This window comes from Mobula hypostoma, chromosome 23 (assembly GCF_963921235.1).
Source record: "Mobula hypostoma chromosome 23, sMobHyp1.1, whole genome shotgun sequence".
Lineage (NCBI taxonomy): Eukaryota > Metazoa > Chordata > Chondrichthyes > Myliobatiformes > Myliobatidae > Mobula > Mobula hypostoma.
In genome coordinates, this window is record NC_086119.1 from 8,012,439 (window position 1) to 8,156,617 (window position 144,179).

The 144,179-nt window shown below is 42.6% G+C and overlaps 3 protein-coding genes and 1 long non-coding RNA gene across 6 annotated transcripts in view; 1 reads left to right on the forward strand and 3 right to left on the reverse strand.

The window, feature by feature from the left end:
- Nucleotides 1-419: 419 nt before the first annotated feature.
- On the reverse strand, nucleotides 420-77,348 carry gdpd1 (glycerophosphodiester phosphodiesterase domain containing 1). Its single transcript, XM_063031887.1, has 10 exons — nucleotides 77,061-77,348; nucleotides 54,544-54,586; nucleotides 32,479-32,614; nucleotides 27,527-27,572; nucleotides 23,935-24,056; nucleotides 23,246-23,335; nucleotides 21,165-21,298; nucleotides 16,957-17,016; nucleotides 7,750-7,801; nucleotides 420-2,610 (listed from the first exon to the last, which is right to left on the reverse strand). The coding sequence occupies exons 1-10, from the start codon at nucleotides 77,194-77,196 to the stop codon at nucleotides 2,479-2,481; spliced, it is 951 nt and encodes a 316-aa protein (XP_062887957.1). The 5' UTR covers nucleotides 77,197-77,348; the 3' UTR covers nucleotides 420-2,478.
- Nucleotides 77,349-84,533: 7,185 nt separating this feature from the next.
- smg8 (SMG8 nonsense mediated mRNA decay factor) lies at nucleotides 84,534-114,312 on the reverse strand. Its single transcript, XM_063031833.1, has 4 exons — nucleotides 112,746-114,312; nucleotides 106,401-106,546; nucleotides 94,691-95,575; nucleotides 84,534-86,930 (listed from the first exon to the last, which is right to left on the reverse strand). Exons 1-4 carry the CDS (start codon nucleotides 114,280-114,282, stop codon nucleotides 86,733-86,735), a joined length of 2,766 nt encoding a protein of 921 aa, XP_062887903.1. The 5' UTR covers nucleotides 114,283-114,312; the 3' UTR covers nucleotides 84,534-86,732.
- An 8,002-nt stretch (nucleotides 114,313-122,314) lies between these two features.
- On the forward strand, nucleotides 122,315-130,179 carry LOC134337065 (uncharacterized). The gene is made up of 3 exons (XR_010015928.1): nucleotides 122,315-122,458; nucleotides 124,576-124,927; nucleotides 129,832-130,179. It is a non-coding gene; the product is annotated as an uncharacterized LOC134337065 (long non-coding RNA).
- Nucleotides 130,180-130,674: 495 nt separating this feature from the next.
- Nucleotides 130,675-144,179, reverse strand: part of prr11 (proline rich 11) — a 22,009-nt gene continuing 8,504 nt past the window's right edge. For 2 of the 3 annotated variants that reach the window (XM_063031857.1, XM_063031858.1), the window contains exons 5-11: nucleotides 141,197-141,448; nucleotides 139,495-139,593; nucleotides 139,304-139,402; nucleotides 138,531-138,637; nucleotides 137,523-137,585; nucleotides 135,218-135,311; nucleotides 130,675-132,789 (exon numbers count right to left, since the gene is read on the reverse strand). In XM_063031857.1, coding sequence (XP_062887927.1) covers nucleotides 132,715-132,789; nucleotides 135,218-135,311; nucleotides 137,523-137,585; nucleotides 138,531-138,637; nucleotides 139,304-139,402; nucleotides 139,495-139,593; nucleotides 141,197-141,448 — 789 coding nt within the window. In that variant the 3' untranslated portion in view covers nucleotides 130,675-132,714. The remainder of the gene's footprint in view (nucleotides 132,790-135,217; nucleotides 135,312-137,522; nucleotides 137,586-138,530; nucleotides 138,638-139,303; nucleotides 139,403-139,494; nucleotides 139,594-141,196; nucleotides 141,449-144,179) is intronic. The other variant, XM_063031859.1, reaches the window with a different exon arrangement.

A 144,179-nucleotide genomic window follows, 5' to 3' on the forward strand; every position in this document is an offset into this window, starting at 1 on the left:
TCATTCTCCTATGCATTTTTGTTCTAATTCTGTTCTTTCTCATATAATTCAGCTTAATTTATAGTCTTCTTGGGGGTGTTGTGTCTCTGATCCTATGTACCTGTGATGCAGCTAGAAGTAAGCTTTTCACTGCACCTGTGCATGCAAGTACTTGTGCACACACAGCATAGTGTGATGCTGTTCCAGTGCCAGTGACCAGGGCTCGATTCCGCTGTATGGGTCACAGGTGTAATTGGGCAATGCAGGATTGTTACCTTGGTGTTATCCTGCCGTGTCTGTGGAGTCTGAATGTGTGGACAGCTGAGGGTGGGGGCACTGAGAAAAGGGTTGATGAGTGGATGAGGGAACAGAAAGGTGTGGAAAAGCAGCTGATAACTTCAGAAGAAATCATCACACAAAACAATATGTTATTACGAAGAGTCTTTTTCATTAAAAAAAACATTTGAATGCTGACAAATCACAACATTTTAATCACACACGATTTAGTAGGGCAGTATTTACCATTATCTACAACACAATGCATTAATTTTCTGTTCATTTGTTAAAGTGAGGTCAATTAACCGCAGCGGGCTCAAGCCCCAGCCAGTTAATGGGCAAAAATTTATTCATCCTCTGTATTAAGACAAAACACGAGATACATTTATTATTGTGGGACAAAAACCCTGTTTTCTCCATGAATCAGGTAGACTGAGAGACAACACGGTGGGAAGCCGACTAATGTTAACTCAAAGAAAAGGTCGACAGCAAACAAAAAAAACATAAACAGTGGTGACAAACTCCATTCACGAGGACGAGGAATTGGTTCTTTGTCCAGTTATCTTCATCCATGTGTGGATTTTTACCACATTCATCAGGGCCAAGTAGGTGAGGCCTCAGCTTGCCCATTTCTCAATTACCGGTTAAAGGCTGGCTTCAAACCCACTGATCTACAGCTTCCAAGGTGAGGAGTGCTAGGCAAATACATTAGCCGGATACCAGCTCAGGTACAAAGCCACCACTAGTGACCATGAATCCCAGCCCCCCCCCCCCACATACGGGGCTGGCTGGCACGATCAGGTAGAGGCATTGATGGATCCAGCGTCTGATCCACCAGCCCTCAGTCCCAACCCCAGCTCAGCCAGCACACTGTGCCAGGTTTAGTTCCCACCTAATCTGGATTAAGTTTGTCCATCTCAGACAGAGGGGAAAATCAGGATCCCCATCCAGAACCAAGACTCGGGGGAGATTGGACAGAGCTGTTCTGGAGATTTTGGGCCCCCTGGATAATGGAAGGGATATCATCTCAGGGGGCCATGTTGTGGAAAAGGTGCAATGCTTGTGTTTCTCTCTTCCAAGTTTACATTATGTAATGTACTGACCAAGAATGCAAAGGCTTTGTTTGGCACTGTTTCCTTCCTTTTGAATATTATCTTGTAGCATGAATGAAGTAAATTTTGGGGTAAAACATATTGGAAGGTATCAATCGGGTGGACAGAAGGGAATGCTGGCCTTGTTAGGGCCAGCAGTGTGGGGTGGTGGGGGCAGCTGAAGGTCACATCTTGAGAGGGGGTTGGAGATGTTTCTTCAAGCGGAGGGTGTCTAGAGCTCCTGAGCAGCCCAGACCAGGGCTGAATGACATCCCCAGAACTCAGCTCTATCGCCAGACAAGGTCAATGAAAGGAAGATAGGACGCAGGCTTCCTTATATAAATTGCAGAACAGGCTTGATGAGCTTCAGAAGAGGATTCCTGTCTGTGACCTTGCCCCCCCCCCCACCACTGTGCCCCAGCCTGCAGAGCACGTGTCTGTACACTGTAGTTTCACTTCTTGCTGGTCTAAGGCCCTGAAGTTTCAATCCAGAATCGTCACTATTTTCATTGCTGAAATCTGGAACTCAGTGCCCAAGGTGGTGGGAACATCTTTTAAAAGGAATCAAATAAATAATTAGAAAGGAAAGGATACAGTGCAGGAGTGAAATGATGCATTTGAGGTGATCTTTTAAAGTGCCAGTGCAAGGCAGATGGGCCGAGTGTCCTTCTGCCATAGGAGGCAGCTGCTTCACGAGTGTTCAAGACAAACCAGTTTTCTTTCAAATATAAACTGACACAGATTTTAACACAGGATGCTTCGCAACCAACACTTGGTTTGAAATAACTGAAAGTAGTTTAAATACTTGTAAAGACATGTTTCAAACTAATCTTTAAGAGCATAAGACAACGGAGCACAATTAGACCATTCGGCCCATCAAGTCTGCTCTGCCGTTCCATCATGGCTGATTTATTATTCTTCTCCTTAACTTTTGCAGGGAACTCTGACTGCTGGTACAATCTAAAGTGGGTCAGAAGAGAACAAGACACAGTGAACCAAGCCAATCTGTTGCTGCAGCAAAGATTTACATCGGCTGGGAGACAGTTCTGGCTACTAGCTGATGCAATTCCTTTCACTTGTCCCTCCCCAGCCACAGACCGCACCCCCCCCCCCGCCACTGCAATCTCTCCTTCTACTCCTCTTTGAAGGTATAACTTTCTAGAAACTTCTTCAGCTGTGTTGGGTAGTCAGTCATGACGCCTGTTGCTCCCAAGTCAAAGGCTCGCTTGAAGTCATCCTCATCATTCAGAACCCAGATGTAGACCTGGAGGAGGGGGGTGGGTAAAAGGAAGAGGGAGCCAGTGAGAGAGTGTGTGTGTGTGAGAAACCACCCTCCTTCACCCCTCCCTGCTGAAACACACAAGCATGGCCAAGAGAGGAAAATATTTTAGGCAACACAGTGCAACAAGTAATGCAGACATAGCATATCACAAGTTAAACTAATGGAGCTGTAACGTGGCAGTGTAATGTACTGTTAAACTGTAATACAGATGTAATGTGGTACAGTGTAATATACAGGTGGCCCCCGTTTTCCAAATGTTCGCTTTACGACACCTCGCTGTTACGAAAGACCTACATTAGTTACTTGTTTTAGCTAACAGAAGGTGTTTTCACTGTTACAATAAAAGGCAGTGCACGCCCCAAGCAGCCAAGCTCCTCCCCCAGAACTGCATTCTAGCTGGCATTGCTTAAACATGTGCCTGTGAGCAGCTATTAGCAAGATGAGTTCTAAGGTATCGGAAAAGCCTAAAAGAGCTCGTAAGGGTGTTACACTTAGCGTAAAACTAGACATAATTAAGCGTTTCGATTGTGGTGAACGAAGTAAGGACAAAGTGAGTTTGGCTTGTGGAAGTTGACGAAGATGATGTTGAAGAGGTTTTGGCATCCCATGACCAAGAACTGATAAATGAAGAGCTGATGCAATTGGAAGAGAAAAGGATACCAAATGCAGTAGCGAATGGACTGAAAGTGAAGTCGTCCAGGAACTGAATGTGAAGCAGCTGCGTGAGATTTTCGCTGCAATGATAAAGTACAACTTTAATTTTACATAGGTTTAGGGTATATTTGCAGGATGGTTTGAGTGCTTACAAAGAACCGTATGATAGAAAAATGCGTGAGGCTAAGCAGTCAAGCATACTGTCATTTTTCAAGCCTTCCACATCAGCCACAGCAGACGACGAACCTCGACCTTCCACATCAAGGCAGGCAGACATAGAAGAAGATGACCTGCCTGCCCTGATGGAAACAGACGACGATGAGATGACACTCCAGTGTCCCACCACTCCGACCCCCAGGCTGCGGACCGATACATTGCCGCGGAGAAAGCAGCAGTAGCTGGGACGCACCCAACACATCTTTAAGAAAAAAGCTGAAATAAACAAGCTAATTAATTAGGTGCCGCCTGCCACGTAAATGTCAGCCCAGATCAGCGGTGACTGCCGATTGTGTCGCCTCTGATCTGGGCCGTCATTTACGTAGGGTGTGTCCTGGCTACTGCAGCACCACTGCATGCTTCGCAGATTGGTATCGGTCGGCGGTCTGGAGGGTGGGGTCCACTGCACCACCCAAACCTCTGATGTCTCAGCCTAACACACCATCATCAGTGTGCTCGGCGCTGTCTTCCCGATTCTGGTAAGTGATACTACACTGTACATACATTATTTCTACTTTATATAGACTGTGTATTTTTACGTGTTATTTGGTATGATTTGGCAGCTTCATAGCTTAAAGGTTACTGGAGAGAGTGTTTCTGCCGAGAGCACTTGCATGAGATTTTTGCTACGGAGAACAGTGCGGCAATGATTGTGGAAAGGTATTTCTACTTTATATAGGCTGTGTATTTATCATATCATTCCTGCTTTTACTATATGTTACTGTTATTTTAGGTTTTATGTGTTATTTGACATGATTTAGTAGGTTATTTTTTGGGTCTGCGAACGCTCACATATTTTTCCCATATAAATTAATGGTAATTGCTTCTTCGCTTTACGACATTCCGGCTTACGAACCGTTTCATAGGAACGCTCTACCTTCGGATGGCAGGGGAAACCTGTACTGTTAAACTGTAACACAGATGTAACGCGCCACAGTGTAGAACATTACTAAACTGCAATATGGCTGTACGAAGACACAGTGTAATACAGCTGATTACTGTACAGATATACAGGGAGGGAATAAAGGGGATGTCTCTAGCCAGGCAGAGGGGAGAAGTTGTTCAGTGCTGAAAGGAAAGGAAAGTGTGAGTGCGTAATTACAGGGAACTAGAAACAGAGGAAGCTGAAAATTCCTTCAGATACTGCAAAGCTGAAGACGGGAGAGTGCTGGAAACACTCATCAGGTCAGTCAGCATCTGTAAAGAGAGGAACAGAGGGAGCATTTCAGATCAGTGTCACAGAGTATGGAAACAGGCCTTCAGCCCAACTGGTCCACGCTGATCAGACACCCACCTCAGCTACACACAAAAGCAGACGAATCTAAATAAAGGGAATGGTGTCTCAGGAAGTCAGCGTCCATGATTAAGGACTTCCAGCACCCAGGGTATGCCCTTTTCTCACTGTTACCATCAGGTAGGAGGTACAGAAGCCTGAAGGCACACTCTCAGCAATTCAGGAACAGCGTCTTCCCCTTTGCCATCCGATTCCTAAACGGACATTGAACCCTTGGACAGTACCTCACTTTTTAAAAAATATAGTATTTCTGTTTTTTGCATGTTTTTTTAATCTATTCAATATATGTATACCGCAATCTATTTATTTATTTATTTATTTATATATATATTTATTATTATTATCAGTGTTGGCGCGTGGCCAAGTGGCTAAGGCATTGGTCTAGTGATCTGAAGGTCGCTAGTTCGAGCCTCAGCTGAAGCAGTGTGTTCTGTCCTCAAGCAAGGCACTTAACCAAACATTGCTCTGTCACGGCACTGGGGCCAAGCTGTACCGGCCCAAATGCTCTTCCCTTGGGCAAAATCAGTGGCGTGGAGAGGGGAGACTTGAAGCACGGGCAACTGCCGGTCTTCCATACAACCTTGCCCAGGCCTCAGTCATCATCAAAAATCAATGGACAGCTGAAGAAGTATTATTATTATTAGTTTTATTTAATTTATTATTTTTTCCCCTATAGTATGTACTGCATTGAACTGCTGCTGCTAAGTTAACAAATTTCACGTCACATGCCAGTGATAATAAACATGATTCTGATTGCCCGTAACATTGACTGTCTATTTCCCTCCACAGATGCTACCCGAGTGGCTGGCACTTTAGCGAAGTGGCTAGCACGACAATTTGCAGCACCAGCAATCACCGACCAAGGTTCAATTCCCATGTTGTTTGCAAGGAGTTTGCATGTTCTTTCCATGATCATGTTTCCTCCCACATTCCGAAGATGTACGGGTTAGGGTTATTAAGTTGTGGGTATGCCATGTTGGCACGGGAAGCATGGTGTCACTTTCTCTGGCACATCCCCGTCTCTGTTGGTTGCTGACATAAATGGCACATTTCAGTGCATATTTTGATGCACATGTGACAAATAAAGCTAAAACTGAGGCAAAAAGGACAGAGGCATTCTAAAAGCTCTCAGGCACACGAATGTACACAGAATGGAGCGCTCTGAACATTGGATTAGTTTAGTCAGATATTTTAATGTTTAATTAATTCAGCACAACATTGTGGGCTGATGGGCCTGTTCCTGTGGTCTATTAAATCTCTCCACTCTCACCCCATGCATTCTAGCCCTGGAAAGAAGACCATGTACATCCACGGTTAGTTTTCCATACACACTAGCCTAACTTCCTGAGAATTTTTTGACCTTAGTGTAAGTTCAAAGTACATTTATTATCAAAGTATATATAAGTTATTCAACTTTGGGATTTATCTGCTTACAGACAGCCACAAAACAAAAAAAAACAAAAGATCCAATTTTTAAAAAGACCAACATCCAATGTGCAAAGAGAAAAAAAACACAAACGGTGCAAACAATAAAAGCAAGCAACAGCATTCAGAACAGAAGTGAGTCCATAGACACAAAGCCCAGAGCGGCTGGAGAAGGCCCACAGCCTCAGCTCGTCACACAGCGAGGCAAATCGTCGCGGAGCTCGCAGCCCAGAGCAGGACCCTGCTGCAACATGGGTCAATGCAGCAGCCAACTTGCTCCACCAAACACAGTGTGAGCTGGTGATTTATAAACACACAAGATTCTGCAGTTGCTGGAAATCCAGAGTAACACACACAGTTTACTACGGGAACTCGTCAGGTCAGTCAACATCCATGGACAGAAGTAAACACTGTTTATTCCTCTCCATAGATGCTGCCCGACCTGCTGAGTTCCTTCAGCTATTGGTGATTCATGCCAAGAGATAATGGGGTGTTCACTTCTGCTCTTCCTCGGGAGAGAGCCACCGGATCTTCTAGGTAATCTTAGAGGGAGTCCTTGGATTAACATGCATGTGAAAGCTTTAGAGGATGCAGAGGAGATTTACCAGGATGCTTCCTGGATTACAGTACCTGTCTTATAAGGTCAAGCAAAATGGGGATTTTCTCTTTAGAGTGAGGGAAGATGAAAGGTGACAATAGAGGTGTACAAGACGATAAGAGGCAGAGATAGAGTGGACAGGCTGTGCCCATTTTCCCGGGTGGCAATGGCTAATATCAGAGAACATCCTTTTAAGGTGAGTGGACGAAGTTTTCGGGGAGTTGTCAGAGGGAAGTTTTTTTTACTTAGAGAAAAACTTGCACAGAAACCGGTCAAGCCAGTGAGACTATTAAACTCCATGCTGTCACCACCAGGTCTCATCATGTATGAAGAGCGGGTAGCGTTATACTGTTTAATTTTTGACTTGCTCCGTAAATGCACCTTATTATTTATTAATTTATTTGCGGTATTATCTTACGTGTACTACACTGTACACCTTGGTCCGGAGGAACGTCGTTTATTTGCTGGTGTACATGTATATGGTTGATTGACAATAAATTTGAACTTGACTTGATTTGAAAAGTGACTTTTAGATCGGCACACGGATGAAAGAAAAATAGAACATTATTGCTATGTAGGAGGGAAGGGTTAGATTGATTGTGGAGGAGGTTAAAAGGTCAGCACATCGTGGGCTGAAGGGCCCATACTGTGCTGTCCTGTTCTATGTTATAACACAAGAGGTTCTCTGTGGGGTCCGTAGATTGCTTGCTCCACGACATAATAAAGGGTGGGGACCTCTGTTTTAAAATGACAGTCAAACGATGGTGATTATAAGGATGGGCAAGCTGGGTTTCTGTTTTAGCGAACAGTTTGAGAACCTGTTTTCTTTCTTTCTTCAGTGGATGTGGCCGATACCAAGAGTGAATTCAAAAGCCTCTCTCTGGAGATGTACAAAATATCTCATAGGCACCAGAAAGGAAAGCGACAACCTCACCTGAATTCCTCTCGCTTTGAGATGCTCAAAGAGACACTTCCTCATCAGTAACCTGGCAGGAGAAGACAAGGAAATATCACAACCACCTTCAGAGTTCTCCTACTGCAACATCTCACATAACGGGTGGTCCCACGTCCCACGCGATTCGGCAAAAGGCAGGATATGGGAGTGCTGGAGGTGGGAGAAGTTTGCACTGGACTGTTGCCGCAAAACAACAAACGTCGTGACATCTGTTGGTAATAATAAACCCTGACTCTGTGGTGAGACGGAAAGTGGACCCTCCCTTTGTGTAGGGCTGCAGGCTGGGGATGGGGCAAGAGGAGATCGGGGTCTTTTGCACCATTTATTATTGTAAATTACAGTAATTTTTATGTTTTGTGCGGCACTGCTGCCACAAAACAACAAATTTCATGACAAATGTCAATGATAATAAAGCTGATTCTGAGATGGAACGGGGAAGAGAATAGTGGGAGAGATGGGAGACATCAGAGGGTAAGAACCAGGGGAGGCAGATACCAGTTGATGGGATGGGATGGGGGGGGGGGCACACAATACTATAGCGGTTCATGTCATGCTATTACACCACCAGCTGTAAGGACAGAGTTCATTCCCACTGCTGTCTGTAAGGAGTTTGTTCTTCCACTCCACCTCCACCCCCATGACTGTGCGTGTTTCCTCCTGGTGCTCCATAAGAACATAACAAATAGGAGGAGTAGGCCATCTAACCTGTCGAGCCTGCTCCATCATTCAATAAGATCATGGCTGATCTGGCCATGTACTCATCTCCACCTGCTTGCCTTTCCTCCCTAACCCTTAACTCCCAACTATGCAAAAAACTATCCACCCTTGTCTTAAATACATTTACTGAGGTAGCCTCCAATGCTTCATTGCGTTGAGAATTCCACAGATTCACCCCTCTCTGGGAAAAGCAGTTCCTCCTCATCTCCATCCTAATTCTACTCCTCCGAATTTTGAGCCTATGTTCCCTTGTTCTAGTCTCACCTACCAGTGGAAACAACTTTCCTGCCTCTATCTCACCTATCTCTTTCACAATTTTTGTTATGTTTCTGTAAGATCTCCCCTCATTCTGAATTCCAGTGAGTACAGTCCCAGGTGACTCAATCTCTCCTCATAGTCTAACCCCCTCATCTCTGGAATCAACCTGGTGAACCTCCTCTGCACCACCTCCAAAGCCACTATATCTTTCCTCAAGTAAGGAGACCAGAACTGTACGCAGTACTCCAGGTGCGGCCTCACCAGTACCCTGTACAGTTGCAGCATAACCTCCCTGCTCTGAAATTCAATCCCTCTAGCAACGAAGGCCAACATTCCAATTGCCTTCTTAATAGCCTGGTGCACCTGCAAACCGACCTTTTGTGATTCATGCACAAGCATACCCAAGTCCCTCTACACAGCAGCATGCTGCAATTTTTTACCATTTAAATAATAATCTGCTCTTTCATTTTTCCTTCCAAAGTGGATGACCTCACATTTACCAACATTGTACTCCATCTGCCTGACTCTTACCCACTCACTTAATCTATTTATATGTCTCTCTGCAGACTCTCCATATCTGCTACATAATTTCCTTTCCACTCAATTTAGTATCATCAGCAAACTTAGATACACTACACTCGGTCCCCTCTTCTAGATTGTTAACGTATATCATTGCGGGCCCAGCACCAACCCCTGCAGCACACCACTCACCACTGAAAGCCAACCAGAGTAACACTCATATATCTCAACTCTCCACTAACTAATCCTCTATCCATGCTAATACATCACCCCCAACTCTATGCATCCTTCTCTCTCTTTAAATCTTTTTATTGAGTAAGTATACAAAAAAGGTAAGCCATATAAACATTAATACAATGTTAAAGTATAATAAAATTCCAAAAGATAACAATACCAAAAAGAAAATACTACAAACAATGTAATTTAAGCATAAGAAACCAAGATAACATAATAGTATACTAGATTTTATATATATCAATGGAAAAAAAGAAAAAAAAAAACCCCAAAAAAAAAACCCACCGTGCAACTAACTAAAAGCAAAGCAAAGCAATGGGCTAACTTGAAACCAAACAGAGTTAAACTTAAAATCACGTCCTCAATCCCGACCTCCATTAAAACAGTGAAGAGAAAACAAGAAGGGTAAATATTACATTAAATGAAAATATCGAATAAAAGGTCCCCAAATCTGTTCAAATTTAAATGAAGAATCATAAAGGTTACTTCTAATTTTCTCCAGATTCAAACATAAAATCGTCTGAGAAAACCAAAAAAAGGTAGTTGGAGCATTAAGCTCTTTCCAATGTTGTAAAATACATCTTTTCGCCATTAAAGTAAGAAATGCAATCATTCTACGGGCTGAAGGGGAAAGATTACTAGAAATTTTAGGTAGTCCAAAGATAGCAGTAATAGGGTGAGGAGAGATATCTATATTTAATACCTTAGAAATAATATTGAAAATATCTCTCCAAAAAGTTTCCAAAGTAGGGCAAGACCAAAACATATGAGTTAAAGAGGCTATCTGCCCCGAACATCTATCACAGAAAGGATTAATATGCGAGTAAAAACGCGCTAACTTATCTTTGGACATATGTGCTCTATGAACCACTTTAAATTGAATTAGGGAATGTTTAGCACAAATAGAGGAAGTATTAACTAATTGTAAAATCTGCCCCCAATCATCCACAGAAATGGTAAGCCCCAATTCCTGTTCCCAATCTACCCTAATCTTATCAAATGGAGCTTTCCTAAGTTTCATAATAATATTATAAATCATAGCCGATGCACCTTTCTGACATGGATTAAGGTTAATTATCGAATCTAAAATATATATAGGAGGAAGCATTGGAAAGGAAGTAAGTATAGTACTTAGGAAATTTCTAACTTGTAAATATCTAAAAAAAAAAAAATGTATTCTTGATAAGTTATATTTGTTAGATAATTGTTCAAAAGACATAAGGGAACCATCTAAAAATAAATCCAAAAACCGTAAAATACCCTTAGTCTTCCAAGTTTGAAAAGCGCGATCCGTAAAAGAGGGAGGAAAAAATATGTTACCTAAAATAGGAATCGCTAACCCGAATTGATTAAGATCAAAAAATTTTCTGAATTGAAACCAAATGCGCAAAGCATATTTAACTATCGGGTTAGAGACCTGCTTAAGACGTTTCGAATCAAAAGGAAGAGAGGAACCTAAAATAGAACCAAGTGTATAACCCTGAACAGATTGTAATTCCAATGCTACCCATTTAGGAATAAATAGTATGTCCCGATCAAGTAACCAAAATTTCATATGTCGAATATTAATAGCCCAATAATAAAATCTAAAGTTAGGTAATGCTAAACCTCCATCTCTCTTAGCTTTCTGTAAATGTATTTTACCCAGTCTCGGATTCTTGTTCTGCCAAATAAATGAAGAAATTTTAGAGTCAACTTTATCAAAAAAAGATTTAGGAACGAAAATTGGTAATGCCTGAAACACATATAAAAATTTTGGCAAAAAAAACATCTTAACTGCATTAATACGACCAATCAAAGTTAAATATAAGGGAAACCATTTAGATGAAAGTTGAGTAATATGGTCTATTAATGGTAAAAAGTTAGTCTTAAATAAATCTTTATGTTTACAAGTAATTTTAATCCCAAGATATGAAAAGTAATTATTAATCAATTTAAATGGAAATTTATAATATAAGGGAAGATGTTTATTAATCGGAAAAAGTTCACTCTTACTAAGATTTAATTTATAACCTGAGAAAAGACCAAATTGTGCTAATAACTCTAAAACAGCAGGAATGGATCTCTCAGGATTAGAAATATATAAAAGTAAATCATCAGCATAGAGTGATAATTTATGGGACTTTAATCCCCGAGTTATCCCAGTAATATTTAAAGATTCTCGAATAGCAATTGCAAGAGGTTCTAATGCAATATCAAATAATAGGGGACTAAGAGGACAGCCTTGTCGAGTACCACGAAAGAGAGGAAAAAAAGGTGAGTTTAAGGAGTTAGTACGAACCGAGGCTACAGGGGAGTAATATAACAGTTTAATCCAGGATATAAATTTCAAGCTAAAATTAAACATTTCAAGCACCTTAAATAAATAAGGCCATTCTACTCTATCAAAAGCTTTCTCGGCATCTAAAGAAATAACACACTCAGGAACATTTTGTGAGGGAGTATAAACGATATTTAACAATGTACGAATATTATAAAAAGAGTAACGACCTTTAATAAAACCCGTTTGGTCTTCCGAAATAATAGAAGGAAGTACTTTTTCTAGTCTATTTGCTAATAACTTAGAAAAAACTTTAGAATCAACATTTAATAAAGATATTGGTCTATAAGATGCACATTGAGCAGGGTCTTTATCCTTCTTTAGTATTAAAGAAATTGATGCTCTATTAAAAGATTCCGGAAGTTTACCAAGTTTCAAAGAAGCCTCAAAAACCTTATAGAGCCAAGGAATCAATAAAGAAGCAAAACATTTATAAAATTCAACGGTAAACCCATCAGGGCCAGGAGCTTTCCCCAGATTCATAGAAAAAATAACATTCTTAATCTCATCCATTGTAATGGAAGTATCTAATAAAGAAGACATATCCTGTGAAATCAGAGGGAAGTCTAACTTATCTAAAAAATCATTCATATATTTAGAATCTCGAGGAGACTCTGATTGGTATAAAGAAGAATAAAAATCACAAAAGGTTTGATTAATCCCCACATGATCCAATATCAATCGATCATTTTGGTTATAAATCTGATTGATTTGAGATTTAACATAATTAGATTTCAATTGATTAGCCAGCAGCTTGCCAATTTTATCACTGTGAACATAAAAATCACTTCTTGTTTTCTTTAATTGGTTTACAATCGAGGACGAGAGTAGTAAACTGTGTTCCATTTGAAGTTCAGTTCTTTGTTTGTATAGCTCCTCAGAAGGAGCCATAACATATTTCTTATCAATTTCTTTAATCTTGTCCACAATTACCATCTCCTCCTGCTTCTGTTTCTTCCTCAAAGCAACGGAATACGAAATAATCTGACCCCGAATATAGGCTTTAAAAGTGTCCCAAAGAGTGTTAACCGAAATATCTTCTGTATGGTTAATTGTAAAAAAAAGCTCAATCTGTTCATTCATAAAATTAACAAAGTCCGAGTCCTGAAGCAACAGCGAATTAAAACGCCATTGTCTATTGTTTGGTATATTGGCCATAATTTTAATAGAAAGCTTAAGTGGAGCATGATCCGAAATGGTTATAGAATCATAATCACATTTAATCACTGAAGAAATGAGACGAGAATCAATGAAAAAATAATCAATTCTTGAATAGGAATGATGAACATGTGAAAAGAAGGAAAAATCTTTTTCCTGAGGATGCAGAAAACGCCAAATGTCCGTCGACCCAGAATCAGAAAGGAAAAAATTAATCAAATTTGCAGATTTATTAGGTAAAGTCCGTAAAGGAGCCGAACGGTCCAAAGCTGGAGATAAACAGGTATTAAGATCTCCGCCCCAAATCAATGAAAACTCGTTCAAATTCGGAAACTGATCAAACAATGATTTATAAAATTCCGGACAATCCATATTAGGAGCATAAACATTAACCAAAACTACTTTTTTATTAAATAATAAACCACTAACCAATAAAAATCTACCATTCGGATCAGAGATAATATCCTGTTGTATAAAAGTAACTGAGGAGTCTATAAAGATAGAGACGCCTCGAATCTTAGCATTGGAGTTCGAATGAAATTGTTGTCCCTTCCAAAATTTGAAAAAACGTAGTCTGTCCCCCCTCCGTACATGGGTCTCTTGTAAAAATAAAATTTGTGCTTTAAGTCTCCGGAACACTTTAAAAACTTTTTTCCTTTTAATAGGATGATTAAGACCATTAGTATTCCAGGAGACAAAATTAATAATAGACTCCATAAATCCTAAAGTCAACCCATAACAAAGAGGATTGACAATAGGCGCGACCCACAGACCCGGAGAGGAAACAGAACATACAAAAGATACCGGGGAAAAGGACGTAACCAATACTTCAATAATGTATATAGCCCAAAGAGAAACAAACTAAAACGTGAAGCCCCTCCCACCGCCCCCCACCCCAGGACCCCAAGGCGAAATCTAAAGCAGACCCGCCAGAAAGAAGCAAGCGCTAAAACTACCCCCATGACTTCCGGTATACGCTCCCTAAAAAAAAGGTATAAATATGAAAAGGATCAGCTAATTGTAAAACAGTAAAAAAAATAAGTAAAAAAAAGTTAACTCAATTAAAATACACACAGAACAGAACAAAAGCCGGAAAGTATATATTAAAAAAAACCACAATAAACCTCAAACTCATGAATAGACACAGCAACAAAAAAAATAGGATTATTAACATAAAATGATTATAAAAAGCAAAACAGAATAAAATTTAAAAAAAACTACAAAATTTAAGGCCGCACAGGAAATACGTAAGATGACAAAAGGGAAGTAACCACCCAGAATCCCCTGGGAAAAGAAAGAAATGACGCAGTTAAAAAGAAAGTTTAGCAGCCATATTAAGAAATCGAAAGTAAACTTTTCTGCCCAAATAGGGCACAGAAAAGTTAAAACCAACCAATTCACAGCCTCCGATCAACGGAGAAAATTAAAAAAAGGCAATTAAGATGTTGAAGATGAAAGTTGATCCAGATAGCTCTGGGCATCCGATGGAGAATCAAAAAAACGAAGAGCTCCATCTAACATGCGAATCCTTAGACGTGCAGGGTACAGCAGCGCTGGTCTTAAATCCATCTTATAGAATTCCGACATCACGGATCTGTAACGGACCCGTTGGTCCCAGATTGGTTTACTGAAATCTTCCACGAATCGGAACTTAAGATCCGAAAAATCAATGAAACCTTTAGATCGAGCGAATCGAAACAGTCTCTCCTTATCTTGAAAGTAATGAAAACGTAAGATAACATGCCTAGGTCTATCTGACCTAGACGAGTATGATGGGATTCTGTGAACACGATCCAGTAGCGGTGGTTGGTCAGGAAATACAGTAGGGAATGCATCTTTTAAAAGTTGGGAGAAATATTTCATAGGGTTGTTAGCTTCCACGGCTTCCCTGACGCCAATCATTCGTAAATTCTGCCGTCGCATTCTAGATTCCAAGTCAGAGTTTTTAAAAGTCAAAAAGTCAAGTTTCTTCTTCATTACATTAATTGTTTCTTCGACTTTCCCCATCTTAAGCTCACTTTGTTGCGCGGATTTTTGAAGACCAGATATAGCCGACTGATGTTCCGCAATACATGTTTGCATCTTATCAATTAAATCGGCAATTTTCTGGAACTTAGTTGAGATTTCCGTATGAATCAGGTCTTTAACAAAGCCTGCAATTTCCGTACGAATCATCTCCCTAACAGAGGTTGAAATTTCCCTCTGAATTAACTCCGATATAGCTTCCAAAGTCACTGGTGATTCAGTCGGAGGGAGATCCGTAGCTTTCGGTTTAACCGGAGGTTTACCATCCTTGCCGTCTTTCCCGTTCTTAGACATAGCAGATCTAAGTTCCATCCAATTGTCAGAGAATTCAGTTTAATTCAAAGTATTGTAAAAATTGATGCCTTAATAGTTAATTAAAGTATAGCTGACCATAGAGAGAAAAAACTCAGAGGTAATGGAGCGAGTCAAGAACGCGACTTCACTCCATGAGCGCTACCGGAAGTCTCTATGCATCCTTATCTTATGGATAAGTCTTTTATGTGGCACCTTATCTAATGCCTTCTGGAAATACAAGTAAATAACGTCCATCTGTTCCCCTCTAACCATTGCGCTCGTTATATCTTCAAAGAACTCCAGTAAGTTTGTCAAACAGGACCTGCCTTTGCTGAATCCATGCTGCATCTGCCTGACGGATCCATTTCTCTCCAGATGGCTCGCTATTTCTTCTTTAATGATAGCTTCAAGCATTTTCCCAACTACTGATGTTAACTATAGTTACCTGCCTTTTGTCTACATCCTTTTTTGAACAGTGGCATGATATTCACTGTCTTCCAATCCACCGGGACCTGCCCAGAATCCAGAGATTTTGGTAAATCATCACCAAAGCCTCTACTATAACTTCTGCTAATTCTTTTAGTACCCTTGGATGAATTCCATCAGGACCAGGGGACTTGTCTATCCTTGGGCCCACAAGTTTGCTCAGCACTACCTCTTTAGTGATAGCTATTGTATCAATGTCCTCAACTCCCATCGCATCCATAACATCTCTCTTTGGCATGTTAGATGTGTCCTCCACCATGAAGACAGACACAAGATAGTCATTCAAAGACTCGGCCATTTCCTCATTACTCAATATCAATTCCCCCTTCTCATCCTCCAAGGGACCTACATTCACTTTAGCCACCCTTTTCCATTTTATATAATTATAAAAACTTTTACTATCCGTTTTTATATTTTGTACTAGTTTATTTTCATAATCTATCTTCCCTTTCTTTATTGCTCGCTTAGTAGTACTTTGTTGCTTTTTAAAGTTTTCCCAATCTTCCAGTTTCCCACTACTCTTGGCGGCTTTGTATGCACAAGCTTTTAGTTTGATTCCTTCTTTTATTTCCTTAGTTATCCAAAGCTGGCTCTCCTCACCCTACTGTCCTTGTTTTTAACTGGAATTCACTTTTGTTGAGCACCATGAAAAATCTCTTTGAAAGTCTTTCACCGTTCCTCAACCGCCCAGCATATAGCTTGGGTTCCCAGTTTACACTAGCCAAATCCTCTCTCATCCGATTGTAGTCTCCATTGTTTAGACATAATACACTGGTTTTAGTTTAAACTTTTGCACCCTCCAGTTTCCTCCCACATTCCAGAGAGGTACAATTTGGTTAGTAAGTTGTGGGCATGCTGTTGGCAACATTTGTGGGTTGCCCAATACAATCCTCGCTGATTTGACTTGATGCAAATGACACATTTCATTGTATGTTTTGACATACATGTGATAAATAAAAGTAATCTTTAATCTTTATTAAGGGGAGGGAAGAGATACCAATTGATTGGGGAGAGGCTGTGTGGAGGGAAAAACAGAATTGAGGGTGTTGTGAGGGTAGACAGTGGATTGGGACGGGGAAGGGTGATACGTGAAACTTGAGGGGGGGAGGACAAAAAGCAATAGCAGAGGAGGGGTTGGGTAGGGGGTGGGGTTCAGGTTAGTCTTGGGCACTTACGTGTCAGCGAGCCAGATCAGCAGCCGCTGGGTCCAGGGGATCTTGCATGATTCCTGCAGCCTAGGAAATGGAGGGACATACACAGTGAGGAAAATACATGGTGAGAGAGACACACACACACGCACACGGTGAGGGACACGGATGGTGAGAGAGAGACACACACGTGATGAGGGACACACACAGTGACAGTGAGGAAAATACATGGTGAGAGACACACGCAGTGAGGGACACACACACACACACACACACACAGGGTGAGGGACACAGATGGCGAGAGAGACACACGTGCTGAGGGACATACACAGTGACAGTGAGGAAAATACACACACACTGAGGGACACACAGTGAGGAAAGTACATGGTGAGAGACACATGTGGTGAGGGACACACACACACGGTGAGGGACACGGATGGTGAGAGAGAGACACACACAGTAACAGTGAGGAAAATACATGGTGAGAGACACACGTCGTGAGGGACACACACACACACACACACACACACACACGGTGAGGGACACAGATGGCGAGAGAGACACACATGTGCTGAGGGACACACACAGTGACAGTGAGGAAAACACACACACGCTGAGGGACACAGATGGTGAGAGAGAGACACACACAGTAACAGTGAGGAAAATACATGGTGAGAGACACACGTGGTGAGGGACACACACACACACACGGTGAGGGACACAGATGGCGAGAGAGACACACATGTGCTGAGGGACACACACAGTGACAGTGAGGAAAACACACACACGCTGAGGGACACACACAGTGAGGAAAATACATGGTGAGAGACACATGTGGTGAGGGACACACACACACACACACACACACACACACACACACACACACAGTGACAGTGAGGAAATCACATGCTGAGGGACACGCAGTGAGAAAACACATGCTGAGGGACAGGGACAGACACACACACAGTGAGGAAAACACATGCACACACACACACGGAGGGAGAGAGGGGGAGAGAGAGGGAGACAGAGGAAGACACACATACACAGAGTGAGGGACCCACACAGTGAAGGATTCACACATGGGTGAGAGGATAGAGGCAGCAAAGTGCTGCTGTGCTAAGAACTCGTCTTCGATCTGGTCACACAAAGTGAGAACAGCCTGTGGAAAGGGCATGTGTGGACCCTCTAAAGTTTACACAGAGGGCTGGTCCGGTGAGGGTGACGGGAGGAGGTACAGGAACCTGAAGACACTCACTCACTGTTCTAGGAACAGCTCCTTCCTCTCCACCATCAGATTTCCGAACGATCTATGAACACTACCTCACGATACCTCTTTCGCCCTATTCATTTATTTGCAAGTTTTATGTTTTGCACCATACAGGTGCCACAAAATAATAAATGTCACAACATCTGTTGGTGATATTAAAACTGTCCCACTGGTGGGGTGACGGAAAGCAGACCCACCCTTTGCAGGCTGGGGACGGGGCACGTGGAGACAAGGGCTCATCAGCCCCACTGGATGGAGGTGTCGACGATTGTGAACAGGACTAAGCGAATGAAGTGGAGATGCAGATCTGACACCACCTATCCACTGGCAGATCCGATGAGGGATTATTTTAAACCTACAGACAACCGCTGACAAGAGCTGATTACTAATGTAAGTATCTCAGCACAACATTGTGGGCCAAAGGGCCTGCTATATTGTTCTATGTTCTAATTTATTTTGGTTGTCCGAGATTACAATAGGACAAGATGCAGAGCTGGGCTGAGAAATGAGAGATGAAGTTCAATCTGGAAATGTGTGACTTCAGAAGATCAAATTTGAAGGCAGGGTACAAGGTTAATGTCAGGATTCTTAGCAGTGTGGTGGAACACAGGGATCTTGGGGCTCACGTCTACAGAGTTGCCACGCAAGTTGACCTGGTGGTTAAGAAGGTGTTGGCCTTCAGTAGTTGGGGATTAAATTCAAAAGCCATGAGATAATGTTGCAGCTCTATAAAACTCCAGTTAGACTACACTTGGGAGTGTTCAGTTCTCGTTGCCTCATTATAGGAAGGGCGTGGAAGCTGTAGAGAGGGTGCAGAGGAGATTTACCAGAATGAACGCTGGATTAGTGTGCATGCCTTATGAGAAAATGTTGAGTGAGCTGGGACTTGGAGTGAAGCAGGATGAGAGTTACTTGATAGAGGTGTACAAGATGATAAGAGGCATAGAGAGAGTGGATAGCCAGAGAATATTTCCCAGGACAGAAATGGTTAATATGAGAGGGCATAATAGTAAGGTGATTGGAGGAACGTGCAAAGGTAATCTCAGAGGCAAGTATTTTTACACAGAGAGTGGTGGCTTCATGGAACACGCTGCCAGGGTTGGGGGTAGAGGCAAATACATTAGGGAATTTAAGAGACTCTTAGATAGGCACATGGATTAAAGAAAAACAGAGGGCTATGTAGGAGGGAAAGCTTAGATTGATCTTAAGAGTAGGTTTATCTAAGTTGGCACATTGTAAGTCGAAAGGCCTGTACTGCACTGCACTGTTCAATGCTCTTGGTAAATGTGGTGTGACTCCTCAGATTACCGCAGTTCTCTGGTGAAGGACCATGGTGAAAATTGGAGGGGTTGCAGAATGGGAAACGGTGATGAAGTCCTGAGAGTAACTGGAGGTCGTCCTCAGCAGAAAGCGTGCTCCAATGCACCATCTGGTGACCTTGGCTGGAAGTGACTCTTTGAGACATGGACAGTTAAAGCTTCTAAATCAGAATCAAATATACAATCAGTGGCCACTTTTTTTGGTACAGAAGTATACCTGCTCATTATTGTAAATATATAATAAGCTAATCATGTTGCAGTAACTCAATGCACAAAAGCATACCATCATAGTCAAGAGGTTCAGTTGTTGTTCAGATCAAACATCAGAATGGGGAAGAAATGTGATCTAAGTGACTTTGACCATGGAATGATTGTTGGTGCCTGACAGGGTGGTTTAAGAATCTCAGAAACTGCTGATTTCCTGGTATTTTCACACACAACAGTCTCCAGAGTTTACAGTGTGAAAAAGAAAAAAAAACATGGTGAGCAGCTGTTTTGTGGGCAAAAATTCCTTGTTAATGTGAGAGGTCAGTGGAGAATGGCCGGACTGGTTCAAGCTGACAGGAAGGCAACAGTAACTCAAATAACCGCACATTACAACAATAGTGTGCAGAAAAGTATTTCTGAATGCACAAGATAATGAACCTTGAAGTGGACGTGCTACAGCAGCAGATAATCACACTGGGTTCCACTCCTGTACCTAACAAAGTGACCACTGAGTGTATGTCATGAAACTTTTTGTTTTGTAGCAGCAGTACAGTGCAAGACATAAAAAAATTACTAAGTTATAATAAAAAAGAAATAAACAAATAGTGTGAAAAAGGAATAATGAGGTAGTGTTCATGGACCGTTTAGAAATCTGACGCAAAGTGATTAATTGGTGCATTAGATTTAAAAAGAGCAGAATTAAGCCATTTAGCTCACTGAGTCTGTTCTGCCATTTGATCATGCCGTTCCTAAAACACGGGGTGTGGGTCTTCAGGCTCTTGTACCTCCTCTCTGATGGTGACAATGAGATGAGGGCATGCCTCAGATGGTGAGCGTACTAGCGTACTTAATGATGGATGCCACCTTCGTGAGGGTAGTAGACAACACTGTGACAAATGGGGGGGTGGTGGAGTCAATGCAAGGCAAATGCATCTGGTCAGGGAGTACCAGCCACAGAAGCAATGAAAAGGAATAACTCCCGATCCCAGCCGCACTCACAGAGCTCCTTCCCCAGGACCGGCGTACAGTGTATGGCACATGATCTCACTGTCATGGAGTTATACAGACATACAGCACAGAAACTTTAAACCCAATTGGTCCATTCTGAACACAGCCTCCTGCCTGCTAGTCCTTGTGGCCTGAAGTTAGATTCACTGACCTGTAGCTCCCCAGTCTGCAACCCTTCTTGAACAATGGAACAACATTAGGCATGCTCCAGTCTCCTGTTACATTCCAAATGGCTAACAACGAAGCAAGTATCTATACAAGGGCCCCTTTCATGTCATTAAGCCAGGTACCTCTCCTCCCAAACCGCACACGGTGTAAGACAGACAGGCCTCTAGCCTCCTCTGCCAGCTCTCTGGGGGAGGGAGACATGTCAAACAAATTAAGGGTAGGAGATTTGTAGATCCTGATATGTGGTGTTGGAACCCTTCACTTACTTGAGAATGATAGAGGGCATGGGGATCTCCAGAAACTGTTCTCTCAAGGGGAAGAAGGGCAGGAGCCCCGTGTAGAAGAGACCCAGCAGCAGGAGCACTCGCTGCAGGCTGAACAGGATCGGGATGCTTGGATTCTGTCGGGGAAACAAGAGCAGAGAAGTTCACACACACACTTGGAAACCAGCCCGGGATACAAAAACTCTTCTTCCGCACCGAATTATATTCAATCACAAAAATAGCAATGACGCAAATCAGGGTGGCTAAATCGACAAGGTGTTCCCTTGGACTCAATTTTGGCAAGTCCAAAAATTGCTGGGGCCCTAGCAGAGATATTCAAAACATCCATAGTGACAGGAGAGGTACCACAGGATTAGAGGACAGCCAACGTTATTCCACTGTTTAAAAAAGGCTCTAACAGAAACCAGAAAATTATAGGTTGGTGAGTTTGACATGAGTTGTGGCATATTATTGGAAGGTATTCTAAGGGACTAGGTATAGAAGTATTTGGATAGACATGGACTGATGAGGGATAGTCAGCATGGCTTTGTGCGTGGTAGGTCATGCCTAACCAATCTTATAGAGATTTTCGAGGAAGTTACCTGGAAAGTGGATGGAGACATTGGTGAGGCCTAATTTGGAGTATTATGTGTAGTTTTGGTCACCTACCTACAAGAAACATGTAAGCAAGGTTAAAAGAGTACAGAAAAAAATCTTGGGTCTGGAGGGCCTGAGTGATAAGGAAAGATGAATAGGTTAGGACTGTATTCTTTACAACATAGAAGATTGAGCGGAGATTTGATAGAGGTATACAAAATTGAGGATATAGATAAGGGTAATTGCAAGCAGGATTTTTCCACTGAGCTTCATCCACTTTCCTGGTAAACTCCTCGAAAAACTCTAATAGATTGGTCAAACATGACCTACCACACACAAAACCATGTTGACCATCCCTAATAAGTCCTTGTCTATCCAAATGCTTGTAGATTCTGTCTCTTAGTACTCCCTCCAATAACTTACCCATTACCGATGTCAAACTTACCGACCTATAATTTCCCGGATTACTTTTCGATTCTTTTTTAAACAACGGAACAACATGTGCCACTCTCCAATCCTCCGGCACCTCACCCGTTGACACCGACATTTTAAATATATCTTCCAGGGCCTCTGCAATTTCAACACTAGTCTCCTTCAAGGTCCGAGGGAATAAATATTGGCGGAAGAATTCATCCGGTGTACACAGTGAACAAATTCAGCACAGCAATCCTCACTTGTTGAAGTAGTGAAATCATTTCATTTTCACTTCCAGCCATTTCTGGCATTTCCAAGCCTGATTGCTTGAAACTGCAATGAGCAAAACGGTTCTAAATCGTCTTACTGCTTACTTCTCACTATATGACAAAATTACTGCTTTTTGAACACAAACACACGGAACTAATGTTATTTAAAAATTGTTCGCCCTAAGCATGGTGCAGCATCTAGTGGCCACACAAGTGCGAATGATTGATGCTAGTTTGAACTTGTTTGGTAACAATCTCCTGCCCCAATTAAGTGGCATAGTGTCCCAAATCAACAAAGGGAATCCCAGCAATTTTCTTGATAAGTTTTTGTCGTTTAACAGTTGTAGAGTTGTCAGTTGTCCCAAACAAGCGGCTGCCCCGATTAACAGATGGCCCAATGAACTGTGTGTGTTATATACATAAATACATGCATACATACACACACATACAAAAAATAAACAGTGGAAAAAGACAGCAAAAATAGTGAGGTAGTGTTCAAGGGTTCATTGACTGCTCAGAAGTTTGCTGGTAGAGGGAAGGAAGCTGTTCCTAAAATGTTGAGTGTACATCTTAACGCTCCTGTACCTTCTGCCTGATGGTAGTAATGAGAACACAGCATACCCTGGGAAGTGAGGGTCCTTAGTGATGGATGCTGCTTTTTGAAGATGTCTAGGCGGGAGAAAGCAGTGAACTACAGACTGGATATCTTGACGTCAGCAATTGAAAATTACTAGAATCTTTTATCTAGGAATGTGCTATCCTGAACTGTCCAAATGAATGCACCCAAACCTACGGAGGGCTCACCGTTTTGTAACATTTCTTCACAATAGTTTCACTGCCGTTGCCCCAGACAGTGAGTTCCCGACGATTATACTCACTGACCAAATCAGATACCTGGGAGGGGAGGAGAAAAAGATGCATCAAACCTCGTGAAGATAGTGCATGGGTAAACTTGGGCAAAAGCAGGTGTGAGATCAGTAATGGTCTCAGAAGCCAAATTACCTTCTCTTAACACGATTTGAACCTTAAACACATGGGCAGCATCCATGGAGAAAGAATTAATGCTTCAGAGTGGATGAATTTCCAGCAGATCAAAATGATTTGTTTATTTTTAAGACTACTGAATGGTCCCCCTAGTACAGTAAGATGGCCTCTTGACCTCACAGTCTACTCTGTGGCTTAATTCTGCTCCTCTGTCTAATGGTCAGGACCTTCCACTGCACTTCCTCTGTAAATGCAACTTGTTATTCTGCACTGTTACTGCTTTGCCCTGTCGTATTTCAATGTATTGATGTGATAAAATCATCTGCATAGATGGCATGCAAAACAATGTTTTTCACTGTATCTTGGTATGCTCAATGATAATAAACCGATTTACCAATTTAGGAGTAATTCTGAACAACATTAACTGGTTCTCTCTCCACAGACACTGACCAATTGATATGAAACTTTCTGATTTCATATCAAAAGGTTTAATTTTCCTTATTTGTTACCTTCTTAATGAGGAGGTCATTGTTAACTTTAATGTCGATGTTGATGGGCGTCGTGGGAAAGGCATCAAACACTTCCTTCAATAGCGGAATACGTTTGTCATCTCCTCCATCACAGAAGCAATCTAAAGGGGTGGGAGATCAGTCATTGGATTTGAGTGAGAGAGTCGCACAGCACAGAAACAGGTCCTTAGGCCCAAATACACTGCCAACTAAGATGTCAATCTAAGCTAGTCCCATTTCCTATCCGCGCACCTGTTCGAATGTCTTTTGAAAGCTGTTTTTATACCTGCCTCAGGCACTTCCTCCGGCAGCTCATTCCACATACATACCACACTTCCAGTTCCTATTAAATCTTTCTTTTCTCACTTTAAACCTTTGCCATCTAGTTCTGACTGGAAAAAAGATAGTGTGCACTCACTCTAACGATACCCTTCATTACTTTATGTGCCTTTATAAGATCACTTCTCAGTCTCCTACGCATCAAGGAATCAAGTCTGGCGATCCATCCTCTCCCTATAACTCAGTCCCTAAAGTCCTGGCAACATCTTTGTAAATCTTTTTTGCACTCTTGCCGGTTTACTACTATTTTTGTTATAGCAGGGTGACCAAAACTGAATGAATACTCCAAGTGCAGCGTCAACGTTTTTCTGAACAACTGCACCCACCATGTCCTCCCAACTTTTTCACTCAGTGCCCTTACTGATGAAGGCCAGTGTGCCAAAAGCCTTTTTCATCACCCTGTCTATCTGTGATTCTGCTTTCAGGGAACAGTGCTCCCCAGTGCCCGACAGTCAAACTTTTACATTTATTTGACTTTCCAAAATGCAACTTTGCACTTACCTGAATTAAACTCCATTCACTGTTCCTCAGCCCACTTACTCATCTGATGAAGATCCCTTTTGTAATTTTTAAAAGCTTTCTTCACACTGTCCACTATATCACCTATTTTAGTATCATCCACAAACTTACTGACTATGCCTAGTACATTCTTATGCACACACAAACACAAAATAAACATATCAAAAATAAACATATAAATACATAAATAACTACATGTATGTGCTCAGACAGAAAAATGTACACTGACAAATGGATAGATCAAAGGGCTCAAATAGTTAGCAGCCTGGGGTCAGACTGATTCACCTCTGCCAACAACAGTTATTTTATTTCGAGATACAGCACAGAACAGGTGCTTCCAGCCCAACAAGCTGCACTGGCCCACAACTCACCTATTTAACCCTAATTGCAAAACAATTTACAATGACCAATTAATTTACTAACTGGTATGTCCTTGAACTGTGGGAGGAAACCAGAACACGCAGAGGAAACACAGGCCAACACACAGAGGAAACACAGGCAAACACCCAGAGGAAACACAGGCAAACATCCAGAGGAAACACAGGCAAACATGCAGAGAAAACACAAGCAAACACGCCGAGGAAACACAGGCAAACACGCAGAGGACATACAGATTCCTTTCAGAGGACACCAGAATTTTACTTCAACAGCCCGAGTTGTAATAGCATTGTGTTAACTGCTACACTAATGTGGTGTCCCATGGAGTCATTGAGTTACACAGCATGGAAACAAGCCCTTCAACCCAACCTGTCCAACGCTGACCAATTTTTCTACATGAGCAAGATCTGTTCCCATTTTTGGCCAATCTCTCTGAACAAGGTAAACTGTCTAAATATATTTTAATGTTGTAGTTCCCATCCCTACCACTTCCTCTGGCAGATGGTTCTATATACCCACCACCCTCTGTGTGAAGAAAGTTGCCCCTTGAGTCCTTTTATATCGGGGGTTTACAAGCTGCAGTCCCTGGGCCCCTTGGTTAATGGCATTGGTCCATGACATAAAAAAAAGGTTGGGAACCCCTGTTTTAAATTGTTTTCCTCTCACCTTAAATCTATGTCCTCGATTTTTGGACTCCCCTATCCTGGGAAAAATCACAATGACCATCCACCTTATCTGCATGCCCATGATTATATATTCCTTCATAAGGTCACCCCTCAATCTCCTTTGCTCCAAAATGTCTTAGCTCATCCTACCTCTGCTTATAACTCAAGCCCTCCAGTCTCAGCAACATCCTCATGAACCTTCAAACCCTTTCTAGCTTACTCTTTTCTAGCTGGGCAACCAGAACTGTACACAAGAGCACAGTAGCATAGGGTTTAGTGTAATGCTCTACACCACTAGCAATCGGAAAGTTGTGGTTAAATTCCTGCCACTGTCTGTAAGGCGTTTGTATGTTTTCCCTGTGACCATATGGCTTTCCTCCAGATTCTCTGGATTCCTCCCATTTTCCAAAAAGACAGATGGCTGGGAAGGTAAGTTGTGGGCGTGCTATGCTGCCGGTAGAAGTATGGTGACACTTGCGGGCTGCCCCTGGCTAATTTTTGGGATGTGTTGGTTGTTGACTTAAATAACATATTTCACTGTATGTTTCAATGTACATGTGACAAATGCAGCTAATTTTTATCTTTTTTGTTTCCTTTACAAGACTCCTCAGATCCCCTTTAAATCTTTCCCCTCTCACCCTACAATCCTAATCCCTCATTATGAGAAACTTAACTACATTAAAGATGCCCTAAAATGGAACTATTTATTCTCAGCCCAAAACATCAACTGTTTATTCACTTCCATAGATGCTGCCTGACCTGCTGAGTTCTTCCAGCATTTTGTGTCTGTTACTATTTGTTGCTGTTGTGCAAGGCACTGCTCCTCTTGAGGTTTTGAATTCTAATGGAAGATCTTCCTCATATTCTCTCAATGGAGGGCTGTTGTCATAGTTAAAGCAAATGTTGTGGTTGAGGCAGCTTTAAAAAAAACAATTTCTTTCAGAATCATCCCTAAAGAGACCATGTGAAATGAAAGTTCAAAGCACTGGAAATCTGAAATAAAAATAGAAAATGCCAGATTCATTCAGCAGGTCAGGCAGCAGACAAAGCAGACAACATTTGATGTCAAAGTTTGTTCGTCAGAATTGGGAAAGATTCTCTTCCTAACAAAGGATCTTCATCCTGATATTTCTTCCCACAGATGCTGCCTAACTTGCTATTTCTTCTGGAATTTTCTGTCCTTCTTTGGCATGAAGTCACTGTGGGACACTTAATGCCCCTCCAATAGTTCAAGATATCTACACATCAGCTGTGTAAACCAGACTTTACCTTAAACACAAGAGATTTTGCAGATGCTGGAAATCTAGAGCAACATGCAAAATGGCAGAGGAATTCAGCAGGTCAAGCAACATCTACAGAGAGGAATAATGTATATTCCCATTCTGGCTCCTCTCTCACCTCTTCTCTTCTCCTCAACTTGCCCATCACCTCCCTCTGGTTCCTCTCCTCCTTCCCTTTCTCCTGTGGTCTATTCTCCTCTCCTGTCAGATTCCTTCATCTTCAGACCTTTACCTCTTCCACCTATCACATCTCAGCTTCTCACTTCATCCACCCTCCCCCACCCACCTACCTTTCCCCTCCCCCACTTTATTTCCCATTTTCCTGTCCAGTCCTGATGAAGAGTCTCTGCCTGAAACGTCGACTGTTTCTCCCATCCATGGATGCTGCCCAACCTGCTGAGTAGATCTTACCTTTCTTGAAGGACACGTTCAGTCTACAGTTGTACTGTGGGAGATCCTGAGAGGGGCAGGATAGGAGGGTAAAATTAAGAGGGGACAACATTAGATTTCTCTACCTAACCAAATGAATATTCACCTGACCAACCAGCAAGACAACTTTGGTTGAAGTAAATCAAAGAGAATTAAAGCCCTTGAATGTGTGTCCCAGCCACATAAGAGAGACATGTCTCCAATCTTCATGTGCAGGGTGACTTGCTCGTTGAAGCTGTACTTCATCCAGTGGAAGAACGGCTGCAAGAGTGGAGATAATATCCCAGAACCCTTTGGTAAGACTATCGTTCCTCCAAACACACTTTTGCTCTGTACCTTATAAACCTCTGATGCTGATGACACATTTTTGTTTTAAGTGCTTTACATGATCTTCCTTGAGTCAGTCCACAGCCTTAGCTGGCTTCAATTAAAATCTCGACAAGTTAGGTAGATTGGTTCAGACAAGAGGTTCACTAATCCATCACAAACCTACCATTCCACAAGTCTCTGGAATTCTGGCTGACTCCACCACTAGCCCATGAAATTTACTGCACCCTGGTGGAACTGTTAGTGCAATTGCTTTCCAGCGCCAGCAATCACTGATTGGAGTTCGATTCCCACCACTGTCTGTAAGGAGGTTGTACATTCTCCCTGTGACTGCATGGGGTTCTTTAGACATTCCAAAGGTGTACAGTTAGGGTCAGGGTTAGTGAGTTGTGGGCATGCTACATTGGCACCTGAGGCATTGTGACACTTGTGGGCCAGCACATTCCTCGGACTGTACTGTTTATTGACACAAACAACTCATTCCACTGTGTGCTCTGATGTACATATGACAAATAAAGCTACTCTTTAGTCTTTAGAATACAACATAGTCAGCACATTGATTGAATATGGTTGGTGCTAATGGTAAGAAATCAATAGGATTAAAGCTCTTAATGGAAGAGATTGGATCAAATGAACCAATGGGTTGTTGTTATCTCAACTCATCTTGTGGAAATAATTTCTGGCAAAGAAGCTCAAACGACAGGCAAGGGACTGGAGCAGGGGTTCCCCACTTTGTTTTATGCCCTGGACCCCTACCATTAACCAAGGTGTCTGTGGACCCCAGTTTGGAAACCCCCGGTCTGGAATCATTTTGTGGCTCTGTCCTCGGTGGTGATGTACCTGGCAGAGTTGCTTCCTTGTGGCTCCAGAGGCACAGGTTAGATTCTGACTTCTGGCGCTGTCTGTATTTCCTGTGACTGTGAGAGTTTCTCCCCACAGGTGCTCCGGTTTCTTTCCATAAACCAAAGATATGCAGGATGGTAGATCAAATTATCCTTAATACATAGATGGGTGGAGAAATTTGAGGGGGCAGGGGGAGAAAATTGAATGATTCAGCTTGCCATGTGCTGATATGATGCCAAATTAAACCGTTCTGTCTGCACATGATTCATATTCCTCAATTACCTGCATATTTGTTTGTCCATTTAAAAGCTTCTTAGGTGCAAATGCTGTGTTTGGATTAGTGCCATCATCATCATTATATGACGTGTTGTATGATGTGGGCGGTTATGGTCTTTCTGTGACCATGATTGTTCTTGGCAAACTTTTCTAAAGAAGTAGTTTGCCATTGCCTTCTTCTGGGTAGAGTCTTTACCAGATGGGCGACCTCAGCCATTATCAATATTCTTCAGAGAATGTCTGTCTGGAGTCAGTGATCACATAACCAGGACTTGTGATATGTACCGGCTGCTCATACGACCATCCACCACCTGCTCCCATGGCTTCACCTGACCCTGATCAGGGGACCTAAACAGGTGCTACACCTTGCCCAAGAGTGACCTGCAGGCCGGTGGAGGGAAGAAGTGGCTTACATCTCCTTTGGTGGAGACATATTTCTACCCCGCCACCCAGGATTAGTGAGGGATTAACATAAATGAGTATTTGATGGTCAACAATGATGTGATGGGCTGAAGGGCCTGTGTCTGTGCTGAATGACTGTGCACCAACCAAACAGTCCAATGTGCAGATGCTCCCATGATGACGTACGATCCTGGGTGGCCTAATTTTGGAGTTAATTCTAACACTTCACGAGGAGGTGACACCACCTGATCCTCAAGGACAATTAGAAATGGGCCACAAACACAAGTATTTCCAGCAACACCAAGATCTCAGAAACGAAGGAATAAAAGCAGGGAAGGAGTGGCTGTACCGATGAGTCAGTCTTGTGGGAATGCGTACGTTATCAGACCACGCTTTAAATAAATTTACCTGATTTCACCTTCTGAATGTTCCAATGAAAAGTTGTGTACTGTAATTATAAAGAACTTTGGCAGTTCGAGTGGTTCCCGGAACACAGAGAAACTAGGTAAATGTGGGTACCATTGTTGATAATAGACATAAGAGATTCTGCAAATGCTGGAAATTCAGAATAACATACACAAAATGCTTGAGGAACTCAGTAGGTCAGGCAGCATCATAGATGTTTTCTTGTGTTACAATGTGTGTGTTTTTTTTCTCTTTCTCACTATTTTTTATGTACCTTGGCCCCTGAGGAACATTGTCTCATTTGACTTTATCCATCTAGGGTTTGAATGATAATTAAGCTTGATTTGATTTGAAAGAGTTCTATGTTTCAGGCCAAGATGAAGGGTCTCTGCCCAAAATGTTAACTCTTTTTTTACCTTTCCTGCTGAGTTCCTCCAGTATTTTGTGTGTGTTACTATTCTTGATGAGTAGCCACTGGCGGAAGACTGTGATAAAACACCAATCCATACTAGCCTTCTTACCCATCACAACTTGTACTTTGAGCAATTATCAGGTTGTAAAAGCTGTTTTATCATTCCAGATCCTGTTTCTGTATTTAGATGTACAATTGATTCCTTGCTTAAACCTATCTCTAATAACATAGCACAATCCTACAAGACTGACTCACTAGACTCAGCCCCAACCCTGTGTTATGAGCTTACATTACAAGAATAGCACAGATATAGTGCAACTCAAATCGACTGTCATCACAGATTCACCAATGTGTTAGGTGGTGTTTAAGTCCCTTCACAAGATAAAGACAGCACACTGGTGTATTTCTTCTCACCTTATTCCTGAGAACTTACTGATTTCCCACTTGAGCACCAGACAATCCTTTAACAGAGATTCATCACCTGACCATAACCACTCCTTCCCAGCACTCACCCAGCTGAGGGCTCCTCAGTTGACATCTGACCTACATTTGTTCACTTCCATGACTCAGTTTCAGATCAAGGTCTTTACTCGTGAACTCTGGTTCTCTAAATAGGATGGTTTCGGGGAATTGACAGACCAATGCAGGGAGATAGCTCCCTAGAAACACTGCATTAAAAAGCACAAATAAGCAATTTCCAGTCTGGTTTTCAACATGTTATTTCTGGGAAATTGCCAGACTGTACTGGTCAGCAAGTAAAAAAAAGGCATTTATATTTCTATCACACAATACCCCAAATTGTTTGACAGCTAGTGAAGAGGCAGTCTATGTTGAAGAGGCTGAATTTAATTGTGATAGCTTTCTCAGTTTATTTTCTTCATTTAGAACCCGATTACATGTCAGTAAGGGCTGCATGGTAGCTTAGTAGTTAACGCAATACTCTACAGCAGCAGCGATAACCATTTCAATTCTGCAGCTGTCTGTAAAGAGGTTATCTCACGATCTTCGTGACTGTGTGGGCATCTACCGGGTGCTCCAGTTTCCTCCCACATTCCAAAGGCATACGGGTTAGTATAAAGCTAAACTAATCCTTATGCATTATACCTCTACAAAACTCTCTGGTGCAAAGAGTTCATTTAGGGACAGGGTTTAAAGAGTTTGATTAATGTGGACACCACTGACTAGGCTTGGGGCAGATCATACTGAACAGTGACTGGATTAAGGTGTCTGGGACATCACTCTGCTTTTATTTCCTTGGGTATAGTACTTGCCTTTGGGCCAGATGTTTTGGGGACATCAGGTCACAGTTTACGACATGATCCACGCTGATGTTAGAGAGAAGAAATGGAAAGGGATGCCCTGGAGGTGTGAAGCACTGTATCATTGCAGGGAGGGAGATGGCAGCACTGAGAGAGGGCTGCAGTACGGGGTGGGGGGCGGGCAGCCCCAACAAACTGCTGCAATACTGCAGAGGCAGCAGCACAACACTGGCAACAAGAGGACAGGCTGCACCTGGAAGTCCTTCTGTTTACGTGAGATATTCACGATGTGACAGGTCAAAGAACCAAGTTCTCCTCAAATCCTTTATCACATTGATTTTTCAGTCATCTTAGGCTTTCTGACTTACTTGTCTACAATAAAAAAAACAAGTAAAGAATAAAGATTGAAAACATCTACAGAAAGTGGACAGAGCCTCCCTACCACTGAGCACGTTTACAAGGTGTGCTGCCACAGGAAAGCAGCATCCATCATCAAGGATTCCCACCATCCAGGACATGCTCTCTTCTCACTACTACCATCATGCAGGAGCTGTACAGGAATCTTAGATCCCACATCACCAGGTTCAAGATCAGCTATTACCGTACACCCATCAGGCTTTTGAACCAGAATGCATAACTTCACTCACCCAACAATGAACTAATTCCACAACCTAAAGACTCATTTTTAAGGACTCTGCAACTCATGTTCTCAGTAGTTTTATAATTTACACACTTTGTCTTCTTTTGCACATTGGCTGTTTCTCAGTTTTTGTTTATGTAGTTTTTCATAATTTCTATTGTATTTCTCTATTTTCTTACAAGTGCCTGCAAGAAAATTAACCTCAGAGTGCCAAATAGTGACATATACCACGTTAAATTTACTTTGACTCTATTGTTTTTTTAAAGAGGATTTTGCACAATGTGTGCTCACAGAACAATTTATTTTACCATTGAAAGATAGTGATAAGAATCTGTATAAAATGACAATGGAATTTTAAATTACCACTTACTGAAAAAGTGAGGCTGTCAATATTCACATTCAATCCTGTGATTCGCTTCAGGTTGTTGTCATGTGACACCACTACTTGGCCATCTTTGGTCATGTGACAGTCCATCTCCAGCATGTCTGTCCTCAGCTGTACAGCACTGAAATGGTTAAACAACAGAAGATGACTTTTATGACCAAGAGTTATAAATGCAGGCTTTTATTTCAAAGTTGGTTGTGGCTGGCACGGCAACGTAGCTAGCGTAACGCTACTACAGCGCCAGTGACCAGGGTTCAATTCTGCCACTCTGTATAGGAGTTTATATGTTCTCCCTGTGACTGCACGGGTTTCCTCTGGGTGCCAGAGTTTCTTCACACATTGCAAAGATGCAGGGGGTTAGTAGGCTAATTGGTCACATAGGTGTAACTGGGCAGCATGGGCTCGTTGGGATGAAAGGGCCAGTTACTTGTGATTAGGGTTGCCAACTTCCTCATTCTCAAATAGGGGACAAAAGTAGCAGTCAAATGCAGGACACTTGTGTTTACCCTGAGAAAGACTACCACAACCATGATGCCTTGCGCGGGCACCTGTGTGCGCATGCGTGTACAACTTTTTTTCTACAAATCTTCCCAAATCTGTTAAGTGAAACTACACTGTACATACATTATTTCTACTTTATATAGGCTGTGTATTTATCATATTATTCCTGCTTTTACTATATGTTAGTGTTAATTTAGGTTTATGTGCTATTTGGTATGATTTGGTAGGTTATTTTTTGGGTCTGGGAATGCACAAGAATTTTTCCCATATAAATTAATGTTACGAAGGCCTTCGACCTTGTGAGCGGAGACGGCCTGTTCAAAATCCTCGCCAGGATTGGTTGTCCCCTGAGGCTCCTCAGGATAGTTCAGTCATTCCACACAGACATGAAGGGTGTCGTTCAGTTCGACGACTCTTCTTCGGAGGCCTTCAACACCCGCCGCCATGTGAAGCAGGGCTGTGTGCTTGCCCCCACCCTGTTTGGCATCTTCTTCGCAGTCATGCTGAAGCACGCCTTTGGAACATCAACTGATGGTGTCTACCTCCACACCAGATCTGACGGGAGGCTGTTCAGTCTGTCCCGGCTGAGGGCAAAAACTGAGGTTCGTGAAGTACTCATCAAGGACATGTTGTTTGCAGATGATGCGGCACTGGCAACACACTCTGAAGAGCAACTGCAACGCCTCATGGACAGCTTCTCAAGAGCCTGCCAGGACTTCAGCTTGACCATCAGCCTGAAGAAAACCAACGCGTTGGGCCAAGGCGTTGAGCACCCCCCTGCCATTGCCATCAACAACTACGAGCTGGAGGTAGTTCATGAGTTTACATACCTTAGCTCCACCATCACAGACAGCCTCTCCCTAGACCCTGAAATCAATAGACGGATCAGACGAGCAGCCTCAACATTCGCCAGGCTGACAGAGAGTCTGGGAGAACAGAAAGCTGACGACGCACACCAAAGTTGCAGTCTACAGGGCCTGCATCCTCAGCACACTGCTGTACGACAGCGAGACCCGGAGCCTCTACTACAGACAAGAGCGGCGTCTCAACGCCTTCCACCTTCGCAGACTGAGACACATCCTGGACATCATGTGGACTGACCGAGTCACCAACAATGAGGTCCTGGCCAGCGCCCAGACACCCAGCCTCTTCACCCTGCTCCAACAATGCTGTCTCCGCTGACTGGGCCACGTACACCGCATGTCAGATGGGAGGATCCCGAAAGACCTGCTGTACGGGGAACTGGCCTCCGGCAAGAGAGCACAAGGGTGGCCCCATCTTCGTTTCAAAGACGTTTGCAAGAGAGACATGAAGTCACTGAAAATGAACATTGAGAGGTGTGAGGACATCGCAAGTGATCGCTCTCACTGGAGGCTGGAACTACGCAGAGGTCTAAAAAGAGGAGAAGAAAAGCTGAGGCTTGTTGGTGAAGAAGAGCGCACTCGTCGGAAAAACAGCACCAAGACAACACTGGAGGACAGCGCCTTCAAGTGCAGTTGCTGCAACCGAGACTGTCACTCCTGTGTGGGACTCTACAGCCACAACAGACGCTGCTCTAACACAGACTGAAGCAAGACTTTCCAGGCACAGATCCATGGTCTCGCGAGACTAACGGATGCCACCACCACAATTGCTTCTTCGCTTTACGCCATTTCAGTTTAAGAACGGTTTCACAGGAACGCTCTACCTTAGCGGGGGAAATACGGGACAAGGGCGGTCCCGTATGGGACAAACCAATTCAGCCCAATATACGGGATGTCCCAGCTAATACCCTACCCTACTTGGCAACCCTACTTGTGATGTATCTCTAAAATAATACAATAAAATAAATAAATGTTGTTAGATGGAGGGGAGTTTTTCATTTCTGCTTTCATCTTAGTGTCTACACTGAGAGATATAATCAGGACAAATCAAGGGTGTGCACTGTTGGGAGAAAGGGATTGAAATTACAGGGAACTTGAACAGGAAAAACAGGACATTTAAACAGCCCCCTGCAGCCTCTAATGGAGTAGGATTTCACAGCCCAAACAAATTTCTCCTAATCTCTCTCTCTCCTTCTCAAGATCACGACAATATTTTGATAACTCTGTTAAAGATTCTTAAACCACACAAAGGCCCGAGCAAATCTTTTAAATACATTTCAAAAGGGATGGCGTAGAGGAAGGAAGCTGAGCACGGGCTCAAGACAACCACACAGAGTAAGACAATGGGAGTCTTTCCTCTCTCCCAGTGCTTCATGGGCAGCTGGTTTAGGAACAGCAGTAAGCATCAACAAATCATGCTTAAAGTTGCTGATTTTCTGGGACGGAAGTAGCTTATTCAAAATAAAATAAATAGATTCCCCCATCAGGAATGCGGGCAGTAAATGATAAATAAATTTATGATAATGCAAACAAAATACTAGGAATTATATTTGAAAACAAAGCAATTACACTGAACTTGGACTGAAGTTTGATTAGACCTCACGAGTCTTGGAACAGTTCCAACCTTCACATTAGCTGTGGCTCAGTGTGGGACACTCTGGTCTATATCCCTCCTTGTTCACATGCCTATCTAAATGCTTTTTCAATAAGACTGTAAAAATAGGAGCAAATTAGACCTTCGGCCCATCAAGTCTGCTCTGCCATTCAATCATGGCTGATTTATTTTCCCTCTTAACTAAATATACCCAAAGACTTGACCTCCACAGCTGTCTGTGGCAATGAATTCCAGATTCACCAGCTTCTCCTAAAATAAATTCCTCCTTTTCTCTGTCCTAAAGGGACATCCTTGTATTCTGAGGCTGTGCCTAGACTTTGTTCCTAGACTTCCCCATTATTGGAAGTACCCTCTCCATATCCACTCTATTAGGCCTTTTGTTATTCAGTAAGTTTCAATGAGATCCCCACCCCCCACACCCATTCTTCACATTCCGTCCGATTGAAGCCTGAGGGTCAACTGATGCCAAGATCAAAGCTCGAAGGTCGATCAAATGTTCCGATTGAAGCCCGGAAGTTGATGAGAAACCCAGATTGAAGCCTACTACTAAAGCATTGACAACATACTCAGTAACAATCCTCAAACATATTGACCACTTTACACAATTGTGTTGTTGTTCTCACAAAATGCTGGCAGAACACAACAGGCCAAGCAGCATCTACAGGAAGAGATACAGTTGATGTTTCGGGCCCAGACCCGGGTCTCGGCCCGAAACGTTGACTATACCTCTTCCTATAGATGCTGCCTAGCCTGCTGTGTTCTGCCAGCATTTTCTGTGTGTTGCTTGAATTTCCAGTATCTGCAGATTTTCTCATGTTTGTGTCGTTGCTCTGATTGTTCTCTCTTGCATAATGAATGCTTACTTTTTTTTGTGTGAATGTTGGGTCGCCATGGTGGTGGTAGAGGCAGATATGGTAGGGACATTTAAAAGACTCTTAGATATGTACATAGATGATAGATAATGAAGAGTTATATGAGGGAGAGAAGGGTTAGACTGATTTTGGAGTAGGTTAAAAGATGAGCATAACACCATGGGGCTCAACAGTCTGTACTGTTCTGTGTTCTAATGTTGTGAAGTATGTTTGACATTGCACCTGTACATATATGTACTATGCATACAACAATAAATCTGACTCTGTCAATGTCAGCATTTCCTTCTAGCCACCATAGAGGCTCAGATCCACTGTGTGAACTGCACTCTCCCTGTGTCCAACACCAAAGTCCAAAAACAAGGCCATTATTTCAACCTGATGGCATGAACATTGACTTCTCTAACTTCCGCTAATGCCCCATCTCCCCCTCATACCCCATCCGTTATTTATATACACACATTCTTTCTCTCACTCTCCTTTTTCTCCCTTTATCCCTTTGACTATGCCACTTGCCCATCCTCTGGGCTTCCCCCCACTCCCACTTTTCCTTCTCCCTGGGCCTCCTGTCCCATGATCCTCTCGTATCCCCTTTGCCAATCACCTGTCCAGCTCTTGGCTCCATCCCTCCCCCTCCTGTCTTCTCCTAACATATTGGATCTCCCCCTCCCCCTCCCACTTTCAAATCTCTAACTCTTCCTTCAGTTAGTCCTCACAAAGGGTCTTGGCCTGAAACATCGACTGTACCTCTTCCTAGAGATGCTGCCTGGCCTGCTGCGTTCACCAGCAACTTTGATGTGTGTTGCTTGAATTTCCAGCATCTGCAGAATTCCTCGTGTTTGCGCCATTATTTCAAACGCTGGTGGGGTAGTAACTAAGAGTGATCTTTAACTCGGGAAAAATGGGCCTAGAAGGTGCCCAGTATGTTCAAGCCTCAACCCCTCTGAAATAGAGCTAATTTAAACTAAAATCCATAACATGATGTTTATCCAATATAGTCACATCCCATATATTCTGCTAGTTGGTATATTGGCAAGCCTATAATTTTTTTAGAGATTATAGTGCATTGTACAATGTCAATTTTGGTCAGTGGCACTCCTTTGATCAACATGGTACTGTAGTGGTTAGCATAACATTATTAAAGCACTGTGTTCATTGATCAGGGTTCCATTCCCGCTGCTGTCTGTTAGGAGTTTGTACTTTCTCCTCTTGACTGCGTAGGCTTCCTCTGGCTGCTCCCATTCCCCCCCCTCCCACCAACATTCCAAAGGTGTATGTATGGGTTAGGATTAGTGAGGTGTGGACATGCTACGTTTCACGCCAGAAACATTGCATTAGTCATTGATACAAAAGGTATATTTCACTGTACGCTTTGATGTACATGTGGCAAATAAAGCTAATCTCTTTATCTTTGAATTGACATTCAACTTTATTGAAGAGACTGCTGAATATAATATGCCATTGTTGTAATCAAACTAGAGAAGACCACGAAGCAGTTTAGCCTTCTGGTTATTCAAACCCAAGGATCACATTACAGTCTTTCAGGAACTGCTTCTTGTCGGTAATTATTCATGTGTTTTAACTAGTCATAATCTGCTATCAGCAGATGCAGTTCTGTTTCCTGTTGAGGTTAACACCAGCCTGCTTCCACAGAACAAACATAAGAACTGAATCATTAATTCTTTTTGACTTAATTTAAATGAGAGGTTGGACAAAAACACGAGGAAATCTGCAGATGCTGGAATTTCAAGCAACACACATAAAAGTTACTGGTGAACGCAGCAGGCCAGGCAGCATCTCCAGGAAGAGGTACAGTCGATGTTTCGGGCCGAGACCCTTTGTCAGGACTAACTGAAAGAAGAGCTAGTAAGAGATTTGAAAGTGGGAGGGGGAGGGGGAGATCCAAAATGATAGGAGAAGACAGGAGGGGGAGGGATGGAACCAAGAGCTGGACAGTTGATTGGCAAAAGGGATATGAGAGGATCATGGGACAGGAGGCCCAGGGAGAAGGAAAAGGTTGGAGGGGGAACCTACAAGATGGGCAAGGGGTATAGTCAGAGGGACAGAGGGAGAAAAATGAGAGAGAGAGAAAGAATATATATAATAAATAAATAACAGATGGGGTACGAGGGGGAGGTGGGACATTAATGGAAGTTAGAGAAGTCAATGTTCATGCCATCAGGTTGGAGGCTACCCAGACGGAATATAAGGTGTTGTTCCTCCAACGTGAGTGTGGCTTCACCTTGACAGTAGAGGAGGCCGAACTTGGGTTGTTTTCTCTGGAGCAGCAGAGGCTGTGTGGAGCAGACAAGCAGATAAATCTCAAGCTGTATAATTTATACATTCTTTGATAATAAATGTGCTTTGAATCTTAACCTGAGAGAGATTTACAAGATTATGAGAGGCATAGATAGAGTAGTCAGACAGTATCCTTTTCCCAGATTTTAAATGTTTAATACCAGAGGGCATGCATTTAAGGTGAGAGGGGGTAATCACAAAGAAAATATAAGGGGTAAGTTTTTTTACACAGAGAGTGGAATGTACTGTCTGGGGTAGTAGAGGCAGATACATTAGACACTTTTAAGAGACGTTTAGATAGGCACATGAATGTGAGGGAAATGGAAGGATATAGACATTGTGTAGGCAGAAGAGATTAGTATAACTGGCTATTTGATTATTAATTTTATTGGTTTGGCACAGTACTGTGGGCTGAAGGGCCTGTTCCTGTGCTGTTCTATTTTCTATGATGTTCTGGAACAACTCAGTACATTAAGCAGCATCTGTGAAAGAGAATAGAATGGTCAATGTTTTGGTTTGAGACTCTACATCAGGACTAGAAGGTTTGGCTTTCGTTGATCAACCATGTGGCCAAGCAGGCAGCTACAGAGTGGTCAATGAGCAGAAGGCTGGAATAACTGGAGCTGTGGTAGAAAGGAGATGATGACCGGGTCAATCAACTCATGAATGTACATTCAGGTTGGACAGGTTAACTGAGGAATGCTACGTTGGCTCTGGAATATATGGCGACACTTTTGGGTGAGCCCCCGCATATCCCTAGCTGTATTGGTTGTTGACACATATGACACATTTCACTGTATGTTTCGATGTACCATGTGATAAATAAACCTGAACCTTAATTCATACAGTGCATCAGCTCAGCTAAGAGTCTGTGAATTGATCCCTGGTTTACACAATTAGAAAGTGAAACTGGATCAGTGATTTACAAATAGCTTAAGTGATTCTTGATTGTGTAAGAGCATTGATCAAATCTGACAAAGTGCAAAAATTCAATCTAAATATAGATACAAAACGCTAAAACTCCGAGTTGTTTGCCGGAAATTTGAACTGTTGAAAGCAGAAGACTAGAGCATAGGAACAGGCCCTTTGGCCCATCCAATCTGTACCAAACTGCCTTGTCCAATCAACTTGTACCTGGACCATAGCTCTCCATACTCTTCTCATCAATATACGGATCCAAACTTCTCTTAAATACTGCAATCGAACCCACATCCACCACCTCCACTTCACATCCTTCCTGAACTACAGTGGCCAGAACTGGATACAATGTCCCAGCTGGGATTTAGGAGGCTTGAAAGAGCTGACTTAAACAGGAAAGGATCAAGGATCAACTTTTTTTCCAGTCCTAATGAAGAGTCTTGACCCGAAATGTCAACTATTTACTCTTTTCCATAGATGTTGCCCGACCTGCTGAGATCCTTCAGCATTTTGTGTGTTGTTTTGGATTTCCAACATCTGCAGATTTTCTTGTGTTAAGAATCAACTTTATTTGCCATATACATTTAAATGTACTAGGAATTTGTTGTGATGTGTTAGTGCAGCATGCAACAAAATGCAAAAACATTTAACAATTATAAAGAATAAAGGATTATATAATAAAATAAAGTTAGATGTTAAAGTACGAATATGGAAGAAAATGTGCACAAAACAAATAACAGCATGTATTTACAACGTAAGCAGCATTATTAAAAGTGGTTAATGTGTTTATAGTGCAGTGCAGTGACTGAGGTAATATAAGGGGTTGGGGGGTGGGGTAGCAGAGGCTAACTAGAATGGTAATCAGATTAACTGCCTGGGGAAAGAAACTCAAGATGGTTTTAAGTTTTTGTCTTAATCGCTCTATAGCGTTTTTTCCTGCCCACTTTGTCCTGGACACATACAAGTCCTGTAGTGATGGTTGACTGCAGCCTATTACTTTTTCAGCTAACCTGACAGTTTCTGTAAATTTTGAGAGAATGCTGCATCAAATCAGGCAGTAACATGGAATATAATAAACTTCCCACAGAGGGATGTGATCTACTCTCAGTGGCCACTTTATTAGGTACCTCCTGTTAGTAGTCTTCTGCTGCTGTAGCTCATCAACTTCATGGCTCTATGTGTTGTGCATTCAGAGGTGCTCTTCTGCACACCACTGTGGTAACATGTAGTTATCTGAGTTACTGTCAGCTTGAACCGCTCTGTCTATTCTCCTCTAACTTCTCTCATTAACAAGGTGTTTTCACCTTCAGAACTGCCACTAGATGCTTTTGAAAATTTTTTGCACCCTTCTCTAAACTCTAGAGACTGTTGTGCATGAAAACCCCAGGAGATCAGCAGATTCTAAGATACTCAAAACACCATCTCTTGTACAAATAATCATTCCACGGTCAAAGTCACTTGGATCACATCTCTTCCCCATTCTGATGTTTGGCCTGAACAACAACTGAAGCTCTTGACTATGCCTGCATGCTTTTATGCATTGAGCCGTTGCCACATGATTGGCTGATTAGATATTTGCATTAACGAGGTGTACAGGTATAGCTAATAAAGTGGCCACTAAGTGCACGTCATTGGTTAACAGGATCAGACCAAAGGCCCTGAGTATACCCCACAATCTCATTTCTAGAACCCAGCACTGGAGTGGGATAGTTAAGTTACAGAACATGGGATAGAAAGAGGAACATCTTGAACAGAAAAAGGAAAAACATTGCATAGAAATCACTGGTTTCTTACTGGTTGATGTGAGATATAACCATTTTCGATGAGAACACGCTGTATCTGTTTTGTTTTAGGTAAACAAAACACTGCACCCAAACAGAAGATGAAGGATCTAGGATAGTTAGTTCAACTTGTTCTGAGCTAAATTTGCATGTTAAATAAAAGGAAAAGCTTACGTGTTTCATATCTTCAGATGTGCCTTGTAGTGCTATATCACCAATTAATTACATTTAATTTTCAGTTTCATATTATGGAAAAGTTCCACAGACACAAAAAAGATTCTGCAGATGCTGGAAATCTTGAGTACCACATACAAAATGTTAGATGAACTCAGCAAGTCAGGCAGCATCAATGGAGGTAAGTGAACACCTCTTTCTAGTCCTGAGGAAGGGTCACGGCCCAAAATATCAATTGCTTATTTCCCTCCATAGATGCTGCCTGACTTGCTGAGTTCCTCCACCATTTTGCATGTGTTGATTGGAAAGGTGTCGTCAGTACATTTTATACATGTCTGAATGTAGGCAATCATATCATTTCAGAGTATCCGTCCTGGGACTAACACAAAAGTGCCATCACAAAGGTGGCTCAACAGCACCTCTACTTTCTTAGAAGTTTGCATAGATTTGGTGTATTATCTAAAACTTGGACAAACCTCTATAGATGCACAGTGGAGAGTATCCTGACTAGTTGCACCATGGTCTGGTATGGAATTATCAATGCCCTGGAATGGAAAAGTCTACAGAAAGTGATGGATACAGCCCAGTTCATCACAGGCAAATCTCTCCCCACCACAGAGCATATTTACAAGGAGTGCTGCTACAAGAAAGCAGCATCCGTTACTAAGGAGTCCCACCATTCCGGCATAGCTCTCTTCTCACTTCCACCATCAGGTAGGAGGTGTATGAGCCACCATGTTCAGGAAGTTATTACCCTACAACCTGAACTAGCATGGATAACTTCACTCACCAGAACCCTGAACTGACCGACAACCTACAGATTGACTTTGAAGGACTCTACAACACATGTTCTCAGTATTATTTGTTTTTTTTATTTGCTCAATGTCTTCTTTTGAACATTGGTTGCTTGGCCCATATAATTTTTCAAGAATTCTATTGTATTTCATTATTTTCCTGTAAATCCCTGTAACATCTTGCAGAATGTGCAGGTGCTTTGTTCAAGCTGGAATTCAGATGTTACCCTCAAAGATTCTCTGCTCCTCTGCAGCTGCCTGGGAGCTCCCTTCAAAGGGATTGGTTTAATTGCTGAGAACTTGGTGCTTACAAACCAGTTCTGTACAAACCCTGAGATTGTTATACTTTGGTGCAAACAGTGTACCAGAACATAATTAATAGCTTCTGGTCTCGAACAATAATTTTGAAAATGATCATAATTCTGCCAAATAAATATTTTTGAATAAAATAAACTTCAAAACTTTGATATAGCTTCTATCTCAGTCATGTAGATTTCCTAATACTTTATAAACCGTTTAAGATATTAGTTAAAAATAGCATGTCTGTCTCTTCCTGATTTGCTGTCTATGAGAATTATTCAATGTGATTGGCTGTGTAGACAAATGAAAGGTTTAACCCTGTGCCAAATGCCAAACATCCCATTAAATTGACAACTTGCAGCAACATCAGTAAAGGGGGAAGTGTATGCCCCAGAGAGAGGCAGATTGTTGTTGCCAATGGTCCATAACAAATGGCAATAGCTGAGTGACACTAATGCTCAGGTAATCCTCTGCTGAAGGGTATAAACTCGTCGAGACCCTCTGTTGTTCAAGTTTTCCAGTATCTACAGAATTTTTTGTGTTTATGTAGAATTAAAAAAAAGTCCATATCAGTGCAAAGTGATCAAAGTGGTCAGAGTGTCACTGTACTGTAGTGACCAAGGCTGTGCTGGATAATTCAAGAAATGAATAGTTGTTCTTGAATCTGGCAACGTGGGACTTCGGCTTCTGTACCTCCTGCCTTATAGTAGCTGTGTCCTGCTGCAAGTAAATTTTATTTTTACATTGCACCTGTGCATATATCTACTTCTGTGTGGGACAATAAACTTGACTTTGACTTGCATCTCTGGAGTGGAACTTGAATCCACCACTCAATAAGCCATGTAGGTTATATCGTGGTGTTTTTACACACTTTAAGACCTGGACCAATGATACTGGACCCCAAACTGTCCAGCTCAGACATCTGTTCGAATATGAGTAACAGGATGGCCAGAAACTACAATGCTCCCATACCATACCAGGTGGCAGCCCTGTTCTAGTCCCTAAACTGAACGCCAGTCTCAATCAGTGGCTGAGGGTCACAGAAAATGGGATTCTTCAGAATTTAACCAGAGTCTATTAAGAGTCAGTCGAATAACTACAGATAAAATGTGTTACACACACAAAATGCTGGAGGAACTCAGCAGATCAGACAGAAACTATGGAGAGGGATAAATAGCCTACATTTTGGGCCAAAGCCTCAGTCTTGATTAAAGGTTTCGGCCTGAAACATCCACTCTTTATTCCTTGCCATCAATACTGCCTGACCTGATGAGTTCCTCCAGCATTTTGTGTGCTTTATTCAGTATTTTCAGCATCTGCAAAACCTCTTGTACTTAAAATAAAATCTGTCCCTAAAAAACAGCCATTGTAAATAGTTGCTGTTTGTGTCTAATCTCATCATGTGCCTGTTTAATCCTATGCCACATTCTTCAGAGTTAAGACACGTGATGTACGTGTTTCTCAGGAGACACTCATTCATTTCGTCTAGCTTTGGAAGACAAACACTTTGCAGACCTCCTCTTGTCTAACCACCCTCATTTAAATTGTTCAGTGCAGCTCCAGTTTCCCTCTCCTAGACAATTCTGCAAACATGCTCTTCCACGTCAAGACAAAAGGCCTTCAAGGCGAAGTAAAGGGGAAAAGGGCTGTTTCTGTGTCTCTTGTGAACTCTCTTCACAATGCAGCTGATGCCTAATCAGCAACTGCTCATAAGAGCAAGATAGCAATAATTTGCAGACAGCTCACAAAACTAATAGATTCTTTCGAAGATGTACTGCTTCTGAACTGTGATTGCTGGTGTCTGCAGCCTATAATTTCCCTTTTTGGTGAAGTAGGCTCTCGAGAGTGCAGGTATGGCTGGGGCAGCCATCCTCGGGGGTGGACGCTGCATCAAGGCCTGACAGCAGAAGAGAGACCTGTGGTTCTGCTCCATTAATCTGCGCTGAGCAAGATTAAAATAGTCAAGGACAATAGCAGAAAACAAACAGGTGTTCAGCACCATCTGCCTGTGTTTGACTGGCCTTTCCTTCTTCTCGTTACTACTGCTGAGCAGAAATGCAGGAGTCTTGGGTCCCATGGCGCCAGGTTCGAGAATAGTTGTTGCCCTGCAGCCACTAGGCTCCTGGACCAGCTTTACTTGCTTCACTGCTGAACAGAGTCTGTAGCTGTGGACTCATTAGTTCATCTTCCATGTGTATTTGTTCAGTTCTCTTTCACTATTTGCATGATTTGTCCTCTTTTGGAAATTGGATATGTGATGGTCTTGGTGTGTGTGTTTTTGTGAATTCTATTGTGTTTCTTTATTTTGTGAGAACCTGCAAGAAGATAAAACTCAAGGTTGTAACTGATTTACATACATTGGTCATAAATTTGAACTTCGAATTGCTGACAAGAGGTAGTGGAAACCAACTTGATCATAGGAAATATAAAAGTTAAAAGAACCATAATGCCTCAGTTTACCCACAAAACCAGCCAATTAAAGGCTGTAATCATCTAATACTGTGCACCTTTCAGTCAGGTAAACTGCTGCAGATAACACTGTGCTGACACTCTTGTACACTACTAAAGGTTCCCTACACAAGAGGTCTAGCATTCCACTGCACAACTTAAACAGAGGCTTTGTCTCACCTTCATCTAGACTGGTATTAGTTTATAATCACCACATATACCAAAATACAGATAAAAGCTTATCTTGCATAAAATTTATACAGATTAAATCATTACACAGTGCACTGAGATGGAATAAGGTAAAACAATAATGATGCAGAATAAAGTGTAAAAGCTGCATAGAAAGTACAAGATCATAAACGAGGTAGACTGTGAGGCTATAAGTGTCCTTCTTATCATACAGCAGGTCCATTCAGTTGTCTGATAACAGTGGGATAAAGCTTTCCTTGAGCCTGGTGGTACATGCTTTCTGGCTTTTGTACTTTCTGCTTGTTAGGAGAGGGGAGAAGACAGAATGTCCGGGGTGGGTGGGATCTTTGATTATGCTGGCTGCTTTACTGAAGCAGCGAGAAGTACGGACAGATTCATAGAGGGAAGGCTGATTCTTGATTTGTGCTGAGCTGTGGTCACAACTCTCTGCAGTTTCTTGTGGTCATGTGTAGAGTAGTTGCCATATTCAGTGATTATGCACCCAGAAAGAAAGCTTTCGATGATGCACTGATAAAAAAAATTGGTAAGAGTTGACGAGGACATAATGGATTTCTTTAACTTCCTGAAAAAGTAGAGGTTTTGGTGAGCCTTCTTGGCTGTGACATCAATGTGACTAGACCAAGATAGGCTATTGATGATGTTTACCAATTGCTACAGGATACAACACATCTGGATGAAGGGTCTTGACAGTTTATTCACCTCCATAGGTGCTGCTGACCTGCTGAGTTCCTTGAACATGTAGCTCTGCAGCAATCTCATTTTGGGAGAGAGGGAGGAGACCTTGTCTATTGGTTTCATTAAACAACCATCAAAACAGAGTAGATTATCCATTTATCTAATTGCTGGCCGTGGGATCCAACTATGCATAATTGTCTGTGATGTTGCTTACAACACAGTAAACTAGATAATCCTGCTCTCTTGGGTGAAACTAGATTGTTAGGTTTTCTTATCTGCTAGATATTACTCCTACCAAGAACCCAACGTACTAAATTGACATTTTTAAAAAATATACACAGTAGCAATAATAAATTTTCCAGTGAATGAGGCAAACTGAGAGGAAGGGCAAGAAGCTCAACACCAAACCACTAAGTTTTGTCAACAATCAGAAAGCAGATTTTTAAGTTTTGCTATGCCTTGAGAATCGGAAGCACTGTGCAATAAGACCATAACATATAGAAGCAGAAGTAGGCTATTCGGCCAGTTGAGTCAGCTCCACCATTTGATTATGCCTTTTCCCAGTAATCTTTGATGCCCATACTAATCAAGAAGCTATCAACTTCTACTTCAAATATATCCAAAGACTTGACCTCCACAGCCTTCTGTGACCATGAATTCCATGGACTCACCGCTCTCTAACTAAAGAGATTCCTCATCTTCTCTGTTCTAAAGAGACATCCTTCTATTCTCAGGCTGTGTCCTCTTTTTCTAGGTTCTCGCATTACAGAAAACATTCTCTCCATGTCCACTCTGTTTAGGCTTTTCAATATTCAGTAGGTTTCAATGATATCCCCCCTCATTCTTCTAAACTCAAGTACAGACCTAGGGCTATCAAACACTCACGTTAACCGTTTCATTCCCAGACTAATTCTCATAAACCTCCACTGGTCCCTCTCCAGTGCCAGAACATCCTTTCTTGAATTCGGGGTCTAAAACTGCTCACAGGACTGAGTGTAAAAAAAATATACAATTTATTTTCTTTATAGATAATTTTGGATTTTTATAAAGCTTAAATGTTGTTGTGTTTGTCTTTCAAGAAAAAGTTGATTCTCAAATGAGGTGGCTGAGTGAATGAGCAAATTTGAATTTCAAGTTAATCCTTTGGGGCACAAAAATGCCGAGGGCTCAGTCATACAAAAATCTCACCTTTCTGGTTGAAAGGTTTTATTGTTCAGAGAGTGAAAGGGTGAGTAAAGTGACGGACAAATCTCCACATTGATTCAAGCGGGTCCGGTTCAGCAGAGGCCAGGCTGGAGGTCAGGAACATCAAATGGACAATCGTTCACTCTCTGCATAACTCAGTGTATTGGCTTTTGATACATTTCTAGTTTTCACTTGAGGCTCAGTAGTGGGGTGGGGGGGATGAAACAGGGAAGCATGTACAGGTATTTGTTACTGGCCAGTCTCACATACAAAAAGGAACTGACCCCAGACTGAGTTTGTAACATCAGTAAGTTTAAATGTCTGAAGTTTACAGCAGTTTTATATAGAATATAGACTCTGGCATCAGAGATGTACAAAGCTTAAAGGCAAGAACTTAGGTAGACTTCTTTATAATAATACCCTTTTCTCATTACTATCATTAAGGAGGAGGTACAGGAGCCTGCAGACCACATTCAGTGTTTTAGGAACAGCATCTTCCCCTTTTCAATCAGATTTCTGAATGGTGCATACTACCTTGCAATTCTGCTTTTGCACTATTTATTTTTTATTGTAACTTAAAAGTAATTATTTGTCTTGCGCTGTATTTTTCCCACAAACGAACAAATTTCACAACAATATGTCAGAGAAAATAAATCTGATTCTGATTATGCTTTATTTCAGATGCAGCAATATAGAAAATTTTGGCTATGTTTTAGCTGGAACATCAAGGCTGCATGAGGGATGGGAAGGAAGTTTACTGGGACGGGCACCGAGAATGAGAGGTTTCCGTCACATGTAGGGCTTGCATCTGTTGACTGATAAACACCAAAATAACATCTATAAGGGTATGCTAGGAGTGTCTTTTCTCTCTCAACGGTTAGAATCTATGCAAACGGCAAACAAAGCAGAATTTACTTTCTTACCCATTTTGTTTTAGCAAAGCTACAAATGCTTTGAAGTAAATTTTATTATCAAAGTATACTTATGTTACCAGATACTACCAGCTACAACTGCCAGGAGGGCAGCACAGTAGTATAGTGGTTAGCGCAATCGCTTTACAGTGACAGCCATCAACAATTCGGGTTCAATTTCTTCTGCTGTCTGTGAGAAGTTGGCATGTTCTTCCTGTGACTGCCTCAGTATCCTCTGCATGCTCCAGTGCTCTCCTATATTCCAAAGATGCGTGGTTAAGTTTAGTAAACTGTGGGCATGCTATGTTTGGTGTGGAAGTGTGGCAACACTAGCATAATCCTCTGAATTGATTTGATGCCAATGACATGGTTCACTGTATGTTTTGATATATTCAGTGTCTAATTAGGTACATCTGCTCATTAATCCAAATATCTAAACAGCCAATCATATGGCAGTAACTCAAGAGACTCAGTTGTTATTCAGACCTAACATCAGAATGGGGAAGAAATGTGAATGAAGTGACTTAGACTGTGGAATGATTGTTGGTGCCAGATGGGGTGGCTTGAATGTCTCAGAAATTGCTGATCTCCTGGGTTTTTCCACAAACAGTCTCTAGAATCTATAGGCAATGGCATGAAAAACAAAAAAACATCCAGTAAGTAGCAGTTCTGTGAGCGAAAATGCCTTGTGAATGAGACAGGTCAGAGGACAAAGCCAGACTGGTTCAAGTCAACAGGAACATAGAACATTGAACAGTACAGCACGGGAACAGGCTGTTTGGCCCACAATGTTGTGCTGAACCAGCTAAAAAGCAAATCAAAAACACCCAAACACCAATCCCTCCTACCTATGCCATCCCTACATCCTGCCATCTTTCTTACATCCATGTGCCTTTCCAAACATCTCTTAAAAGCCTCTAATATACTTGCCTCTAGCACCATACCAGGCAGCGGACTCCAGGCATCCACGACTCAGTAAAAAACATACCCCTCACATCCCCCTTCAACTTACCCACTCACCTTCAAAGCATGCCCTCTGGTGTTAGACATTTCAACCCTGAGAAACAGATACTCTGTCCACTCCATCTATGCCTCTCATAATCTTGCAAACTTCTATGAGATCTCCCTCAGCCTCTCGTGCTCCAGAAAAAATAAACCGAGTTTATCCAGCCTCTCATTATCATGTCCTCTAAACCAGGCAGCATCCTGGTAAATCTCTTTTGTACCCTCTCCAAAGCCTCAACATCCTTCCTACAGTGGGGTGACCAGAACTGTATGCAATGCTCCAGATGTGGTGACAGTAACTCAAATAACCATGTGTTACAACAGTAGTGTGCAAAACACGTTGAACTTTGCAGTAGATGAGCTAGAGCAGCAAAAGACCAAAACAGGTTCCACTCCTGCCCCTAATAAAGTGCCCACTGAGGGTACATGTGACAAAGGTTGGTAAATCTGATAATCAGGGGACACCGATTTCAGAGAACCAGTGAAATTAACCTTTAGAACAGGTGGAATCCAGCAACTAAACCCTACACCAAACAATTCTTCTCTTTAACCAATCCTCAGGGGGACAGAGAGATGCAGAGCTAAACACAATTTGAGCTTCCTTCAGGATAACTAAAGCCAGGATGTTCTCATACTCCAATTTCACCTACTCGCGTACATTACATTCCACTTTATAGATTAGAATCTTGCAGTTTTGTGAAGATGCTAATCAAAGATGCAAAGGCACCTGGCTAGTATTTCTGCTTTGCCTGGGATAACAAGAGAAATCATGGTTACAGCATCTTAACCCTTTCACTCCTGGTTGCTAAATTCTATGTCCACTTTCTTCCCCCTCCTATCTGGAGAAGGCACACAGTACTATAGAGAATTCAGGAGATGGATTTAGTTTAACAAAGTGTAGATATACATAATTAGCTGAAGAAGAAATGAGTGGAGAGTGGAACTTGCAGGTAGGAAAATTGACATTTAGTATTAAAGAAAACAATTTTAAGTATAAGCATATTGGATAAATACAGAAGAAATCATTGTAGAGATATTCAAAGGAGTCTGACCAACTGAACTGTTCTTTCATCTCTGGTTCTTAGTATTATTTTTTATTTGCCTTCTTGTGTGCATTGGTTGCTTGTCAGTCCTTATGCATAATTTTTTAAATGAAATTTTATTGTATTTTTCTTTTTCCAGTAAACTCCTGCAAGAAAATTAACTTCAAGTTAGTATATGGTAACATATACTTACATTGATAATAAATTTAATTTGAACTTTGAAACAACCAGAAAAGATTTAACAGACTGAAATTTCCTTCTCACAGCCAGTGGATCAGAATATGGCTCTTTATACATTCAAGACTGCTTTCACCTTTCACCCAGATTGACTACATTCATACCGCTAATAGTAAGGTCAAGTCCTGGTGAAGGTTCTCAGCCTGAAACATCAACTATTTATTCCTCTCCATAGATGCTGCCTAACCTGCTGAGTCCCTCCAGCATTTTGAGTGTGTTGCCATTTAATAATATTTTAGCTGATTTTCTACCTCAACTACATCTCCTTCCTATTAGGAGGACAGCTCTGTTTCTTTTGCCACATGGCTGGATTGATTTTTTTCTCCTTTGAAAGTGGAATAACTACAGTTGTTGGAAATTTGAAATAAAACAAAAAGTGCTGGAAATACTCAGGTCAGGCAGCATCTGTGTAGAGAATTGTTAACTATATCTCCCTCCAAAACAACATTCCTCAACATCTAGAAATATATTGCTCTCAGTTCTTCAATATACTCACTGGCTCTCCACTTAGTCATGAAATAGCTGGACAATAGCAATACTGTCAGGCTGCTGTTTATTGATTACAGCTCAGCGTTCAACATTATCCTACCCTCAATGCTAGTCAACAAGCTCCAAAACCTGGACCGCTGTAACCTCCTCTGCAACTGTACCCTTGATTTCCTCATTGGGAGACCACAGTCAGTGCTGATCAGAAATAAGTCTCTTTGCCGACAATTAACACTGGCACATCTCAAGGATGTGTGCTAAGCCCACAGCTCTACTTTCTCTCCACTCACAACTGTGTAGCTAGGCACAGCTCGAATGACATCTATAAATTTGCCAACACAACTATTGTTATGAGTTTCAGGTGATGATGAGTAAGTGTATAACCATATAATAATTACAGTACGGAAACAGGCCATCTTGGCCCTTCTAGTCTGTGCCGAACTCTTACTCTCACCGAGTATAGGAATGAGATAGATCAGCTGGTTGAGTGGTGTTGCAACATCAACCTTACAAGCTGTTAGTACGAACAATGAATTGATTGTGGACTTCAGGAAGGGGAAGTTGAAGGAACATATACAAGTTCTCATCAAGGGATCAGCAGTGGAAAGGGTAAGCAGCTTCAGGTTCCTCCTGGGTGACAATATCTATTAAGATCTATCCTGAGTACAACATGTTGAAGTAATTACAAAAAAGGCACGACAGTGGCTGTATTTCATTAGGAGCTTGAGGAGGCTTGGTATGTCACCAAAGCATCTCACAAATCTCTACCCGTACCATGGAGAGCATTCTAACTGGTTGCCACTACACAGGATCAGAAAAAGCTGCAGAAAGTTGCACACTCTGCCAAGCTCCGTCATGGGCACTAGCCTCCCCGGCATCGAGGACATCATCAACAGGTAATGCTTCCAAAAGGTGGCATCCGTCATTAAGGTCTCCCATCACCCAGGACAAGCCCTTTTCTCATTGCTACCAAAGAGGTGGTACAGGAGCCTGAAGACGCACACTCAACATTTTAGGAAAAGCTTCTTCAATATTGCCATCAGATCTCTGAATGGACAATGAACTCATGTACATGACTTCACTTTTTTTTGCTCTACTTTCTTTTTTATATATGTTTCTTATTGTAATTTATAATTTTTAAAAAAGGTATTGCAATATACTGCTGCCAAAAACAACATATTTCATGACATATGCCAGCAATATGAAACCTGATTCTAACACCAGGAGGGGTTAGATTTCAGACTCAGGATAATCATGTAGTAGCCACAGTGTTTTCCAAAGGATAGGGGCAGCCAAAAGGGTAGACAGTATACAGGTTCAAAGTGGGGGGGGGGAGATTTAAAAGGGACCATGGGGCCGTCTAAGTGGAAAAAGTTGCCCCTCTTGTTTCTTTTGAATTTTGGGAAAGAGCGATCACAAAGTAATTAAAATTTTATGTTGGGTTTGACACAGCAATTTAGTTGAATCAGAAACAAGAACTTTGGATCTGAACAACACACTGATATAGGTGCACATTAGCCAAGATAATGACTGTAGACCAATAATGGCAAATACTTTATTTGCTCAAGAAATTAAAAAGCTACAAAAAAATGGTCTAGTTGTGGCTATCATTATGTTGACAAAAAGTACACAAAACCCCTCCAATTGCTTCAAATTCAGCAAAGTGGCTGTGAGGCTAAGTACAGCTCCAACACCATATACAAGTTGCTGATGACACCACTGTTGTGGCCTGTATCAAAGGTGCTGATGAATCAGCATACAGGAGGGAGGCTGAAATTTGGCAGAGTGGTGTAATAACAACCACCTCTCACTCAATGTCAATAAGACCAAAGTACTGATAGCAGACTTCAGGAGAGGGAAACCAGAGGTCCATGAGCCAGGAATCATCGGAGGATCAGAGGTGGAGAGGGTCAGAGGCTTTAAACTCCTGGGTGTCACCATCTCAGAGGACCTGTCCTGGACCCATCATACAACTATAATTGCAAAGACAGCATGACGGCGCCTCTACTTCCTCAGAAGTCTGTGAAGATTTGGCATGTCATCAAAAATCTTGGTAAACTTCTATAGATGTGAGATGGAAAGTGTGCTGACTGGCTGCATCACAGCCTGGTCTGGGAACACCAATGCCTTTGAGTGGAAAATCCTACAAAAGGTAGTGGATTCAGCCTAGTACTTCACAGGTAAAACCCTCTCAACCATTGAGCACATCTATGTGAAATGTTGCCATAGAAAAGCAGCATCCATCATCAAAGAATCCTCACCACCCAGGCCATGCTTTTTTCTCATTGTTGCCATCAGGTAGAAGGTACAGGAGCCTCAGGACTCAGTTTACAGAGTCTGTTTACATACTCTGTTTGTTGTCTGTTCTATAGATTTGCTAAGTATGCTCGCAGGAGAATCGCAGGGTTGGATGTAGTGACATGTATGTACTCTGTTAATAAATTTTACTATGAACTTTGAAAAAGTGACCAAAAAAGTGTTTTGGAGAACAGAATATGAAAGCAAACTAATAAGATGCTTCAAAACATTCAACAGGCTTTGGTGTCTTTCAGAAGACTTGTTTGAATGACGGATTGCATCAAATCCGATTTGCTCTATGTACAGTTTCAGTGTTCCCATGAACCCTTACCACTGTGGAAAAGTTCCCGGCTCCTTCTTTTACTCAATCTTCCCATGATTCCAGTGATGGGAGGAGTAGTAAGGGTGGGTTTGGAGAGTAAAAAGAAAGAAAACACAACTAATAGATTCCAGGTAATCTGAAATTTAACTCTGGAAGCCTCACTGTGCAAAGTTGAAGCATTGAGAACCAGTCAGAATCAGGTTTATTATCATGAAATTTATTAACTTAGCAGCAGCAGTTCAATGCAATACATAATCTAGCAGAGAGAGAAAAAATAATAAATAAAATAAAACATATTAACAAATAAACAAGTAAATCAATTATGTATATTGAATAGATTTTAAAAATGTGAAAAAAACAGAAATACTGTATATTAAGAAAAAGTGAGGCAGTGTCCAAAGCTTCAATATCCATTTAGGAATGGGATGGCAGAGGGGAAGAATCGCTGACTGTGTGCCTTCAGGCTTCTGTACCTCCTACCTGATGGTAACAGTGAGAAAAGGGCATACCCTGGGTACTGGAGGTCTTTAATAATGGATGCTGTCTTTCTGAGACACCGCTCACTAAAGATATCTTGGGTACTTTGTAGGCTAGTGCCCAAGATGGAGCTGACTAGATTTACAAACTTCTGCAGCTTCTTTTGGTTCTGTGCAGTAGCCCCTCCATACCAGACAGTGATGCAACCTGTCAGAATGCTCTCCACAGTACAACTATAGAAGGTTTTGAGTGTATTTGTTGATATGCCAAATCTCTTCAAACTCCTAATAAAGTATAGCCGCTGTCTTGCCTTCTCTATAACTACATCGATATGTTGGGACCCAGGTTAGATCCTGAGATCTTGACACCAAGGAAACTGAAGCTGCTAACTCTCTCCACTTCTGATCCCTCTATGAAGATTGGTATGTGCTCCTTTGTCTTACCCTTCCTGAAATCCACAATCAGCTCTTTCGTCTTACTGACGTTGAGTCAATTACCAGTATAGGCACATTACCCTGCCCCTCACTCTCTGATGTTAACTTGGAGCTCAATTCAATTGCAAGAGCGCATTCAAATCAGTGTCTTGTTACACATTGTATTGAGAGAAGTGAAAGACTGCTATGGAGCAGAATCTACTTACTGTCTAAAGGCTGCCATTGTGTTTTCCAGGTTCTCTCCGGCACCTGTTAGAGAGAAATCACAGACTCAATATTTCACCCAGGATTACTGTTCACCAGAACTGGTCTTGTAGTTCAGTTTAAAGATAGCATTAATGAGAATCTGGGGACAAGGAATGGAGGTCAGGGAGGGCGGAGAGTGACGGGGATGTGGTGTGAGGGGGGCCGAGAGGGAGACTTTGGATCTGATGCAGAACATAGACACAATTATAATAAACACATTAATAAAGAAAAACAATAAATACAGAAAAGTACACAATATAGTTTACATATATAGAATAATTATTTGTCCATAAGGTGATACCAGGCACAGGAATAGTCTGCACATAAGGTGACTATGACAGGAATTGATACAGTAATTTTGCTATTGTTGTTTTGTTTTTCTTTTCTTGTTGTTATTGTTGTGTTCGGTTGTTCTGCTGAACATTGTGGGCATGCACTTGCCAGCTGGCTCCGGCACAACCTTAGGGTGTGTTGGTTGTTAATGCAAATGACACATTTTTCACAGTATGCTTCAATGTACATGTGATAGATAAATAAATAGATAAATCTAAACATTGCTATTAAATTCTGACCCTCAAACCTGGGACACAAGCTGGTTATTAATTGAACTGAAATACAAGAGATTCTGCAGATGTTGGAAATCCAGAGCAACACACACAAAATACTGGAGGATGTGTTACTAATGCTGGTCATTGCCCAGTGGTGAGGGCAGCAGCCAGCCATGGGGACAGATTCAATGCTGGGCCTTCCAGCTGTCACTGTGGGTGCAGAGGATAGACTGACCGCCTTGCAACTCCAGCAGCCTGAGTTCAATCCTGACCTCTGGAGTGGAGTTTAAACCTGAGTGTCCTTCAATGAGCGAAACAGTTTCCGTTCATGGTACAAAGAAAATACAGAAACCTGAAAAGTCTACTGATGCTTCAATGACTGAGAGCAGCTGGTTAATGTCGAAGTGCGAGGAATGCAGCAGGTACTCTGAGGTACGAACTGAAACAAGACAAAGCACTGAACATCTGCGGAGTTCCTGCAACAGTAGCCAAACAAAGAGCATCTAGGTGCAGTGATCCCCTTAAACAGCACTCAAGGCAGGAGGTAGGTGGGTCTACCCTGCAAATTAACCTGCTTGTGGCCACAGTGTTTGCTGCAGGTGCTGGAACCTGGAGCGACAAACAAGTGAATGGAGAGATTCAGCGGGTTGAACAGCATCTGCAGGAGGAAAGGAACTGTCAATCCAGGACATGCCCTCTTCTCATTACTACCATCAGAGCCGTGGTACAGGAGCCTGAAGACACACACTCACTGATTCAGGAAAAGCTTCTTCCCCTCTGCCATCTGATTTCTGAACAGACAATGAGCTAGCTCATGAACACGACCTCACTATTTTTACACTACTTTTTTAAAGTATACATTTCCTTATTGTAATATATGGTATATTTTATGTATTTCACTGGACTACTGACACAAAACAACAAACTTCTCAACATCTGTCAGTGATGATAAAACCCATTCTCGGTCAATGGTGATGCCAGGTTTCATCTGAAACAATGGTAATTCCTTTCCTTCCACAAATGCTGCTCAATATGGTGTTAGCGGGAACTTTGAGCTCCAGAATGGCTGAATGGAGATGTATGACAGGAGCTCCCCCTCCATCACTGGGGAGTCCACATCACAGCCTCTTCTGATTGTGACCTACTGAGTAATCTTAATGCCATTTTGTTCACCAGTGAAGAATCAATGCCTTTGATGGCAGGCTTGAGAAAGCAATGAGCTCCTTCACCTGCACACAACTCCTGCTGCAAGAGGGTACATGGATTGTGGACTATGCGGGATTAAGGCATAGAATTGCTATTTTTCTTGCGGTTTAACTTTCCTATGCTTCCTTGCGTTTTTATACTGTATAATCGCATATATACATGTAATTATCCAGTGAATTTTTCAGTAATTACTGTACAGCTGCTTCTCTATTTTTCTAGGTACAGGTTTCCCCCACCATCCGAAGGTACAGTGTTCCTATGAAACTGTTCGTAAGCCGGAATATCGTAAAGTGAAGAAGCAATTACCATTTATTTATATGGGAAAAATTTGTGAGCGTTCACAGACCCAAAAAATAACCCACCAAATCATGCCAAATAACACATAAAACCTAACAGTAACATATAGTAAAAGCAGGAATGATATGAAAAATACACAGCCTATATAAAGTAGAAATACTTTTCTACAATCATTACTGCACTGTTCTCCGTAGCAAAAATCTCATGCAAGCGTTCTCGGTAGAAACACTCTCTCCAGTAACCTTCAAGCTATGAAGCTGCCAAATCATACCAAATAACACGTAAAAATACACAGCCTATATAAAGTAGAAATAATGTATGTACAGTGTAGTATCACTTACCAGAATCGGGAAGACAGCGCCGAGCACACTGATGATGGTGTGTTAGGCTGAGACATCAGAGGTTTGGGTGGTGCAGTGGACCCCACCCTCCAGACCGCCGACCGATACCAATCTGCAAGCATGCAGTGGTGCTGCAGTAGCCGGGACGCACCCTACGTAAATGACGGCTCAGATCAGAGGCGACACAATGGGCAGTCACCGCTGATCTGGGCTGACATTTACGTGGCAGGTGGCACCTAATTAATTAGCTTGTTTATTTCAGCTTTTTTCTTAAAGATGTGTTGGGTGCGTCCCAGCTACTGCTGCTTTCTCCGCGGCAATGTATCGGTCCGCAGCCTGGAGGTCGGAGTGGTGGGACACTGGAGTGTCATCTCATCGTCGTCTGTTTCCATCAGGGCAGGCAGGTCATCTTCTTCTATGTCTGCCTGCCTTGATGTGGAAGGTCGAGGTTCGTCGTCTGCTGTGGCTGATGTGGAAGGCTTGAAAAATGACAGTATGCTTGACTGCTTAGCCTCACGCATTTTTCTATCATACGGTTCTTTGTTAGCACTCAAACCATCCTGCAAATATACCCTAAACCTACGTACTCTTTCAAAATTAAAGTTGTACTTTATCATTGCAGCGAAAATCTCACGCAGCTGCTTCAGATTCAGTTCCTGGACGACTTCACTTTCAGTCCATTCGCTACTGCATTTGGTATCCTTTTCTCTTCCAATTGCATCAGCTCTTCATTTATCAGTTCTTGGTCATGGGATGCCAAAACCTCTTCAACATCATCTTCGTCAACTTCCACAAGCCAAACTCACTTTGTCTTACTTCATTCACCACAATCGAAATGCTTAATTATGTCTAGTTTTATGCTAAGTGCAACACCCTTACAAGCTCTTTTAGGCTTTTCCAATACCTTCGAACTCATCTTGCTAACGGCTGCTCACAGGCACGTGTTTAAGCAATGCCGGCTAGAATGCAGTTCCAGGGGAGGAGCTTGGCTGCTCAGGGCGTGCACTGCCTTTTATTGCACACTGCTTTTTTCGTGCACTGCTTTTTCTCGTAACAGTGAAAACACCTTCTGTTAGCGAAAACAGGTAACTAATGTAGGTCTTTCGTAACAGCAAGGTTTCGTAAAGCGAATGTTCGAAAAGCGGGGGACACCTGTATTACTTAAGTTCAGTAGCAGTTGTCAGACAACTTGAATCTGGCTATTTTATTGGTTAATTTATCAATGGAATTTCTAGTCTGGTATGAGAAGACCACAACTAATTTTTAGTCTGCTCTTTTCTTTGTTCTTTCGATACTTTGTTCTTGTAACATTGAATAAAATTTTCGTAAGCAACAGATTTTATGCCTTATTCTTGACTTCCAAAGAACTTTTGGATTGCAGAAGTATCAGAATCCAACAACTGCATTGTTACTAATACCCCTGGGCCCAGGCAACAATGTTTCTGACCCAAGCCTGGCACGACCGTGTCGGTGAGAATGCATTCATCTGCTCCAAGAACAGATCAGAAGGCTAATGCAGAACTGACCCGAGTGGATGGAAATTGTGATCCCTGGGTACAATTTAAGAAAACATCTGTGTAATCAACAAAAAATCATTCCTAAGTACAGGTGTCCCCCACTTTTCGAACGTTTGCTTTACGAAACCTCACTGTTACGAAAGACCTACATTAGTACCCTATTTTCGCTTTCAGAAGGTGTTTTCACTGTTACGAAAAAAAATCGAGCGCGCGATAAAAAATCAGCGTGTGCCCCGAGCAGCCACTTTCCCCCAGATTTGGAACTGCTTTGCTTTAACACATGCCTGTAAGCAGCCGTTTGCAAGATGAGTTCTATGGTATCGGAAAAGCCTGAAAGAGCTCGTAAGGGTGTAACACTTACAGTAAAACTAGACATAATTAAGCCTTTTGATCGTGGTGAACGAAGTAAGGACAAAGTGAGTTCGGCTTGTGGAAGCTGACGAACATGATGTTGAAGAGGTTTTGGCATCCCATCACCAAGAACTGACAGATGAAGAGCTAATGCAATTGGAAGAAAAAAGGATAACAATCAAAACCGAATGAGTAATGATAAAGTACAACTTTAATTTTGAAAGGGTACATTGGTTTAGGAGATATTTGCAGGATGGTTTGAGTCCTTATTAAAGAACTGTGTGATAGAAAAATGCGCGAGGCTCAGCAGTCAAGCAAGCCTACCGCATCAGCCACAGCAAACGATGAACCCCGACCTTCGACATCGAGGCGTGCAGTCATAGGAGAAGATGAGCTTCCTGCTCTAATGGAAACAGAACACGAGATGACACCCCAGTGTCCCACCACCCCAACCCCCAGGTCACGGACAGATAGTGTACTGATTCGTGGAGAATGCAGCAGTAGCCGGGAGGCACACAGCACATCTTTAAGAAAAAAGCCAAAATAAACATGCTAATTAATTACATTTCAGGTGGCACCTAATTAATTAGCTTGTTTATTTCGGCTTTTTTCTTAAAGATGTGCTGTGTACCTCTCGGCTACTGCTGCGTTCCTGCATGCCTCGCGGCAATGTATCGCTTGGCGGCCTGGAGGGTGGGGGCCACTGCACCACCCAACCTGCGACGACTCAGTCTAACACCATCATCAGTGTGCTCAGTGCTGTCCCGGTTCCGGTAAGTGATCCTACACTGTACATATATTATTTCTACTTTATATAGGCTGTGTATTTTTATGTGTTATTTGGTATGATTTGGCAGCTTCATAGCTTAAAGGTTACTGGGGAGAGTGTTCTTGCCAACAGCGCTTGCGTGAGATTTTCGCTACGGAGAACAGTTCAGTAATGATTGTGGAAAAGTATTTCTACTTTATATAAGCTGTGTATTTATCATATCATTCCTGCTTTTACTATATGTTACTGTTATTTTAGGTTTTATGTGTTATTTGGCATGATTTGGTAGGTTATTTTTGGGTCTGTGAACGCTCACAAAATTTTCCCATATAAATAAATGGTAATTGCTTCTTCGCTTTACGACATTTCGGCTTACGAACTGTTTCATAGGAACGCTCTACCTTCGGATGGCGGGGGAAACCTGTAACCTGTAGATTGTGATTCTAATGGTGATACTTGGCTCATGATTCCTCATGGCTTAATCTTTGTGTAGTGGTCAGCTTCCAACACAAAACCTAACTGCCTGTGATTTCACTGTCCAACCTACAGAGAGGTAGTGTGATCACTTGAGTTGAGTATGATGTTCTCCCAAGGAGTTATTCCCTTAATGGAGTATGCCTGTGAGTGACATTTTAATAAAAAGTGGAGAGGCTGATGCACAGATGGACACCAAACAGTCCTTGACAGGTCAGGGTCAGGGTCCAGCGGCATGGCATAGAAGACGACTGGGGACCCTTCACTGCTGCAGCCTTCCTCTGCCTTCACTGTCATTGTGATGTGTCAGCATCTTCCGCCAGCTCCACCATTGGGTCCTTGGTTGGATCACTTTGTCCGGATCCTTCCCCTTGATCTTACCATCGTGGTTGACCCCAACAGAGGCTAAGCTCCAGACAACAATGCTCTTGGGATCCCAGGAACTCACAAACCTCTCCACCATCGAGAAAGTGACAATCCTCAGAGAAGCCAGATGGCAGAATGTGTAACTGTCTCTGCAACATTTAATTTCCCCAGGCAATGTGTTCTAAGGATGGACCAGGGATTTCACAATGGCAATGCAGACTCAGCATTCCCAGCCACGTTCCCACTCTCACATAAGACCATAAGCCATAGAAGCAAAATGAGGCCATTCAGCCCATCATGCCTGCTGATCATGATTGATTTATTATTCCTCTCAAACTTATTCTCCTCCCTTCTTCCTGTAAGCCTTGACACTGACTAATAAAGAACCTATCACCATCTGCTTTAAATATACCAAATTACTTATGCCTTCAACAGCCATCTGTTGCAATGAATTAATTCCACAAGAAATTCTTCATCTCAGTTCTGGGGTTGTGTTCCTAGACTCCCCGGCTATAGGAAACATACTCTATACATCTACTCCATCTAGGCCTTTCAATATTTGATACATATTGGCTTTCGACAAAGAAATTGAAAGATAAAGCGAAAGGAAAACAAAAAAAAGTCAGCTGCTGCCATATATTTCCATGCATGTTTGCTTTCTTCCTGTTACTCTCTCCACCTCCTCCCCCCGCCCCCATTATCCATTTAGTGGAGTTTCCTTGTCGGTTTCAGTCCTCTCACACAATTGCTCTTCTCGACCACAGTTGCCTCTCTGAGCACAAAGAATGGTCCAAATCTTAGCCCAATATTTAAAGCCAAATTTAGCAATGTAATTTTTTTAAAGTTACACATTTTCCAGATCATCAAGAACCAAGTTGTGTGGGGAAAGATGATCAGATCTGAAAATCTAATCTCGTCTTTCCCCACACAAACAAAAGCTTATTTTACACAAGTGATGGTAACTAAGTACAGTTTAAGAAAGATTTTTTTTCTGCAGTTGATTGATGTTTATCAGCACCTCCTGCTGGACATCACATATTCTTTGTTGCAGAGGTTTAAATATTAGCTTTATAAAGATTAGCTTTATTTGTCAACATGTACATCAAAGCACACAGTGAAAAGCGCCACTGGTGTCACCCGCTTTCTTTGCGATGTGCTGGGAACAGCCTGTGATTGTTGCCAGACTTCTGGCGCCAACATAGTATGCCCACAACTCACCAACCCTAACTGTACACCTTTGGAATATGGGAGAAAACCAGAGTACACGGAGAAAACCCACATGGTCATGGGGAGAAAGCACAAACTCCTTACAAGACAGCAGCAGAAATTGAACCCCTACCATTTATAGTTGGCTCTGTAAAACAATTACGCTAACTGCTAATCTTCAGTGCTGCCCCAACCAATATGCTGATGGAAATCAGAGTGTCAAGCAGCATCAGTAAAAGGAAAGAAAATGTCAACGCAGAGTGCATTGGGTTTAAAAGCATACAGTTGTTTCGAAGTTTGACTGCTCCAACCAAATCGTCTGAAATTAGCTTTGCAGATATTGTGAAGGTAATGCAGGGACATTTAGAAACAAAGCCATTGTTGATTGCAGAATGCTTGAGGTTTCATAAGAGAAATCAAAAAGAAGGGGAGTAGATTTCAGCATACGTGGCTAAATTAAAGATACTGTCTGAGCATTGACAGCTTGGTAATAGGCTTAATATACACTAACAACAGGAATTCTGCAGATGCTGGAAATTCAAGCAACATACATCAAAGTTGCTGGTGAACGCAGCAGGCCAGGCAGCATCTGTAGGAAGAGGCGCAGTCGACGTTTCAGGCCGAGACCCTTTGTCAGGACTAACTGAAGGAAGAGTGAGTAAGGGATTTGAAAGCTGGAGGGGGAGGGGGAGATGCAAAATGATAGGAGAAGACAGGAGGGGGAGGGATAGAGCCGAGAGCTGGACAGGTGATAGGCAAAAGGGGATACGAGAGGATCATGGGACAGGAGGTCCGGGAAGAAAGACGGGGGGGGGGTGACCCAGAGGATGGGCAAGAGGTATATTCAGAGGGACAGAAGGAGAAAAAGGAGAGTGAGAGAAAGAATGTGTGCATAAAAATGAGTAACAGATGGGGTACGAGGGGGAGGTGGGGCCTTAGCGGAAGTTAGAGAAGTCGATGTTCATGCCATCAGGTTGGAGGCTACCCAGACGGAATATAAGGTGTTGTTCCTCCAACCTGAGGGTGGCTTCATCTTTACAGTAGAGGAGGCCGTGGATAGACATGTCAGAATGGGAATGGGATGTGGAATTAAAATGTGTGGCCACTGGGAGATCCTGCTTTCTCTGGCGGACAGAGCGTAGATGTTCAGCAAAGCTGTCTCCCAGTCTGCATCGGGTCTCACCAATATATAAAAGGCCACATCGGGAGCACCGGACGCAGTATATCACCCCAGTCGACTCACAGGTGAAGTGATGCCTCACCTGGAAGGACTGTTTGGGGCCCTGAATGGTGGTAAGGGAGGAAGTGTAAAGGCACGTGTAGCACTTGTTCCGCTTACACGGATAAGTGCCAGGAGGGAGATCAGTGGGGAGGGATGGGGGGGACGAATGGACAAGGGAGTTGTGTAGGGAGCGATCCCTGCGGAATGCAGAGAGAGGGGGGGAGGGAAAGATGTGCTTAGTGGTGGGATCCCGTTGGAGGTGGCGGAAGTTACGGAGAATAATATGTTGGACCCGGAGGCTGGTGGGGTGGTAGGTGAGGACCAGGGGAACCCTATTCCTAGTGGGGTGGTGGGAGGATGGAGTGAGAGCAGATGTACGTGAAATGGGGCAGATGCGTTTAAGAGCAGAGTTAATATACACTAAGATCATTTAGTTTATGGAATCTTACACGGAAGCATTCAAAACAGCTCCAATCTGAAGCACTGCTTACATTTAAAAGAGCAGTGGAAATCACCGTTTCAGTAGAAACCACAGAGACGCAATTGAATTGCAGGCAGGGACGAAAGTGAGCGTGAAGAAAATTGCTGCATCTAAACAGAGAACAGCCTGGTCAAACAAATAGTGTTACCATTGTAGCAGAGGCTCACATTCACCAAACAAATGCAGGTTTTAAAGGTGAAATTTGCAGAAAATGCAACGAAGAGCATGTCGGGCAGAGAAAAATAAATGGACTGCAGAGAAGAGAAAGGTAAAAGTTCAAGTTGCAGTTTCAAAAATAGCACCAATCTGAATGCTGTCGATGAAAAATGTAATTACAATGAGAGTGACACAGGACTGTATAGTCTTGAGATTTACAATGTGAAAACTAGCAATAGACAAGTAGTACGGCTTACACCAGGTGTGAATGGCAAATTAATTAAAATGGAATCGGACACTGGCTCAGCTGCTTAAGTCATTCCACAAAGTGAATTTGAGAGACATTTTAAAGATACCAACCTGAAGCCAACTAAGAACTTATACTGGACAAAAGATAACTCCCATGGGAGTGACTGTGAAATACAACAGCCAAAAAGGCACATTGAGCTTGTATATGGTTAAAAAAAAGGACTGGGGATATAATTGGCTAAAAAAGCTACAACTTGATTAGAGATCCATCCACCAATTGCATGCCACGTTCCCTGCAATGAAGCCATCTGAAAGCAAATTCAGAAAAGAACTGAATGATGTCACAATTGTCTTCATGATGTACACCATGAACCATTAGGACTAACAGGTGTTAGTGCCAACCTCTGTCCTTCTGGTTGGAAAGCATATTGGACCAAGGAAAAACCAAGCTATTCAGAGGAACCATGAAAGTGTTGAAATCAGTGGTCCAACTACAACAGTTTTTGTAGGCAACATATCTGATAAAGCTTCTGATATGTTAATTGGGCAGTTACTTGCAAAATGTGGCTTTGTTTTAAACTGGAAGAGAGTTTAACAAGTTTCAGGACGTTTGCAAGCACTCGGCTTTTGAGAGTATAAACAAAAACAGTATCCACTCTTTGTGCAATCCTCAGGTTATTGCATGAACTTCAAGTGGGAGACAAACAGCTGCTTGCAAAAATAGATGCAAAGACAAAAACCCAGCTGGATGAGGGGAAGGTCGAAACAAAAGGAGTCAATGCAAATTCAAAAACAGAGGATTCGTCAGATGATGTTGTGGATGAGGAAATCAAGAGGAGAGATCAGATCGTAAAGGAAACAATGGAAGGATTAATAAGAGAATATTTTAGTGAGCTAAATGAACTTTCCCAAAATCAAGATGAACAAACTTGAAAAAAGGAAGGAAGAGAAGGAGAGAAAGAATGTGAACAAGAAAGAGAATGGTGTTACTGAAATAAGTAACATGAGAAAGAAAAAGAAAGAAATAGGAGCAGATTCAGAAAGAGGAAAGAAGAAAAGTGTTCAGATCTCTCAGAACCGCTTTTTACACTTTCAGAGTCAACTCACCACTATGGAGGAAGCCCCAGAACGCGCAATTGTTGAGAATGTAAAGATGAAGTTACACATGTATTCCCAGACTCCCTGTGTCTTCCCTTAAATTACTTTAGTGTTTTGAAAGTTACAAAACATAACAGGAATGACCCTGTGATAGACCTACAAGTACTAACTGGCTCTTGTGATCAGAAGCCACAGTTGCAATGATCCCAGCCCACTTTGTCGATCTTCAGTTAACTGCTGAGTCAGATCAATCTGATATGAAGGAAGGGTACGAGAACAACACAAATTAAGATGCACTGTTCATCCGTCTCAGGGTTCGTTACTGAAATTAAAAACTTGGAAAGGAGGGTGAGGACAAAATGCAGGCTAGGGCTTCGAGTTTGTAGCACCGCAATGAGATAGAAAGAGTAGACTGCCATAAATGCAGAAGATACTGATGCCGGGTTCTGCCAAGAAGACTGGCATTCACTGAGTACTTCAGATGGAAATGCTTCTGAAGAGGTAACATAGCAGATGGGCGAGGAAGTATCCAGATACAAGACAGTCTCCAGATGCACTTGCACAAGTCACTGGTGAGGCTACACTTTGAATACTGTGCAGAGTTTTGGTTATTCTATTATAGAAACGACGAGAAGATTTACGAGGATGCTGAGAGGACCAGAAGCCTGAGTTATATAGATTGGCCAGGCTAGCACTTTATAGGAGAATGAGGGGTGACCATTTAGGAGTGCCTAAGATCATTTTTATTTAGAAATATAGCAAAGTAACAGGTCCTTCCAGCCCAATAAGCCCACACCACCCAATTACACCCATATGACTATTTAACTCTTTAGAATGTGGGAGTAAACCCGCATGATCACAGGAAGAACATACCAACTCCTTACAATGGTGTAATTGAATGAGGATTGCTGGTACTGTAATAGCATTAAGTTAATCATGACACTACTGTGTTACCCTACTGATAAGAGGCACAGATAAGGTGAAACACACGTCTTTTCCCCATGTAAGCGGAGTTCAAAACTAGGGACATAGGTTTAGGGTGAAGGGAAAGATTTAAAAAGGATCTGAGGCAACTTTTCATTACACAGAGGGAGACAAGTATACGGAATGAGCTGCCAAAGGAAGTGGTTGAGGCAGGTACAACAACATAATTGAAGAAGTACTTGCATTAGTACAAGAAGAGACAAGGCTTAGCCTTAGAGGGACATGGGCTGAATGCAGGAAATTGGGATCAGCTGGTTGGTATGGGACTGTATCAGATTGACTGCGAGAATGTAGCATGCGTGCTTGAGGCTGATTGATCAGGCGATGAATTGACTGACCCTCCTACACGCAGAGGGCCCTCTCTTTTGGCACAGACTTTTGTCTCGGCGGGCCCAGTTTGTCACTCCCACACTGCAAGTTGTCCAGCGTGTACCGTTACTAACACGTTTATACTCTCTTGTCTTTCTTGCTCTGCATGGACAGGCAGGGACTGGTTAGGCTGGCAGTGATTAGAACTGTGAAAAGCTTATCAGGCTCAGCCCAACATTTCTGAGCAGGTTGAGAAATAACTGCCCAGCTTCCAGCACATGGCCTGTAGATCTGGGAACAATTTTAGATCCTAATGCTGTTTCTACGTGACAAGGTTTTCTGACTCTCCCACCCTGACAGGCAGTGCATTCTAGCCTCCTGCTACCCCCCTTCAATCCTTCTACCAAGTACTTTAAGTCAATGGGTCTACGACATTCAGACCAGGAAACTGAAAATGGGGCATTCCCACGTGCCTGAGGATTTATTCACTCCTCCTGCGGTGCCAATTCTCTCAACCCTGCTCAACAATGTGGATTCTTGTTAGTGCTAGCCAATTGACTTGCTTTTACATGTTTGTGCTCAAACAAGAGAAGCAAACTACAGAATGGTGAGTCACATCATCTTCCAAGAGATTAACCTACCATGCATTCAATGACTCCCAAGTCCAAACTAATGTACCAGGACAAACCAATCTCTCGCTTGAAGCTTATTCACATGTAAAACCATTCTCCCAAACTCTTCCTTCAAGTCAGATCAGCATAGAACAGGCCCTTCAAGCCCAACGAGCCACACCTGTCTGTCTGTATCTTGTTTTATGGCGGTTGGCATCCAGCTTAATGGTGCATTACCACCACCCTCTGCTCCAGAATGTGCACTATACATACATTCTAAATCCCTTCACCCAATCACACACACACACAAACCTACACTTCACCCTCCCATCTTTGACCATCCTAGTATCCTATTCCTGTTTATTCGTCATATTCTATAAAAAACCCCTGTACCCCTTAAAAACGCTAAAAATACCCGGACGTGCTCTCTCACCCATGCCCAGCAACCCTTTTAATGTGAATTCCTGCATCCCCAACTCCCTTAATTTATTTCTCATCATCTCTCTCTGTATCCCATACTTCCTGCAACACAAAACTACATGTTATACTGACTCCTCTTCCTGACATTCCTCACACAATCCTGTCTGGTGTTTCCCTATCATTTTCAATGTTTTGTTTAATGCACAATGCCCCAGCCTTAACCTAGTCCACACAATTTCCTCTCTTCTGTTTCCATTACCTACCCTAGTAACTGCAACACTCTTTTGTATTTGATATAAATGCCTCCCTTTCCCCTCCCTGTCCCACCTTTCTTGCCACATTCGGTTGACTTTTTCCCAGATTACACACTTAACCTCTGCTTTACTGATACTAATGTGCATTTCCACATTTTCTTTCTTTAACGCCCTCTTTGCCAACTCATCCACCCTCTCATTCCCCTTCACCCCTACATGTGCTGGAACCCATAGAAATTTTACCTGACCTCCCTGATTTGCAATTCTTGTAACTAACTGAAGGACTTCATAAAGTACATCTTGCCGACTGTTTGTGTGAAAAGACCTTAAACTTGCTAGAACTGAGGATGAATCTGAACATATCAATGCTTTGGCTTGTCTGGCTTTCTGCACCCATTGCAACGCAACCAACACTGCCAGCATCTCCACTGTAAACACCCCTAACTTATTAGATGTTCTTCTGCTGATTCCAATTTCTTTTGCTGGTATTACCACCCCAAACCCTGTCACTCTTGTTTCAGGTTCCTTCGCACCATCCGTATAAATGTGAGTATAATCACTATACTTTTCCATCACATGACAGTTAAATGCATTTACCAAATCTGTTTTATATCTTTCTTTCCTTTTTACCTCTAACAAATGCCAGTCTATGTCAGGCCATACAAGCTTCCATGGAGCTACAACCGGATAAACTACTGAAGGACTTATCCTCAGATCAAATACTCCACATTCTTTCGCGATATCATTCCCTACCCGACTAAAGGTATCCCTCTGAAACCTCCCATTTTCCCAGCACTCCTGCAACACTCCTTTAGTAGGGTGAGAATCATTGTGCCCCTGCAAGTTAGCCCAGTAGTTTGCCATCAGTTGCATCCTTCTTAGTTCCAAAGGCATTATTCCCATTTCTACCTGTAGGGCTGACACTGGTGACGTTTTAAAAGCCCACTGCACACTCTCAAGGCCTGAGCCTGAATCACATCCAGTTTCCTTATAAGAGACCTAGCTCTGATCCATATACTATATTTCCATAATCCAATACAGATCTTACTAAAGCCACATACATTCTCTTCAAAGCTGAACAACTTGCTCCCCATTCCCTACCAGTCAAACATCTCATCACATTTATTACTTTTTTACATTTCTCCTCAACTTTCCTGATATGGTCTGCCCATGTTAATCGTGAATCAAATATAACTCCCAGAAATTTAAATGATGCAACCCTTTCTAATTCAACCCCATACATCCTTAACGAGCCACACCACTCAGCAACCCATCTATTTAACCCTAGCTTAATCACAGGATAATTTACAATGATCAATTAACCTACTAATCAGTAGGTCTTTGAACTGTGAGAGGAAACACAGGTGCTCATGGGAAAGAGGTACAAACTTCTTACAGAGAATGGCAGAATTGAACTTTGATGCCTCGGCTGTAATAGCATTGTGCGAACCATTATGCTACCATAGCGTCCTAAATGACATTAAACAATCTTGAATCTCAAAACTTATCCACATCACAACTTTTGAACCTTGTTCAGAATCTTCAGCTTTTACTTAAATAATGGATTCCTTGTGAAATTCGTTGAATGGTTTTACGTGCAGATGCTGTTCCCACGATGTATGTCCATGACCACTGATCACATTCTGCTGCTGTCAGTTGACCATTTCCTCAGTACTGTGGTTAAAATTGAACTGCTGACCAATTCTTGTGACTAGCACCTGCAATTACAGCTATCAAAAGTCACATCGCTGTCACAATACCAGCACCCATCCCTATCAGGAGGAATGACTAATGAGAACTTGGGCTGATCAGAGCAGCAGCAGAATGGTGCAATCACCTGAATCAACCAGTGAACTTTTACTGATAGTGGATAAACTGGTTATCATCTTAAAAAGTTCTAGACTTGCTCATGTGGATTTTAAGGTGGCAAGCATGACTGCCTATTAAAGGAGACAGGAAACAGGAAACTTGTCAGCTTCACTTCAGTAGTAGGAAAACTGCTGGTATCTATAGTGAAGGATTTGTTACCATCCACCTCATCAATGCCTCTCATAATTTTAAACATTTCTAAAGGTTTCCCCATCATTCTCCTACATTCTGAGTAAAGAGCTAACCTGGCCATCCTCCCCCTTTAGCTTGGGATGACATTATCGCAGAGCGATTAGCATAATGCTGTTAGTGTGAGCTGTAAGATCTGGGTTTAATTCCGCTGCCCTCTGCAAGGAGTCTGTATGTACTCCCTGTGAGTGTCTGTGTGCCTTCCAGGGTTTTCTCCCACATTCTAAAAACATATGGTTAAGGTTAGAGAGTTGCGGGCCTGCTATGATAGTGACACTTGCCCAACACAATCCCCGCTGATCTGATTTGACACAAATGATGCATTTCAGTTAATCTTCTATCTTTCTCATCATCTCTATCCCTTATAATTTTTTTCTGCATGCTTTTCAGTTTAACCACATCTTTCCCATAGCAGGAAGACCAAAACTATACAATGGTATTCAAATACAGTCTCACCAGGTCAAACGACAAATCAGGGCACATGGAACTGGGAGTTCATAATGAGATAGAGTAGAGTTAGCTATCAGGCATGAAGCAGAGACTGAGTAGCTAGAGAGATTGCAGAGGGGGCATTAACAATGATCTTTCATGAATTGATAGATTCTGGCATTATACCGGATGACTGGAAAATTGCAAATGTTACTCCGCTATTTAAAAAGGGTGGGAGGCAGCAGAAAGGAAACTATTGACCTGGTAGCCTGACTACGGAGAACCTGGAGGTTCATGACAAGAAAGGCCAAAGCCAGCATGGTTAGCTGAAAGGAAAATCATGCCTGACAAACCTCCTGCAATTTTTTAAGGCAATTACAAGCAGGGTAGACAAAGGAGATACAGTAGATGTGGTGTACTTGGATTTTCAAAAGGCCTTTGACAAAGTGTCGCACATGAGGCTGCTTAGCAAGATAAGAACCCGTGGAATTACAGGGAAGTTACTAGCATGGGTGGAGCATTGGCTGATCGGCAGAAAACAGAGAGTGGGAATAAAGGGATCCTATTCTGGCTGGCTGCCAGTTACCAGTGGAGTTCCACAGGGGTCGGTGTTTGGACCGCTGCTTTTTACGATACATGTCAATGATTTGGACTATGGGCTCAAAGGATTTGTGGCTAAATTTACCCATGATACAAAGATAGGTGGAGGAGTGGGTAGTGTTGAGGAAACAGAGAGCCTGCAGAGAGACTTAGATAGTTTAGGGGAATGGGCAAAGAAGTGGCAAATGAAATACAATGTTGGGAAGTGTATGGCCATGCACTTTGGTGGAAGAAATAAATGGGTAGACTATTATTTAGATGGGGAGAGAAGAGATGCAAAGGGACATGGGAGTCCTTGTGCAGGATACCCTAGAGGTTGAACTCCAGATTGAGTTGGTGAAGAAGGGGAATGCAACATTGGCATTCATTTCTAGAGGTACAGAATATAAGAGCAGGGATGTGATGTTGAGGCTCTATAAGGCAGTATTGTATTGTGCAGTATGGAGTATTGTGTGCAGCTTTAGGCTCCTTATTTTAGTAAGGATATACTGACATGGGAGAAGGTTCAGAGAAGATTCATGAGAATGATTCCAGGAATGAAAGGGTTACTGTATGAGGAACCCAAGGAGCTCTTGCGCTGCATCCCCTGGAGTTCAGGAAAATGAGGGGGATCTCATAGAAACATTCCAAATGTTAAAAGGCCTGAACAAATTAGATATGACAAAGTTTTTTCCCATGGTAGGGGAGTCTAGGACAGAGGGCATGACTTCAGGATTGAAGGACACCCACTTAGAACAGAGATGCGGAGAAATTACCTTCATCAGAGGCTGGTAAATCCGTGGAATTTGTTGCCATGAGTATCAGTGGAGGCCAAGTTATTGGGTGTATTTAAGGCAGAGATAGATAGGTTCTTGATTAGCCAGGGCATCAAAGGGTATGGGGAGAAGTCAGGGGAGTGGGGATGACTGGAATAATTGGATCAGCCCATGATTGAATGGCGGACCAGACTCAATGCGCTGAATGGCCTACTTCTGCTCCTATATCTAATGGTCTTCTGGTCTAAACCAATTATTCTCAGTCTGCAGAAGTCAGTGCTTGGATTTGAGTTTTTCCCCACTGTTTACATCAATAATTTGGGTAAAGGGACTAACTGTCACATTTCCAAGTTTGCTGGCAATATTTTACTTGAACCATGAGTACAAAGGGCACATAGGGGCTCTACTAGCATTTAAATACCTAGCCCAAGCATTCAGTGCACGAGTTCCAACTGGTTAAGTAACTACACAAGGAACAGGCAAACATGACCTATGTAATACAATGTTAGTGCAGCAACTAAGCCACTGATTAGCGACTCAGAAGCCATAGTTTAAAACCCACCATGCCATGGAATTTAAATTAATCTAATCTGGAATTCATCGACAAATTTATCATGGGTAAAAGTTTGTTGCAAAAACCAATCTGGCTGAATAATGTTCTTTAGAGGAAGAAACATGTTGTCTTTAGTGAGCATTGTCTATATGTTTATTTAATTGGAGAAAAAGCATGGAAATACCAAGCCTGTGACACCCAATTACAGCCATGTGACCCAAACATCAATGTCCCAAACATCTCGGAATGTGGGAGGAAACCCATGTAGTCATGAGGAGAATGTACAGACAGCAGCGGAATTAAACTGACACACTAGCATTGTAATTACATTATGCTAACTGCTACGCTAATGTGCTGTCCCGATTCTATTATTTATTTAATTAGCAACACACCAACTCTTCGAGCCATACTTCCCCAACAACCCGATCAACTATAACCTAATCACAGGACAATCTACAATAACCAATGAACCTACCCGGTACGTCATGGGACTGTGCGAGGAAACCAGTGCACCTGGGGAGAACCTAAGTGTTCCACAGAGAGCAAGTACAGAGACTCCTCACAGAATGGCGTTGGAATTGAACTCTGAACTCCAGAACACCCCATCTGTAATAACATCACAATAACAGCTACACTATCATGGTGCCCAATTCTAGACCTGCAGTTCAAGGACCTTTAACAGTGCCTCAAACATCCTGAAATTGGGATAAGCAAAACTACCGATCGATTGTAAAAATCCATTTGCTTGAACTGATGGTCTTCAGAGGAGGAAATCTGTCAACTCTGAATGGTGTGGCCTAGGTATCTGAGTCTTAATTCCTTAGAACTGGCCTAAAAACCCTACTCACTCCAAACATTCTGTCTACTACCCCTCCCATCAGCCGAAAGTCTGTACCACCAGGTTCAAGGATGGCTTCTAACCAGCTATTATGAGACAACTGAATGGTCCCCTATAAATGATATTGTCTCCTAGTATGATTAAAAAATAGACTCTTGATCTCACAATCTACTTCACTGACTTTGTACCTTACTGTCCGCCTGCACTTTCTCTGTAACTATTATCACTTTATCCTGTTGTTGTTTTCCCTTGTACCACCTCCACGCACTGTCTTTCTTTTTTATTTGATGCACTTTGTTGCCTTTTGCACATTGGTTGTTTATCCAATTTCTTCAGTGCATCTTTTCATTGACTTCATTGTGTTTCTTGGATTTACTGTGTATGCCGCAGGAAACAAATCTCAGTGTTGTATATGGTGACAAATACTGCATGTACTTCAATAACAATTTTACTCTAAACTTTGAAAAATAAGGATAAAGTTTTTCTCAAGCCAAATTGCAGCGGAAGCTTGCAATTTATGGTCTAAAAGGATTAGGATTAAAGTAGACTGCGAGTTTATGGTTAAGAAGGATAGGATTAAGATAGTTTTGAAGCTTACAGTCTGAGAGGTTTGGGGAAATAGAATTGTGTTAAAAAGGAGTACGAGAAGACCAAATATATAGACAATGATATGGTAGGAATAAGCTAAAACAACCCAAATTGCTCTTTTTCTTTGCCTGGTGGGCATATATATACCCAAATATACCCAATCACACAAGACCACAAATCAGAAAAGAAAACCTTTTCTTATTTATAACTGCGTCGTGTTAGATCTACTGACTATGTTATGCAATATTTAACCAAAAGCTAACCTTAAGTTGCAAAGCATTGATACTACAGAACTTCACTGATTGTGTATCATTTGGTTCAATTACTGATTAACAAATGCAATCAGACATTGCTGCTATCAGCTGTAGAGAAGCAATACTGGAACCTGTTCATTGCAGGGAGAGTGCTCTAGGGTCATCCTGATATTCCTCACAAATTGCAGCTGATGTCAGCAGAGGGGAGAACGGGTTGATGTAGCTTTGTTTCAAGGTGAAGTCATTTATTTGCAAGAGATGGAAGTATTTCACTAGGATGAGATTGTATACGCTTCAGCAGCAGACAGATGGAACGATAACCGGCTTTGCTCTTCCATGATCCAGTACCTCCTATTCAACCCTGTCTCACTTCAAACTTCTTGGGCACTGACCAGTTTCCTGTGAAAAGGGTAATATGGGCATTTGTAGAGAGATAGAACCAGTTCTGGTGCTTTTGAGTCCAGCCCTGCTTTGTGTCGCATGGCAGATTGAGAAACTAAGGCGCACAATAGCATAGCAGTTAACACAACACTTCACAGTGCGAGCGATAAGGGTACAACTCCTGACACTGTCTATAAGGACTTTGACGATTCTCTCCATGGCATGTGGATTTTCTCCGAGTGCTCCAGATTCCTCCCACATTCCAGAGACGTATGGATTAATAGGTTGTGGGCATGTGATGTTGGCACTGGAAGCATGGCGACACTTGTTGGTCATTGACATAAATGACACATTTCACTAGTCTCAATGCACATGTAAAGCTAATCTCTCAGTTTTGTGAGTTTCATGATATTCAGGGCCATCAACTCAACAAACCACTAATGTAAACATCCTTTGCTGTGAACACCAAACCCAGAACTCAAACCCATAACTGACAGCACCAGTGTCACACCTTCCTTCCTTTATACTGGCTACATCCTCTCTACACTTTCAGTAGGGTCTCAGCCTGAAACACTGACTACTCCTTTGTCTCCACAGATGCTGCTTGACCTGCTGGGTTCCTCCAGCAACTTGTGCTTTTGCCCCAGACCCCAACATCTGCAGTCTCTTTAACACCTGCAGGGTGCACTTCAATCCAAGCCAATAACCATTTAGAGCTGTAAAAACCTTGATTATAAACATCAAAACGAATTGCTTCATAAAACCTTTTACCACATTACTTAGAATAGTGTTGTATGAACAGGAAAGACTTAATTAGAAAACAATTTAATTCCTGTACACTGACCCCTATGTCACCATCAACTCTCCTTCCTCTCAAACCTGGGGAGAGATCAGTTACCCAAGGGAAAGACCTTTGCGACCTTATCTTGATTCAATGCGTCCAGCAATATTTCACATCCAATGTAACAAGCTATTCAGTAAATTACTAGGATATTTCTATGAATGAGGTTGGCAATCTGTTCATCCATTAGAGTCTGGAGAGCATAAAGTTTGCTTTCCTGTCTGCCAATTTTGGATGGGCCTGGTTTTGCAATTTTGGAAAGATGGTATGGTTGGGGTACTCATCAGAAAAGTACTGCAGCCCAAACATTTTCCAAACGCTGAAGGTGATCAGGATTTGTTCCCATTATTGCAGTTAGATAGCCCATAAAGTTCTCGCATCAATGCACCTTACCACAGTCTCTATTCTACCCTCAACTTTCACTTAGAAACACCTCAGAGACTCCGTCAGGGAAATGAAGGACCTGAATCGATTAGTTACCAGTTCAGACTCTACAATGATCTGTGCCATCACACTACTTTGAATAAGCACTAGAACCAAGATAAATGAGCTTCCACCATAATGTGATCTCCTAGAAAGTCCAGGAAAATTCTTTGTAAGCTGATCAAATTTGTGCCACTCCCATTGCAGGCAGGTACAGAGTTTTACCAGGATGCTGTTTGGATTAGAGGGTACGAACTATTAGAAAATATGGGAACAACTGTGTTATTTTCTTTTGAGTGTTGGAGGCTGAAAGGACACAGGATAGAAGTTTTTAACGTGACAGGTATAAACATGACGGTTGGAATCTAGATAGACGCGTCAAATAGAACAGGCATACATTTAAGGCGGGATGGGGAATTTGAGAGATGTGCAGGGCGTTTTTTGTAGTGTTGAAAACATTTGATAATACCATTTGAACATTATAACATTTGAAAATATTTGATGAGGCTTTTAGATATACACAAATATGTAGAGATGGAGATCTATGATCATGAGCAAGCAGAAGAGATTGAGTTTAATTAAGCACTGTGTTCGGCAAAGCCGTCGAGGACAGAAGGGTCTGTTCCTGTGCTGCACTGTTCTACGTTTCTGAAACAATGGGTAGCGGGCCCAAAGACCCTGACACTTCAACAACCAACTGTCATCTACAAGACAAACATAAACCCACACCTCCGCTAACATATGCAGCTGGTAATCACTAGATCTTGTCGAAAGATATTCCATGTACCATGTTGGGCTGTTGTAAACCGGTGAATTTAACGTTCAACGCCTTTCTGGCGTCACCCCAAGTCAGTCAGGAACCCTTTATTCTTCCAAACACCCCACCAACCCCATCCTTTTGGCGATCACTCCTAACTGCTAAGACTTCACGTCCAGATCCCTCTTCAAATTTGACTTCTGAAGCAGCGCATCTTTTCAGTATCTTATTCATTGCCTCTATCCTAGTGACGTCTCTGCAACTGACAACGGCCGACTCTCCGCAGCTGTATTTCTACTCCGATTCTAGGCTCTTGGTACCAGTGAGGTTGTCGATAGGAACAGCCAGAACGTTAAATCCCAGGGCACCTCAGCTAAATCGCATCCATGCAATTGGGAGAACAGGAATCTTCTAAAATGCTTTCCGCAAAATCCCTCGCCTCCTCATCTAACCAGACATGACCCAAGTTAACCTGGCTGCACACTGGGAATCGTCGCATCATCTGAAGCAAATAAAACAATGCTCATAACCATTTTTAAAGTTTTAAACGTCGGAAAGTACTACCGATAAAACATATCGTCCGTGTAACGCGTGGTGCAGACATGACGTACACGATCCATGAGGGGTTTAAGCTACTGTTCAGCTTGCACCACCCCGGTGAACTGAATACAAGCAGGGACAATTGCGGTGGTAACCAAACATGCCGTGGGGGCGAGGACTGGAGGAAACAGAACTAGGAAAGATAAAAACAGTCAGTGTTCTTGTGCCACAAAGACAGAGGATCATTGAAACGCTCCGCAGTAAGGCAGCCCCGGCGAGGTATACAGGGGACTCGTTACCGGTTTTTTTTTGCTTACTGAGAGAGTGGGAGAGACTGAGCCGCAGTCTGCATCCGACTGAGTGCAGGCGTTGTGTTTTTTTAAAAACGTGGTGGGGGGGGTGCTGAATTGCAGCAATTACCCAGATTGCAGCCCCGCTCTGCGTTAAAACGCAGGGTTCGTCATTGAAGCACAGAAATAGCGGTAGATTGAGAGTGGCTGGATTGAGGACCAACAACAAAAGAGATCCATCCCCGTCTCCTCTTCGCTCAGAGAGGGGACTTGGGGGGTGGGGGGGGGGAATCTCTGCCCGAGTCACTTACCCCCGCGATGAGAGATGTGCCGGCACCTGAAGATCTGGCGCTTCTTGCTGTGCAGCAGCGTCGGGCACTTGAAGAACAGAGCCGACGAGAGGATGTAACCGCCGAGAGTGGAGAGGAGGTAGAGCGTGGCTGACATTGCTGCAGTCGGCTCGGCGCCGTCGCTTCACACGGGAGAAGGAGAGAGAGAGAGTGAGAGATAGGAGGGAAAGGGATGGGATGGGTTGGGAGGGGAAAGGTGAGGGAGTGTCAACACGACGAGGAAAACCGCCGCGCTCACAAACAGCAGGCGACCGGCGCTCACCACCGCCCGGCCCACCTCCCGCGCCTGCGCGCACGGAAACCGCCGGCTCGCGCTGCCATTGGCCATTCGCCGCTGATTGCGCAGCCACCCACGCAACCACGTGCTCGCCGGCCCTAGCCCCGCCCACCCAATACAACAGCCGCCCCTCGCGCATGCGCGCCCACTTGCCTCCCTCGGGCTGCCCGTTTAACACCGTTGTATCCGCAATCAGCACCGAGGAAATAAGAGGGGAAGAAGACTTCGAACCTGCTCCACTAGTCATGGTGGATCCTTCATTGCAAAATTTCCTCAGTTTCCAAAATGCTATCCATTCTTACATCGAATACCCTGAATGAACCTCCACAGCACTGCTCTAGAGAATGGCAAAGATTCACTGTACTCGTCTGGAGACACAAACCTTGAGTTAATGCCAATCATTAAACGGTTGTTTATACAAAACCTAGTCTGTTCCTTCCACAATCCCATCAACTGCTCCACTGCACCCCAAGACAGACTCTCACTGGGGCCGCTTAACCCATCAATCGACACATCATCGGGAGGTGGGAGAAAACAGAAGGACTTGGAGGAAATCCAGGGAGTTCACACTGATAGTACTGGAGATTAGGATTAAACTTCGAACATTGGAGCCGGGAGTAGTGGCTCTGCTACCTGGGTACAGGGATCATGATTCATACGGCTTGGCTGAAGAAATTTCATTTCATCTGTTCTGAACGCTTGATCCATTATATTGAGATTTCCCTACATCTTCCAGCCAGAAGAATTATCCTAACATCCACTTCTCACTCTTCCAAATTCAAACCAGTTAGGACAAGTCTGCCTAATCCCTCTTCTTTAACAAATCCACCAACTCGGCAGGAACCAATACGATAATCTTTAACTCTGCACAGTAGTTACAATGTTTACAAGGCATTTTTTACGGGTACATGAATAAAACAGGGGTTCCCAACCTGGGGCCCACAGACTCCTTGCTTAATGGTATTGGTCCATGGCACAATAAAAGGTTGGGAACCCCTGACCAAGAAGGAGATTGTCAATTTATAGAAGGTATCTATAAATTTGCTGACAATACAACCACTATTGGTAGAATTTCAGGTGGTGACGAAAGGGCATATAGGAGTGAGATATGCCAACTAGTGGAGTGGTGCCACAGTAACAACCTGGCACTCAATGTAAGACGAAATAGCTGATTGTGGACTTCCAGAAGGGTAAGACAAAGGAACACATACCAATCTTCATACAGGGATCAGAAGTCGAGAGAGTGAACAGCTTCAAGATCCTGGGTGTCAAGATCTCTGAGTACTAACCTGGTCCCAACATATCGATGTAGTCATAAAGAAGGCAAGACAGTGGCTATACTTTATTAGGAGTTTGAAGAGACTTAGCATGTCAACAGATACACTCAAAAACTTCTATAGTTGTACTGTGGAGAGCATTCTGACAGGCTACATCGCTGTCTGGTATGGAGGGGTACTACACGGGACCAAAAGAAGCTGCAGAAAGTTGTAAATCTAATCAGCTCCATCTTGGGTACTAGCCTACAAAATATCCAGAACATCTTTAAGGAGTGGTGACTCAGAAAGGTGGCATCCATTATTAAGGACCTCCAGCACCCACGGCATGCCCTTTTCTCACTGTTACCATCGGGTAGGAGGTACACACTCAGCGATTCAGGAACAGCTTCTTCCCCTCTGCCATCCAATTCCTAAATGGACCTCGAAGCTTTGGACACTACCTCACTTTTTAAAAAACGTACAGTATTTGTTTTTGCACTTTTTAAAATCTATTCAATATACACAATTGATTTACTTGTTTATTTATTTTTGTTTATTTTTTTTCTCTACTAGATTATGTATTGCATTGAACTGACGCTGCTAACTTAACACATTTCATGTCACATGCCGGTGATAATGAACCTGATTCTGAAATGTAGGTAAGTGGGACTGTTTTAAGATGAACATCTTGGTTGAGATGGGTCGAAGGGCCTTTTCTGTGCTGTGTGACAATGTACTCCTTCAGTAAAGGCTGGAAACATTCAGCAAGTCAGGCAGCATCTCTGAAAAGAGAAACAGTTTATCTCCCCCCAGAAATAGGGAATACTGTAGATGATGGTAGTTAGAGCAAAATGCAAACTACTGGAAGAAATCAGTGGGTCAAGCAGCTTCTGTGGAGACAAAGAATAAAATCAGTATTTGGGATTGACACTATCAGAATTGGGAGTGTAGAGCAGGGGTTCACAACCTGGGATCTACAGACGCTTTGCTTAATGGTATTGGTGTAGAGGGAAGATAGCCAACATAAAGAGGCAGGGCTGATGGAAGTGAGGTGATTTTTCAGGTGAAGACCTTTGGTCACAACTGAGAAAGGTAGAAGACGAGGTACCTTTAAACTGCAGAGAGAAAGAGTAACTCAGATATCCATTTACTATGTTTTGATAAAACATTTTGGAAAAGTTATGATTTTATACCTACTGTAACATGTATGTCAGACATGAAGGAGATGAAAGAGGAATATTGCAGTTTATCCTGTCCTGGCAACCTTTTCCCTGGATCTTTTTTCACAAGAGCCACACAAATCTATTACTTATTTGATTCTTTTTACCTTTAGGGAATATGTATTTGTTGTAATTTATTACTACACTAAACTAAATAGAGTTGAAAGTACAGAGGAGGATATCAAAAAGCTCCAAGGGGATATTAACAAGCTGAGAGAGCGGGTGTGAATGTAGCAGATGGAACTTAATGTTTAAAGATGCAAGGTTATTCACTTTGATGCACACAAAAGTGGAATATTTGTCAAACAGCGAGAGACTGGGGAGTGGTAGTGGACAAATTGACCTGAATGTTCTTGTAAACAAGTAACTGAAGGTCAGAAGGTGAGCGATTAGAAAGGCAAATAGTATGTTAGCCTTTATTATGAGAGTATGATTTCAGTAATAAAAAATATCCTATTGCCATAACAGAGGGCCCTGGGGAAACCACATCTGAAGGAGTTTCCATACCCAAGCAAGGATGTATTATATATGCGCTCGAACGAGAGTGCAGTGAAAATTCACTGGGCTGGTTCAGAAAAAAATGGCAGGTTAGGAAAATGTGGAGAGGCAGAATAGACTGGAACTGTATTCTTTAGGAACTGAAGAATGAGATCTCATCAAAACATGCTAAATTCTTTTAAGTGATTCACGAGCTCGATCCAGGGGGGTTGCTTCCACTGACAGGGGATTTAGGATGAGGGGGCACACTTTTGAGAAAAAGTGGGAGGGAACTATGATGGAGATGAGGAGAAATAATGTCACTCAGCAGATGGTGAGCTTCCACGGCTACTCTGGAAACTCAATCATTCAATACACGGACTGATATTAAGAAAATAAAGGGATGTGGGGGACAGTGCTGAGAAATGACACTGAGCGAGACCAACCATGAGCTTAATGAAACGAGGGGTGGCCGAGTGAGCTAGGGCTTTTCTCCTTGGAGCAAAAGAGGATGAGAGGAGACTTGATAGAAGATGAAGAGGCACTGAAAGAATGGACATCCTTTTCTTCATGGAAGAAATGGCTAATACTAGAGGGCATAATTTTAAAGTGATTGGAGGAAAGTAAAAGGCATCCGTTAGTCTTGTGAGACTGTGGTTCTGCGCCTGGAAAGTCTTCACCCTCCAGGGTGCGGGCCTGGGCAAGGTTGTATGGAAGACCAGCAGTTGCCCATGACTGCAAGTCTCCCCTCTCCATGAGACCAATGTTCTCCAAGGGAAGGGCATTAGGACCCATGCAGCTTGGCACCAGTGTCATCGCAGAGCACTGTGTGATTAAGTGCCTTGCTCAAGGACACAACACGTTCCCTCAGCTGGGGTTCGAACTCACGACCTTCAGGTAGCTAGTCCAATGCCTTAACCACTTGGCCATGTGCCCACAGGGGGGATATCAGAGGTGTTTTTTTTAATACACAGAAGTCTGTGGAACACACCTCCTGGGATGGTAGAGGCAGATATATTAGGGACATTTAGGAGACTCTGAGAGAGGTGCATGGATGAGAGTGAAATGGAGGGCTATGTAGGAGGGAAGGGTCAGGTTGATCTTAGTATAGTTAAAAAGGCCAGTACAACATCATGGGCAAAAGGGCCTGTACTGCACTGTGATGTTCTATGAAACAGCTTGTTGGCTATTTTGTATTGTTGAGAAAACATTGCACATCTCCAAATATTTTATCAATAGCACTGAGTAAATGCAGAACAGGAGAGATTGATGATAGATAACCAGATAATCATAGTCAACACCTCAGCACCAGTTAATTTCCAGTATTAGCAAAGTAATTGTTTAATCTTCATGTTCATTTTACCTGAAGGTATTGTCTGCCATGTTGATTAGTCTAAAGTGCAGAAGCGGGGGCAGCAGAATGTATTCAAATATAGTACAATCTATGCAAAGTAGTTCTAAAGTGAAAGACATGATATCCACCCTGAACTGTGTAAGTTTATGATATGAGCTTTAAAATAAGATCATGTACAACCAGTAATCTATGATTATATGTTGCCCAGAAATATCTTTGCATAAATTGCGCTTCATTCAAACTACGTTAAATGGAAAAGTATAGTTCTTGAAAAGCCTTTAAGTGTCGCTGAGACTTGAGAAACAAACATCTATACAGAATCAATATTTTTAAAAAAACATTCATTAGGCTGCTTAGTATATAACTTCAGCCAAAATAAATCTTTTTCTCCCCACTAATCTCCTTTCCTGCACCTACCCCTGGCAAGAGGCCAAGTGCTACACCTGCCCATTCACCTCCTCCCCTCATCTCCATTCAGGGCCCCAAACAGTCATTCCAGGTGAGGCAACACCACCTACGATCTGCTGTGGTCCCTATTGTATCTGGTGCCCCCGTTGCGGCCTCCTCTACATTGGTGAGATGCATCGTAAATTGGGGGACTGCTTCGTTAAGCACCTCCGCTCCATCTGCGAAAAACAGAACTTCCCGGTCGCCAAACTTTTTAATTCCAATTCCGCCATGGTAAAAAACAAATCACACCCCTTCTCTTCTGCTATTCTTCATTCTGGCCTCTTACCTCTTCTCACCCATCCCTCCTTCTTTCCCTACTCCCCTCTTATCAGATTCCTTCCTCTCAAGTCCTTTACCTTTTCCAGCCACCTGGCTTCACCTATCCACCTTCTAGCTATCCTCCTTTCGCACCCCCACCCCGCCTTTTTTTATTCAGGAGCCTGCTCCCTTCCTTTCCAGGCCTGAAGAGAAGCCTCAGCCCAAAATGTTCATTTCCATGGATGCTGCCTGACCTGTTGAGTTCCTCCAGCATGTTGTGTTTCCACTATCTACAGTATTTCTTGAATTTTTGTTTTTTTTCTTGTTCAGTTTTGACATACTCCATGCAGTGCCTTTTAAAATGCTGTATTCTCAATTTATGCTCCAGTATAATGACAATTCCATGCCAAACTAAATGCATTGCTTACAATGGATGGAACTAGACAACATTTTTTGAGTGGAAAATGCAAAACTCTATCTGAAAGCCATACCCTCTTCCCACTTGTGGCATTACAAATGCAAATAACCTAAAGGTTCAAATTTTAGGCTTGGGTTTTCTGAGTTTGAGACAAAAATTTAAATTGTCACTTAATTTCTACCTAGAAATATTAATCCACCCACCTTTAAAAGTTAAGGCTACCTTGGACAAGTTCAATGAATACCCGAATATTTAAAACATTTAGAACGGTACATGGATAGGAAAGGTTTAGAGGGATGTGGGCCAAACTCAGGCAAATAGGACCAGTTCAAATAGGCAGCTTGGTTGACATGGATAAGAGGGGCCAAAAAGCCTCATTCCACGCTGTTTAACTATCGAAGTATAACACTCTTATTACAAAATGGAACCTCTCCTCCCCTCCCCCCTCCATCCCAACATCCTTTTGATTTATATTGATGACAACCTTATTTTTAGACAAACTAGGCAGTTTTTCCTTCCATGAATCCAAAATAAGCAATTTCCCTTCTCAGCAACTCTTTGCAGACACAGTGACCACCTCCATTGTACATGCTATTGTAATGCAGCCCTTTTAGTATTGATGACACTATTTTCAACCATTAAGCTATATTCAGATGCTGACAGATACTGTCCTTATTTTTTTTCAGGATACAGCCTCTGTATCAAAAGTGTTTTTTCTCCCCCCATGCCACAGAGCAAGCTAAATGATAACTTGTTCATGTTAAGCTTAAAATGCCATGGCGGGACTGGGAGCCAATCTGGTCCAGAAAACCTTTGTTGTTTCCAGCCAATGCCCAGATATAGTGAAGGTAAGCTACTTAAAAATCTCAGAAACAAGTGCTGAATGTTTCCTTCTCAAGGGGAATTAAAGAGAAATGCATTTGCTGAACAGTACAAACAGTATTATCAGTCCTTTTCAGAACAAAAAGATTAATGGAGCCACCTCTCAACATGAAAAACAAAAGAAAGCACAAAGCGTCTTTATCCTGAAACATTAACCCGTTTCCCTTTCCTAGGCACTGCTTCATAAGTTGCGTTTCCAGTATTTTGTTTGTCAATGACGTGCATTTATGACACTCCTTTACGATACATTTATGATACACCCAAGGTGTTTCACAGGAATACAACAAAGAAAAGAGAACAGATGATCAGCAGCTGGGTCAAAGGTAGCTTTTAAGCAGCATGTTAAATAAGCTAACAGAACAGTGAATAGGCAGAAAGATTTAAGAGGGTTTTCCCAAACAGGGAAGGAGTATAGGGAGACAAGAGCGGGCACTGAGTGCACAATTTGAGGGGCATTTTTATCTTGGAGAGTTGTGGAGCTGGACTAACATCATTAGGGGCAGGAGAGACAATGGTGAATATTTAAAAGCAAGGATGAAAATGTTTTAAATGGTAAGCTGCTGAATAGAAGGTGCAAGTTAGGAAGCAGGCAGCATAGTTTTGGAGGAGTTAAATCTTATTGACGCTGGAAAAAGGGATACTGACAAATCAGCAATTAGAATAATTGGAGTTGAAAACAGCAAAAGATTAATAAGGGTGCAGTTTCAACCATAATGCAGTTGGAGGGAGACTGACAAGTAACGAGTTCAAGCAATATTACAAGGAAGTATGCAATTCCTCCACATAGGAAGTAAAATATATTGATTGTAAAAACCTGTACTTGGACTCATTTCATACTTGGTTGTATAATTTAATATCAAAACTTTGAAACTTACATTAAATGGTTACTTGTTACATTCACCTTAATGCGGCTACAGAATTTCTTTGCATTGAATACAACTCAGACCTCCCATCCTTCCACCTCCAAGAAACACAGTTTTACAAATACAAGTTTGCAGTGGGCTGAACAAATTTTCTGGATTAAACCACAGCCAAAAGTCAACACCTAATTTCTAACTCACTGAAACTACCTGGTTTGGACTTGCAATTGAAGATATGAAAGGCTCTTAAATCAGATCCAGGTAGCATTTGGTCAGTGTAGCTATGGTGATCAAATGGTTGATCAGGAGCTCTACAGAAGTCACTGAGCTCCTGAGCTACATGCATTATGTAACACAGGTTTAATGTGATATCACTGAGATAACCTTCTCTCATCATAAATAATAAATTAGTCAACAGACCACAAACTGCACTTACAACTGTCCTTCAAAATAGTATTTTGACTGGTATCTGTAAATTCATCAGTTTGGTCGAGCAGCTTACGTAAGGTTAGTTGACTCTTTGATAAAATTGTAACATTAACCAACACCAATTTGAATGTAAACTTCTGTTCCACCACCTTGAGTCACGCTACAGAGCTAGCAACCATTACCACTGCTAGCCTCTTTGGAAGGAGACCAGATATCATGTTAGTTTCTGATAGATAATGCATGGGTAATCCAAGGACCTATCCCTGTGGATTTGCATTTTAATGTTGGATTTATAACACAAAATTTTAGCTATCAAGAGTACACCAACATCAGATCTTCCTCAGAAAGAACACTGCACATGTTAATGTAAACTTCAGAGGCTGCATTCAATGCTTGTTATCTCACCAATGCTGATTCCATCCAATTCAGATCTTCCCATTAGCACATGAATACCATTTAGCATGCCAAACCCTCTAAACAATCGCATGAGTAAAAGTCATTCCAGGACATGAAAAGGTTCCTTCAACAAAAGAAAAATCCTTCTCAAAATATAGCTAGCAGTCTCAAAGTTTGGACAGCTACCACACTCCTTGATTGGAGCATCAGAATTTCTAAACACCAGATTAGCTATGTTTTGTGTTGTCTGGTGTTGATTTCTTGGGACAGGGCTTGTTAAGTTAGGGACACTTTCTCTACAACTGACCTGGAAAACTCTGTCATTGCAACTCCTGATTATCATTAGTAAAATCAAGTCAGTTCAACCACTGAGGGGTAAATATAAATTCCAAAGTTTACTCATCTGACCAAGGTTCCAATTAACTTCATAAATTAAAACCCCATTTCAAGCGTTTTAAAGGCTCATTTCGTGAAAGACTTGCATTGGTGTTAAGCCCCTGTCCGGGGCACTTTTATCATGTTCTTGGATATCGGGACAGTCAACATGAGCATCTCATTAACCTAAGATTTCATTCTCAATTATTGAATCATTATAGGGAATATTAAAAATGGAGATGAATGGGAGAACTAGCATCTGAAAACTACTTCCCGCAGTTCAGAGCACCATGGTAGAGTTAAAGACAGAGACAAATTAAATACTCACTGCTACCAAAAGCTATTTTTGTGCAGTGGATAAATGATACCAAAACAACCCAAGGGTGATGAGAGTTTGTCACTTAAGACTCAAGTGCAGTTGAGGATTTGGATGAGGTTATGAATCGTGAAGACCATTAGAACCCTTAATTAAAGTCACAGGCCTTATTTAAATTTTAAAAAGTCCCTTTTGCTGTTTATACTGATATTATGGACATCACTGTCACAATCACATGACTGGTGTCACAATGTCCTCATGAGTTGTCATCTCTCTTCACTACACATGAATGGGAAAGAGCATTTCACCAGAAAAACGAAAGTAGGGTTTCCCTCATAAGGAGAAAAAATAAAATCAGAGGAACTGCAGTAAATTTAATCACAGTTTACCTGGAAAAGCATAGTCACAGACTGTCAGGTGTACAGTAGTGGGAAGTGCCTATATTTTTGGGGTCTGACTTGAATAGAGTCCTTAATCCTTTTGGTCAGAAAATGCATGCTCAGATTTTGCTGACACCTAGGTAGTGCGAGAAAGTAATTCATGCCCACGAGAGCGCTTCATTCAACTTTAATTGCTTGGAGCAGTCCACCGTTCAACCTCTTGTCTCCCCCTATCGAGGAAGTTGTTTAAGAAAAGACAAACATTGTGTAGTCACTGAGGTGTCATCACTGGGGGATAGCTTTAAGGATTCCCCGCTGCACCCGATAACTCATCAGTGACTGGTTTTCTTTGGGGGGGAAGCAGGGTCCACGGTCCGTTACATAGGCATAGGGGAAGCGGAGCACCCAGAGTCCATCTGGTGGCACAGGTATTTCTTGCCTCTCAGGATAAAACACAGGGCAAGGCGGAGGACCAGGCTGAACCTGTAAGGTAAAGAGAAATTAAATCTAATACAGAAAAATCTAAACCCTTACATGTGAAAATTTCTCAATATAAACTTTCCAAGCCAATTGCAAGATTGAAACATGATAAATTACTATGTTTCAAGATCAATTTATTGTCAAGTAAATTATCTAAGTACTTATGTAAATGTCACCATATACTAATTTGAGACTTATTTTGTTGCAAGCATTCACAGTAGATACAAAGAAACATAATAGAATCAACAGAACACACAAAGATGGCCAATTAACCCATGTCTATAAGACAACAAACTGTGCAAATATAAAAATGAGACAGATAGATAGATGAGTTGCCAGTCCTTGAAAGAGTGTCTATGGGTTGTGGAATCAGTTCAGTGTTGAGGCAAGTGAAGTTATCTATGCTGGTTCAGGAGCCTAATGGTCAAAGGGTAGTAGTTGTTCTTAAAGCTGGTGGAATGGGACCCAAGGCTTCTGTACCACCTTCCCAAGGGCAGCAGCGAGAAGAGAGAATGTCTGGATGGAGGATGCTGCTTTCTTGTGGCAGCACTGAGTGTAGAGTCAATTAGTCATCTTTGGTTTTTATCCTTTTGGCTCAGCCTCTTTTGGTGATATATTCCCAGTGAGATGTTGCATACCATGGTTGTTTTAACAATGAAACGGTCAGCTTTCAGCATTATTAAACTGTGAAAGTGATAGCAAGTATTGTTCACACATGCAGAGCTGAAAGTAGAAAGGCTAAAGTCGCTGCCTGCTTTGCCACTCCACATAAAAAATGGTTTTGCAGCTGGGGAGAGGGAGAGGGGGAGAGGGAGAGGGGGAGGGGGAGGGGGAGGGGGAGGGGGAGGGGGAGGGGGAGGGGGAGGGGGAGGGGGAGGGGGAGGGGGAGGGGGAGGGGGAGGGGGAGGGGGAGGGGGAGGGGGAGGGGGAGGGGGAGGGGGAGGGGGAGGGGGAGGGGGAGGGGAGAGGGGGAGGGGGAGGGGAGGGGGAGGGGAGGGGGAGGGGAGAGGGGGGGGAGGGGGAGGGGGAGGGGAGGGGGAGGGAGAGGGGGAGGGAGAGGGAGAGGGGGAGGGAGAGGGGGAGAGGGGGAGAGGGGGGGAGGGGGAGGGGGAGGGGGAGGGGGAGGGGGAGGGGGAGGGGGAGGGGGAGGGGGAGAGGGAGGGGGAGAGGGAGGGGGAGAGGGAGGGGGAGAGGGAGGGGGAGAGGGAGGGGGAGAGGGAGGGGGAGAGGGCAGAAGGCCATTGAAGAAAGAAAAGGGGGAGGAGCACCAGAGGGAGGTTATGGGCAGGTAAGGAGATAAGGGGAGAGAGGGAAAAGGGAATGATGGGGGGGGGGACATTACCAGAAGTTCGAGAAATCGGTGTTCATGCCATCAGGTTGGTGCCTACCCAGATAAGGTGTTACTCCTGCAACTTGGGTGTGGCCTCATCACGACAGTAGGAAAAGCCAGTAGCAGGAGAGTGCAGGTCAAAAATATCCAGAGTGTATAATTCACAAATGAAGAAAAGCAGGTTTGTTGCCAAGCATGGCACAGCAAGTTGATATCAACAAGTATCTAGCAAGCTAATGTTCAGAATGGCTGCCTTTACAAGATAATTAATAGATTACAATTTATAGTAACATTTTCACAACTGAATAATCCACCCCAGAGTAAATGAACTTTACTCTCCCGATACAACATCTTCATTTACAGAAAACAATTTTAAAAAATAAATCTAAGTTCTGTGAAATAGATCTCAAGTTATTGAAAAAAGTAGGCTTGAGGCAACAATTAAAATTTATGAATATAAATGATGTATTATGTCAACACTACAGTTACAAGTTTTTCTAATAGTGGATTCCAGTTAATTGCAATAGATTGGCACCAATATATTTCAGCCCAATTAAGCGGCTGCCCCAATTAGCTAAAATTTCATGGAAATAGTTAAAAAGGTATCAAAAAGACAAAGTACTGTTTAGTTGCGGATATAACAGAGTCTTTTGTGGATGCAATAGGGTCTTTTTAAGAGCCTTGTAGAGCTTAGAAAAATTGAGGGCAATGCACTTGGGAAATTCTAGGCCGGTTTCTAGAGTAGGTTACATGGTCGGCACAACATTGTGGGGCAAAGAGCCTGTAATGTGCTGTAGATTTCTATGTTCTATAATCCTCAAAAGTCAACAACCTTGTGTAAGCTTCAGGAACTTTACAAAACAATGAATGTGGACAAAATTACTTCCAATATCCGCCATAATAGGAAGTATATATTAAGATTTTAATTGCACATAAAACCACAGACATAGGAGCAGAATTAGGCCATTCAGCCCATCAAGTCTTCTCTGCCATTCCGTCAGGGCTGATTTATTATCCATTCTCCTGCCTTCTCCCCATAACCTATCAACCTCCACTTAAAATATATCCATTGACTTGGCCTTCAAAGACATCTGAGGCAATGAATTCTATAGATTCACCACCCTCTTGGCAAACAAATTCTTCCTCATCTCTTTTCTAAAGGGACATCCTTCGATTCTATGATGTCACAATTTAATAATAAATAGTACTTTGATAATAAATTTACTTTGAACTAAGCTTAACCTTGAACTACATCCTCATGTTCAAAATAAATTTATTACCAAAGTATGTGTATATATCACCACATATTTCATCATTTTCTTGCAGGCATATTCAATAATCATAATAGAATCAATGACAGACCACACCAACCTGGGCGTTCGGCCAGTGTGCAAAATAACTAAATGTGCAAATTCATACAGAAAGAAATAAAGCAACAAATATTGAGATCATGAGATGAAGAGTCCTTGAAAGTGAGTTCATATGTTGTGGGAACAGTTTTGCGAAGGGGAAAGTGAAGTTGAGTGAAGTTATTCCCGTTGGTTCAAGAGCCTGATGGTTGAGGGGTAATAACTGTTCCTGAATCTGATGGTGCAAGTCCTGAGGCTTCTGTACCTTCTTCCTGATGGAAGCAGCGAGATGAGAGCATGAACTGGGTGGTGGGAGTCCCTGAGGATGGATGCTGCTTTCCTGTGGATGTGCTCGATAGTGGGGAGGGCTTTACCCATGATGGAATGGACCGTATCCACTACTTCTTGTAGGATTTTCTGTTCACGAGCATTGGTGTTTCTATTCCAGGCTGTGTTATAACCAGTCAACAGATCTCCACCATACATCTACAGAAGTCTGTCAAAGTTTTAGATGTCACGCTGAATCTCCACAAACTCCTAAGGAAGTAGAGACACTGTTGTGCTTTCTTCGTAGTTGTACTTGAGTGCCGGGCCCAGGAAAGGTCTTCTAATACAATAAAAACACTGAGGAGTTTAAAGTTGCTGACGGTCTCCACCCCTGACCCTCCGATGAGGACTGGCTCATGGATCTTTGATTTCCTTCTGAAGTCAACAATCAGCTCTTGACATTGAGTAAGATGTTGCTGTTATACCAGCATTCAGCCAGTTTTTCAATCTCCCTCCTACATGCTGATTCATCACCACCCTTGATTTCTGGTTTGCCACTGTGAAAACCATTTATTGTGATGAATAAGCCAGCCCAATAGCCTCAATAACGTTGGATGTCTGCCACAGCTTTCAACTGAAGTTGAAGCTGGGTAGAAAGGAAATTTGCACAGAAGCAAATCTCTGAATGTCTCTCCCTGGTAATGAGAATTGAGTGCACAGTCAACGCTTCAGCCTTGGGTAAGTCAGCAGCAACTCGACAAAGAAAATCACCTTCGACTCCCCCCTGCAAACTCTGGCACAAAATGCAGACTGACATTCCCAGTAGAAGTGAGGGAATGCAGCTTGAGCTGAAGTGCTGCGTTCTGGATGCAGGTTCAGGTTCTCCCTCAGAGGTGGATGCAGAGGAATTAGTCAGGGAAGAACAGAAAATTTATAATGCAGAAGCCATCTTGCCCCTTTGTATAGATGCCAGTTGAGAAGATCTTATAAGACCATAACACATAGGAGCCGAATTAGGCCATTCAGCCCATCGAGTCTGCTCCAGCATTCCATCATGGCTGATCCCAGATCCCACTCAACCCCATACACTTCCCTTCTCAACACATCTTTTGATGTCCTGACCAATCAGAAAACTATCAATTTCCACCTTAAATATACGTATGGACTTGGCCTCCACGGCAGTCCGTGGCAAAACATTCCACAGATTTACTACTTTCTGGCTAAAAAAAAAATCTATCTTTGGGGTCGTCCCTCAATTTTGAGTCTGTGCCCTCCAGTTCCGGACACCCCCATCATAGGAAACATCCTCTCCACATCTACCTTATCCAGTTCTTTCAATATTCAATAGGTTTCACTGAGATCCCCTGCACTCTTCTAAATTCCAGTGAGTACAAGCCTAAAGGTTGCCAAACACCCATGTGCTAACCCCTTCATTCCCAGAATTATTCTCATTAACTTCCTCTGGACTCCCCTCCAATGACAATACATCCTTTGAGATATGGGGCCTCGAGATGACAATACTCCAAGTGTGACCTGACTGGTGTCTGATAAAGACTCAGCATTATCTCTTTGCTTTTATATTCTAGCCGCCTTGAAATAAATGCCAATATTGTCAATAAATTCCAACACCTTGCAAGGCACAGCCCTCCAAGTACTGATCTAAGAACTCTATAACGTTGATAAGGGTTTGCCTCTACCACTCTCTCAGGCTAATTGCTCCAAATCCTCCCCCCACAAGTAAAGTAATTTTTCCTCAACCATCTTATAATTTTCTAACAATTATATCAAATCCAAGCCCTCTGGTCTTTAACATCTCTGCTTGGGAAGGCAAGACTTTCCTATTTATTCCCTAGACACCATGTAAATGTGTTTGCTTCCATCAGATTTTTCTTCAGACTCCTCTGCTCCAAATTAAAACCATCCCAGCCCTGGTAACATACTCATGCACGTTCTCCAATTGCATGGATTATGGCCACGTTTTTCCAAATAAGCTCTCAACCTCCACCTTTCCCAACCTCCCTGCAGCTTGAGAGGTCCATTTTATACCATAAGACATTGGAGCAGAATTAGGCTATTTGGACCATCGAGTCTGCTCTGCCATTTGATCACAGTTGATTTATTATCCCTCGCAACCCCACTCTCCTGCTTTTTCCCTGTAACCTTTGATGCCCTGACTAATCAAGAGCATATTAACCTCCACTTTAAAAAATACCCAATGATTTGGCCTCTACAGCCATCTGTGGCAATGAATTGCACAGATTCACTACCCTCTGAATAATCAAGTTCCTTCTCATATTTGTTCTAAAGGAATATCCTTCTATGCTGAGGTGGAGCCCTTTGGTCCTGGACTCCCCCACTGTAAAAAAAAAATCCTCTCATATACACTCTATCTAGGCCTTTCAATATTTGATTCTTTCCCACCCCAAACCTCATTCTTCTAAATTCCAGTGAGTAGCACTGTTAAGTACCTGAAAGATTCACTCAATCAAAAGCAATACTCACAACCCATGTCAGCAAGTGCATTTCCATCTTGCCAATAGCAATACATAATTAAAAATCTTATGCTGAGCCTACAGTCCCTGTAATCACAATTTTCAGTCAAGCTTGAGAGTCAATGACCCCACTGCAAATTGCTATGTTAACATCTCCTATACAGTTATGCTCTCCCAGCCGTACGCTCCAGCCTTTAGGTGAATCTGTTGTGTAACTTTCTTTGTCAACACTATTTCCAGATGCATTTTAAAAAAAATCAACTTCTTCCAACAATTTAATGATGCTATCAATACTACATTTTTATTACTACGCCATTTCGAATGTGATGTTCTAGACACCATCTCATCTCAACACCACTGTCGGCAGCAGATATTGTCACATTCTTCCTCTTCTATCATATCACTTAACAGCCCTTTCCAGGTAAAATGCAGCTTTGAAGGGATGCACATCTGCTGCTGGATTCATTTCACAGCTACACTGAGCAAAGGTATCCTAACTGGTTGCATAAGGGCCTGGTGTGGAATCAAAGTTCAAACTACATTTATTATTAAAGTCTGTATTCTATGTACAACCTTGAGATTTGTCTCCCTACAGGCAGCTACTGAACAAAGAAACCCAAAAGAACCCATTAAAAAAAAGCAAACACCTAATGTACAGCAATGCCATGGAATGGAAAAGTCTACAGCCAGTGGTGGACACAGGCAAAACCTGCAAACAATTGCACATATTCACACGGAGCACTGCCACAGAAAGCAGCATCCATCAAGGACCCCCATCATCCAAGCCAAGCCAGGCTCTCTTCTCACTGCTGTCAGACAGGAGGTACAGTAGCCTTGGGTCACACACCAGCAGGTTCAGAAACAGTTACAACCATCAGGCTCCTGAACCAGCACGGTAGAAGGTTGAGGGGGGACTTGATAGAGGTGTTCAAAATTATGAAGGGGATTGATAGAGTTGACGTGGATAGGCTTTTTCCATTGAGAGTGGGGAAGATTCAAACAAGAGGACATGGGTTGAGAATTAGAGGACAAAAGTTTAGGGGTAACATGAGGGGGAACTTCTTTACTCAGAGAGTGGTAGCTGTGTGGAACGAGCTTCCCGCAGAAGTGGTTGAGGCAGGTTCGATGTTGTCATTTAAAGTTAAATTGGATAGATATATGGACAGGAAAGGAATGGAGGGTTATGGGCTGAGTGCAGGTCGGTGGGACTAGGTGAGTGTAGGAGTTCGGCATGGACTAGAAGGGCCGAGATGGCCTGTTTCCGTGCTGTAATTGTTATATGGATGACATCACTCACAAGAACATTATAACTGATTCTACAACCTATGGACTCATGTCACTTAACAGCTCTTTCCAGGTAAAATGCAGCTTTGAAGGGATGCACATCTGCTGCCGGACTTCCTCCCTTACCGCCATTCAGGGCCCCAGACAGTCCTTCCAGGTGAGGCAACACTTCACCTGCGAGTCGGCTGGGGTGATATACTGCGTCCGGTGCTCCCGGTGCGGCCTTCTATATATTGGCGAGACCCGACGCAGACTGGGAGATCGTTTCGCTGAACACCTACGCTCTGTCTGCCAGAGAAAGCAGGATCTCCCAGTGGCCACACATTTTAATTCCACGTCCCATTCCCATTCTGATATGTCTATCCACAGCCTTCTCTACTGTCAAGATGAAGCCACACTCAGGTTGGAGGAACAACACCTTATGTTCCGTCTGGGTAGCCTCCAACCTGATGGCAGGAACATTGACTTCTCAAACTTCCACTAATGCCCCACCTCCCCCTCGTACCCCATCCATTTTTTACTTTTATACACATTTTTCCCCCCTCTCTCTCTTTCTCCCTCTGTCCCTCTCACTATACCCCTTGCCCATCCTCTGGGCTTTTACCCCCCTCCCCCTTTTCTTTCTCCCTAGGTCTCCTGTCCTATGATCCTCTCATATCCCTTTTGCCAATCACCTGTCCAGCTCTTGACATTTTACCTTGACTTTAGGAGACAAATATTACAAACTGCCCATGACAATATCTTTAGAAGTATTGCTTTATCAAAGCACTAAAACTAAACCCTAGGGTAACATGATCTACAGTTGAAGCTGCCCTCAATTTAGAAACCGAATGAAACAAACAAGCTTGCACAGTAAATGGCTCTGGGAGCAATTTAAACTTTGGGCCTCAATACAAATCATTAGGCAATCGTTTTAATGACTCTCAAGATAATTTCATGAGGTCATTTAAATGTTTCACTTGTTTACTTACAACACCCAGTTTCAGTTTAAGTTGTTGCCTAAGAAATCTGATAAGCAGCACTCAAGGTTTGTAATCTTACCTGTGGTGTAAGTATGATCTGTAATGGAGCATCCGGAACCACGATAAACAGCCTCATAAGCTGGGCATAGTGTGGCTTAAGTCCCCGGCCTTGGGAAGGAGAGAGGATATACAGAGGCATGTCTGAGGAAAGGGCTTTGATGGCGGATTCCTTTGGCCCACTCCCCATCACCTTCATGATCTTCTCTGGTCCCGAGCACATAAACCTGCGGCCGCGCGAGTCCTCGTACTCAAAGCCAACAAATGCCCGAGCAATGTCGTCCCTCCGTCTACCTCGGCCGATCACAGTGCTGGCACGCTTGGCTGGTACAGACTTGTTGGGGGCAGGCCAGGAGTTGCTGTCCATGTCCACCTCATCCTCAGACCTAGTTTTTATGACAATGTCCCATGGCATCAGATAGTTTGTCCCTGGTATGAAGCCACTCTGGTCCAGGCCCCTGTGAAAATTGTAAGCTTTGGCAGGGCCCAGTTTGACAAAGGACCAACTGGAAAATTTAGGCAAAAGTCCTTTTGGACAACTGGAATTTAACATTCCAGGTAAGTATTCAACTGTTGAAACCTGCCGATCGACAATGCTGGGCCTTTTCTCTGGTTTACTTTCACCTCCTTGGCCATGAGCGTCAGGGTTATCACCCCCTGCATGAGGGTCAGGGGGAAACGTACCCAGACTGTCCGTGGACTGTCCAAGACTGAGTGCCAAACTGAGACTGGTGCTCTCTCCCTGAGTCTGGGCTTCTTTTTCTTTCATTTTCTCTCCTTCGCCTTCTTGTGGGGGGAGTGTGGATGCAGTGGAATCATTCTTGGCCGGAGCTGGATCAGGAGTGCTGGGCTGGAAGATGGGGAAGTAGAAGTGCTCAAGCTTCCCGCAGCATTTCTCCTCTTGAAGCTGCAAAGGTTTGTTTTTAAAAAGAAAGTCAGATTTGTTCACATCGGCAGTACATTCTTATTACACTATGAGGTTTAGTATTCTCTAATTTTAAATAAGACAAAAAACCTTATTGGCCTGCCCAGAAGATCTCCAGGCCATCAATAAATAGCAATGTCAAAAAATATAGTTTCAATGATCTTGTTTTTAGAACAGTGTGCTTGGGTTTCAAATGCCTCTGGAAAATCCCATCTGGTTACAGAATAATACAGTGGTCTGATGGTGAAGTAAAAGGTTGGAAGAGAAAAAAAATGCAATTGGAAATGGCAAAAAATTATATATAAACTCAAGACAATCTGCAGATGCTGGAAATCCAAAGCAACACACAGAAAATGCTGAAGGAACTCAGCAGGTCAGGCAGTACCTATGGAAAAGAGTAAACTGTCGATGTTTTGGGCCGAGACCCTTCTTCAGGACTCAAGAACTGTCCTGAAGGTCCTCAGCCTGAAACATCAACTGTACTCTTTCTGCTGAATTTCTCCAACATTTTGTGTGTTGCAAAAATGTACATATTTTACTGTAACTTATGGTATATTTTAAGCATTGCACTGTACTGGTGTCACAAAAGAACAAATTCCATGTGTGACGAAAGAGGGTTACAAAAGTACACATAGACTAAGATGTTAACTGTCCTGTGCTAGCACCAGTGGGATCAACAGTTGATCTGCCACCTGTCTTCAGGAGAGAGAGATAAGTAAGACAATGGAGCAGCATTTGGAAATGTTAATGAAGAGACGAGAGAGTTTAACGGAAGGAGACACCGGTCTGAGTATTGTCAAGACCGGCTCCTTTTGAACCCTGAACTGTTTGAAGTGTGGTGGACAGGCGATACCCCAGCAGGGGGATAAAAAGGGGCAGGTTCGCTAAGACATGACACCACAAGGTAACGAGACCCTGGAAGCGGTGCGCCCCCACAAGTCGGTGGGAGTTTTGGAGGTCTGGTCGCAGGACCAGCCATAGACGCACAGGGTGGAAAGATACGATCGGCGGGAACCTGGTGTGTGTCCGCCCTTGCCTGGGTGCCGGGTTCACCGCTGAAGAACGATTGTGTCTGGAACGGAGGGGTCACAGTCAGTGACCTCAGAAGATATTACAAAGGGCTCGCCCGAAAGCTAACTGTGAGGAATATCGAAGGTCTGTTTGGAATCCGATTTGCATATTCATTCGTTCTCTCTCTCTCTCCAACGGCACGACGGCGATTACTGCGAACTGAACTAAACTGAACTCTGTCACTTGTGATTGATCATCTTACCCCTAGACTGCGATAGAGCTTGATTGACCCTATTATCCTAGTTCTGTGTACATGTGTGTTTATTCATTGCTAACCTGTTGCATTTATATCCTTACTATTAGAGTACTGTGTTGCTTATTTCTTTAATAAAACTTTCTTAGTTCCAGTAATCCAGACTCCAACTGAGTGGTCCATTTCTGCTGGTTTGGCAACCCAGTTACAGGGTACGTAACATAAGTGGGGGCTCGTCCAGGATTTTGAATGCTAAATTTGGGACGGGGTAAATTGATTGGGTTAAAATTCCCGAAAGAAAGAAAAGGCAAACAGCAGAAATGGAGATTGAGGAATTTCTAAAGGCGCCAACCTTGGAGGCATTAGAGGATGCCAGGAAAGTGGAATTGGCAGCTGTGGCCAAACGGTTGAATCTTGTTAAGGGGAAGTTGACAATGAGGAGAGAGGAGATATCTATTGGAAAACCTGGTGGAGACGCAGTACAGGTGCAGCTTGAAAAACTGAGACTCGAGTACGAGTTCCGGGTACGGTAGCTAGGACACGAAGAGAAATGGTTAGAACAACAGCGAGAAGAGAGAGAGGGGGACAAACAGTTGGAGCGAGAAGAGAAACAGAGGGAAAGGGAATTCGAGCTGGAGAGGTTAAAGATAAGGGCAGAGCAGGGGCCCATGCCGAACCAAGGTGGAGGGTTCAGGGCAACCCAGGAGGTTAGGCTGGTTCCCCCATTTGACGATACTGATGTGGATCGGTACTTTCTCCATTTCGAAAAAGTTGCTGCAAGTCAGGACTGGCCGAGGGATAAGTGGGCTGTTTTGCTTCAGAGTGTACTTAAAGGGAAAGCCCAACAAGCTTACTCGGCTTTGTCTGCGGAAGATGCCCAGAGGTATGAGGTGGTGAAAGAGGCCATCCTCAGGATTTACGAGTTGGTCCCGGAGGCATACCGGCAGAGATTCCGGAATGCGAGGAAACAGTGGGACCACACGTATTTAGAGTTTGCCCGTGAGATGCAGACATATTGTGAGCGTTGGTGCGCCTTGAAGGGGGTAGAGGGGGATTATGACAGACTGCTACAGCTGATCCTGATTGAGCAGTTTAAAGGTTGTGTCCCTGAAGGTATGAGACCCTACCTAGATGAGAAAGAGGCAGCCACGTTAGCCGCAACTAAGTTAGCGGATGAGTACGCGTTGACGCATAAAATGAAGTTTGCCCCGAGTAAAGGCTACCAAAAGGGTAGTCAGGACGGCGGGGAGAGTCCGCCGGATAAGTCAGTAAGTAAGCCGGGGACTAGTGAGAAGGATAAGGTAGACCGGGAGCAGTCTGGTAGGAAGTCTCCTGGGGTCGTATATTACAATTGTGGGAAAGCCGGACACTTTGCGTCCAGGTGCTTTGCCCCAAAGGAGACGGGAAAAGGAAAAACGACGATTTCAACTGGCTGTATTGAGCTGGTAAACAAACCGCTAGGAGAGGAAAGGTCTGCAAAAGTTCAGGAAGGGCGCAAGAGGTTTATCTCGGCTGGATTGGTGTCGGTGAATGAGGGGTTAAACCCAGTTCCAGTGCGGATGTGGAGAGACACGGGAGCGTGTAAGTCATTGATATTGAAGAGTGTGTTAGAGTTTAGTTCAGAGACCCAGACTGGGAAGGTCAGGGTCAAAGGTATTGGGGAAGGGACAGAAGCAGTACCTTTGCACCAGATACACCTACAAAGCAACTTGGTCTCTGGACTAGCCACGATCGGGGTGAGGCCCGAATTACCATTGAAAGGCGTGGAAGTCTTGCTCGGTAATGACCTCGCAGAGGGAATTGTTTTCTCGGCAGTGAGATTGACAGGTCAGCCTGTCAGCATTAAGGCCCCGCTCATGGACTCACAGGTTCATCCTGTTTGCGCAGTGACTCGCTGTATGTCCAGAGAGACTGCTGAGATGTTTCTACCAGCCTTGTACGAGGAGGGGGTGGTGTTACGTACCCCGTAACTGGGTTGCCAAACCAGCAGAAATGGATCACTCAGTTGGAGTCTGGATTACTAGAACTAAGAAAGTTTTATTAAAGAAACAAGCAACACAGTACTCTAATCAAAAGGATAATAAATGCAACAGTTCAGCAATGATAAACATACATGTACACAGAATTAAGATAACAGGATCAATCAAGCTCTATCGTTGTCTAGGGGTAAATGACCAGTTTCAAAGTGACGCAAAGTTCAGTTCAGTTCGCAGTAATCGCTGCCGTGGCGATGGACAGTGGGGGGGGAAGGAGAGAGAGAGCAAAACGAATGAATATTCAAGGCTTCCACACAGACCTTCGCAGTCAGCTTTCAGGCGAGTCCTTTGTGATGTCATCTGAAGTCACCGACCATGACCCCTCCGTTTCCAGATACGATCGTTTCCCTGCGGTGAACCTGGCACCCAGGCAAGGGTGGACACACACCAGGTTCCCGCCGATCGTGCCTTTCCACCCTGTACGTTTATGGCCTGGTACTTCCCACCGACTTGTGAGAGAGACACCGCTTCCAGGGTCTCGTTACCTCGGGTGTCGTGTGTGTGACCTGCCTTAGCGAACCTGTCCCTTTTTATCCCCCTGCTGGGGTATCGCCTGTCCATCACTTCAAGCAGTTCAGGGTTCAAAGGGGGAGCCGATCTTGACAGCTCTTAATTCCCAGGTAAGTGACCTTGGCGTGGCCAAACTCATTTTTTCCGAGGTTCACTATCAAGCTGGCTTCAGACAGCCGTATTACATTGCCAATACACACCTCTGTGTTCGTCAGCCCTTTAGTCACTGAATTACTCATTCTATATGGGTGTTGCTCGCTAGACTGCCCTAGTGTAACAGACACCACCCAACATCCCAGTTCTTTGCATCGCCTCGGGACAATCAAACACACGTGTGAGAGTTGTTTAATTATCTCTCCTATAGAGTCGCTTTGTTCGGGGATTAAGGGAAAGATCTTATCAGCAGCGCTGGCTAAAACAATAGCCTTCTCCCATCTGGTCGATACCATACTCATCTTTTCAAAATGGTTTTTTTCTCTTATCAGGGGGACCCTAGCTTCATTGATTTCCGCGCTAACACCGACTAGGTTTGTTAGCATATCAAAAGCCTGTGACCGTCTCAGTTTGCGTCGGCCATAATCAATAACATCCTTCCTCCTGGGCAGCTAGTAAACCTCTTTCACGATTCCACCAACTGTTTCCTCCAGCACTGCAAAATGTCCACCGGGGGGTACCTTGGGGGCCAGGTTAAAAACCTCATCCCCATAACTCTTTTGCACCACCCCCCATTCCTCATCTGCGGGTACGGTACTTGGTTTCCCTTTCTTCCTTAGCACTTCCTCCTCCACACAATAGCCTACTAGTTCCCTTGTCAAGTCTGTGTCAGAGAGAGCTGTCTCTGCCAAAACCATCAGCCCCTCGTCTCGCTCCTGCGTCTGCACAAATTCTTTCCTGGCTAATGCTATGTCTGTCCCAGCTCCCTCACTACCTCTTGCCTCACTACACTCCTTCTTTTCACTTTCTACCCCCTTCTCGTACAAGGCTGGCAGAAACGTCTCAGCTAAATTTACTACCACGGTCCCGTGATGAACCTGTGAGTCCATGGGGGGGGCCTCAATGCTGGCAGGCTGACCTGTCAATCTCACTGCTTCGAACACGATTCCCCCGGCGAGGTTATTACCGAGCAAGACTTCCACGCCTTTCATCGGTAATTCGGACCTCACCCCAATCGTGACTAGTCCAGAGACAAGATTGCTTTGTAAGTGTATCTGGTGCAAAGGGATTGCCTCTGTCCCTTCCCCAATACCTTCGACCTTGACCTCCCCAGTCTGGGTCTCTGAGCTAAACTCTAATACACTCTTCAGTATTAGTGACTGACACGCTCCCGTGTCTCTCCAGATCCGCACTGGAACTGGTTTTAACCCTTCCTTCACCGACACCAATCCGGCCGAGATAAACCTCTCGCGCCCTTCCTGAACTTTGGCAGACCTGTCCTGTCCTAGCGGTTCGTTTACCAGCTCGATACAGCCAGTCAAAATCGCCGTTTTTCCTTTTCCCGTCTCCTTCTTTGGGGCAAAGCACCTGGACACAAAGTGTCCGACTTTCCTGCAATTATAACAGACGACCCTAGGAGACTTCCTACCAGACTGCTCCCGGTCTACCTCATCCTTTTCACTAGTCCCCGGCTTACTTTCTGACTTATCCGGCGGACTCTCCCCACCGTCCTGACTACCCTTTTGGTAGCCTTTACTCGGGGCAAAGTTCATTTTATGCGTCAACGCATACTCATCCACTAACTTAGCAGTTGCGGCTAACGTGGCTGCCTCTTTCTCATCTAGGTAGGGTCTCATACCTTCAGGGACACAACCTTTAAACTGCTCAATCAGGATCAGCTGTAGCAGTCTGTCATAATCCCCCTCTACCCCCTTCGAGGCACACCAACTCTCACAATATGTCTGCATCTCACGGGCAAACTCTAAATACGTGCGGTCCCACTGCTTCCTCGCATTCCGGAACCTCTGCCGGTATGCCTCCAGGACCAACTCATAAATCCTGAGGATGGCCTCTTTCACCACCTCATACCTCTGGGCATCTTCTGCGGACAAAGCTGAGTAAGCTTCTTGGGCTTTCCCTTTCAGTACACTCTGAAGCAAAACAGCCCACTTATCCCTCGGCCAGTCCTGACTTGTAGCAACTTTTTCGAAATGGAGAAAGTACCGATCCACGTCGGTATCGTCAAATGGGGGAACCAGCCTAACCTCCTGGGTCGCCCGGAACCCTCCACCTTGGTTCGGCACGGGCCCCTGCTCGGCCCTTATCTTTAACTTCTCCAGCTCAAATTCCCTTTCCCTCTGCCTCTCTCTCTCTTCTCGCTCCCATTGCCTCTCTTTCTCTTCTCTCTCCAACTGTCTCTCTCTCCCCCTCCTGCCTTTCTAACTCTTTCTCTTTCCTTTCTAATTCTCTCTCCTCCTGCCTTTCTAACTCTCTCTCTTTCTCCCGCCTTTCTAACTGCTTCTCTTCGTGTTCTAACTGCTGTATCCAGAACTCGTGCTCAAGTCTCAGTTTTTCAAGCTGCACCTGTACTGCGTCTCCAGCAGGTTTTTCAATAGACACCACCTCCAGCTCGCCTTGGGGAAACACACCTTTAGATACATAGTGCTCTACGATAGCTCTGTGCATCTCCTCTCTCCTCATTGTCGGCTTCCCCTTAGCAAGATTCAACCGTTTGGCCACAGCTACCAATTCCGATTTCCTGGCATCCTCTAGTGCCTCCAAGGTCGGCGCCTTTATAATTTCCTCAGCCTCCATTTCTGCTGTTTGTCTTTTCTTTCTTTCAGGAATTTTGACCCAATCAATTTACTCCGTCCCAAATTTAGCGTTCAAAATCGCGGACGAGAACCTCACTTATGTTACGTACCCCGTAACTGGGTTGCCAAACCAGCAGAAATGAATCACTCAGTTGGAGTCTGGATTACTAGAACTAAGAAAGTTTTATTAAAGAAACAAGCAACACAGTACTCTAATCAAAAGGATAATAAATGCAACAGTTCAGCAATGATAAACATACATGTACACAGAATTAAGATAACAGGATCAATCAAGCTCTATCGTTGTCTAGGGGTAAATGACCAGTTTCAAAGTGACGCAAAGTTCAGTTCAGTTCGCAGTAATCGCTGCCGTGGCGATGGACAGTGGGGGGGAAGGAGAGAGAGAGCAAAACGAATGAATATTCAAGGCTTCCACACAGACCTTCGCAGTCAGCTTTCGGGCGAGTCCTTTGTGATGTCATCTGAGGTCACCGACCGTGACCCCTCTGTTTCCAGATACGATCGTTTCCCTGCGGTGAACCTGGCACCCAGGCAAGGGTGGACACACACCAGGTTCCCGCCGATCGTGCCTTTCCACCCTGTGCATTTATGGCCCCGTACTTCCCACCGACTTGTGAGAGACACACCGCTTCCAGGGTCTTGTTACCTTGGGTGTCGTGTGTGTGACCTGCCTTAGCGAACCTGTCCCTTTTTATCCCCCTGCTGGGGTATCGCCTGTCCATCACTTCAAACAGTTCAGGGTTCAAAGGGGGAGCCGATCTTGACAGCCCTCCTTCCTTCATTAACATCTCCAAATGCTGCTCCATTGTTTTCCTTATCTCTCTCTCTCCTGAAGACAGGTGGCAGACCAACTGCTGATTCCACTGGTGCCAGCCCAGGCCAGCTACATCTTAATCTATGTGTATTCTTGTCACAGTAGAAAGTGAAAAGAAAGAGCGTAATGAAACAGGAGGAAGTGGGGAAATTAAGGTAGATTTATCATTAGAAAAGAAGGACTTTATACAGGCACAGAAGCGAGACGAGAAAACAGCTCTCTGTGAAACAGAATTAGGAAGGGAGCCACTGAATTATGGTGTGAAGGGGGAGGTGCTAAGGAAGGAAGGGAGACCAAGTACAGCAGATGAGGAATGGGGGCTGGTGAAAAAGAGTTATGGGGATGAGATTTTTAACCTGGCCCACAAGGTACCCCTCGGTGGACATTTTGAGGTGCTGAAGGAAGCAGTTGGCAGAGCCATGAGAGTGTTTTTCTGGCTGCACAGGAGGAAGGATGTTATTGATTATTGCAGACGCGAACTGAGACGGTCACAGGCTTTTGATATGCTAACAAACCTAGTCGGTGTTAGCGCGGAAATCAATGAAGCTAGGGTGCCACCTGATAAGGGAAAAACCCATTTTGAAAAGATGAGCATGGTACCGACCAGATGGGAGAAGGCTATTGTTTTGGCCAGCTCTGCTGATAAGGTCTCTCCCTTAATCCCCGAACAAAGCGACCCTTTAGGAGAGCTAATTAAACGGCTCGCACACATGTGTTTGATTGTCCCGAGGCGATGCAAAGAACTGGGACGTTGGGTGGTGTTTGTCACGCTAGGTCAGCCTAGTGAGCAACATCCCTATAGAATGAGTAATTCAGTGACGAAAGGGCTAAAGAACACAGAAGTGTATATTGGCGATGTAATACGACTGTCTGAAGCCAGCTTGATAGTGAACCTTGAAAAAAATGAGTTCTGCCACGCGAAGGTCACTTATCTGGGAATTGTGGTGACACAGGGGCAGCTGGCAGCGATGCAAGCTAAGGTGCGGGCTATCTTTGACATCCCAACCCCGACAGACAAGAGGGCCCTCAGAAGGCTCTTGGAGATGGTGGGGTACTGTAGGAAGTTTTGCAATAACTTTGCGGGTACTACCCCTCCCCCTCCTACTAAGCCCTTGTGAAAGAAAACTGTCGGGATGGGACGACCCTTGTTATCGTGGTCCGGGACGAAACCCAGTGAGAGGTTACACTGATCACAATTCATCAGTGTTTTCCGCCACTATGAAGTTTGCTAAGTTGGAGCCTGGTTTAGAGGATTATTAAAATAACACATATAAAAGGAACAGAAAATGTGATTGCTGACTGTCTGTCAAGGTGTTGACAACTTAAAATTCTCTGTATTAGCCAAATAGCTGATGAAGATGTATATTTGTGTGTATCTAATAATGTATTCATGCTTATAATTTTTACCCCGGTAAAAATCCTTAAAGGGGAGGGGTGTGACGAAAGAGGGTTACAAAAGTACACATAGACTAAGATGTTGACTGTCCTGTGCTAGCACCAGTGGGATCAACAGTTGATCTGCCACCTGTCTTCAGGAGAGAGAGATAAGTAAGACAATGGAGCAGCATTTGGAAATGTTAATGAAGAGACGAGAGAGTTTAACGGAAGGAGACACCGGTCTGAGTATTGTCAAGACCGGCTCCTTTTGAACTCTGAACTGTTTGAAGTGTGATGGACAGGCGATATCCCAGCAGGGGGATAAAAAGGGGCAGGTTAGCTAAGACACGACACCACAAGGTAACGAGACCCTGGAAGTGGTGCGCCCCCACAAGTCGGTGGGAGTTTTGGAGGTCTGATCGCAGGACCAGCCATAGACGCAAAGGGTGGAAAGATACGGTCAGTGGGAACCTGGTGTGTGTCCGCCCTTGCCTGGGTGCCGGGTTCACCGCTGAAGAACGATCGTGTCTGGAACGGAGGGGTCACAGTCGGTGACCTCAGAAGATATTACAAAGGGCTCGCCCGAAAGCTAACTGCGAGGAATATCGAAGGTCTGTTTGGAATCCGATTTGCATATTCATTCATTCGTTCTCTCTCTCTCCAACGGCACGACAGCAATTACTGCGAACTGAACTAAACTGAACTCTGTCACTTGTGATTGATCGTCTTACACCTAGACTGCGATAGAGCTTGATTGACCCTATTATTCTAGTTCTGTGTACATGTGTGTTTATTCATTGCTAACCTGTTGCATTTATATCCTTACTATTAGAGTACTGTGTTGCTTATTTCTTTAATAATACTTTCTTAGTTCCAGTAATCCAGACTCCAACTGAGTGGTCCATTTCTGCTGGTTTGGCAACCCAGTTACGGGGTACGTAACACACGATACATGTCAATGATAATAAATGTGATTGTGATTCATCTGAGCACATCGTGTTCAGACATTACTGTGGCTCGTGATTGTCACTCATCTTTCAGTGAAGCTGCCCTTCAGGAACCTGGGACATGATCCGGACAGAAATCCTGAGGAAATGGTGTCTTTCAAATTAAAGGACAATCTAAGACTTCTGTTGACATTCTGACCTCCTGCACTATTGAAGAATGGCAGGGCACTCTTCCCATCATCCTGGGAATAAATATTCAACTGACAGCATAAGGAAACAGATAATCCTGTTTCCTTCACGCTGTTATTTGTGGAACTTTACTGCTCACAAGTGCCAGCTAAATTTCCGATGTTATGATGGTGACTATAGCTCAAAAGCACTTCATTGGTTGGAAAGTACAAGCTTCCCAGGTGAAAATGCAAGTCTTGCTTTTCATTTTTCTATGCCAACATACAAAAATATGTACATTAAACAGGCTACTCAACTCAAACATGTAAAACTGATCCCAGGTACATCAACAGCCACCAAAATCTGTCCCCTTTTATTTCCATTACCAGAGCAGGAAAGAAAGTAATGCAGGAAATCATAAACAGAAGAGATTCTGCAGATGCTGGAAATCCAGGGTAACACACACAAAATGCTGGAGGAACTCAGTGGATCAAGCAGCATCTGTGGAGAGGAATAAAGAACAGCAGTTCCTGATGAAGGGTCTCAGCCCAAAACATTGGCTCTCTATTCCTCTCCATAGATGCTGCCTTAGCCAGCCGGGGGTGTAGTGGCATCAGAACCTGACTTCAAGGCAAATGGCCCGGGTTCGAATCTGGCCAGCTCTTTGCATGCTTTCCATCTGTGCTGGGTTGAGCATCAAGCTAGCAACTTGGCTTTGTTAAAAAAACAGACAAATGCTAAGGAAAAAGCAAAATTGTCACCCGATGTACCACAAGGCACAAAAAGGAGCAAAAAAAAAAAATGCATACTGCCAGCATGAGTTCCTCCAGCAATTTGTGTGTTACAAGTTATGCGGTAAATGCGGAAAGAATCACAATTAGCTCACTGCATCTGTCTGTAATTCAGAGCAAATCTTGCAATACCTGATAGAAATCATAATTGCCTGACTTGATGTCGAAGGGATCATCGCGAGGAGCTTGCCTGCGACCACAGTTACAGGAACTGGTGGAGCGTGCACGGCTGTTGTGATAGAGCACAGGAGGATTCCTATCTGGCTCTGGTTTCTCTCCTGCAAGGGAAGAAAACATACAAGATGCACAACAAAGTGTCCCCCATTAGGTTTTTCACTATTGCTGCACCAGGAGCAAGGAGTACAATGCACCCTGGCAAATGACGACACACATATGATGCACTACACTAGTTTGAAACTTCTCCAAGCTTTGTAACAATAACATGTGCAAGTGCTCAGGAACGAACTGCAATAGGACGCGTGGAGAAATGGGGGCCACTACTTTTGACCAGACAGGGTTAGCGAGATAAAAACAGAAAAAGCTCCTTCAGACTCAGCAAGTCAGGCAGTGTCTGTAGAAGGAGAAGCAGAGTTCATGCTTCAGATCAAAGTTCCTTCATTAGAAAAGGAAAGGAGAGGAAGAAGCAATTTTAGGTAGCATCAGAGGTGGTAGGAAGGGTGGATGAGTAAGATGAAGGTTATGTCTGTGAGGCCAGTGCTGCCCTGAGAGTGTGTTGAAAGGGCAATCTGGTCGAATGGGTTAACGTGGGCAGATTCGGGGTGATAATGCAACTAAAAATACATAATATGTTGACATCTCCAATATTGTGGGGCATGCCTAACAAGTCAAATTATACAAATGGAGAAAAACTGAGCCAATATCAGATAGATGATTTGCAGCAGAAATGGCAGATTTGGTACAGAGAAAAAGCGACAGAATGAGTTATGAAGTTGGAAAGTTTGATGGAGTCTGAAAAGTTGCAAGGTGCCCAGATGTGAGACGAGACATTATTTATTTAGAGATACAGATGTGAGATGAGATATTTATTTATTTAGATACAGATGTGGGACATTTATTTATTTAGATACAGATGTGAGACGAGACATTTCTTTAGAGATACAGATCTGAGACAAGATATTTATTTAGAGGTACTGATGTGAGACAAGGCATTTATTTATTTAGAGATACAGTAGAGAACAGGCCCTTCTGCCCCAAATAGCTGCACCAATTTAACACTAGCTGAATTTACTACGACCAAATAACTTACTAACTGGTACATCTTCGGACCGTGAGAGGACTCTAGAGCACCCGGAGGAAATCAACGTGGTCACAGGGAGGACGTACAAACTCCTTACAGAGGGCACAGGAAATTAACACTGAACTCCAACCCCTGAGCTACACCAGCACTGTGCTAACTGCTGTGCTGCCATGGCACCCGCATCCGTGTACTGGGCTTTGTTATGCTTCAGAATAAGAATGGGACGGAGAATTAAAGTGGTAGGCAACAGAAAACCCGGGGATGTCCCTGCTGACTGAATACAAGTATTCTGCAAAGCAATTATCTAAACCACATTTGATTTTATTAGTTTAGAGCAGACTTTATGGAGAAATACAGTATAACAAACTGAAAGAAGTGCAAGTAAATCATGACTTCCCCGGACAGATTTTTGGATCCCTGGAAGTTGGAAGGGAAGAGGTGGAAGAGTGGGTGTTGCCTCACCGTGCAAAAGTGCATCAAGTTGGAGAGTGGGTGGTGGGAATGAAAGAAAAGATCTTTGAAATGCTAAAAGGGTAAGGGGAGGGCAATATGTGATGAAATCTTATTGGAGACCAAAGATACTTGCAAATTTCTACAGATGCACCGTGAAGAGAATTCTAACTGGTTGCATCACTGTCCGGTATGGGTGGGAGAGAGAGCACTGCACAGGATCGAAATAAGCTGTAGAAAGTTGTAAACTCAGTCAGCTCCATCATGGGCACTAGCCTCCCCAGCATCCAGGACATCTTCAAGGAGTGATGCCTCAAAAAAAAGGGGGGCATCCATCATTAAGGACCCCCTTCACCCAGGACATGCCCTGTTCTCATTGCTGAAGGAGGTACAGGAGACAGGACAGGACACACTCTCAATGTTTCAGGAACAGCTTCTCCTCCGCCATCAGATTTCTGAATGGACGATGAACCCATGAATACTACCTCACCACTTCTTTTCCCTCTTTTTGCACTACTTGTTTAACTATTTAAGATCCTGTGCATGTCCATGTGTGTATCTGTGTGTATGTATCATTTAAGAAACTCTTAGGTCAGGACATGGCTGAGAGAAAAATGGAGGGCTATGTGGAAGGGAAGGGCTAGATTTATCTTAGAGTAGGTTAAAAGGTCAGCACAACATCATGGGCCAAAGGCTTTGTACTGTGCAGAAACATTTTTTGTTCATAAATCTACCCTCCAAGAAAATTCATTAAAAACCTGTGGAAAATACCTGGTGTAAAGGAGGCTGGCGAGAGTTTCTGACACTTCCTCCTTGTGGGACGGGTGATCACTTGTATCTCAGCCTAAGTTCCTACTTTGGTTGCCCATTCATAAGGTTCTGATGCTTCTTCTAATCTCTGTTCTGTTCATTTGTCTTCATTATCAATCCCTATGCTCAGCCGTCAGATTTAGTAACTAGGTGAACTTTCAGCGCTTGCTCTTCGGGTCAACCAGATTTCCACAAGACTTCCACAATTCTGGAATCTGGCTTCCTTTGTACGGTCGATGAAATAGCAACACCTTCTACTCTACAATTAATATTAATAAGAATGCAGAGATGACTTGGTGTCTTCTTGTACTATACAATATTTAACATAAGGAACACTACGTTTATCTGTTTAAACTTTGCATATTCCCACAATTGGCTAATGTATTGTCCGTGAAGCTGGGTTACCACTAGACTATTGATCATAAGATATAGGAGCAGAATTAGGCCATTTGGCCCATCGAGTCTGCTCTGCCATTTCATCATGGCTGATCCATTTCCCTCTCAGCCCCAGTCTCCTGCCTTCTCCCCGTATCCCTTCATGCCCTGACCAGTCAAGAATCTCTCAACTTCTGCCTTAAATATACCCAGTGACTCGGACTCCACAGCCACCTGTGGCGATGAACTCCACAGATTCACCACTCCCTGACTAAAGAACTTCCTCCTCATCTCCGTTCTAAATGGACGTCCCTCTACTCTGAAGCTGTATCCTCCAGTCTTAAGACTCCCTCACCAAAGGAAACATCCTCTTCACATCCACTCTATCAAGACCTTTCATCATTTGATAGGTTTCAGTGAGACCTCTCCCCCCGCATTCTTCTGATTTCCTGTGAGTACAGGCCCAGAGTCATCAAATACTCCTCAAACAATAAGCCTTTCAATCCCAGAATAATTTTCGTGAACCTCCTTTGAACACTCTCCAATCTCACTACATTCTTACTTAGATAAGGGGCCCAAAACTGCTCACAATACTCCAAGTGAGGCCTCACCAGTCCTTATACAGCTTCAACATTACATCCTAGTCCTCTCAAATTGAATGCTAACATTGCATTTGCCTTCCTCGCCACCAACTCAACCTACAAATTAACCTTTAGGGAATCCTGCACAAGGACCTCAGATTTTCGTAATTTCTTTCCATTCAGAAAACAGTCTATGCTTTTACTTCTTCTACCAAAGTGCATGAACATACACTTCCTGACACTCTATTCTATCTGCCATTTCCTTGCTCAAAGCCATCATTTTCCTTCATCCAAATCATTGACATATAATGTAAAAAGAATCAGTCCTAACACAGACCCTTGTGGAACACCACTGGTCACCAGCAGCCAACCAGAAAAGGTTCCCTTTATTCTCACTCTTTGTGTCCTGCCAATTAGCCAATGCTCTATCCATGCCAGAATCTTTCCTGTTAACTTAAGCACCCTCATGAGCAGCACCTTATCAAAGGCCTTCTGAAAGTCATAGTACACAACATGAGCCAATTCTCTTTTGTCTATCCTGCTTGTTATTTCCTCAAAGAATTCCAGCAGATTTGTTAGGCAAGATTTTCCCTTAAGGAATTCATGCTGACTTCGGCCTATTTTATCATGTGTCTCCAAGTACCCCAAAACCACATACTTAACAATCAACTCCAACATTTTCCCAACCACTGAGTTCAGACTAACTGCCTATAATTTCTTGTCATTAGCCTGCCTCCTTTCTAATAGAATGGCATCTGTAATTTTCCAGTCCTCTGGAACCATGCCAGAATCCATTGATTCTTGAAAGATCATTATGAATGCCTCCGCCATCTCTTCAATCATCTCCTTTAGAGCTCAGGGGTGAAGACCATCTAGTCCAGGTGACTTATCAACCTTCAGACCTTCTCCCTAGTAATGGCAACTTCATTCTCTTCTGCCCCCTGACACTTTGAATTTCCAGCATACTGCTAGTGTCTTCCGCAGTGAAGACTGATGCAATATAATTATTCAGTTCATCCTCCATTTCCTTGTCCCCCATTGCTACCTCTCCAGCATAATTTTCCCGAGGTACAATATCTACTCTCACCTCTCTCTTACACTGTATATATCTGAAGATATATATACCTTAAGCTCTCAGTTCATTGCACAACACCCAGTCCAGAATAGCTGATCCCTGAATGGGCTCTACCACGAGCTGCTCTAAAAAGCCATTCGTACGCATTCTATAAACTCCCCCTTCACAGCACACAGTCCTTCACTGGTATACTGCATGTGCAGCAATCCAGAGATTACAACCCTGAGGTCCTGCTTCTCAGCTTTGACCTAGTTCCCTAAAATCTCTCTTCACGACCTCCTCACCTTTCCTACCTACTGAGTCTTCTGGCTGCTCACCCTTCCCCTGACCCTGGTACCTGGGAGGCAACATACCATCCGGGTGTCTCCATTGCACCCACAGAATCTAGACTCTATTCCTTTGACTATTAGATATATAATTAACCTAAAATACAGTGCAGTCCGAAGACAAAAATGGATCTGCTTGGGTTTATCCTTCCTGAAGAATCTCAGTGAACCTAATAGACATTCAGGATGAACCAACAGCTCTTACTTCTGAAACGGGCCCACAAAGTAACACAGTCATTGAATCAATACTCCCACTCAATTCAAGACAAAATCAATACTAACGGAGGATTAGAAAAGCTACTCTATAAACTGTTATATGAAAACAATGCTTAACACACATTTTCCTCTTTGGCTTATTCTATTTTAATAATTTATTACCTTTATTAAATAAAGCACAACATAGATTGTGCCGATGCACAATACACTTTCGAATTGTGTGGAATCAATCCCACCATTATGGCTAATTGGAAGTCATGCAGACAATCTAACCTAGATTGCCTACAATAATTGCTACTCTGTTGCAATTATAGCGCAGCTCCGCTTTATAAGGAACAGGCACATCAGGCACCATCTCCCAGAGGCTGCTGACGATGCACTGAGGGAGCAGGAAGCAGACAGATAACCAGATTCTGTGATCAAAAATGTATCTAATTTATGAATGGCCAGGCATGAGAAGGGAACACACATCATCAGCGATGTTCCAGTGAGTGGTGGGAGAAGGGAAGAAAACTCTCAGCCAAAATCTTCAAGATACCTGCAAGAACCTTACAAGCTTAAGATTATTTTCCCTTGTCTTTCTCCTGACAATATCTACTGTTAAGGCTGGCACCATAGTGTAGCAGTTAGCATAACAGTTTATAACACCAGGTGCAAGATCGGGGTTCAATTCCCACCACTGTCTGTAAGGAACTTGCACAAATTCCCCATGACTGTGTGCTTCGGTTTTCTGTCACATTTCTAAAAACGCAAGGGTTAGGGTTATTAAGCGATGTGCATGACATATTGACGCCAAAAGCACAGTAACACTTGTGGGCTGCCCCAGCACATCTTGGACAGTGTTGGGCATTGACGCAAACAATGCATTTCACTGTGTGTCTCAATGGAAAGTGAAACTTAATTTTTAATTGACAATGCTCCTTCCCCTCTGCCATCAGATTTCTGAATGGACATTGAACCTATGAACACTACTCCGCTACATTTTTCTCCCGCTTTTTGCAATATTTAATTTACATACGTTTATTCTTCTACCTTAGTCGTAGTTTAAAGTTCAAAATTATTGGACTACTTTAATTTCAAAATTAGAGGAAAACAGTATCATTTCTGAGAAATTACATAAGTAAAGAACTTATTAGTCTAAATCTGAATGTAAAACATAGGCTCTTTTCCTTTTCATTGTGATGGAGACAACATGATTTTTCTCATGAACTTTCAATAATTTGTACAATTACTGGTACATCATATATTCTCATGATTATAAATATTACTTGTCATATCAGGATGGGGCTTCTGCATTTATGTGTGATTAACTTCTCTCTCAAGGCTTTTCCCTCCCGTTTCCCCCCCCCCCTTCAACTCCAATAACTCAACCCAAACCAAGCTCACCTGGTTTAGGCAGCAGATGGAACTTATGAACACAGTGTTGATCTGTTAAGCTTCTCTCTTCGCATAACTGGTGCCCATTACTCCAGAACTTGTAGCAATCTTCATGCAGCTGCATGGCATACTTCTGGAAGGCTGGCCCACGAGCATGCTGACTGTAAACACGTAGGGCCTGTGCCAGCTGGTTCTTGTGGACAGTCGTTGTGTAATGGTGAGGCAGGTTAGACTGGTAGGCACTGTGAGCCAGAGGCAGAGCCTTTTGGCAGCGGTTCTCAGAAAACTTATTATCTGCATCCAAAAATCCTTCAAGGCCTCTCAGCTGTACCTGTATCTTGGAGGAAAGGTCTCCAGAGAGAAATCCCAGCTCATCATCCCTCCAGTTTATCATTACATCATAGAGCTTGGAGGCCACAGCCAGCCAGTTTTTGTAGGCAGGAAGCTCAAAATGTGACGGTTGTGGATTCCTTCCAACACTATCCTCAAAACCCTTTTTAGTTAGTACCAGCTCCACATGTTGCCACAGAAACTCCTTCAGCGTGCAATCCACCAGCTGCCCACTAGAGCTGTTGAGGTTGCTTTCCAGAATGAAGGACGGCTGCCGGACATGCCTCATCATCTGATAGCGCCGTGAACCAGAAACCGGCAGAGATTCATGTTCCCTCATGGCGCAGTTCCCTTTCAGCTGCCCGATCAGCATGCTGATGGGATCGTCCCCCTGACCTGCCACCACGTAAACAAACGCTTGGTTGGCAGGAACAGTGAACAGACAGTTAATGCTCTGGTTGGTCAGCACTCTGCTCTTTCTGAAAATCCTGTAAATCTGATCTTCCAAGGCATGCTGGAGTCTCCTTTTGGGAGAGTGTTTTTTGGGTTTATCCAGATTGGAAGGGTCTAGACACTTGGGCTCGACCTTCAAGGCTCCATTCAGCTGAAAAATAAAGAGCAGCCTCGGAGGGCAGGGTCTACAATTCAATCGCCATTCCTTCCCTACTGGACAATCTTTAATTGTGCTCTTTAGATAAGGAAGAACCTTTTGCCGAAGGTTGTCCAGGGCTCGGAAGAGACGGTCGTAAGTGATGTCGAAGGAACAAGTGGGGTGGACCAGGAGGAGGATGTGCGAGACGGAGAAGAGGTAGAGGAGGTGGATGCAATGGAGTTTCTCTTCTCCTTTCCAAAACTCGTGAGCCTCGGCGTGGGAGATGTCGTCCGCCAAGGCCCTACAGGCCTGCAGCAGCTGGTGGTTGTCGCAGACGGCGGTGAGTATCAGGTAGAGGACCTTACTATCCTGGTTGTAGTAGCACTGCAGTAAGTTATTGCCCTGGTGATGCTCGTTCATCAAGGACGGAAATAAGGGGAAGACCGGCTTGTCGCACAGGGTGTTGACGATGGCATACTTCTCTGCGCTTAACTCCGACGTCTTGCCGAAGATGCCCACCACACACATCTCCTCATCCTTCCATGAAATGTCCTCGCCGTCTGAGGCTAACACAGATCTCAGAGACCGGGCCGCTGCCATCTCACTTGCCGTTCCACCCTCCATCCTTTCCGGCGGAAAAACCGTCGTACTCACAATCGTTCCGTGGAGTGGGTCCCGCAGCTTATCTCCTCCGACCGGAAACAAAATAAATAAAGGCTTGTATTAATTCATCCACCTTCCTCTCCACCTCAGAAACTGGTAAATGCAAATTTCAGACCCCACTTCCCTCCTCACGCTCCAATCCCACCATTTTCCCGGTAATAATCGTGGTTCTAGGTGTCTCACGGTTTAGCACCACACCACAAAATGCTTTCACCAACTGAAGCATGTTTAATGTAAAAAGCTATCAAGAGACGGACCTGCTAATATCAATCATTAGGCGTGAAAATTACTCATAATACTGAGTTTAAAACGTCACCGGCCCTACTCTCAGCATTTCTCCAATGCTAAAAGCTGTGTCAACAGGCAAGTGTCAAGACAAGATTTCCATGTGCACCTGAAGAGAATGCTGTATCTTAATCTAAGTCGTGAAATTATCATCGAACGTGATATTTGCTTAGTACCTTTAACGGCAATCCATGTTAATTGGTAAACTTCAACCATCCGTCTGTCTGAATTTTATGAATACTATGGATTTTGCTCTTACTAATTTTCGATAGAGAGAAACAATGTACTGATCATCGCTTTTTAAAAAATTTTCGCCAGCAATCTCAAAACATCTGCACGTCAGAAACAATAGCTTCTATTTTTAACCAACACTCTTCACGATTTTAAACACTTGTTATATTTTTTATTTCATAAAAAAGGACACCAATCTCACTGGCAGCTTACAGTTAACAAACCTTCTCATGGCATCTTTTAACCTCTGTCTGTCTTGAACTATATTCCTAAAGGAAAAACACTCACAGAAATTAATTTTTCAACAATACCCTGGTCGAAATACAGATTAAGTTTTAACAAGTGAAAATCTGCAAATTACAAATGTAAAATGAGTTTGTGCCACTTTAAGAATCGAAAAAAATGACCAATTGTCCTCTGCTTCTGCATTTTATGTTATAAAGGTGTGGTAAACCATGTATATATGTTGTAACTCGGTTACCTGTCTGGACACACCCCTCTGCTGACTGCCCCTGTGGCTCCTCCCACAGAATCCTGTATAAAGGTGTTCGCCTTGCCCCTCCCCCTCAGTCCGGGGGCAGACACTCACTGTGGAGGTCGTATTGTACAGCGAATAAAAACCTTTCAGTATTTTACCAAACCTCAGTCTTTTGGAGTAATTGAAGGTGCTTCAAAGGGGGAGGATGGGAGCAGACCCAAAAGCAAGACCCAGACACTGAAGTACTAGGAACAGGACTAGGTATGTCAGGAAAGAAAGGGAAGAAACAATACTGGACAAGACACAGGCCCTGGACAAGACTAAGATTCAGGGCCTGGGCTAGGACTATACTAGAAAAGTGGGACCTGGACGAGGAACAAGAAATTTGGAACCTGGAACCGGACAAGGACTCTGAGCCAGAGACTGGACAGGGACCTGGAACCTAGGTCTTGACCCGGGCTCGGACCCCGGATCTAGGCGAGAACAAGACATGGCTACAGGACTGGATATGGCCACAGGACTGGACGTGGAACTCCTGAACAGGACAAGAAAACAAAGCCGTGGCTTGGACTAGACGAGGTACTCCTGGGCTGGGCGAGGCACAAGGACAGGACAAGACCCTAAAGCCTTGACTTGGTCTTAGGACACAGGAACACAGACCACAGAGCCTTGGTCTTGGGAGACAGGAACGCAGAACACAGAGCCGGGACCCCTCCTTGGGAACAGGACGTAGGGCCAGGACTCATACACAGAATGCTGAACACAACAAGACGGTTCCCAACACAAGATAGTGGCAAACAGCTGGACCTACCTAGTGAAGGTGTGGACACAGAGACGGTTCCCAACACAAGGTAGTGGCAAACAGCCGGACCTACCTAGTGAAGGTGTGGACACATAGACAGTTCCAAATAATGAAATACAGTTCCTTATCTAGGCACAGCAAGGCTCCAGCCTTGCTCCAGCGGTAGAACTTGACAGCGATACTGGTGAGGACACAGGCAAGGCTTCAGGAGGAAGGGAACAGTCCAGCAAATGAAGCTCCTCCTTCTTTTTTGTTTTATGGCGGTTGGCAACCAGTTTTTCAGTGCATTACCGCCACCTGCTAGACATGGTATTCCAACCAAATATGTCCTGGAGTTCTCTACTTTACAATCTAGTTCAGCCTGCAGTTCTCTATTAGCATCACTCTGTAGTTGCAATTCCTCGTGAATGCTTAATGTGCTCATTAGATGATGCTGCAAACTGCTATTCTTCCCTAATTTTGTCACGTTTTCATGTAGTTGCATTACCTCAATTACATTGATTTCATCTACATCACTTGTAAGACTAAAATTGTCTTGTTAAAGAATAGTAATTATCGCACGTTATACTTTTAAAATTGCTGTTTTTCCAAGTCTATCTGCTTTTTCAGGTTTTCCTTTTCTTGGATCGCAGCCTGCAGTTGTTTACTGAGACCTCGGAGTTCTTCTTCATTTGCTTCCATGTTTTCATTTTATAATCTGAATATAGATAATTCACTTTGCAACAAATTCCTTTTCCTTTTGTATCCTTGTAATAATTTCCTCCATTTTCCAATCTCTTTTCCAACTCACAGTTGTTCTTGTCAAGTACTTCTATTTGTTGTTGGAGTTCTGCACATTTACCCTGGGCTTCAACCATAAAATCTGAGGATTTTCCTTAAGTTCTGAAACGTATTTCTTAAATTCTTGACCATTTGTGATAAATATACTGCCGTTAAGATTCCATCTCCCCTGCCTGTGAACTGTTGGATCCTCCATTCAGCATTTCTTTGACTTCTTCCCACCTAATCCCTTTAATACCAAGATACTTTTCTGCAGACTTGACTATAATTTTAATTTTCTCAGTTCTTTTGCTTGTTTGTGCTGAACAATTTATTGCATCCACCATAAAAAGTACGAAATCCTTTCTTCTCATTAATAGTGTATCCTTATTTTTCATATTACAGCCCTCACAATTCACCAGTTTATTATTCCCTGTATTTGTTTGCTTGACAGTCTTTTTTTCAGTGAATTCTTTCACTGCCTCTGCATAACTGATTCCTTGAGTTACTTTTACATATCGTATCTCAGCCGCCTTCTTGCTATAAATGCACCCTCGATAAGCTGCACTGTGTTCCTCGCCACAATTGCAGCATTTCAGCCTAGCTCCTGCTTCACATTTCCCATATTCATGTTTTCCAGCGCATCTCCCACATCTTTGTTTTCCTCTGCACACTGCCGCAATGTGCCCAAATTTCTGACATTTATAGCATCTTAAAGGAGGTGGTATATATATTCTAACCGCATAACACATACACCCTAAGTAAACATTACTCAGCAATCTCTCTTCATCAAAGTTAATCATTACCAATAAACTATCACACTTTTTTCCATTTCTTGTAACTTTCAAACGTTTGGCCTCAATAATTTTTGCCCTTTCATGTTCTGTTTAATCTCATCCACAGTAACTTTTCCCCGAAGTAACTCCTCTAGTCCAGCAGTCCCCAACCACCGGGCCGCAAAGCATGCGCTACCGGGCCGTGAGGAAACTATATGATTTGGCGATATGAGTCAGCTGCACCTTTCCTCATTCCCTGTCACGCCCACTGTTGAGCCATTACGCATGCGAGGTCATTACCCGCGCGTCATCCATGTCAGCGCGGGAAGAAGATCAACTCCTCGAGCTTGCAAATGACGGCGGGCTGAAAAGTATGTTTGCCATAACATCTCTGCTGGCATTCTGGATCAAAGTCAAGGTTAAATATCCTGAGATAGCCACGAAAACACTGAAAACGTTGCTTCCATTTCCAACATATCTCTGCAATGAATGGAATGAAAACAAAATTGCGGAATAGACTGGACATAAGGAACCCTGTTCAAGTATCGCTGTCTCTCATCACCCCTCGATAGGACTGTCTTGTTGCAGAAAAACAAGCCCAGGGCTCCCACTGATTCAGCGATATTGGTGAGTTACAATGATTTTATATGTTCATATGGGGAAAATATGTGCTGTGTGTTTAATATCCAAACGTTACTTAAAATGTTATGATGCTATTGACTTACTTATATAACCATATAACAATTACAGCACGGAAACAGGCCATCTCTGTCCTTCTAGTCCGTGCTGAACGCTACTCTCACCTAGTCCAACCGACCTGCACTCAGCTCATAACCCTCCATTCCTTTTCTGTCCATATACCTATCCAATTTTTCTTTAAATGATAATATCGAACCTGCTTCTACCACTTCTACTGGAAGTTCGTTCAACACTTACTTCAAGCTCTCCTGTCCTCCCTGATAATTGACTTATCGCTATATTCATGCGAAGAAAATATGTGCTGTGTGTTTAATATTAAATTCGTTAGATAAACCCTTTCAGAAACGAAATTGAGTGTATTAGCCACTTATCACCTATATTCCGGTCGTGATTAACATCCCCCACTCAACAGAATCGCCAGAAACGATTTGTAGAAAACATCCATCAAAGTTGCTGGTGAACGTTCGTTAGTCCTGACGAAGGGTCTTGGCCTGAAACGTTGACTGTACCTCTTCCTAGAGATGCTGCCTGGCCTGCTGCGTTCACCAGCAACTTTGACGTGTGTTGCTTGAATTTCCAGCATCTGCAGAATTCCTGTTGTTTGCATGTAGAAAACATCGGCACGTACACGCATACGCAAAGCACGCATGCGCACTGGTACACACGCAAGGCTTCATGGTCATTGTAGTCTCTCTGTGTAAACAACGTATTTCGCTCTGCTCTTGTCCATTGGCAACCCTACCTCCCCCTTCCCCCAGGTCGGACGGTCCGCAAGAATATTGTCAATATGAAACCGGTTCGCAGTGCAAAGAAGGTTGGGGACCCCTGCTCTAGTCCACTTTCTATTGTTGGGTATTGAGCATTGTACTTCTTTGCCGTCTATTTTACTTAATCTTATCACTTTGCCTTGTTGAGCACTATCCCGACAAATCACTAACAGCGATCTATTTCGTAAAATCTTTGCTCTTTTAATCTGGCCTATAATTTTGTCGAGCATCTTCGTCAAACGAATCAGGTTCCAATCACCAAACGACGCCCCGTCTTCACTTAGTTTTATAATTGCCTCAGTCTCATCTTCTTTCCATTGCTTCGCTGTCCTGTTTTGATCATCCACTGACTCCTCTGAGTTTGATATCCCGTACCTCTGCTTTCTTTTCTTCCTCTTTCCACTCCGTTCCCCCTTCCCGCCGACCTCCATCTCTAGTTCACTTCCACTCTCACCAAAAGCTTCCTTCAACAGCATTGGCTCTTTCCTTGATGTTCTCTCTCTCCGCCATTTTCCAGTGAGCTCCACAATCAGCTTCCGCTCTCCTACTCACAAGATCCAACACTTGAACATTGCAGTTCAGCCGCCGCCAGCAAATGAAGCTGAACCCAGGAGCTATTTATGTAGCCAGCCCAAAATGAGAATCATGTGCTTCAATTAAGGCACACATCAGGACAAGGGAAAACCAGAAAACGTGGAATACAGATCGATGGACCGGGCCGTGAACTGGAATGTGGACTTCACGGACCGGACCATGACATTTTAGCGTTGAAATAGCCCATAGGTATCTCTGTAGGGGAAAACATACAATGCAAGTACAGTGCAAGATCTTTTTATCAATAAATTACCTCTGTTTGTCAGCTTAAATTATTGAGTGGGTGAAAGATGCCAACTGTACAAATTGCAAACTTCAAAACTACTAAAATTAATCACAGGTTACATCACCACAGCATGTTTTTTTAAATCATTCCACAATGATAGTGTAACATCCAAATGTTGCTTATTGAGAGATAAAGGAATAAAATTGATTTTATTTTCATACTGGAATTTAAGTATTCAGGTTAGAAATTTCTAGGCAATTGCTAAAATAACTTGCCCACCTTACAAACTGGCAACAGTAGCTTTATTCTCGTTAAACTCCTTATTGATGTGCAAGTAATTCAATTCAAAATTTATCCTTATTCACTTATAAGTCATTCTTGTTTACTTGTTTCAGACCTGAATAAATCTTCCATCAGCCTTCAATATTATAAATAAAAATATCTACAGCTTAACCTTTCTTTATAACTAAAATTTTCCTGGCAACGTCATCATATTTTGTCCTCCCTCTCCAAGGACATCAGTATCCTTACTGGAGTGGGGGGATCAGTAATGTACACTGACTATCTTGTCTTTCATCATGTGTTGGTTGCCTTGGGGATTCTCAAATTCCTCTTCTGCCAACCTTGCTCTGACACCTGATGAGCTTTTATTTTTTGACAGGTAATTGCTTCTACTTTGGATTATCCCTTTAAAATTTCAAATTAGGCTTTGCAAATTTCAATTTAGTCTGGAGTATATGAGTTATATTAGAAAATATTAAAGAGGTTGTATTGGCACGTGGCCAAGTGGTTAAGGCATTCGTCTAGTGATTTGAAAGTCACTAGTTCGAGCCTTGGCTGAGGCAGCGTGCGTGTCCTTGAGAAAGGCACTTAATCACACATTTCTCTGCGATGACACTGGTGCCAAGCTGTATGGGTCGTAATGCCCTTCCCTTGGACAACATCAGTGATGTGGAGAGGGGAGACTTGTAGCATGGGCAACTGCCGGTCTTCCATACAACCTTGCCCAGGCCTGTGCCCTGGAAACCTTCCAAGGCGCAAATCCATGGTCTCATGAGACTAACGGATGCCTTAAAAAAAATTAAATAGGTTAGGACTTTATTCCTTGGAACATAAAACACGGTGGGGATATCTGATAGAGGTATAGAAAATTTTGAGAGGGATTAGACAGGGTAAATGCAAGCAGGCTTTTTCCACGGAGGTTGGGATAGTCTACAACTAGAAGTCATAGGTTAAGGGTGAAAGTTGAAAAGTTTAAGAGTAACAGCAGGGGAAACTTCTTCACTCAGAGGGTGGTGAGAATGTGGAACAAGCTCGGAGGTTGATTTCAACGTTCAAGAGAAGTTTGGATAGGTACGTGGATGGAGGGCAATGGTTCAGGTGCAGGTCGATGGGAGTAGGCAATTTAGATGGTTCAGCATGGACTAGAAGGGCCAGATGGCCTGTTTCTGTGCTGTAATTTTTTTATGACTCTATGATCAGGGTTAACTGATTCCTGTTTAAGATCTGGTTAAGAGAATAAATGAGCAACAGACAAACATGCTTCATGTTCCATTTTATATCAAGCATTAAGAGCATTCTGGCCCAACGTCAATAGATAAGTGGTTGGGAAGAGGTTAAAGTAAGTGTGAAAATAGGGTAGTTACAATATCATATGGTTTCTGAGAATGATGGTTGCAGGATTTGCAGATTACCATATTTATAATAGTCTTCATGATCGTGAATTATTCATGTCAATGAGTTTGTGCTAGTTTGTGGTTCTACTTATTTATCATATTTTAATTCTGTATCAGTTATTGAAAACATATTAATACACCTTTTACAATATTCCACAGAAAACTGCTGTTTCTGAACCCTCATTCCAGGCAGAAAGAAAAGGTTAGTTTAATTTTGCTGCTTCTTGCCTTGTAGGCACTTTATCTGCCACTTTATTTGCTGTTCTTTTGTTCGTGAGTGGTCCACAGAGCATTTCTTTAAACTGGCAAGGGGAGGCCCAAGCAGTGTTTACAGCATATTCACACCGTGTTTACCTGCGCACTGCTGGCAGAATGCTTGCGCATTAACTTACCAGCACACTTTCCCAGTTAGTGTTTACAGTAATCATGTTACATCTTGAATCAAAAACTTGACATAGAGCCAAGCCCACCCGGGCATAAATGTAACTTTTTTTTTAACCAAACAGTAGTTATACTGTAATATAAAAATAATTTGTATAAAATGTATGTTTGAAATTGCTTATTTGAAGTACCTGTTAATTTAAATTTGAAAATGGAAGTCATGATTTTGATATGCTACTACCGCAGTAATGTTATTAATTGACACAACAGAACAAAAGAAGGATTAAATACTAGAAGAGGCCAGACTGGAATACTGAAGGGAAGATGATGCTGAATTGTTTCAGCAGATTCCACTTGGTCAAATCGGGGACTTGTAATTCGAAGTTTGGGAGGATGCACCAGAACCATACTGTTATGCTGCTGCACGTTAGAGATGCCTTCTGTGTTCAAGTGGAAAGCCAAGGTTTGTAAGGTAGTCTTTGACAACTCAGTGAAACAATTTCACAAAATTCTGGTAAATATTTGTTCCTCGATCTTACCCATGTTCAACTTTAAGTTCAACCATACATGAATACAGCGAAATGAAGCAGAGTTACTCTGGGGCCAAGGTGGAAAACACAGTAACGACAGTCACACACAGTACAAGGCACATATAAGATAACAGTAAAATACAGTCACACAAAAAATATATAGTCGAAGTCCCTGAGTCCATGAATGTTTGCAGGAGTCTGCAGTCGAACACAATATAGCTCGTCTCCTGCTGAGCGAATACTGGAGAGCAGCAATGACACCTCTCTACTGGACGGCTGTAAACAGGCAACGCCGCAGCTTAAGGCCTAGTCCTTGCTACGACCGAGGCAACACAGCCCCCCCCACCCACCCCCAATGCCAACACCCTCCATTCGCCTTTAAACTAGCGAAGCAGACCTGCTGCGTTCCACATTACCAATGTCTAACAGGGTTTTGCAACCACAAGAAAATTGGCTAAGGCAATCACTCACTGTTAGGCTGCACACAGCCTTCATGCACCGACTCCGGTGCCTCTCCACAGAAAGCAGCAGCACCTTCTGCACCAAAAACTCAGAAAATGGAAGAGTTCATGGGTTCATAATGAGTGGGTACCGGCTGGTGATAATAATGATCATCAAAATAAAAAAAAAAGCAGAAATGGCTGGCTACATCGGGAAGATTGGTTCTTTTGATTACACTGTTGTGAAAGTGGCGCAGGAACATTTTGAACTGAAGCTATTGTTGATTGCAGAATGCTTGAAGTTTCATAAGTGGAATCAAAAGGAAGGTGAATAGATTTCAGTGTACATGGCTCTATTGAAGATATTGTCTGAACATTGTCAGTTTGGTGATAGGCTTAATGATACATGCAGAGATCATTCGGTTTGTGGTATCTTAAAGTAAAACATTCAAAAACAGCTCCTGTCTGAAACATAGCTTACATTTAAAAGAACAGTTGAAATTGCTGTTTCAATGGAAGTCACAGACAGAGATGCAATTGAGTTGCAGTCAGGAACGAAAGTGAGTGTGAAGGAAACAGAAACTGGGTTGTCTGAACAAGTTGTGTTACCTTGTGGCAGAGGCTCACGTTCACCAAACAAATGCAGGTTTAAAAGCAAAACTTGCAGAAAACGCAACGAAGTAGGACACATACAAAGGGCATGTCGGGAAGACAAAATAAATAGATTGCATAGGGAAGAGAAAAGGGTAAAAAATCAAGTTCCAGTTTCAAAAAGAGCACTAATCTATTTGCTGTTGATGAAAAATCTGATAATGATGAGAGTGATACAGGACTGTGTAGCTTTGTAGATTTACAGTGTGAAAATTAACATTTGACAAGCAGTATAGCTTACGCCAGAAAGAACGGCAAATTAATTAAAGTGGAATTGGACACTAGTTCGGCTATTTCAGTCATTTCACAAAATGAATTTGAATGGCATTTCAAAGATATTAAACTGGAGCCAGCAGATATTCAATGAAGAACTTGTACTGGAGAAAAGACAACTCCCATGTGAATGACATTTGTAACAGTGAAATACAACCAACAAGTTACATTAAGCTACAATATAGTAGAAACAGGAAGACGTGATTGGCTGAGATAACTACATCCCGAATGGAGGTCCATCCACCATTTACAAACCACATCCCCTGCAAGTATCAACTGGAATTGAATTCAGGAAGACACTGGATGATGCCACAACTATCTTCATGCCGCACACCACCAACTGTTGCCCAACAGAGGACCATGAGGTGTAGGTGCCAGCCTCTGTGCCTCCGGTTTGAAAGCATATTGGACCAAGGAAGGACCATGCTGCTCAGAGGAACCCTGAAAGTAACGAAAGCAATGATCCAACTACAACAGATTTTCTAGCAACATATCTGACAAGGCTTGTGTTGAGTTAATCAAGCAGATCCTTGCGAAATGTGGCTTGCTTTTAGCTGGAAAAGAATTCAAGGAACTTCAGGAAAGTTGCAAGCATTCAGCTTTGGTGAGTATAAAGAACCAGTAGTTACTTTGCGCGCGTTAAGATTATTGTCAAGCGGAAGACAAAAAACTGCTTGTTTTTATAGATGGAAAGACCAAAGCCCAGCTGGAGAAATGGAAGGACAAAAGGAAAGGAGTCAATGGGATTCGTCGAATGATGTTGTGGATGAGGAAACCAAGAGGAGAGACCAGAACCTGAAGGGAGCACTAGAAGACTTAATAAGAGAATACTCCAGTGAATTAAATGCACCTTTCCAAGTTCAGGATGCACAAGCTCGAAGAAGAAAAATACCTAGGACTGTCAGAACCATTTCCTACAGTCTCAGAGTTTACAATGACCATAGAGGGGCCCTGGAACCTGAGATTGTTTTCACACCCAAAAGTCTCAACCAAGCGGAGTGATTTCCCCCTTGTCTGGAAAGATATTATCCCACAAAAGTAAGAAAGTCTCCACAGCGATACTGTGTATATAGTTGAGATGTATTTTCCATTGATTTGGAGTTTGTAGCTAAGCAGGGAGGAATTCCAGCCTCCCCGATGGCCACATCCGCGCCAGGTGCATGGAGATGCAGCTCCTTAGAGACCGAGTTAGGGAACTGGAGCTGCAGCTCGATGACCTTCGGCTTGTGAGGAAAAGTGAAGGGGTGAGAGGCAGGAGCTACAGGGCGGTAGTCACCCTAAAGCTACAGGAGACAGATAAATGAGTGGCTATCAGGAGAGGGAAAGAAGAACAACAGATAGTGGAGATCACCCCTGTGATCGCCCCCCCCCAACAATAAGTACTCCATTTTGAGCACTGTTGGAGGGCTTGGGGAAACAACAGCAGCCTTGCCTCTGGCACTGAGTCTGGTCCTGTGGTTAGGGGAATAGATAGGCTATTCTGTGGATGCAGAAAGGATGGTAGATTGCCTCCGAGGTGCCAGGGTCTCAGATGTTTCTGAATGCATCCACAATACCCTGAAAAGGGAGGGTGAGCAGCTAGAAGTTGTGGTGCGTATTGGTACCAACAAGATAGGTAGAGAAAAAGGGAGGAGATCCTGAAAACAGAATACAGGGAGTTAGGAAGGAAGCAGAGAAGCAGGACCCGAAGGGTAGTTATATTAGGGTTGCTGTCTGTGCCACACAACAGTGAGGATAGGAATAGAATGAGGTATCAGGTAAATGTATGGCTGAAGAATTGGAGCAGAGGGGCAAGGATTCAGATTTCTGGATAATTAAGACCTCTTCTGGGGCAGGTGTCACCTGTACAAAAGGGATGGGTTGCTCTTGAATCCAAGGGGTGGGGGGATATCTTTGCGGGCAGGATTCTTAGAGCTGTTGGGAGTGGTTTAAACTAACATGGCAGGGGGATGGGGACCAGTATGACAGAGCTGAGGATGAGCCAGCAGGTTTACAAGTAGATGATGTAATATATAACATGAATGTAAGGAAGGACAAGTCAATGATTGGGTACAACTATAGACAGAGCAAAGACTTAAGTTATACCACAGAGGCAAAATTCATAAGGACAAAGAATACAGGAATGAAGGTGTTGTATTTAAATGCGCGTAGCATTCAGAATAAGGTGGACAAACTCGTGGTGCAATTAGAGATTGGTTGGTATGACACTGTGGGCATCACTGAGTCGTGGCTTAAAGAAAGTCATAGTTGGGAGTTTAACATCAAAGGACAGGCAAGAAGGCATAGGGAGTGGTGTGGCTCTGTTAGTAAGAGATGGAATTGCATCTCTAGAAAGATGTAACATAGGGTCAGAAAATGTTGAATCTTTGTGGGTGGGGTTAAGAAATTGCAAAGGTTTTAAAAAAAAAACATTATGGGAATCATATATAGGCCTCCAAGTAGTATCCAAGTTAAGGTGTTGAGATTGCAAAGGGAGCTGGAAAGGGCATGTAATAAGGGTAGTGTCACAATTGTAATGTGGGACTTCAATATGCAAGGGGATTGGGAAAATTGGAGTGATGTCAGATCGTAAGAGAGGGAATTTGTTGAATGCCTACGAGATGGCTTTTTAGAGCAGCTTGTGCTTGAGCCTACTAGGGGAAAGGCCATCTCAGATTAGGTGTTGTGTAACAACTGATTTTGTTATTCAGCTTTACGTAAACGAACCCCTAGGAGGCAATGATCATAATATGATTGAATTCATACTGCAATTTGAGAGGGAGAAGCACAAGTCACTTGTGTCAGTATCACAATGGAATAAAGGGAATTACAGAGGCATGAGAGAGGAGCTTCCCGGGTGGATACTGGCAGGGATGATGGCAGAACAGAGGCTGAAGTTTCGAGGAATAGTTCACGAGGCACAGGATCGATATGTCCCAAAGAAGTAGTTGTTCTCAAATGACAGAGCTAGGCAATCGTGGCTGACAAGGGAAGTTAAGGACTGCATAGAAGCCAAGGAAAGGGAATATAAGGTAACAACAGTGAGTGGGAAGTTGGATGATTGAGAAGCTTTTAAAATCCAACAAAAGGCAACTAAAAAGCTCTAAGAAGGGAAAAGATTAAATATGAGGGCAGGATACGAAATGTTTTTTTCAGTTATATAAAGAATAGGTGGGGGGATAAGAGGTGTTATTGGACCATTGGAAAATGATGGTGGTGAGGTAGTAATGGGGGACAAAGAAATGGCAGATGAACTTAATAAGTACTTTGCTTCAGTCTTTACTGTGGAAGACACAAGCTGTATATCAGAGGTCCATCAGTATCAGGGAGCAGGAGTGAGAGCCAATGCTATTACAAAGCAAACATCACGAGGCAAACTGGAAGGTGTTGGGGTGGATAAGTCACCTGATCTAAATGGCCTACATCCCAGAGTCCTGAGAGAGGTTGCTGAAGAGATAACAGATGCATTGATCATGATCTTTCAAGAATCACTTGATTCTGGCTTGGTCCCAGAAGACTGAAAATTTGCAAATATCACTCCACTCTTTAAGAAGGGAGGAAGATAAAAGAAAGGATATCATAGGTCAGTTAGCATAACCTGTGATTTGAAAAGTGTTGGTCCATAATTAAGGAAGAGGTTTTGAGGTACTTGCAGACTAATGGTAAAATAAATCAAAGTCAGCGTGGTTCCTAGAAAGGGGAATCTTGCCTGGCAAATCTGTTAGAGCTCTTCAAGAAAGTAACAAGCAGGGTGGACAAAGGAAAGGCAGTGGCTGTCATTTACTTAAATTTTCAGAAGGCATTTGACGAGGTGTCTCACATGAAGCTGCTTAACAAGATAAAATCCCATGGTGTTACAGGAAATATACTGGCATGAACAGAGGAAAGGCTAATGGGTAGGAGGCAGAGAGTGGGAATAAATGGGGCCTTTTCTGGTTGGCTGCCAGTGACTCGTGGTGTCCTCAGGAGTCTGTATTGGGATTGCTACTTTTCACATTGTTTGTCAATGATTTAGATAGAAGGTTTTGTGGCAAAGTTTGCGGATGATCTGAAGATAGGTGGAGGGGTAGGTAATGCTGAGGAAGCAATGTGATTGCAACAGGAGTTGGCCAAATTGGAAGAATGGGCAAAAAAGTGGCAGATGGAATATAGCGTTGTGAAATGTATGATAATGCATTTTGGTAAAAGGAACAATAATGCAGACTATTATCTAAATGGAGAGAAAATTCAAACATCAGAGGTGTAGAGGGACTTAGAAGTCCTTGTGCAAGACTCCCGAAAGCTTAATTTACAGTTGAGTCTGTGGTAAAGAAGGTAAATGCAATGTTAGCATTTATTTCAAGGGGAATAGAATATAAAAACAAGGAGATAAACACAAAATAATCTACAGATGCTGGGGTCAAAGCAACACTCACAACACGCTGGAGGAACTCAGCAGGTCGGGCAGCATCCATGGAAAAGATCGGTTGACATTTCAGGCCGGAACCCTTCGTCAGAACTGAAGAGGGAAGGGGCAGAGGCCCTATAAAGAAGGTGGGGGGAGGGTGGGAAGGAGAAGGCTGGTAGGTTCCAGGTGAAAAACCAGTAAGAAGAAAGATAAAGGAGTGGGGGAAGGGAGGCAGGGAGGTAATAGGCAGGAAAGGTGAAGAAAGAATAGGGGAAAACAATGGGTAATAGATGGAGGCGGAACCATGAGGGAGATGGTAGGCAGCTGGGAGAGGGGGCAGAGTGACATAGGGATAGGGGAAGGGAGGGGGAGGGAATTACCGGAAGTTGGAGAATTCTATGTTCATACCAAGGGGCTGGAGACTACCTAGACAGTATATGAGGTGTTGCTCCTCCAACCTGAATTTAGCCTCATCATGGCAGTAGAGGAGGCCATGTATGGACATAAAGTAGGTAGTTTCCAGCCCCTTGGTATGAACATAGAATTCTCCAACTTCCGGTAATTCCCTCCCCATATCCCTATTTCACTCTGCCCCCTCCCCCAGCTGCCTACCACCTCCCTCTTGGTTCCGCCTCCTTCTACTACCCGTTGTGTTTTCCCCTATTCCTTCTTCACCTTTCCTGCCTATCACCTCCCTGCTTCCCCTCCCCTACTCCTTTATCTTTCCCCTTACTTGTTTTTCACCTGGAACCTGCCAGCCTTCTCCTTCCCACCCTCCCCCACCTTCTTTATAGGGCCTCTGCCCCTTCCCTCTTCAGTCCTGACGAAGGGTTCTGGCCCAAAACGTCGACCGATCTTTTCCACGGATGCTGCCCGACCTGCTGAAAACAAGGAGATAATGCTGAAGCTTTATAAGACACTAGTCAGGCCGCACTTGGGAGTATTGTCAACAGTTTGGAGCCCCTCATCTCAGAAAGGTTGTGTTGTCATTGGAGAGAGTTCAGAGTAGGTTCACAAGATTGAGTCCAGGAATGAAGGGGTTAATATATGAGAAGCGTTTGGCAGCTTCAGGCCTGTACTCACTGGAATTTAGAAGAATGCGTGGGGATTTCATTGAAACCTACTGAATGTTGAAAGGACTAGATAAGGTGGATGTGGAGAGTATGTTTCCTATTTTGGTGGTATCCAGAACAAGAGGGTAGTCTTAAAATTGAGGGACAACCTTTTAGAACAGAGGTAAGGAAGAATTTTTTTTTTTTTTTTGGCCAAAGAGTGGTGAATCTGTGGAATGCTCTGCCACAGATGCAGTGGAGACCAGGTCTATGGTATATTTAAAGTGGAAGTTATTAGATTTCTGATCGGTTGGGGCATGAAGGGATATGGTGAGAGGAAAGGGATATGGGGGTTGAATGAGATCAGTCATGATGAAATGGCAGAGTGGACTTGATGGGTTGAATGGCCTAATTCCACTCCTATGTCTTGTGGAGTGGTGTGTATTTAATATTTCAGTAATATTTGAGTAATCTTGTGAATATATTGTTTGATTAACCATTTTTATTTCAATAATTCATTACAGGTTATGTATAATTTCATGAATTGTGTATGTCATCATGCTACCATGTGATACGTTTGTGCCTCGCTTAAAGTAAGCGTGAAGCTAGACTGACATCTTGGACTCCCGAGTCTTCTTCAAATCAGTTTTAATGTTTTGAAGTTACAGAAGAAAAGTGATGAATCAGCATATAGGAGGAAGATCGAGAATCTGGCTGAGTGGTGCCACAATGGCAGCAAGAGCAAGGAGGTAATTGTTGATCTCAGGAGGAAACCAGAGGTCCATGAGCCAGTCCTCATGGGAGGATCAGACTTCAAGTTCCTTGGTGTTATCATTTCAGAGTACCTGTTCTGGGCCCAGCACAGAAGTGTGATGAAGAAGAGTGGCAGTACCTGAGGGGTAAGTGAAAATTTGGCATGGCATCTAAAACTTTGACAAACTTCTGTAGATGTGTGGTAAAGAGTATATAGACTGGTTGCAGCACAGCCTGGTGTGGGCATCCCAACGTAGTGAATGTGGCCCAGTCAATCATGGGTAAAGGCCTCCCACACATTGAGCACATCTACATGAAACGCTGTCGTAGGAGAGCAGCATCCATCATCAGAGCTCCCCACCACCCAGGCTGTACTCTTTTCTCGCTGCTGCCACCTGGTAGAAGGTACAAGAGCCTCAGGACTCACGCCACAGAGTTCAAAAACAGTTACGATCCCACAAATATCAGGCTCAATAAATTGTCAATTAGCATTCATTATTGCATTTTTCTTTGGTCAGGACATCAGTAATTTATCTCAGCATCTGACTGAGAAACGAATGATAGTGTACATTTTATTAAATATACACAGAAACAAAGCATACCATACACTGGAATATAGGCTGAAGACCCAATTTTATTACATAGATAAATGATAAAAAGCAGTCTATATAGATTTTAAAACATTTAAAATTGACATCCACCCACTGGGAATAGTGCAATGTTCAGTACTGGCTTGATGTATTTGTTTTTTTTTCTTTGTACAAGCTACATAAAAATGTGTAACCTTTAAATGAAGAAATTTTAAGCACCACTTTTGTAACAGATATTCAAGTCCATCATGTCCAAAATGCTGTATTATATACATTAAAATTCTATAGTATTTTGCTTCAATTTGGAAATTGATTTCTGGCTGGGATGTATATCATACACTATCACTTCCACATCTAAGTTGCACAGGGCTGCTCTCAGCCAATGACAGAATGGTACAGTGTGAGCAGAAATCTGACATTCAACAACTGTTTTCACTGTATGATAAAGTATTTTTTAACAAAGCTAGCTGGCTTTTTTTCCTTCACTGCAGTTAAATCTCAATGAGGAGTGAGAAATAGGAAATTACAAATTCTCCATTATCAACAGCATTTGAGACAATTCCTTTTCCTACAATTACAAAATAGATATATAGCAAAGCTTTTTGATTTATTGGTTCTCTCAGTCTTGTCAATTTTGTAGTTCCCACAAAGTGAACAAGATGCACATAGCACTTGGATACAACTGAAATGTCTGGATGTTATTGCAGTCCAATAGCTTTTCTCAAATTCATTTTGGTGGCAACTTCATTAAATGGTTGTTCATCTCCAATTATAAGTAACCGATGCACTTTTTGGATCCTTCTTACTGAAGCTTGTGAATAATCATTACTGCGGAATACACTAAATTATCTCACTTACTGATAGCCACAAAGAATTACATAAAAACAGGAGCAAGCTAATAGGGAAATTCATCAATGCAGAAACTGAGTGGAGGTAGTAACTAAACTTTTTAAAATTGAATTTTCCAGCTTCTGATACTGAATACTTGGAGTATGTTTGCTTTCATTAGCAAAATAGAGGATTTTGCACTACACTTCCATGTGGCAAGTGTAAAAATGCACCCTGGACATCTGAAGTCGAGTTAAAATGTGAAATTGAGCTCACATGTGCAACAACACATTTCCAAATGAAAATATAAAATTATCATCTTCTCACTTTGTTATTGTTTGCACACACCTAGCATTAATGAAAATCCAAGATCTGATTACTTTATCCCCACTAATTACCAAAAGGTGCTCATTTTAACACCCTCCCAGTTTAAGTGTACAAAATTGGCAATGCTGCAAAGTTCTGTGGCTTAAAGATGTTGCTTTGGTTGTGTTGTTTATAATTGCTACTAAATTTGTATGAGATAGGTTCCATAACTCAGGATCATTAATATCAAACACCCTCAACTGCAAGGATATATCTGATTTCACAGAGAAAGGCTGCAGCTGAAAGGCTAGAAGTGAAGAGTTGCTCTCGGAATCATTGTTTTTGGTTTTAAACCACCCCTAAATAATATCATTTCCTTTGGGACCCTATATTTTAAAAGATGCGGGGGAATTAGATTAAAACTAACAGTGAATAAATTAACACTTAAGTTTTAGTTATACTCCTAAAATCTGAATTTTAGAGAGTCAATGCGAAACTATGAAGATGGTGTAGACCATGAAATCTATGGCAACTGTATAAACATAGGTTGAGTCCAAAAAGAGTTATCTCCCTCCCTAAAGAGGACAATTAAGTCATTTGACTGTTGCTTTAGAGAATAAACAGGTTCTGTCCCAGCTTGCACTCTGGAGTAGTGCACACCATGTCATCAGTTAACAACTGGAGATCCAGGACATACACCACAGGTGGCCAGGTGACCAACTGGAAATAATGATTTTCACAGGCTAGAATCCATCTGATCTACAACATAAAATACACATTTATATATATATATACAGAAAGTGAAACCTTTACATGCTTCATAATTGACAAGGCACAGGTGGAATCCATTCATCTCAACATTGTTGAATATACATGTTCATACACAGAAAACAAAGAATTTACATGCTTCATAATTTGATAAGTAAAAAGTTAGCAAGCACTTTGCTCATCAAAGCTGGTGTTTGAAGAGGAGCAGCCACCAGGAGGACTTTTCGGATGAGCCATCTGAAACAGAACCTAAAGTGTGTTAATTGAAATGATTTCTCACTCCCGAGTGTTGATTGAACAAAAACATGGAATAGTTATTGTTATTCATTTATTATTGTCACATGTACTGCGATTCAGTAGAAAAAATAGTTCTGAAAGCCACCTGTAAAGTTCATTCAAAACAAGCTGATTGAGGTAGAACAGGGAGAAGCACTGACAGAATGCATAATGTAGTGTTGTAGTGCCCTGCAGCAGGTAGACAAAGTGCAAGGAAGGGCCACTGTGGGGTGGATTGAGAGGTTACGAGTTCATCTTTAACAAGCAAGAGGGGTATATTCACAAAGGTTTCAGTAGTCAGAGTTTCCATAACAACCCTCCATGTCCCATATGTGCTTCCCTCATTGCAAGAAACAGTAATTTTGCATGAATTCATGTCAGGGGAGGCAAGTAATTAAGCACCGAATTATGGTTTAAAAATGTTTTATTACAGTTTTAGTCTTTAAACATGAAATCTTCTGTAACATTATGATTTTTTGGCAGGCAATACCTGAGAAAAATGTCTGAAGAAACTCAGTGGTGGAAACAGAACAAGTTGGAGACCAATCAGAGAATTTTCCATTTTCTCCACAGGGCAAGTAACCAAACTGACTAAAATTGCATGGTTTCCTTTTTAATTGGGAATACAATTGGGGGTTTGGAAATTTGTGGTTTAAATACATGTTACTTTGCAGAAGCTAAAAGTACAAGTTTCTTTTTCTGCATAAACGAGTACTCGTGCTGCATTACAAATATACTTCCCAATGTGATATAAAATAAATGAAAATTGCAAGAAATTAAACTTTGAGACAGTTTTTAAATGAATATTATCACTGACTTATATGAACTTTGTTGTTTTGTAGCAGTGCTACAGCGCATGGGCAAAATTACTATAAATTACAAAATAAATAGCGCAAAAATGAGCTAGTGTTCATGGACCATTCAGAAGTCCAGTGGCAGCTCTCTACTCTCTCATCAGGATGACCAGATGCTCACTAGTGGCCACACCCCAGTACACTGCTTTGACAGGCAGGCTAAACCAGGTGAGGAAAGCCGGGAACCTCCATCCCCAGTGAGAAAGGGATATGCCTACTTCAGCAAGTGAAGCCAGTTCCAGTGGACCAGGTGGGTGGGATCAACTACAAGATCCAACGGCCAAGAAGGCGGTGCTACAACGCTTCATGGAAAGCGAAGGTCACGACAAGGCACAGAAGACATCATGGCTATCCACCACAGCCGAGGAAGTCTCCAGTCGTGACAATTTTTCGTACCATTGGACCAAGATTTTTGAAACCGAGAGTGGAACTGCCCTAGTGCAAAGGCTTTTTCCACCATAAACTTTACGAAATATCAGTGATGATAAACCCTATTCTGACTCCCACAAGCCATGCAGAAGTTTGTAAAGAGTACAGTCAAGAATCTGCCCAAGAGTGGTGCAGGAAGTGCCAAGTGTACCTTTGAAACAAACTGTGAGCAAGGAGATACAATTCGCTTAAACTCGCTTATGTCAAAGAAAAACAGCAAATTTAGGATAAGCACAGATGATGCACACACTAGAGTTAAACCCAGACTGCTGAGTTAGTCTTTAACCTTTTTGTATACAAGTTGGATAAGCTGGTTATTAATCAAAAGGGCATATACTCAGTGGCCACTATTTGATACACTTGCTCATTAATGCAAATATCTAATCATCCAATCATATGGCAGTAACTCAATGTATAAAAACATGCAGACATGGTCAAGAGATTCAGTTGTTGATCAGACCAAACATCAGGATGGAGAAGAAATATGATCTGAAGTGACTTTGACTGTGGACTGATTGTTGGTGCCAGACAGGGTGGTTTGAGTATCTCCAAAACTGATCTGGGATTTTCACACACAAGTCTCTAGAGTTTACAGGGAATGGTGCAAAATCCAAAACAAAAAAAATCCAGCGAGTGCCAGTTCTGTGGGCAAAAACTCCTTGTTAATGAGAGAGGTCAGCTAATAACCAGACTGGTTTAAGCTGACAGGAAGACGACAGTAACTCAAAAATAACTATGCACTACAGCAATGGTGTGCAGAAGAGCATCTCTGAATGCACAACACATCAAACCTTGAAGTGGATGTGCTACAGCAACAGAAGACCAGGAACATACACCCCTGTATCTAAAAGTGACCATTTAGTGTGGGATGGATGTGGGTGCTTTGATGGGGATTTCCTGACAGGTGGAGACTGTGAGCAAATCCTGGCAACTGGAGACTATTAGCAATCATCAGCGGGCAAGCACAGACCACATTTCAGCAAAGGGTCAATGCCCTGAAGACAGTCATAAAAGGAAACAGTTTGGATATTTTGAGGACACCATTTATTAGATGCCACATTGACAAAATGATGGATGAAGAGCGTTAAAGCAACCAGCTAACTTACCTCAAATTTGCGTCTTAGTGCTTGGGTCATAACTGGCGTCAATCCCGTCGCAGTATCTTTGTTTTCCTTGTGCAGAGGTGTTCCACCCGGGCTCCTAAAATCAAACACCTTTTAGGGTGAGTGATCATAGCATTCAACTCAAAATACACAAGCATCTATTCTTCATTAGCAAGGTATATAATTTTACACAACAAGATTTCAAGTACTCCACATAGTCCTGAAGAGTAATTTTAATTCTTTGTAAAATGATGTACAGTATCTTGTTCAGAAGTTGTGTTTTTCAACTGGAAAAATGTGGGTATCAATTATTTAAATCACATTCAGTCTCTAATTTTCATCTGCTAACAAACTGGAGTTGGACTTCAATGATATTTGAGAGGAGCAGCAAGTAGCACAAAAATGTGCTTAAGGATGAAATTAAAGAATGCAAAATCTCCTTCAGACATACTGGATACGAAGGTGGCTTGATAGGTAGGTCAACGTCATGGGACTGAGGAACTCTGGGTCCGGCAGCATCTTTGCAAGGAGATGGACTGTCACCGTTTCGGATTGAGACCATCATGATATTAAATGGCAGGATAGTCTTAAAGAACCTGATGGCCTGCTCCAAATGTTTCTTGTATTCAGCTGGGAACAATGTACAAGGATCCAAACATGCATAGGGATACTGTGGGCAGCATGGTACGTATTGGTTAGCACAACACCTTATAATGCCGGCTGTAAAAATCGATCGGGATTCAATTCTTGCTGCTGTCTGTCTGTATGTTCTCCCAGTGACCGCGTTGGTTTCGTCCTGCACTCCAAAGACATTATGGGTCAGGTAGGGTTAGTAAGTTTTGGATATGCTATGTTGGCACTAGAGGCATGGCAATACTCGCAGGCTGTCTCCAGCACAACCCAGTGTTGGTCACTGACGCAAAACAAAGCATTTCAATGTATGTGAGACAAATAGACCTAATGTTGCCCCCCCACCCCACCTCCATCACCTTTGTTAGATTCAAGGCTGAGTGGAAAGAGGGCTACAGATTGTTTGGTGAAAGAATGAGAAAAAAAATCAAGTTTCTCCTCATAACAGACATATTGAGCACCCCACGCCCCCTCCCAATGCCATTCTTCAGTTATAAAGTACGTGTGGAATTTAAGAAGATAAGCAGGGCTAGATTTCATTCTGATGTTTACCAGTAGCCTTGCAGGTTGACAAAGTGCATTTCCATGAATGACTGGAAGAATCACAGGTAGTTATGGAATTGTATTTATAAAGAAGGCACTATTCTTTGAGCGAGATATACTGAAGATAACAAAAGAGAAAGAAATGTTGGAGATGCAAGAACCAACTGACCATTGCTATCTAGAACTCAAAACAGAATAATGGATCATGGGCTATGTCTATCCTCACCGAACTGTTGCACAATGGCAAGTGGTGAATAATCTCATTATTGACTTCTGCCCTGCAGATGGTGGAAAGAGCTGGGAAGTTGGGAAAGGAGTTACTTGCCACCAATATATATCCTTTGTCTTACACCTGTAGTCACATCAAAATTCAAAGTAAAATTCACAGTGTTTTGTAACTTCAAAACATTAAATTGATTTGAAGAAAAACCATGAGAGCTGGGAACGTGATTCTTGAGTTTATTCTTTAAGGAGGCATGCATATCGCATGCCATACACTACGTTGAGAATTATTTTCATACCGGCACTTACATGAAGATTAATATAATAGGATTTATAAAAAATATTCAGAAATAGACTGACAAACAACCAATGTGCAAAGAGAGTATGAGTTGTAAAGAGTCTTCGAAAGTGAGTCGATAGACTGTAGAATCAGTTCCGAGTTGAGGTGAGTGAAGTTATCTACGTGACTTCAGGATGGCTGTAGTGTGGTGTGGGACCCAAGGCTCCTGTACCTCCTGCCTGATGGTAGCAGCTACAAGAGAGCACATGGGGGTCTTGGAGGATAAATGCTGCTTTCTTGAGGCAGTGTTTCATGTAAATGTGCTCAATGGTGGCAAAGCTTTGCTTGTGATAGACTGAGCCACCTCTGGCTAAATCCACCACTTTCTGTAGTCTTTTCCATTGTTGGGTATTGGTGTTTCTATACCAGTTAGGATATTTTCCACTGTGCATCTATAGAAATTTGTCAAAGCTTTGGTGACATGCCAAATCTACACAAACTTCTCACAAAGTAGAGGCAATGTTAATCTCCAGGCCAAATCTCAGCACATTTTTGTCACGTGCACATGATTAATATAACTTCATAACATTACCAATGCAACTTAAGGATTAATGTTTAAACACTAGCTATTACCTTTCTATATTTACTTTCTTTAGACGCTGCCGAAGATCCAAAACAGGTCGATGTGGAGTGATCCTTAAATAAAAATTTTTAAAAAAATCAAGACTTGCACTGCAGTTTGTTTAAATGTGCCTTATTTACTTTAAACATTGAAACAGTTTAAACAAAGTGAAAGGTTAGGTTAAACTCCTTCATCCTTTAGAAAAGCTTTCAAGACCTATGGTGTTCTATTCAGATCTACTGACATCTTCAAAACTTGAAGTGATATGCATTTTTGAGAATATTCCTGATTAGCTAATAAAGGGCTAGAAAGAATTGTCTGAGACAAAGTTGCAATTCAACATGTGGTCTTTTGGATGCAACAAACGCTACTCCATCTGTGATCTCCACTGAATGAAAAAGAAGGAATTAGTACTGGTATCAGGTTTGCCATCCATCTCTTAAGCAACTTTACCAAAACAGATTAGATAGTCACTATCACCTTGTTCTTTTTCAGGACCCCAGTGTCAATAAAGTTCCAACATTACAACAATGACCAGACTTTGAATGTTTGTAAAACATTTAAGTCCTGGGTCCTTGAATGCGTTTACTTTCAACTGTTTCCTGAACTATATCAAGAATATTGACATTTGAAGTTACAGATTATAATTCAAGTTTAAGATGCTTTTCCTCACCCACTTAAGTGGATGTCATTTACTTAAATTTTCAGAAGGCATTTGACGAGGTGCCTCACATGAAGCTGCTTAACAAGGTAAAATCCCATGGTGTTACAGGAAATATACTGGCATGAACAGAGGAAAGGCTAACGGGTAGGAGGCAGAGAGTGGGAATAAATGGGGCCTTTTCTGATTGGCTGCCAGTGACTAGTGGTTTCCTTTGGAGTCTGTATTGGGATTGCTACTTTTCACATTGTTTGTCAGTGATTTAGATAGAAGGTTTTATTAAACTGCTACATACAATAAAAATTACTCTGCAAAACATTCAGGCACTGAGTGTTGTCTGGAAGGATGTCTGACTTACATCATTTTTGTTGGTTTCTGTAGTTGATTAGCATTTCCCTGAAAATTAAAGCCTTGTAGATCAGAGAGTGTGACCAAAGGAGACCTTTTCTTTCCTGGTGTATCCATCTGCAAACAAAGTACGTGATTCATAGCGCTTCAGACAAAAAGAAAAGGCTTAAAATCTTTGCTCAACTTTGTCTCCTGGTGTATTCATGGTTAGTAAAGCTAAATACTCTAAGTGCAAGTATATTTTTTAAAAATCCTGAGTTCCTGTTAGAAATAAATACAAAAGCAAGATATTTAGGCCAACTCAGTGTCAGCAGGCACATCCCACTTGAGCCTCTTCTGTCAGTCTTTGCATAAATCTGTCAGCACAACCCTCTAGTTGCTTCACCCGACTCCTCTTAGTCTCTTGAAGCACTTACCATTCAGCAAGATCCACATTCTCACTGCTCTTTTGGGAAACTTCACTACTGGATTTCCTGGTGACAATCAGGTAAACATTGCTATTTTCAAAACATCATTACCAGAGATAAATCTGAATAGCACTTGTTCACGTGTGGATTTAAAAATTATTTAAGCTCAAAAGTGTGCTGGTTTGAAACAAGTAGTGCATCTACAAAAGGGGTTTCCAACCTGGGGTCCACAGACCCCTAGGTTAAAGGCAGGGATCCATGGCATAAGAGAGGTTGGGGACCCCTGAACTACAAGAATAATTATACAGAGTAACGAACCAGTACATTTGGGTGTTAGATTGACAATTTAAGAAAATCTTATTAGAATTATGCTCACCTTCGTCTTTTCTACATTGTTCTGAGTCTTTCTCAGCTTCACATGAAGCAGATCTTTTACTGTAACAAATGGAGGTCCGTCCTTCTTCTTGTTATCCAACTGGGGGGGGGGGGGGGAATCACAAGATCAACCCTACAACAAATTATAATGATAAACCAACCACTAGCTTGATATGACCAAAACTGACTGACCTTCGTTACTTCAAATCTGTCTGCAGTGCTCTTCAGCTTTACTTGAAGCAAATCTTTCGTAGTTATGGATAGTGACTTACGAATCTCCTCATGGATTGTCTGAATGAATAAAGATTGCAAATGCAGTAACAATATTTAGAAAAGATTCTAATGAGTACACCCCAAAGAAATACCTCTGAAAACGAAGCTTTGAAAAATTAGACATTTGTTAGTTTGTTAGATGGTTTTGGACAGTATGCAAGCAAAAAATTTATTGAAGTTTATTAATAGTCAGGGAGAACAATAGTATCCCGATTGGAATATATCCAACAAGTTGAAGTGAGAGTAAAAAAAATATCAGAATCAGGTTTATTGTCATTGACATACACAACACGAAATTTGTTGTTTTGCGGCAGCAGTACCGTGCAATACACAGAAATATTACTTTAATTTACGATAATATGAAAAAGTAATGCAAAAAGAGAGAAAATATTGAGGTAGTATTAATGCACCATTGAGAAATCTGATGGCAGAGGGCAAGGAGCTGTTCCTTAAATATAAGCAACACACATAAAAGTTGCCGGTGAACGCAGCATCTCTAGGAAGAGGTACAGTCGACGTTTCGGGCCGAGACCCTTCGTCAGGACTCAACTATAAGCCTCCCTTTAAAAACCACCTATACTAGCGCTGCAGCTGCAGAAAACAACAAAAACTACAGTTTGTCTCAGCTCCCATTTGGTTTCACAATATTCCAAATGCTGACTCCTCTCTCTTACTTTACTTATTAATAAACACTGCTGCACAGAATTGGTACAAAAATACATGGCCAATTTCTCCCATTTTTCTCGTTTCCCTTGTTCACTCACGATTATAATCGAATTTGATCAAACTTTGATTGGGAACAGAATACGTTTGAACCTGGGTGAACACTGCCAGGTAATGTTCTTCTAATTACAGCAAGGGATAATTTATAGATAGATTGGAACTCATCCCAAACACAGTATTTCATTTGGGGTTCACCTTTTCATTTGTGAAACTGAAGACCGAAAGGGGATCAGACTCACAGGTGGGCACTGGAGTGTCAATTATTGAAACTTCACTCACTGTAGGTAGGGATTTTATCTCATCTGCTTCATCATACTACAAGCACAATTTCAGTCAAGATCCTGAAAAACTTGTGCAAGTGCATCATGTTCCTAAAATTCAATATTTCACTTGGAGTCAACAAATGATTATGCATTTAGTAAATTTACTAATACTGTGGAATTGTTTCAAAACATTAGGAATACGGTCATGCGGTTATGCAAGTAGGCCATTCGGCCCACTGAGTCTATACTGACCATCAAGTCATTTACACTAATCCCATGTTTTAAATACTCTCCTCACATTACCATCAACTCTCTCCGAATACTACCACTCACCACACACTAGCAGCAGTTTTCAGTGGCTAATTTACTTATCAACTTGGTTTTTTGGGCTGTGGGAAGAAACAGAAGCACTTGGATAGACCCCAGGCAGAAACACTATGCAGACAGCAGCGGAGGTCAGAGTCAAACCCAGGACTCACAGCTGAACTGTGAGACAGCAGCTCTACTAGTGGAATGACTGTGCCACTGCAAACAAAATACATTCAGATGCTACCCTAATTATAAAAATGCTTTCCTTTCAAAATGTTCACATAGCTTAATTAACTTTAAAACTGAACAGGTCAGTGCACACTTACCTGCTGAGGATTTTCAGTTCTGCTTTTCCGTTTAATCTGCAGAGGTTTCTCTGCAAGCAGGAAAGCTGGAGGTAGTGGAGGTGGGGGAGGAGGAGGAGGAGGAAGAAGAGGAAGAGCCTCATCTGATATCTTCAGCAGAGCACGACTGACAATTGGCTGCACTGGCCATACTGGAATTTTATTAAGTCCTGGTACAGAATCTGCATGCTTTCGGCAGCAACATCCTTCAGCTGCTTTTGCAGTATTAGGGTCCTACAAATTACAAAACAGAATTCAGAAACAGCAGACAGCAATTAAAGCAACATTTTGTCCAGCATCTGCAGAATCTCATGTTTAAGACATTTCAAACTAGCAATTAGTGCTCACATTAATACAGAAGTACAAAAGAACATGCTGTGCCATGTGATTCAATAAATTCATCCATTAGAGAGATTAGCTTTGTCACGGATACATCAAAACATACAGTCAAATGCTCTGTTTGTGTCAATGACTAACACAGCCTGAGTATCATGCTGGGGGCAGCTCATCAATGTCACCATGCTCCTCGCAGATACATAGCATAGCTACAACTCTAATGTACAACTCTAATGCAGAGCTAATTACTCTAACGTATGTGTCAGTGGAATGAATATCCAGAGGAAACCCATGGTGCCACTGGAAGAATATCCTTACTGACAGTAGTGAGAATTGAATCCCGCTTTTCTGATCACTGGTGTTACGCCAAGTGCTATGCTACTGTAGTGGCTACAATTTACATATTCCTGAACTCAAACCATCATGTATGATGGCAAGAGAATGTTGTACACGGAACTACCAATGCCTGCAATAAATTCTTTCCATGTCAATGGATCAAGATCCCAGAATTCCTTACTGAAGAGCCATGGGAGAGTCGCCATCACAAGAAATGCAGCAGGTCAAGCTACCATTAGCACTTTTCCCTATAAATATTAGGAATAAATGTTTGCTTTGCTTATGCCACCCACATCCCACACAAATTAACATCGGTTCTCATAAAAGATTTATCTAAAGCTAATACCAAATGAAATTGGTTCAAGTGTATCCATGGGATGGAATTTGAGCAAATTTAGTCACGGCCAACAACTTTGTCCAATTTGGGATTCATCTCTCCAACACAATTTAATTTTCACTTTCAAATATTCAGATTTAAAAATCGCTCAAAAAAAAAGTCGCTAGTTGCTGATAGCATCCTTTCGCACTGTTTCCTTGGAGCCCTGACACCCAAAACATCATGCAGTCTTCTTATGGAGACTTTATCTTACACCTATGAACAAATAAAACAGATGATTTACTAAAGGCCAAGGATTCATGCTGTTATTTATCATGTGTTGCTGAATAAAGATGCAACCTCACTGCGCAGTTTCAGCTCACACAAAGCCTGCATTAATTCCACTAGGTGGCGGGTCATTCAAGAAATCACTGGTAAAGAATGAATGAGTCTTGAGATGCACATCTCCCGGATCACATGTCAGATTCTAACCTTGCACTTTTTCAAATTTTTAATCCAGTAGAATTCTTTCAAATTTCTTTTTTGGCAGGGAATTAATTCCTTTCATTGCTTTCTCCAGAACAAGATTTATTAAATAATAATTCGAGCAATCTTTAAGTCTATTTATACAAATACAACCCAAGAACAAATATCAGCTGCTTTTGCATGGAAAATTAAAGTTCCCACCATTGGCTGGCTTTTATTATCTGCTATTAATTAGCAAATTCATACATTTTAAATTCCCAGCAGAGGTCTGAACCTAAATTTAGGTCGGTAAAAATTAACTAGGCTTAATTTCTATTTTTCCCTGAAGAAATACACAAATGTTGCTCCCATTCAGAATGAAGCATTAACCTAAGTTCCCAGAACATTTCTAGAAAACACTTAAAAATGTTCACATTATTGCCCAACCAAGGCAAACTGTGGACTTAATGAACCATGGAATTTTAATCACAGCAACTTTTATTTCCTTAAATAAACACTCACTTGGCTATTTTGAGATAAAATTATATTTAATCAAATTGTTGCAAAGACGCAATTTCTCATCTTGAACTGCCCACTTCTCTTCTACCTTGATGGACAGAGACCTTGACTTGTTTTCTGCATCTTCACTCTCACTCCACGTACTGGCAGAAGTAGGAAACATTTCCCAGTTTCTCAATTTCCATCCCACCAACATCTACATACAACAGGTCAATGTCTGGTACTTTCAATGGGATACTAGCACCAGAAATTTCTTGCACTTCCCACTCATTTCAGAAGGGACCATCCCCTTTGAGACCACGTAATCTAATTTGTCTACGAAGCACTCCCCTTCTCACCACTTTCCCATGCAGCTGTAGAGGCATCACACTCTCCTTTTACCTCTTCCCTTCCCACCATACAGGACAGCAGATAACCCTTTCAGATGAGGTAGCAATATACACTAATTGCAGTTTTCCCCAATGCAATCCCGGCTCCAAGAGTTTTTGGCTAAATCACTGATCACAGACGAGGTGACTGCTTTGTGAAAGGCTCATGTTCAATCCAAAAGGCTGATTGCTCATTGCTTTCATTCCCCACCCATCTCCTAACCTAGCTTGCCTGTGGCTTTCTTGTATTACTCTAAAGAGGCTCAAGAAACAGTACATTTTCTTCCATCCTCCACGTTTAATATCAAATTCAACAATTGCAAATGACATTTCCTCTTTTTGTATCAGAACTGGATGGTTCAGTTGCAGGTTACCGCTCTGCAATATTAGCTTAGTTTACCTTTTTTTTTGGAATTAACATGAGCTTTATTTGTCACATGTACATCGAAGCATACAGTGAAATGTGTCGTCGTGTCAAATCAAATCAGCAAGGATTGTTCTGGGCAATCCTAAACTCACCAGGCTTCCAGCACCAACATAGCATGTCCACAATTTACTAACCCTAACCTGTATGTCCAGAAGAGCAGAATTAGGCCATTCAGCCTATTGAGTCTGCTCCATCATT

Excerpts from the sequence above, each read along its gene's own strand:
- gdpd1 (XM_063031887.1), bottom strand. The coding sequence starts at position 77,196 with ATGTCAGCCACGCTCTACCTCCTCTCCACTCTCGGCGGTTACATCCTC. Across the intron at positions 27,573-32,478 it reads TTGACAGCCTCACTTTTTCA|GATCTCCCACAGTACAACTG; the intron begins GTAAGTGGTAAT and ends TGCCCCTCTCAG. Across the intron at positions 24,057-27,526 it reads GAACGTGTCCTTCAAGAAAG|ATTGCTTCTGTGATGGAGGA; the intron begins GTAAGATCTACT and ends CCACCCCTTTAG.
- smg8 (XM_063031833.1), bottom strand. The coding sequence starts at position 114,282 with ATGGAGGGTGGAACGGCAAGTGAGATGGCAGCGGCCCGGTCTCTGAGA. Across the intron at positions 106,547-112,745 it reads CCATCTGCTGCCTAAACCAG|GAGAGAAACCAGAGCCAGAT; the intron begins GTGAGCTTGGTT and ends CTTCCCTTGCAG. Across the intron at positions 86,931-94,690 it reads AGATCATACTTACACCACAG|GTTCAGCCTGGTCCTCCGCC; the intron begins GTAAGATTACAA and ends TTTACCTTACAG.